This window comes from Perissodus microlepis, chromosome 5, assembly GCF_051167445.1.
Source record: "Perissodus microlepis isolate ML-2025 ecotype Zambia chromosome 5, ASM5116744v1, whole genome shotgun sequence".
NCBI classification, from domain to species: domain Eukaryota; kingdom Metazoa; phylum Chordata; class Actinopteri; order Cichliformes; family Cichlidae; genus Perissodus; species Perissodus microlepis.
In genome coordinates, this window is record NC_140465.1 from 29,609,856 (window position 1) to 29,754,034 (window position 144,179).

The 144,179-nt window shown below is 39.2% G+C and overlaps 5 protein-coding genes across 12 annotated transcripts in view; 3 read left to right on the forward strand and 2 right to left on the reverse strand.

Annotated features, from left to right (window-relative positions):
* The first annotated feature begins 1,371 nt into the window (after positions 1-1,371).
* On the forward strand, positions 1,372-43,862 carry phc2b (polyhomeotic homolog 2b (Drosophila)). 2 transcript variants are annotated; one of them, XM_084929263.1, is made up of 15 exons: positions 1,372-1,512; positions 16,403-16,766; positions 19,281-19,424; positions 19,567-19,644; positions 20,000-20,161; positions 21,492-21,614; positions 21,880-22,174; positions 30,208-30,512; positions 31,571-31,772; positions 36,901-37,112; positions 38,386-38,515; positions 39,427-39,529; positions 39,644-39,758; positions 40,566-40,896; positions 41,010-43,862. In XM_084929263.1, exons 2-15 carry the CDS (start codon positions 16,461-16,463, stop codon positions 41,162-41,164), a joined length of 2,661 nt encoding a protein of 886 aa, XP_084785389.1. In that variant the 5' UTR covers positions 1,372-1,512; positions 16,403-16,460; the 3' UTR covers positions 41,165-43,862. The 2 variants fall into 2 exon arrangements, with proteins under 2 accessions (XP_084785389.1, XP_084785388.1); XM_084929262.1 differs by lacking the exon at positions 1,372-1,512 and adding an exon at positions 11,011-11,368.
* Positions 43,863-44,500: 638 nt separating this feature from the next.
* On the forward strand, positions 44,501-55,153 carry LOC146387567 (T-complex protein 11-like protein 1). Its single transcript, XM_084929269.1, has 10 exons — positions 44,501-45,239; positions 45,895-45,985; positions 46,111-46,240; positions 46,347-46,467; positions 47,610-47,830; positions 48,570-48,706; positions 50,709-50,890; positions 51,225-51,406; positions 53,063-53,235; positions 54,274-55,153. Exons 2-10 carry the CDS (start codon positions 45,907-45,909, stop codon positions 54,504-54,506), a joined length of 1,458 nt encoding a protein of 485 aa, XP_084785395.1. The 5' UTR covers positions 44,501-45,239; positions 45,895-45,906; the 3' UTR covers positions 54,507-55,153.
* On the reverse strand, positions 54,822-110,015 carry anks1ab (ankyrin repeat and sterile alpha motif domain containing 1Ab). Of its 7 annotated transcripts, none has more exons than XR_014800297.1 (15): positions 109,443-109,997; positions 89,682-89,754; positions 82,569-82,684; positions 78,168-78,266; positions 76,122-76,268; positions 71,707-71,814; positions 71,021-71,191; positions 69,046-69,183; positions 68,755-68,826; positions 67,918-68,001; positions 67,665-67,802; positions 66,534-66,710; positions 63,161-63,259; positions 61,759-62,305; positions 59,337-60,199 (listed from the first exon to the last, which is right to left on the reverse strand). XR_014800297.1 is itself a non-coding variant. In XM_084929265.1 (14 exons), the coding sequence occupies exons 1-14, from the start codon at positions 109,734-109,736 to the stop codon at positions 58,316-58,318; spliced, it is 1,755 nt and encodes a 584-aa protein (XP_084785391.1). In that variant the 5' UTR covers positions 109,737-109,999; the 3' UTR covers positions 54,822-58,315. The 7 variants fall into 7 exon arrangements, 5 of the variants coding, with proteins under 5 accessions (XP_084785391.1, XP_084785390.1, XP_084785392.1 ...); XR_014800296.1 differs by having other exon boundaries at positions 61,640-62,305; XM_084929265.1 differs by lacking the exons at positions 59,337-60,199; positions 61,759-62,305 and adding an exon at positions 54,822-58,354 and having other exon boundaries at positions 109,443-109,999.
* Positions 110,016-130,451: 20,436 nt separating this feature from the next.
* snrpc (small nuclear ribonucleoprotein polypeptide C) lies at positions 130,452-141,280 on the reverse strand. The gene is made up of 6 exons (XM_084929270.1): positions 141,203-141,280; positions 136,885-136,927; positions 136,575-136,683; positions 135,170-135,229; positions 131,623-131,727; positions 130,452-130,957 (listed from the first exon to the last, which is right to left on the reverse strand). Exons 1-6 carry the CDS (start codon positions 141,208-141,210, stop codon positions 130,833-130,835), a joined length of 450 nt encoding a protein of 149 aa, XP_084785396.1. The 5' UTR covers positions 141,211-141,280; the 3' UTR covers positions 130,452-130,832.
* Positions 141,281-142,505: 1,225 nt separating this feature from the next.
* The window catches only part of ilrun (inflammation and lipid regulator with UBA-like and NBR1-like domains), an 11,253-nt gene continuing 9,579 nt past the window's right edge, over positions 142,506-144,179 (forward strand). The window contains exon 1 of the mRNA XM_084929272.1: positions 142,506-142,797. Within this exon, the coding sequence (XP_084785398.1) occupies positions 142,640-142,797 (158 nt within the window). The 5' untranslated portion in view covers positions 142,506-142,639. The remainder of the gene's footprint in view (positions 142,798-144,179) is intronic.

Genomic DNA, 144,179 nt, shown 5'->3' on the forward strand with positions numbered 1-144,179 from the left:
ATGTGTCACTCCATACCCTGCCACCCACTGGTCATTTAATGTTACTATAAATGTTTGATGTGTTTCATTGTAATTTTTTATTGTTTTGTTTAATTGTTTTGTTTTAATTGTTATTCAACCCTGTCATGCATGAATTATGATAACCTCAATCAGGATTTTTTTTCCTCAAGTATTTTTATTCATCTTTTCATTCCTAAAGATGAATAGAAATACTTAAGAAAAAAATCCTGATTGAGGTTGTCATAATTTATACATGAAAGGGTTAATTCTAAGGATTTTTTAATGCTGCATTTTTAAATACAGTCAATGAATTTCTTATCTCTACAGCCCAAAGACATCATGAAATGCTGTTTCCTCCCTTGAGATACTCTGCCAGGCCTTTATTTAAGTAACATTCAGTTACTGCTTGTTTGTGGGTCTCTGTGCATTCAGCTTTGTCTTCAGTAAAGCATCCTCTGATGGGTTGGGATCAAATGACTAATTGACAAACGGACAAATATCCCATTTCTTTGCCTTGAGAAACCCTTGGGTCACTTTTTACAGTATGCTTTGGGTCATTGTTTGCACATGTAAAGCACTGTTGGGTCACTTTTGCAGTCTTGGTTGTATAAATCTGAGCAGAGAGAATAACCTTGTACACTTCAGAATTCACCTGCTGCCTCTATCAGCAGTAACATCATCAATAAATGCCCATGCCATAAGATTTACATTATGAACTGTTTATCTCCTTCACTGTATTCTCTGAATTTAATTTGGTATTAATTAGTTACTTTTATTTAGTTTTCCCCTTTGCATTAAAGTCTAACTTGTCTTACAAATGAAGAAACATTCTAATAATGACGACTGAAAATTGTGAAAAAGCCAGCACTTCAGGTTAGATTCATCTTACAAGCAAACATGATCAAAATAATACTTATTTTACGGCAGAATGGTGAGCGTGCAAGAAAAAGAGTCCACATGCTTGTATGTGAAAGAATTTAATAGCTGCTAAGCTTACAAGGCAAAGAAGTGGCCCGGAACAAAACCCTGAATCAAATGGCTCCAGGGGTGCTGTTTTGAGGTCGCTGATGTTGACCTTCGTTTTGAAGAGGGCCAAACAAAGTGTGACATATCTTTAAAGCTTCTCTGTGGCCCCGTAGCTGCACTGCAAACAGAGCACAGTGCAAAGATTAAAGCTCTTTGTTACCATGGAGATCAGGACTGAGGCCGACACTTGACAGGTGAATGGAAAGAGAGGAGGGGTTAATTGACAATAGGGGGTGGGGTCAAATCTCACCCTTTACGCTCATTGGTCCGCTTTGCATCACGTTGCCTGTATGGAATGCAAACGAAAGAGTCGCTTCGGTCTACCCTCCCTAGGCCAGGTCTCCTTTGCCGCTGTTTCTTCTGCTGTTGCTGGAGTGCTCCGAGTCTGTTGGGCGCAGCGAGCCACCGTCCAGTGTAGAATATCAGGAGAAACACTGAGCGAGAGCAGTCAGAAGGAGAAGCGACGAAACAAGGTTTTCGGCAACGGTAAGGTCACGTATATTTGGCTTCTTGGCGCAGGATGTCACGGTTCGTACAAGGGTCACATACCTGTTTATATGTGTTTATATGTGCTTCGGAACGCGTGAGGTTAGTCGATAGCACAAGCAGACGTCTACACGGGCCCCAGAACAGCAGCAAGCATTTTTCTAGCTGACTTGCTAACGTCGACGTTAGTTTAAGTGCTAAGTTTACTGTTCAAATCCTCATATAGGAACAAAATTGTGTTATTATTATGAATAACAACAATTCAGATGTAGCTAACGTTAGCTAGTTTTGTAATGGAATTCATTGCCAGCAGGAAAGGAGTAAAAATGCTTATGAATGAGACAGCGCATGAGCGAAACGTTTAAATGCAATGTTTTGGCCAATAATAACGCCTCCCTTTTTGTTTTTAATTGACAACAGTGTCTGTAGGGTGTAGCTTTGCTAATTTTGAAATGCTAGGCAAAGTTGGCCAAGTGGATACCAACAAGGAGCTGTGGCCCCTAAGGTCATGACATTTGGCATAAAGGAGGTAGTTATGTTGACAAGTGAAGGTCAACACAGCCGATGGCCCGGGCCCTTTAAAAAGCTGCATGGAACAGTCTGTCCATTTAAGGAAAATTAGCAGTGCTTTAGGAGCAGAAATCTGTGAGGCAGAAAAACAGACTGCAATTACACTTAAAATTGGCTGAAACAAATGGAGTGTAAAATGACTAAGTATATGGCACAATAGTAGCAATGTAATATAATGATGCATCGTAGACTTATTTCAGCACTGGAACTGTATTCACCCTAAGCATATATGCATAAAAGTACTTATGCACAGACTAACTGGTGTGTTTAGTCATAAAACCTCACATATAAAGGAGACCTGCACAGTAGCCACAGATAGAAAAAAGAGGAATGTAGCCATTTTTATGTCACCCACTGTTAATTAGTGCTAAGTAATAAGGTAATAAAATGTAACTTCACTCACCCAAACTAAAGCACAACCTCTTGGATGGTCTCTACTACACTACAAGCCATGATAATGAGGTCCACTTTAATGACTCTAAAGTAGTGGAGCTTGGTCTTTGACTTTCATGGGCTCCAGATGTGTGTGTTTGAACACCTGTCGGTTATTTTGGCCTTCCTCCTGAGTTGTAAGAAATCCACCTCTCTTAAAGTTAAACTGAGGCTAAAACCATCCACGCTGTGAATGTGGTTTTAGTGCTATAAATTTGGACATTTTAACATGGAAGTTTCTGGGAATTTTGGAGCCAGCCTCAAGTGGCATCTAGAGGAACTAGAGTTTTGTTTTTCCTTTTTCTTGTTGGCTTCATTTTTCGGCTTGACAGTAGTCACACGAAGTGATGGAGAGCCTGTTACTATTGTGGATAAAAGACCCTCTCCATCATGATCCGGACACCAGCTGCAGCCATTAATGGTTGTTTCACGGAGTTACCTAGATTACCTTTACAGTTTCTTCCAGATAGCTCTTGAACAAATGTTGGATTTCTTTTAAAGCCACAGTTAAAATTTAAATTAAAATCAGATTAAGCAGAACAACTACAGGTCCAGGCTTGGTTTGGTTTCTATGTTTTATTAAAATCTTATTAATTTTCAAAGTTCAGCTTATTCATTTACAGAGGGTGTTGTGCTTTACTTGCCTTGTTATGGCCTTGGTTTGAAGGTTATTTTGTACCTGATTTGCATCTGTTTCCTGGAGCCAGTGAGTTGAGACGGCCACTTCAAAAGGTGCTACAAGATGGTGCCGAATATCACTGTAAAAAAACTGTGAGGGGTCAAAATCTATAAGCAGTATATAATTATGATGAGAATAATACTAAACTGTTAAACCTATATCCATGCCTATATTTAACTTGCAGTGAATCTTTTTTAGATTAGGGATGTTTACTGATTCGTAGCTGGGGGGCAAGCATTTACATCACTTCAGCTCATACAAACAACTGACTAGTTGTGTGCAGCAGAAAAATAACACAGCAGGCTTAGGGAAGAAACTTGTAGATTTTCTTCAGTGACACTGGGGTTAACTGAAGAAGAATTATGCATTATCCACTTAAAAGCATGTCAAGCTGTTGTAATAGAGTAGAGGCTCCTTTAAAAACCTGAGATTAGTTAGCCAGCTGTGAAAAATCAAGCAGAGATAATTAGTTACCCTTCAATTCCTATAGACAGCACCTGATCTGATGCTGTCATTCAAATTAATTATGGGCTTTTATCAGGTATTTATGAAAAGGTTTATTTGTTTATTTCACAAGAGAGAGAGAAGCCACACTTTGTTCCTATGTTTTGTTTAGAGATGAGCTCATTTACATATTGCATACTGCTTTACATTTACTTGTGACTTGCAACTGCCTCTACCCTTCAGTACACAGCCAGCATATATTGCATGTCATAGCTTTCAAAAGATCCACCTGAGGCAAAATGCCACAACAGATGGCTGACGGACTTCCTGATTGATTGTAGATACTTGCAAGCTGTAGTACAGGTACAAATAAAGCAGTGATATGTAGTTGTGTTAATCTGCACCAGTAGGCACGGCTACAGTGGTAAGTCTTTCTGTGGGGTCACAGTTTGTTCATTTTTATTATTATTATTTTTAAACTGCTTATTTATTTCAGGGTCACATAGTGGCTATAGCTGACACTATATGAAAATGGACTTCTTCATTAAAGTAGATGACAATTCAGGTGAAATAATGCTATGACACACTGATGACCTTAAACTGCATCCCAGGGCCCATACATAGGTGTAAATTATTAGGTTGGCCTTTGGCTACATCCACATTAGTCCAGATAAATTTGAAAACGGCGTTTTCGTCTGAAAACGCTCTGCGTCCACACTATCGTTTTCAGTCGTTTTCACATTGTTGTTCATCCACATTTTAACGGCCGAAACGTTTCAGTACTGCGCATGCGTGAAAAGCAAGACGATTTGACTTGCCTCATTTCTGTCTTCTGTTTATTTACTTTCTGGCTCTTTGAAAGGTTGCAGCAAAATGTCGAGGAAAAGCACCGAGTTTTTTAAATGGACTAACAATGAGGTGGAGTTGTTGCTGCGAGTAACATTAAACTACAAAGTTGCAAAAGCAAGTGAGATTTAAAGAATTTGAAGAAAAGCTCTGTGGAGCATGTACATTTGATATTAATCTTTAATAGGACTGTCAAAATTGAGCGCAAACAAAACAACTGCTGTATTATGCCCTCCTCTATCTTAGTTTAATTGGTCACGTGACTGCACCACGTGACTAAAATGTGTCAACGTTTTCGAAAAGGCTCCAGGTTCGCTGTCCACACTGCGACGCGTCAACGGCGTTTTCAAATGTATCCGCTTTGGAGAGCGTTTTCAAAACGCTGCGTTTTCCTTGACCAAAAATGCCGTCTCAGTGTGGATGGAAGGCCAAAACAAAGAGAAAAAGATGCATTTTCAAACGAACATGTATTAGTGTGGACATGGCCCGTGTGTCTACTTCAGTGTCTTTTAACAATATAAACATTGACTAAAGCTTTCTGCCAGAATGTCAACATGTGTTATGTTTTTCATAATTTTAAACCTGTTGAGTAACACGTCTGTTATTTTGGGCACAAGATTTTGCTTCTGAAAGGTAGTAAATTAACACAGTTAAGCTCTCTCGGCTACTTCAAAATGACGAAGTGGCTTCTCTGTTATCCTTTGGATAAGCTCTAATTTTTGTTGTCTCTCTGGTTCCCTGTTGGCATTGATATATATTTAAAGGACTTTAAAGGATTTAAAGGAAGCACTACATTTCTGTTTGCCTCTGCTCATACCTGACCCAGTTTTCTCTTTCTTTTTTTTCTGCTGGCATGAAAGACTCCTGAGAGTGATGCCCGAGAGACTGCTTTGATAGAATAGTTGGGATTGAAAAGCGTTGATAATCTCCAAGCTTCACCAGAACTATTTAATGGCGATATTTATAGATCAGAGAAAGAATCTTTCATTTCTCTGTCGGCACCACTTCAGCCTCTCAGTCTATGTGTGCTTTTCTGCCTGCTTTTGCTGTGTTTATTTTGAGAGGCATTAATAGTCTGAGACATTTTTAGCATCTACTGGAGCATTTTTCACCTTACAGTCTTAGCCCTTACTAAATGAGCCAGGGTCCTCTCTGGAGAGTAAAGTCAAAGTGTTTTGTATCTTCGCAGCATGAGCCTACATATGCTGGAACTGCACACACTCTCAGCACACTTAACCTGGAAAGCAGCCAGAGTCTCTTTGTGCTGGTCTACTCAGCTGTGGAAGGCAAGGTACACATCTGAATCGGAATCAGATGGCTCAATTACACTTCCATGGTCGGCCTTTCCTTGGGATCAGAGGGTATCGCTATCTTACACACTTTAGCGAGGGCAGTGGCCTGCTTGCTGTGTTTGGACAAGCCCATCAGCTATCATCAGGCTCAGGGGATTCTCCCAGCATCACCAGAGTTCTCCAAGGAAATGCTTTTTCAGAACAAATGATCTTGACACTGACTTGAGGTTCATTCCACTGAAAGAACAATGAAATCTGAGACCCTCTGTAATTCAGGTCCTGCATGGTCAAATAGCATTGAAGAGAAAGCTCTTCAGGACCTAATGTTGAGGACCTCCCACACACGGTAATATGACCCTCAAAGGTTTACCCACAATGCACTCTTTGAAATCTTCTCCAATTGATCATAAGAAAACAAATACGAGATACAATGAATCACTATTTTTATCTGTTACACTGCATTGTAGACATTAAATTGGTGCAGTTCTACTATGATATTGATACTATGGTATATCACATGATATTAAACTTTATTTTTTTCTACAAAGAGCTTTAATTCTGAACAAAAATTTAATTAGATTTGGGCTTTAGACTGTGACGTAATTTTATTTTTATTTATTTTTTAATCCGTAATTCTGATTGCTCAAATACTGGGGAAATTTCAACTCACTCCATTTATGTTGAGCTTTTTTTTGCAATTACTGACTGTCAAAGTTTGGCTTTGCTTAATTTAATACACTAAAATTGGGTGGGAGGTACTGATTGGAAGGGAATGACCCAGTAAAGGTTTAAATAAATAGGCCCAACCTTCTAAAATGATATTTTAGTTACTTAGAGGTAGAGCAGGGCGATATGACCAAAAATATTTATCACGATATACATTTGAAAATTTGCGATAACGATATAACTAACAATATAATTGACACTAGACAAAATACTTTACAACTCCACAACGTTATTAGTGCAAAAAACAAAAGCAAAAAATCAATGTATTTTCACTTAAATAAGCAGCTGTTTTTATGTGCATTAAAGTTATATAAAAATTTAACAGTGCAAATGCAAATTCCTTGCTGACAGTTTAACCAAAAGGCATTTCCAGTGGAAACTGGCTGACATATCCTCAGCATAACCATGTATAATATCCATAAAACTTTAAAAAGAGGTTATAGACACATAATACAGTAATATTATGTTGAAGCACAGTATGTATCACTCCGTGAGGCTCCTGACTACGATAGCCGTAATGTTCCGACAATCCATCAAGCGGTGCGGCTTCGTAGCTTAGCAAAGTCGTACTAAAACATTTGACAGATTTTTGAGCGCCATGTACCACATAAAATCGTTTCGAAGTCAGTAAACACAATGACAGCCCGCTAGCATGCTCTACCAAAAATAGTGCTTTGTTGTGTATCTGACGGACGAAAGCTAAACCAGTTCCACACCACTGAAGTTGCAGCATTTTTATAAACCAATTCTGGTTCATCTGTTTCATTCAACGATCCGCTTTCACCCTTCTCATTCCCTGTCGCCGCCATACGCGTATGTAAACAAAGGCACTCCGCATGTGCGTTTTACCCATATTCTATCGCGATATTTCATTTTCTTATCATTGCCCAACATTATACCGGTATTACCGTGAAAGGTATGATATGGCCCAGCCCTACTTAGAGGTAAGGTCTTTGTGCAGAGGTTCTAATGTAAGAGGCAATCTTGTACTTAACAAATGAAGCCATTAGGTGTGAGTAATAAAGACAGTGGGTCCCCATCCTAAGTTGGTCTTTTTGAACTTCGTTAGTTACTTTGACTTTAGTCAGAGCTGTTCAGCTAACTAGAGAGGATTAGTTTTGTCAATTTATGAAGTCTAAAGAAAAGCTTTTGAGACGTAACCAGTGTGTCAAAGGTAGCTCTGTTTAGCTTTTTACAAGGAAAAAAAAATGATAACATTGAAAATAATTATTGGCATTGATAAAAATGAACTGATAAAATCCTATCAATACCTTTTGAATAGTTAAACTAACACCAGTTATCAGTTTATCATTATATTGAATTTATTCCTATGTTTTAAGTTTGTCCGTCTTTATTTCTTTTCATTACCACAATAAATTTTGAGTGCCTTAAATTTTTTGCCACATTTGAAATTTTGCAAAAAAATTTCCTTAGAACAAAATGGAATGCCCTACTTCAAATGGTTCATTAAATGTTTGTGAGATAGATGTCAACAAAATAGCCCCGGCAAACTCATGTTCATTTTGTCAGTCTGACTCATACTCATTTAATTTAATAATATCTTGCCTGTTTTGCCATCTGGCATCTTTAAATATCTTCATTATCCTCATCCTCAAATAATTTAGTTTACCAACTTTAGGGAAGTTAAATAAAAGCAATTATTTCAATCTTATTTAACCTAGACGTTTACCATCATAGCTCTTGTTAGGGTCTATTAGGCCCCTGGCTGAACCACCTTTTATACCTCCTTGCATCGTAATCACTTTGTTTTTGATAGCAGTTTTGGAGACTGAGCTTTAGGATGTTGAGTTTTATCATCAAAGAGCTGATATCTCACTGAGCCACACTATTGGTCTTTCCTTCCTGTTTTTAACCCCCCAACCCCCCTGCCACAGCTCTGTTAGCCAAGTGTGATATTTCAGGCTTGCACTTCTGGATGCACTGCCAGCTAATCTATATGCTAATGAGAAGATGATAATCAATGAGGTTCACGCATGGTTGGCCCCAATCAATACTATGTTGCACCAGCAAACGACTCAAATAGCCACATTTCATACCGCCAGACAGTTGGGTGGCGTGTTAATGTTGTGGGGTAGAGCATAAGTATGCCATTATCCTTTGGTTTTTATCTTCCCAATTCCATGTAAATGAATTCTGTTGTCATTAAAGAGGAGTTTAAATTCAACTCTGAAGCTATCTCATTTCATTTTTATGAGGGGTTTTGCTGGTTTTCCTCTTTTGTTATTTTGTTTCTAAGCTTGATGTCCATACAGAAATCTTTGGCACCAATTATTCAAAGCCTTCAGTAATAAATCACTCTAGTCTAGTGTGTACACTGTTATTTTTTTTTTTAAAAACTGTCAAGACATGCTGCAGATGAATAGTGTCACAAAAAAGTTGCAAAGGTTGAGAATAACAGTTGAATAGTTCGAGAGCTCATGTCAGCAGAGATAAAGCAGTACCATGTCATGACTTAAGATGATACTAGTCTCAGTTTCACAACTAATAATGAAACAATTTTGTGGATCAAAAATCTGTTTTGTTTTCTTAAAAAAACAAAACAAAAAAAACCCCTCTTGCCCCTGTGGGATCTGGGAGCTTGAGGGTCCTGCGCAGTGTCTTAGGCTACGTCCACACTAGCCCAGATAAATTTGAAAACTGCATTTTCGTCCACACTATCGTTTTCAGTCATTTTCACAGAGTTCTGCGTCCACATTGAAACAGCTGAAAATGCTTACGTTCCAGTACTGCGCATGTGTGAAACATAAGACGATTCGACCTGCCTCATTTCTGTCTGCTGTTTATTTACTTTCCGGCTCTTTCAAACATTGCAGCGAAATGTCGAGGAAAAGCACCAAGTTTTTTAAATGGACTAACAATGAGGTGGAGTTGTTGCTGCGAGTAACATAAAAGTATAAAGTTGCAAAAGCGAGTGAGAATTAAAGAATTTGAAGAAAAGCTATCTGGAGCATGTACATTTGATATTAATCTTTAATAGGGCTGTCAAAATTGAGTGCAAGCAAAACAACTGCTGTATAATACTGCTGTCCGCTATCTTAGTTTAATTGGTCACATGACTGCACCACATGACTAAAACGTGTCAACGTTTTCGAAAAGGCTCCAGGTTCGCTGTCCACACTGCGACGCAAAAACAGCGTTTTCAAATGTATCCGCTTTGGAGAGCATTTTCAAAACGCGTTTTTCTTGACCGAAAACGCCGTCTCAGTGTGGATGGAGGGCCAAAACGGAGAGAAAAAGATGCGTTTTCAAACAAAAACGTGTTAGTCTGGACATGGCCTTAGCTGTTCCTAGGACTGCGCTCTTCTGGACAGAGATCTCAGATGTTGTTCCTGGGATCTGCTGGAGCCACTCACCTAGCTTAGGAGTCACTACACTTAGTGCTCTGATTACCACTGGGACCACTGTTTCCTTCACCCTCCACATCTTCTCAAGCTCTTCTCTGAGCCCTTGGTACTAATTCCAGCTTCTTGTGTTTCTTCTTCCTGATGTTGCTGTCATTTAGTATTGCTACATATATCACTACGGCCGTCTTCTTCTGCTTCTCTACCACCACCATGTCCGGTTGGTTAGCCACCACCATTTTGTCCGTCTGTATCTGGAAGCCACACAGGATCTTAGCTCGGCCATTCTCCACCACCCTTTGTGGCGTCTCCCAGCCTTGTTCCTGCTTGTTCCTGTGCTGCCATGATTAGTGCCTCTGTGTTGTCTTTCAGTCCAACTTTGTCCAGCCACTGGTAGGACGTCTGGATGTCAGCCACTTCCACTATCTGCCGGTGGTACATACCGTGCAGGGGTCTATCCTTCCATGATTATTCCTCCTCTTTCTCGGGTTTCTGCTGCCTGAGGTATTCACTGAGCACGTGGTCCGTTGGGGCCATCTTCATTCGCGGATGTTTGTTGTCTCATCCTGGACTGTGATGATATCCAGTGTTGGTGATGATATCTCCCCCCCACTGTCGTCCTGGTTCCCCCTTCGTAGCATGTGTGTTGTTCCTCGTCAATCTCTAGACATGAGAGCAGTCCTTCTTCACAATGTTTGAACACTAAGCTGCTAGTTTCGCCATCAGTGTGGATGTTGGGTATCGAAGATTCCATAGGTCCCTCATCCTATTCATGTAACCCCTTCGTTGTTCAGCCTGTGACTCACTGTTCCTGTCCTTAGCTGAATGCTAAGGAAAATGGGCCTATTGCAACTGCAGGTTATTTGTGGAAATTGTGCTGCAGACTTGAAGTGAAAACTGAAATACTGAGAAAGGAATGAAGCCTTCGGTTTTCCACTGTTTGGGTCTAGACTAAGCAAAAGAGAAGAAAAAGCATTTCAGGGTTATTTTTATGAAATGCCTCATTATCTTGGATTTTCAGCTATTTGGAAATAATTTGGGTGATATGGGGGGTTAGGGTCTAAGCATCCTAAAAAAAAAATTCAGTATTCAGGAAGCATCAGAGGGGGAGGGGAGAGTAAAATCATTACCATCATCTTCATTAAAGAGGATCCTGTTGTCCAATCAGGATGCGGCTCTGCATGGGGATTCCATAAGCGCCCGTTGGCTGTCGCTAGGATACCACATAATTAGGAGGCAGGCTGTGGCCTGGTTGGTGGACTTGGGTGTTGATGCTGGGACGACGAGCTTGCTGTGTGTTGGGGGTAGACAAGAGGGGCAGGGGGTTTGGAGGCTGCACAGAAACACCCTTGCACGCGCTCATTTATTCACTCAGTCAGCCAGGCAGCCAGCCACTCACTTAGGCAGACAAAGAGGAAAGAGGAGCAACATCCTGCAGGAGGACAGCACGCTCCCCGGGGGATGGGGCATCATACCCCTGCATCGCGTTGGGGGTGTCGGAGGAGGTAGGAACACCAGGGTTAGGGGGCTTTGTCTCAGAAGCAGAGTACCCCTCTTCACACACAGATACACGCACACACGCGCGTGCACACACACACACACAGAAATTTATATATAAAAATACACACAGGCACAGATTTCTCTGTGGATCTTTTAGCTATTAAAGTTATTATCACACATCAATCGATTAGTGGAGCTGACAAATGCATTCTCATAGTATTTTTAATGTGGGTCATCAGAGTTGTATGGGCACTGATGGAGGTTTCTGCACTTCCTTACTGTGATGTAAGCTCTGTAGAGACAGCCAGTCTGTCTGACAGTCTCTTAACAGCTCTCATCGTCCTGCTGGATATGCGAAACGGATAACACGCAAAGCTGACTGTCAGTTCTTGTGGTCTTGTAATGCTAGCATGAGGGGATCAATATGCTCCAACAGCACTTAAATTACATTGTTATGGCATTGACTGGCTCTTTGCACTGCGTTTCATGCTGCTGGTGCTGCTTTGATGTTGTCTTAAAAAAGCTGAATAGCACTTTTCATGGGTGCAAGGGGTCCTCCATGAAACCCAATTCAAAGCCAGATTTGTGGATGTAACAATGTAAAAGTGGTACTTGGATGGGGCTGAGCAAGGGGTGATCTACATGGCACTGTTTACTGATTGATGGGTGACTCCTCTTAGAGGGACATGGGTTGCAGGGATCATTACCAGAGGGGATTCCCTCCCCTCTCCCCACATGGGGAGGCAATATGAAGCACACTGTGGGATGTAGGCTAATGATGGCATACAGACAAGCAGGCTTTGGCAGCAGTGGTGCTTTGTTTACAACCTGGACCCAGCACTGCCTGACTGCATTTCAGTTTTTCAGCCACAAATATGAAAACATCAAGTTTTCAATCAGTGACTGGCACAGCTGAATGGAAAATAAGGGTCTTTTTAATTTAGGAGGTCTTGGAATATGTATTTTATATTTTTCCATTTTTCATCCAGTTTAAATTAGGATCTAGTTCTTTGCTTTAATGGTGTTAGATATATCAGGTTAATATGTGAAAGCATTTTTAATTGATCCGTGTACTGCCCTAATTTGACTGTTTGCTGCCTTTCTTGTTATGCAACCTAAGGTTTCAATTAAAGCATTTAAGCTGTTTAAACAGATGTTAAAAAAATGTCTTTTAACTCACTCACTGGTTTGCTCAAATATTTTGTAACCTTTTGTGGGCTGTTCTGCGTTTGCCATTTTAAGGAATAGCATGTGGTTTAGTGAGATGGCAGATTGTTTCCAAGTCTCCTTTGTAGCCTAAATGGGCTGTAGAGCTTTGCTTTGGCTCCTAATCTGCTCAAAAGAATGAGTATGTGGAGGAAATGGCTTAAGAATTGCAGCATGGCGGCAGCATTGCTCCTTATTTAATTACTTCCATTACACACTCGTCCCACTCCTGCCCATTTAAAATCCTGAACCTGTTCACTCAACCTTCACCTCTCACTTGCTCCTTTTTCCTTGTAGCTGCGGTGACTTAATGTGAACCTGTATAACCTGAAGGCTAGAAAATTCCTCCCTCCCTTTTTTCCCCTTTTCTAACTCATACAGTGATTGTTATTCTTTCTGATCCCCCCATCAAACATGCTCATTAATCTCATTCTTGACACTAGTCAGAATCTTAATGAGTTCAGATTCTTTTCTTGCTCTGAGAGCTTTTTTTTAACTTCTTCTTTTTCTTTTCTTTTTTTAAATTAACTTCTGGACTTTGTTTAAACAAAAGAATCTTTGACTTTTTCCAAAGATTGCTTATTTTCCACCAAGGAAGGATGCTTGATCTCCTTCCATCATCTTCACTTTTTATCAGCTGCCATGCTGAAATCTTCTCCACCTTGTCTACCCGGAGAGCTCTGAACCTTTTTCGTTCTGTGCTAATGGATAGCAAAGCACCAAGGGACCAAACCTAAAAAGGCTTTTATGGAAGGACCCTAAATCATTCCTCCTTATTCTTGTGACTGACTTAATGGAATGGATTTATTTTTTTATTTTATTTTTTTAAATCTCATTCACTCAACACTCTTGGACTGAGTGTTGACTTAATTTAGGCTTGTAGTATCTGCTTATCCCTTATATTTATGCTAAATTCAGTGGAGTTCACTGGATTCCTGAAATACAATTTTATGCGTATTTTTACATGAAAACAGAGGTATCATTTATTTTCCAGCTCGTGTTTGTATCCTGCATATTCATTTCGTGCAGTCGGACAGCATATCCGTCTTTGAGAACAGACAGCAGAGGTGTGACTTAAGCAAGATGACAAGAGATATCCTTATGTTTGTTTTGTAACTTGTACTGACTTTATATTAGGGCTGCACGATTTTGCATAAAATGAGAATCACGATTTTTTTTTTTGCTTAGAATTGAGATCACGGTTCTCTCACTATTTTCTTTTCCAGTATAAATATTTATTGCGCTTATTAACTGCACATTAACTTCGTAACAGTTGAGACTGAACATAAAAACAATAAATAAACATAAAAACAACAAATGTCTCACATTTTGTCGTTGCCGCAAAATGTTGTACTGCTTGAAATTCCGTCTCCACCGTTGCTCAACAATGCGTGTATAGAGCAGGTAGTGCAACAATAGAAAAATAGTTGCGGGACGGCACTGTGTAGCGTTTGTCTAGGGTGTTGATCATTTTCCTAAATCCCTCGTTTTGCACAGTGTTGATGGGAGCCATATCTTTGGTCAGGTGATAAGTGATAGCCTCCGTAATTTCTTTGTGCCTGCGGGAGTTCGACGGGTATAGGGAAGCGCTGTATAAGGTTCCCGTTATTGATGTTTGGGTGGTTGACTGGGACGGATTTTCTCCAGTCACTTTCTCATCATCCCTGACGTGCTCTCCGTTGTTTTTTCCCTGCCAATTTTAGCAGCCAGCTTCTGTATCAGGTGGTATAAGGCTCCGCCCTTGTCATTTGTTGAGCAGGAAGAGTGAGCGCTTGTTTTCATGCAGATTACGTCCCGGATCAAAATGCGGTACAATCATCGTCGTCTTTTTTTTTTTTTTCTTTTTTTTTTTTTTTTTTAAATCGTTGTCATTTGGAAATGAGATCGCACATAAGTATGAATTGAGATCGCGATTTTCTAACGATTAATCGTGCAGCCCTACTTTATATAACTTTAGCTTGGCTCAGTTTATTTAATACATAAATACAAAGTAAACAATGAGATGAAAACTCCCGTCTTTGAACAGTACAAGTAAAGGGAGTATAAACTGTTTGAAACTTAATAAAGAGAATGGCACAAGGGGCTCTTACATAACCCAGCAGCAACAAAATGAAAGCGGCTCCCCATAAAGATGGTATGTCTTGTTTTGTTCTTAGTATCAGAACATATATGTGTATTTTGTGTAGTTTGTCAAACTGGGGGCTGGACAGTCATGGCAACAGGGATGTGGGTGTCAAATTAAGTCGGGGTTAAAAAAAAAAAAAAGAAAGTTAATGATTGGCTGCAGAGTTCGACATGATCTCTTTCATGGTTTCTGCAGTGAGAGATTATTCAGGTAGTTGCTGTAGTAAAAGATTGAAGTGACCTTCAGGTTACACTGGGCTGGTTCGCACCTGGGTGCGATGGATAAACTGAGCACTGAAATGCTCACTGAGCTGGGGGAAAAAAAGTGAAACTGGTAATTCACTGGTCGATCTGCATTCCTAACCTCACCTATGGACACGAGCTCTGAGTCTTGTCTGAAAAAATAAAATCACATATACCAAAATGGCAGAAGAGTTTGTTTCAAAGCATAATAATTTGGTAGGGGCTCGAAGTAAAACGACTACGCTTTCATGTAAGGTGATTCAGGCATCTGACTAGTGTGTTTTCTGGACTCCTCCTGGGTGAGGTGTTTTGAGCCATGGGAATGGCTCAGTGTATCACAAGAGCTGGAGGTAGCAGGGGAGAGGGAGGTCTAAAGGTATTGGTTTAGACCCTGATCAGGAGCAGAAGATGGATAGGTGTGATAAAGATTAGTTTCAACTGTAAAACTAAGTAAAACAATGATTTTATAGTTATGTAGTAAATGTTTTTTGAAGTCAAGTACTAATTTGAGCAAGCTGAGATTTTGAGATTATTTTTCTTTACATTAATATAAAATCCACAAAACTTGGACCTGGTGAAATCTTCATAACCAGAGTTCAGAGTTTTTATTCAGAAGAGATTTTTCTTAATTTGAGTTCCTTTTTTGGGCCCTTTGATAATTTATGAGTCTAATTTGCCTTTTGTTTTGGTGGCAGGGTGATGCACTAATTAGTACTTACTTATTTTTCATACTTTAAAGGGATTATGGCACATGTGTCAAACTGAAGACGTAGGGGTTCAATCCAATCCAGCCTGCCAATCAGTTTAGTCTTTGGAAAACTTCTTAGTCATTTGTAAGTTTTTATGTGAATCTCCTTTTTCATCCTAGAACCCCGTGGAGTTCATTTAGTTTAAAATTTTCAAAGATCTTTAAGTTTGACTTTTTTTCTTTGAAATTCCCCACATGTACTGAGTTTTCAGGTTCATGCTTTTAAGAATTTTAAGATTGATTATTTTACCTTGAGATATTTGTGCTTGACTAAATGATATGACATAGTTAGGGATCTTTGGACAAGTTGTTGTTAAGTATATCTGGTATATGTAATAAGCTGTAAACTGTATATGGCCTTGGATGTGACCAACCGTGGTAAAATTCATTTTGTTGCCCTTGACTTATAGTGCAACATAAGACTAAAACAGTTTGGGTATAACTTTGATGCGGTAGATGTGTCACTGGTCTTACATTTACCTGGTGTTGAGTGGTTTATTGACAGCCATGTTCAGGTGCATCTTGTTTCGACTACTTTGTCTCCATTCAGTTGTATGTAAACGTAGAAACCTAAAGCATTTTTGCAATCCATGAGCCAAAACTCTGGGTTAATAATTATTGAGTTGGTTGTCTAAAAAAATTACTAATTCCAACTTCTGTATCAGTGGCAGAAACAAGCTTCCATACATTCATCAGGTTTTTTGCTTCTTTCTTGAAGGCACAGGAGAGCCATTCAGAAGAGCCGGGGGTCAAAGGTGAAAAGAGCAGAGGGCACCATGGAGAGTGAGCCAGGGGCCCCTGCTTCCACTGCCAGCAGTACCGGGACCACCGCAGCCACCACCACGTCCACCACCAATTCCTCCAGCACCACTGCTGTCAGCAGTAATAGTACCTCTAACACTACTACGACTACTACTAGTTCTACCACTTCCACTAGCATTAGTAATAGTAGTAGCAGCAGCAGCAGTAGTAGTAGTAGTAGTACTAACACTAGCAGTACTTCCAGCAGTAGTACTACAGCTGGAAGACCGGCAGTGCCTCAGATATCGGTTTACAGTGGAATACCTGACCGTACAGTACAGGTGAGTCTTTTGGTTCTGTAATAAATCTGCTGAGCGCTTAAGTTGAGGTGTTCTGTGTAACATCCTGACACTCTTTGCTCTACTGCCCTCTGTTGGTGTTTAAAAGTGACATACAAGCTTCTAAAATTGTTTTTGATGTTGCATCGTTTTTTACAAAGGGAATTGATGAAAAAGGGAATTTGTCTTCCCAGTAAAGGATCTCAAATGTGTGGTAATGTTGGAGCATGTCTCCAATTTGAAGGAAAGAATGTTTTCTGTGCTTTAGTGCTTTGACCCCTTGCCCTCGGGGTAAGCCTCTACACAGGCTTAGCCTCCCTCAGAATTAGGTCCACTCAACTTTGAGTGCTGATGGTTTGACAGCAGGGTTTTTGTTAGATTGAGTCCTTCTTTTCACCCCCTCAGCATGCTGACAATCACAAGGCAATCACTATTGTCACTGAGCAGCACTGTGAGCATAAAAGACCGCTGGAAATCAGTTCATGCATGTATTTCATCTTTGCTACTTGTGCCCGTCAGCGACACGTTGTGGGTCCGGATGCTTCTGTGACACTGTTGACTGCAGGTCAAAATCCTTGGAAACATGGCAGAGGGCACTTGGAGAGGTGGTTTCCCAGTGGTAGGGGTTTAACTTTCTTAGAGTTGTGTCTGGCATAGTGTGAAACCTTTCTGTCCCACATTTAGGGGAAAAGAATTGTTTGTGTGTTTGCAGTAATTGGAGGTTTTGAAACCCTGACTTCTGTCTCCCGATTAGTCTGTTAAATAGGCGGTGATGCAATCAGTTCAGATTCAACACATTTTGATTGTACCACATTTAGGATTCGATAAAGATATTGCACACTAATGACTATTGCTTAATGAAGAAAAATCAGCAGTTTGGTCTGTAAAGCATTTTGAAATACTATCAGGACAAGATTTATAAGCTCAAGCGATAAAATAATTATAAATCTAAAACCTTGTAAAGTTTGTAAAATGTTAAATTCATAATAACTTAGTTTTATTTAGAGCAGAAGTAAATGTCTAAAATAAAGCATAAGGGTATTATTATTGTTAGGGATGCCGCTATTATATCATCTGAACATATTTTTATATCATAGATATTTACGTTACGGTAAACGTTTAACTTGGCAACAAATTTGTTTTCTAAAAAAAGTTATTAAGCCTCATGAAATTCCAACACATAAATCAGAAAATGCACCATGCAATCAAACTGACATTTCTTGATGTTGTTTACTGTTATCACACAATTTTCTTTTCATTTTTCCCACCAGATAATCTGCATGAGCAAAGATCCTAGTAAATAAAACTGCATTTAATATGGGGATGTATTAGCAACTGTTACTAGTATCAGAGTTTTTGGGTTGCCTGCTTTTTTTTGTATGCCTTTGGCATGGTTCTAGCACCGCTGTATGTTTGTAAAAGAGCAAATCATTTCAAAAAACCACAGGTAAGGCTGTACAAAGAACAGAACTATTTTTAGTATAGGTGTGATGTTGGTGGCTTTAAGCGGTTGTATAATAGAAGAATGTGGAAAGTGTGGAGGTAGGTGATACAGCCTCAGATTATATCACAATATTTCAAAGAAATTTGCAACAAGCGTTTTATTTGTGAATGAAGTGGTGCCAGCAATAGCAGCATTATGGTGCAACAAGTCACACAGGTATTGTTTTCCAAGGAAATTTTAAGTAAGTCTAAAATAAGTGTTTAATACTTTCACAATAACTAAAGTAACCCTGTAACTCTTCAGAAACCTGCACAACATTGTCACACAATAAAACTGAAGCTGAAAAATATTTTCCACCTCTGATGTAATTTGGGTCTGCTCTCTTTCTTTTCTTTTTTTCTTTTTAAATCTGTTGCTCCAAGGCCTGCTTTACCACTGGTTGAATTGGCCAAACAATATGCAACTGCATCAGTAATTTCTATCCACTGTTTGCTCTTCTTGTCATATGAACTCCAACGAGTGCTCCAGTAATGCTTGGTTGAGACATTTCTTTACTTTTGTGTCGTAGATCACCAGCTGCACCAGTTTCCTCTTTGCATGGTTATACTTACGGTGTGTTTTTGGTGAAACAGGTTTGCCTTTTCCATGTTCAGCAGGGACGGTTTTCTTGCATATTTTGGAAAGCATTGTTATGTTGGAGGATGATGAAGTAGCTCCCTTTTAACAAATCATCACTGTAGGCGGACACATGGCTGTGGCTGTCAGATATATCTGGGCTTGTCTACTTGTTGTGCCATTAGATAATGTAAACACATGGCATTGCTATAGAAAAAAAATTATAAAACCCATTTTCTTTTCTTTTTATTTATCATGTAAAAATTTGTACTGAGATTACCCACATGGTAGAGGCACAGAGGCTTTGGTTTGCTTTGTTGACATATCATGAAGAATTGATGTTGTTTCGAGGTGACCGAATCTGTGATTCTTTGGATTTTATGAAAGTTTAGTTCAGATGTAAAAATCAAATGTTTTTTTTTAAACTGGTCATTTTTTGCACCTGTTTTTATTTGCAGGTATTCCAGCAGGCATTGCATAGACAGCCCAACACAGCAGCACAGTACTTGCAGCAGATGTATGCAGCTCAGCAGCAGCATCTGATGCTGCAAACTGCAGCCCTCCAGCAGCAGCACAGCCTCAGCCTGGCTGCTGTACAGCAGGTCAGCAAGCAGGCATCACAAATAATTCATTCTCTCAGTTTAGAGATGATGATTGCAGTTATTGTTGACCTGCTGCAAGACATGTTTCAGAAATTGTGCATCACTCACCCTGTCCTTCTGCCTTCCTCTACCTTTGTGATAGGCCAGTATCGCGGCTGGCCGGCAAAGCTCTTCACAAAATGGCACTTCATCTCAGCAAACAGGATCTACTCAGGCTACGGTAAGTGCAGTTTGGAGTGTTGCCTTCCTAAAAGCCTCTTTAAGTTATCTTTGTCCAGTTGGATTATCATCGAGCCAAGTTGATTTTTAGCAGCAGGATGCTAGCAGCTTGGTTGCTCCTTCTGTTTTACCTTTAAAAAGATTCAAGTTTCTTTTTGATTTTGTACGTATTTAGCTGTAAGAAATATTAGCAGAGTGAACACAGTTCAAACAATTTTTTAAAAAGTTTTTTAACTATTGAATTTGATGCTGTCAAATTTAATAGTTGGGGATATGATGCTTTTGTCTCAGAACTCCCCACATCTATTCAGGACTTGTATGTATAACCTAATAATCCTGATTATCTCTCCCCATAGATCAACCTGACCACGTCTCCAGCGGCAGCTCAGCTGATCAGCCGAGCTCAGAATATTAGCTCAACCCCCACCACTATTTCCCAGCAGGCTGTTCTGCTGGGCAGCCCATCGAGCCCCACTCTTACACCCACCCAAGCACAGATGTACCTGCGTGCACAGATGGTAAGACTACAGAGAAAAGAAATGGCCACAGGCACATTTACATGATCCTCCACTTTATGCATAAACACTAGCACACTCGTATTGCTTGATTTAAATAGGCACAACTCTGTTCTTTGGAGGCCCTGTGTATGTGTTTATGCCATTCAGATTTCTTTATTGTCATACAGTCAATACATCACAGATGCATTACTGAACAAAATTGCATGCACAGAGAGAAACTTGCAATAAAAACAGGGCTGAGTTAAAAAAGAATAAATGAAGGTGTTATTGCACATGTATAGAACATTACATACATAAATACATAAATAAATAAAATATACAAAATACATATTGTGTTTGTAAGTAATTCCACTGTAAATGGCGTGTTTTGTTGTCATCTTGCAGTAGAGTAGGTGGTCAGGATAATGCGTTTGCCTACAGAGAGCTCTTTGCAAACATGGAAGTCGATGTCTTTAACGTGAATGCTCAGAAAACATTTTTTGGGTTTTTTTTGTGTGTGTGTGTGTGTGTGCGTGTGTGTGTGTGTGTGTGTGTGTGTTCTCTCTTTCTCTTGTTGAAGGAATAGAAAGTGGTTATTTTGGGTATAGCTGGTTTTGAGTGCTTGTCAGTTGGAGTTTCCAGATTGTACAACTGATGGCAAACTGAAACTGGCAATGAGGTGGTAGAACAACATGCTTATTACGAGCAAAAACACAACGTTATCAGATGTCTGTGATGATTGCGGCAGGAAGAAAACTGCATGTCAGTTTAGTTATGGACTTTATTTCGAGTACAGTTTCCTGGTGCTGCATTTACTCATATCAGTGTCCCAAAATATTTTCTTTAGTTTCCTGTTTTGTCTTATCATACACCAGAGATTAAAAACTAACTAAATATACACATGCAGCACCCCATGATTAAATGATTAAATGATCTTCTGTCTTGTTACGTTTTTGTAAATACTTTTGTAAATAGTGTGTTTTAACATTTATTGGGAGCCTGTGGCCCTTATTCAGTGTCATGTCCAAGGTACTGAGTCATATTTTCTAAAGCAGAATGGATGCTTCTGGCACAGCTTCACCTACTTCATAAGTGCATGTTTTGGCCTGTGGCTTTCATCAGGTCAAAATGGTTATGGCCATTATTCAACACCATGCCCTGGGTACTGAGCTAGTTTTCACAGGTAGTTAGATACTGATTTGGTGATATAAGTCTTTGTCATCATTAAAATTGCAGTTTCACTAGTTGGTGGGGGAATATGATCAGTAATGATACAGGATAGTAATTTTAGTTTACAGTTTGCTTGTCCTATGTTAGTTCCCCCTTTTTTAATGTGTGTCATACTTTCCAGGCCCAGGTACAGGTGGCGAGGAGCCTGGGTCGTGCTGTTCCTCTGTCCCCACAGCTCATCTTTACCCCAGCTGCCACTGTGACGGCTGTGCAGTCAGACAGCTCTACGCAGGCCTCCTCACAGGTAATATTGCTGGAACGTATATTATCACTAATAATACAAGAGCGGTCTTTTATCTCGCCTTAACATCTTTTCCAGCTCCCTCTCGTAAATATAACTTTATACATTTTACACATACGTAGCAAAGCAGTAATCCATAAAAATAAATATTAAACTTTAGAGCTTTAAATGAATTTCCAGCATTTTACAAACAAAATTCTTATGAACATAGTCAAAAAATCCACAGCTTGAGCCATTTGTGAATCTTGTCTCTCTTTTTGTATTTAAGAATCAGGTACAGAATCTGGCCATCCGTGGCCAGCAGGGGGCGACAACATCCTCCTCTCAGACTCAGATGCCACAGGCTCTCAGTCTGAAGCAGGCCCCTGTGCCTATCCAGCCTGCGTCACTGATCAAAAACCCAAGTCAAGGTACCCAGGCCTCAGCAGGGGGGAAGACCAGCTCCTTAGACAGTCCCTCTGAAGGAGGGAAGAAGGGGGACAGTGCAGCAGTCACAGAAGTCCGAGCTATAAACATGAGCCGCAGTGTCACCGCTGTGAATGCTCAGCCTCTGCTTGCTCCAGGTAAGAGAAGTTTGCATATCCACAACATTAAATCCCATCCATTAAAGAAATGTCTCTTACACAAGTGAGAGAAAAAAATAATAATGATGGATATTAGTGACGCAAATAACAAACCCAAAACAAATGGTTGGTTAACAGGTTGTTTTGTTTGATCTTTAAAAGTACAGGAAGTAATACTTTTCTTGTTCTACTTACTGCTGTCACTCTTTTTAATCAAGAAAATTGTCTGCAGCTCAACCAATATATATTGATACATGCAGCCTTAATGTGTTTTAAACCTAATGCTTTGTGCGCTTGCCAAATTGCAACACAAAGTCTTAAAAAACAGCAATAAACTCTGTGTAAGATATCAAGATGTGCTTACTAGGTCTTGTTGAATATGAGTGTTGGTATTAAATGGCAGCATTGTGGTTCAATTGATGGCACCATTTCCTCACAGCAAGAGTGTCCTGGGTTGAAACCTTGACAGGGCCCTACTGTGTGGAGTTTTGTCTGGGACCACTTAATACAAGTTAAAATTTGTGGCTCCACAATGTAGTGGTTAAAACACATTTAACATGTGGAAGTTCAAGGCCAGGAGAAGGAGGGTTATGTCAGGGAGGGCATCTGGCATTAAACTCTCATCTAAAGGCAGTGGTGACACTGCCATACACTCTAGACAATCTAACCAACATGTGCAAGCAACACTGTAGCATAACAGATTACATTTTAATGTCCCTAATCATGTATTGTAGCAACTTAAAAGCAGTCTTATAAACCAATGTTTGTCAGGTCACTGCTTTGATTCTGACTAAATTATATCAGCAGCTCGACTGGATTGCCATGAAATTATGCAGAGCAGAAATTGGTGGTCACAAGAGCATGAATCCTAGTGTCTCCACTGAGTTTCCTCTTCTGTGTTTCTTCAATCAAATTGTCTTATAGCCAGTAAAATCTTTAATCTTAGTGTATTTTAAATGCTGTTTCTGAGCACATCTTAGATAAAACTTCTTGTGCTGCTCATGCTATGTGTTCTGAATGCACCAATGTTTTCCTCTGAAAACATGTGGTCCACAGAGCATGTAAGCTCTAAAACTGCAGTGAAGTTATGGTTTCATTTTTGTGGACAGAAAAAGGAAACTGACAAACTGTTTGCCGGCGGCTGCATGCTTCTGTTATGTATCAGATGTACATTTCAAACCTCAAGAGAGATTTTGGCTTTGTGACAGCTGTCTTATATATATATATACACAGAGCTGTGCACTAGTGTTTATAGTGAGATTAGATGAAAAGACATTTCACACATGGACGTTTGAAAGCTTTTTCTTGGCTGTTGCCGTGACTTGTCGGGGCCTGCTTCACAAATCCATTCACTCACTAAATGGGTGAAACCAGCTCTATTAGAGACAGCGTGTTGGTTTTGTGTCTGGAACAGTCTAGCTGCTTTGTGAATTAGAAGCTGTGAAAGGCACACTGCCATGCAAGAGTGTTTTTAAACCACTTATTGTGTAATTGAAAGTCAGCAGCTGTTTTTTTTTTTTTTTTTTTTTTAATGTTTTTTTCCCCTTTTTAGCGTGAATGGTTGTGAATGTTCTAGCAGCGCAAGCTGATTACGTCAAATTAAGTCCCATTTGTTTGCATGATAAGTAACCTTTAGATGCATTTTAAAGAGGGTCCTCATAGGAAATTACATCTTACAAAATAATTTGTCTGTCTGTGCATGTGCCATATTTATGTCTGTATGACTGCATGGCTGTAACACTCTTTACATTTATGGTTGGTGTTGTGTGTGTGTCTGTGTGTGTGTGTGTGTGTGTGTGCACGCACTTGGGCTTGTGTGTTTGTGAAGAGAGGGGGAGGTGGGGATTATCTGTGCACGTCGGTGCACAACTGTGTCTTGCTTTGTTTCAGTAATAGATTCGCATAAAATGAAAGGGAGGATGGAAGCTGAAAATCTGGCAGCATGCTGTCTGGGAAAAAAAATTACCATGGGTTGCCATAGCAGCAGCCCACGAGGGACAGGTGTGCACATGAGATGCTGGGGAGTTATTACTCTGTGGATCAGGAAGAGAAGAGGCAGCGTGGCTGGCTGATGGGATTCGGATTAGGATAAAAGCTTGGATTCAACTTGACTGTGGCTGGGTCAAGATGCACTTTGCTTTAGAGGGTAAAATTGGTAATAGAAGGGAGCAGCCATTATTTTTAGCTGCAGGAAACCAGAGATTTTGCTCCATGTTGTTGGTGGGTAATTTCACCCCCTGAGGATGGTTTTGGTTCATGAAAGATTGTAGAGGTAATTGCTACTTAGCATTTTATGTAATTGATCAGCAATTTTAGTGATTTTAGTCTTAATAAAATTATGACACTTAACTGTTGCATTTCAAAAGTAGCTCATTGCTATTATGCGCCAGGAAAATTTAGATATGAACTCAGCTAGTGGTTTTGCACAGTCCACATTCATGATATCAATTATTAATAGTTTCAGTTGGCAAATGAACCACATATAACGTTGCAATGTTACTAACTTTGTTGCTAGTTACTACACTGACATTGACTGATATTAGACATTTAGCCTAAATTCACCTAACAAAATGGGTGGGGAATTTATGCAGGAGGCTTGCAGACTTTAGAAGTGTTTAGAAGTGTAATATGGTAATTATGGTTTTTTCACAAGTAAAAGGAATAATTACATCAATAACCTTGCTTTAATTAGTTTTTTATGTTTAAAAAAAGAATACAGTACATACAGTACTGCATATTTGCAGTGATTTGTGTTTTAAACAGGATACTCCCGGCCAAACAAGGGGTGAAAAATATCCATCATAATTTCACAGATTGATAAATGGATTCATAAGTAGTAGAGCAGGGTAATATGACCAAAAATATTTATCACGATATACATTTGAAAATTTGTGATAACGATATAACTGATGATATAATTGACACTAGACAAAATACTTTACAACTCCACAACTTTGTTAGTGCAAAAAAACCAAACCATCAATGTATTTTCACTTAAACAAGCAGCTGTTTTTTATGTGCGTTAAAGTTATATAAAAATTTAACAATGCAAATGCAAATTCCTTGCTGACAGTTTAACCAAAAGGCATTTCCAGTGGAAATTGGCCGACATATCCTCAGCATAACCATGTATAATATCCACATAACTTAAAAAGAGGTTATACACACACAATACGGTAATATTATGTTGAAGCACCGTACATATCACTCCGCGAGGCTCCTGCCTACGATAGCCGTAATGCTCCGACAATCCATCAAGCGGTGCAGCTTCGTAGCTTAGCAAAGTCGTACTAAAACATTTGACAGATTTTCGAGCGCCGTGTACGACATAAAATCATTTCTAGGTCAGTAAACACAACCAGAATTCATACATAAGGCACACGGGATTATAAGGGGCACTGTCGATTTTCAGAAAAATCAAAGGATTTATTTTAAGTGTGCCGTATTTTCCAAAAAACATGGTAATAACGACGGCCCGCTGGCATGCGCTACCAAATATAGAGCTTTGTTGTGTATCTGACGGACGAAAGCTAAACCAGTTCCACACCACTGAAGTTGCAGCATTTTTACAAACCAATTCTGGTTCATCCGCTTCATTCAACAATCCGCTTTCGCCCATGTCATTCTCTGTCACCGCAATGTGCATATGTAAACAAAGGCACTGCGCATGCGCGTTTGACCCATATTCTAATGCGATATTTCATTTTCTTATCGTTGCCCAACATTATACCGGTATTACCGTGAACGGTATGATATGGCCCAGCCCTAATAAGTAGGGTCAGTAATTCATATGAGGGATGCCTTACAGCCTCCCAAAGTGAAAAAGAAAGGGATAATAGATGCAGTTAAATGGTTGGTGTGCACAGCATGTGTTAGTATATATTACCCAAACATAAACTTTAGGTTGCACAATCTTACCACCTTGCCCTGGGGCTCTATGGTCTTCATTCTGGCCTTTCACCCATTTTGCTCTTGTGGAGGTAGTCCACCTGTCAGCTGTGTCTCACAGTCAGACAAACTCCAGGTTTTGAGTCCTCTTCCTGCTCTGGAGGGCCACTCCAACCAGAACCTGCAGCAGGCCGGAAAAGAGTTTCATGTGTGACAAAAACTAAAAGATGCAGTTGGAGTAGATCCACTCACAAAAGTGGCAGCTCATTTGTGCCAATTATAGTCACAAAGTATATATTGCATTACTCTATAATTCATTTAAAAAAACGGACGTGCACCTCCCATCAAAAGACTCCTAAACGTGTACCCTTGTTATCGCCAAAAATTGAATCTTAAGAAAAAACAAACACCTGACGTGTCTCATTTCTACCAAATCTGTGTTAAATCTAACTCAGCACAGAACAAATTGATTAATTGTGGTTACGCTGAGAGTTTGTCAGATTCACATTCATGGGAATTGAGGAGGAAGCAAATGTTAGGCCGTCTGGCTTGATGCAGCAAGTGTATGTCTGTCATCACCTTCTCTCAGCAGCAAAGAGCCGGCACCACACTATAAAACCACAGCAGGGAAACCCCGTCAGCAATAAAAAAACTGGAAAGATGAAAACTTTTTTCGTTTTCTTATTTTAAGGGGTACTTATGTATAAAACCTTTACTGCACTGTAAGTTTTGAAGCCAGTTGAGAACCGGATTCATGGAGCTAATTTTCCTTGATAAACAATCTTCAATCCTTATTTGGAATTGTATTAAAATTAGGAAAGGTGACTCAAGGTCTACTGTTGCTGTGGTGTTGTTGGTCAATATTTTTCAAGATGGTAAGCCAAACCAGGAGTCAGTGAAAATGTGGAAACTCTGGGGTTTTCCAGGGCCTGGTGCTGCAAAAGCTGGAAGGAATGTATACTGTCCTCAATTTCAGGACATTGCACGGCAATACACAGAATAAGAGGTCTACAAACATTCACAACCTTGGGGGTGGAGGGAGTGGGCTTCCGCATACTGTAGACTATGATTTGTATGTATATATTGGTGTGGGGTGCCTGAGTAATTCCAGTCCTTAATCTTAAGACCTTGAGGGGGAATAACATTTAAGTGAATTTCCAAATCTTCCTCTTCTTTCGAGACCTCTTTCTGTTACTCATTAGAGGCTTGAGAAAGATGTCAGGATTCATGAGAAGGGGCTGATTGTATCCGGTGTGTACTGATTCAGAAATCCCCCTCCTCCTCCCTTACAGAAGGCTGAGAGTCTCTTGATACTGCAAGTTTGACACAGTTTAACCCTCGCAAGGGAGCTTTCTGTTGCTGTTTTGTTCTTTGATCACATTACAATAGAATAATCATTAATAAAATAGGTAAATGTGCACACCATTTGTTAACTATTGAATATGGCAACCAACAAGTTAAAGATAGACATACATGTAGCAGGCTCTGCTACTGTAATTGGTCCTTTCCTGACTGTTTTATATCTTAAGATGGTCAGTTTGTAATGACAGAATTATACTCAGTCTCCAATACCCAATGATCAGTTAAACTCAACAACAACAAGCACTAACTTTGAGTAGCCGCCTTCTTGCTACATTCAAGACTAAGAACAGCAGACTGTGGCTCCCTCATAACTTTGGATGAACATTGTAAAATGGCAGATGCAGCAACAAACTTGCTTTTCTTGACAACTTGTGGTGTTTGGAGGTAGTAGGTTGACTTCACAGCCAGAGCTGTCTTAAAATTATTACACTATTTTGTAACATCAGTGGATGTTACACCACAGTGGGTCATACAAACTCATGTTTCTGCCGTGGGAAGATGTCCGATGTTAAAATCAATTCAAAACAATCTCATTTTCTGGTCCATTTACTTGGTATTTACACATAGTATGATTTTATGTAGCCCGTCTATCATCATCGTCATTCTACCACTTTGTAGAAAATCCAGTTTGAAGAAATATTTGAGTTCAGAACAAATGTTCATGTTATCCAGGAGATTAAGAATCACCACAGTCAGGTTTATTTTTATTTTAGTGCAACCATAAGGCTGCACTAAAACAGGGTTTGTGTCTTTAAAAAAATGGATTTCTATGGAATTTGATGCTCGCAATCATCATGTAGAGCAGGGGTGTCAGACTCATTTTAGCTCATGTGCTGAATACAGCCCAATTTGACCTCACACAGGCCTGACCAGCAAAACCACAGCATAACCCATCAAAAAAAAAAAACCTAAACTCTCAAACCATTCCCATTCAGCTTTGTCTCAATTGTTTCACATTTGGTGTGTTGCAATTTTTAAAAAGCTACTTTTTTAACTTAAAGAAATGCGTCAGTGTGGCTCCTTGGCTTAACCATCTTTGGGGTGGTTTTGGCCGGCAGTGTGTAATGTCTTTGTCAGCAGGAAGGCTGTAAAAACTGGACATGATTCAGAGCTCTGGCTTGAATGGCAATTAATGATTAGGACTAACACTCTCATGATCTATTCTTGTGCTCTGCTTATCTGTAGTTTTCACACTTTATGAACCCTTACAAGAGGCCTGATCAGATATTTTCAGGAGACTTGTTGTAGAGTTGTTGTAGACTGTTCACTTTGCTTTTCTACACTTATTTATTTTGGCTGTCTCAGACAAGAAGACAGTTGAGTTTAAAGTTGCTAAAATGGGAATGAGTGGACTTTTGTTTGCCATGTCCATGACCAACACAAAACTTTAAGTTTTTATTCTCTTCTACCACGCAGACTCTTTACATTAAAAATATGCTTTAAATGAAAGGCTTTGGGGCTGTGATGCTTGAGTTGACAAAAAAAGCATGTCTCCACTCATTTCTTTTTCCCACCCATGGGCATAGTTGTTGAGTTGATGGATATAATTTTCCACGGTCTGTTTTTAAAGTTTTTTTTTTTTTTAAAAAACCCTTTAATGCTTAGCATCTAGCTGGCTTTATCCACCCATCCACATCTTATATTTATCCTTCTCTTAACATAATAAATATTAACTGAAGGTTTTCATCGACGCCACAGCTAACCAAATTTTCTGTCAGTGGGTTCCACTGTGTCTCACCATGTGAAAATGAAAACTCTTCTCAGCGGTCCTCGTACCATTAAAGGGACTAATGACATGCAAACTCTGCTGGATAGAAATGTCTATATTTTCCACGGCAGGGTACAGAGTGTGGTTACTGCCTCACAGGGAAACTTTGAAACCAGATGGAGCCTGTCCCACACGAAACAATGCGAAAAGAACAGGGGGGCGGAGGGAGGGGCTGAGGGGGCTCTACGACAAACACTGATGCACTTGGCAGTTTTCCACTCTGGGATTTACTGTGATGTTTATTAACATAACCAGATGCACCTCTAGGTTCACATGGCTTATATAGCAGGACCTGCTGTTTAGTAGTTTTCAGGGATAACTCTTCATTTTTGGGGGATTTGTAGTAATCAGATTTTTTTTTCTTTGTTGATAAAATTCTTAGAAATCAAGGAGGTGTGTGAGATACTGGAACCCACTGACTCATCCTTAACTCTATACAGGGTGTCATAGATAGTTGGCTCTGCATGTTTCTTCCTGAGGCATTTCTAATATTAGACTAGCCTCAGGCTACTTCCAAAGAACACTCTCCCACTCGCACATGCTCCCACAATACAAGATTTATGTGCTGTGTCTTGGGCTTGGGGCAAGTTATGAGCTCAGGATGTCCTTTTACCCACAGCAGCACTGACAGGTGGTGACAAGCCATTTTAAAACTATTTGTGAGTAATGGTCTGGCCAACACTGCAACAGTGGGCCTCTCTATGCACCTTTCAACAAGCTCTTAATATTATATCCTGTCAACAAGGGACTTACAGGTGAAGGTGCTGCAAAACAAGCTCTTTTGTGCAGACGTCTACATTTTTCAATGTTTATGAGCCTGAGGCGCAGTTCTCCGGATATCAAGAGTTTGGACAGTTGTCAGCATGCATGAAATAAAGAATGCTCATTGTATGACAATGACTTGCTTTGTAAGGATATTTATGAACAGTTCTTTTTCTTACCAAATAGTTTTAACAAATAATCCTAGCTGAAATAAAATCACTTTCAGAAATAAGCGTTGGTGTTCTCGTTCCAGCATACACCCAGATTCAGCCGCATTCTCTGGTTCAGCAACACAAGCAGCAGCAGCAGTTTGTGGTTCAGCAGAGCCAAGGTTCCCAAAGGACGACGGGCCAGCTGCTGCAGACGGCCTCCGTTCAGCCGTCACAGCATCCTGTCCCCGTGCTGCCCAAACCTGCTCCTCACCAGCCTTCTACACTGAGCCAGCAGGCTACCATCTTCCACTCCACTATCAGCCCACATGCCCTTCACTCCTCCCTCAACCATGCCAAAGCTCAGCCTGTCCAGCTCACTGCCATCAACCTACAAATCCAGCCAACGGTACGTACACAAACGCAGATTAATGCCACACACAAAAGAGCTTGAAGACAGGATTTTTCTAGGTTGTGAAAATGCTGCAAGTTTGACACAAATGGGCAGCCCACCCATAAATAAACAGTTATAACAGGTCAAAAACTCCACCGATCATTTTTCAAGGAGGCTTCTTATGCTTTACCTTATTGTCTCTTGTTTATTTGCAATGACAGTGGTGGGCACTCATATTAAACGTAGTCATTACTTTAAATAATGACTGTGCGTAATCCCTGTGAGTCACAAACTCAGACTTAAAACTGCTCTAAATGCTCAGTTTTAGACATTTTTTCCCATTCTTGGATCTTTATAATGGCAAGGTGAGCAAATATGTCTAATATGGTGATCTTACTTAATTACCTGCTGTTCAAACTATGTCTGACTGCTAGCTCATCTGAAAAAGTTGACTTTAACCTGAGAGGATGTGGTAGCTGAACCTAGGGGCTACACCAAATCTCAGCAAAATGTAAATGAGGATTATTTTGAAGAGTGAAAATATGTCCTTGAAATGAATGTAACCCATCTGCTTTAATTAAAATCACAATTAGATGTGCAAAGCTATTTGCGTTCAAATTTTTGAGACTTTATTTTCTAATATGAAAAATGTCAATTTAAGAAGTCAATTCTCCAAAGTGAACTCTTCACCTGTGTCCTACCTGTAGATATAAAACCACAGGAAAATATCTCTCTCAGAGTAATGCTATCCTTTTCAAAATTGCGTAATGAATGTGTTTAAAGTATTTTGAGTTCTGGTACACGTTCTGCAATTTGGTATTTTGACAGTGGCAACCAGCTAAACAAAAACTACTTTTACAGCAGTTCCACAGTCTTAATTTCTTCTCTAAGAGACACAAAGGGAAAAAAACCCAAAAAACACAGGAATCTACACAGTATTATATTTCCCTCTCATGTGATGTTTTCCAAAGCTGATGGATTTCAATTTTTCAGTCCCTGATGTTTGTTGTTTTATCTCAGATGTCTTCTTCTCACACTTTTTTCTTTTTGTTTGTTTCTACTGCACTTCCCAGGCCTCCCGACTACTTCAGGACAGTAAAGATAAGCCGACCTCACTGGTAGTCAGAGAGACATGTCAGACCCCATCCACACAGCAACAGCAACAACCACAACAGCAGCAACAGCAACAGCAACCTGCAGCTTCTCCATCCCAACCCTCCAAGCCTGTAGAGCAGTCCAAGGTTGACTCAGCCACACCAGCTGTTCAGCAGCAAGGTAGAGACTCAGTGGGATTTTCTAAGCTGAAAGTCTTATTAAGAACATAATTTATGTACTTGCCTCTGGGACGACATTACTAGTAGGAGTTAAACAACTGTTAGCTACAAATTTGCGCCTTGACAATTCAGCCATCTCACATCTGATGTCTTTAATCTGTTCACTTGCATAATGAAGGAAGATACATTTTTGTTCTTACATCAAAACATGTGTTATCAGCTCATTCACACTGCTCTTCTTATTGTTTTCCATATCTGTGGTCATGACTTCACCCTAACCACTCATCTTATGAATCAGAGGGGGTTTCTGCCAAAGGTGTTATGATAATGAATCCAATTTTTCACTCTTTTCCAGCATACATCAATCACATAGACATTTGTTGATTTCATTATGGGTAAACTGATACATCAAAATGATAATAGAAACTTTAAAACGTTTATATTATATCCTTAATTCTGCTAAGTTCCACTGAGATTAAAAATCTTTTTCGAGAGGTACACCGTCAAGAAGGAAACGGATATTCTAATAATTGTAAGCACAAAAGAGCACACAGTGGTAACTGTTAAACGCTACAGATAATTTAACACACAATTCAGATTATAAGCAATTTTACAATCAAATAAAATCAAGATCAAAACTGGTAGAACAATGTGCTCGATTGTAACCTCTTCTGATAATGTCCGCTCCTTCTGTAAGCTCCTGCCTTGTTTTGGCACATACTGTCTGCTGTCGAGTTGTGTAATACTCACCTGGCCAACAGGGAGCAGTTGACATCGAAATGTGTTTACATTTGTATAGTGTGCTAAAGTTTTTACACCACAAATATACCAGATCCCACTAACTATGGCCTTAGTCCTAAAGTATCAGCTAACCTAAAGTATAGCAGTTTAACAAAATGACAAATACAAGCTGGCTTTCTGTCTCTGTGTTAACCTCATAGTAGCCTACCAACTTTTGCCATATGACTGCTAAGATGGGCTCCAGCCCCACCGTGACCCTGAGATGGTTAAAATGTTTCCCTGACACTTGGGGTTTGCTTTAGTCTTAACCTTTAAAATTGTTATTTTAATTGCATGTTTTTCTAGTTATCATTTTGATTTTATTGGGGTTGCATCCATTCACTGGCACATCTTTTCACTTTGGGCAGGAACTCCGGGATTTACATCTCATTTAGTTTCTTTCACTTATGGGAAGTTTACCGGTCCTTTTTTCTACCTGTCTTTTTCTTTGTGGTAGTTTTCAAGTCTTGCACCTTCTCTTTGATGACGGGCAATTTGACACTATCGTCATGCGTTTCCTACACACTAATCTTTATTGTCTAGTTCATAGTCATTTAGTAAAACACATACTTTCGAAAAGTGTACGTCTCTGACAAAGGAGACTGAAGTATTGCCTTAGAATGTGTGGGGTGGAGATGCACAGTTTCACATAAGCTCCTTGTCCATTAGTACCAACCTTAGGTGATGATACCAGGTACTGTTTTTGTACTTACTCTGCTGGAGTTCCAAACGATTCGAGGGGATGTCAGCACACTGCACGCAACCTATTGGTTTGTCAGTGGTGTCACGCAATCAGTTATGAGGGCGTCACCTTCACGAAAATCAAAACCACCACTTTGTTGTGGCGTTCGTGTCACATACTAATTAAGTCACAGGACGCTTGGCTGCGTTGCTATAATAACCCCAAGCACATTAGGTGGTACTCGATTGTAATAGAAAATGAGTTGAGTTGTGCCCCACATCGAGCTGATCTGAGTAGGTACTAATCGAAAAGGGGCGATAAAGGATATTTAGGCACCCATTTGGGGAATGCTTTGAGACCATGTTTTGCTTCTATGGAGTAATTCATTAAATTAAGTGCGGACCAAACTGTCTAAATGGTGTGGAGATGATTCCAATATGTGTTCTGTGTGGGGGTAGAGTGTATATTGGGGGACTTGGATGGCCCGTGTAACTCTAAAATCCTTTTTGCGGCCCTGCTGAAAAGCATGCCTTTTGTGGCAGGGTTATTTGAGGATTGCTTGCATTTTCAGTGAGAGACTGGTTGAAGTCTGTGCCAAAAAGAAGATATTTCCTGTAGTAGGTTGAAGCTGGAGGCTCTGTGCTGGTTTGTGTTGATGTGCAGCAGCAGCAGCAGCAGGCGGAGTGAGAAGGATCAGAGCTACTAACGTGGGAGGAAACGGGGAGGCGGGGAGATATTTACGTGAAGCGGCGCTGCAGCTTAAAGTCGCGCACAACAGCGGCGGGCTGGCGTGTCGGAGCAAAAACAAACAGCAAACCGCACGTGCTTTCTGACTGAGCAGAGCGGAAGTTGCGCGGTAAGAAAACGCTTTCTCATTCAATCCAGCCGGATTTTAGGGTGACAAAGCGCAGAGGAGCGGTGTTTACTTTCGCTTTGGAGGGGGTTTTCACAAAAAGCCGAAGCGTCTTTGTGGCGGTGCAAGCGACAGATGTGGGGTGGTCGCGTTGATGTTGACTGGTACGCTGTTACAGGAGGTCAGTGCGGGATCGTTTAGGTCTGCCGGCAGATGAGCAGGTGGATATGACTGCGCTAATTTGCCTGAAAGTGACCGTAATTTGACATTTGAGATTGCGAAATGTAATCGCATTAGTCCTTGTTATATGAAGACAGACATTTACGATGTTGCAAACAATACTACTAATACTACTAACAACTACTACTACTAATTACTAATACTAATGATGATGATGATGATGATGATGATGATAATAATAATAATAATAATAATAATAATAATAATAATAATAATAATAATAGGCTTCGTGTTCTCAAAAGTTTAGCCTTTAAATTTATGGCTGCAACTAATTACCTTATTCATAAATTTATTTATCTATAAAACATAACAAACAAAACAAAGTTTATGTTTGCTTGCTGCAAACCTCCGAGGTGTCAACTCCATTGTTATCACACACTCAGTGGCCACTTTATTAGGTACAGCTTGCTACCTTTTTGTCTTTAGAGCTGCTCTAATTCTTTGTGCCATAGATTCAACATAATGCTTGACACATTCCTTAGAGTTTGATCAGTTAACGATGTCAGCATCACAGGTTTTGCAGATTTATCAGCTGCACCTCAATCAGATCATCCAAAAGGTGCTCTGTTGGACTGAGATCTGGTGACTGTGGAAGCTATTCGAGTACACTGAACTCATTGTCACGTTTAAGAAACCAGTTTGACTTGATTGGAGCTTTGTGTTATCCTGCTGGAAACGGCCCCCAGAAGATGGGTATGCTGTTGTAATAAAGGGATTTGGATTTAGTCAGCAGCAATACTTTGGTAGGGTGTGATTATTAAAGGATGCTCATTTGGTACTAAGGGGCTGAAATATTAATTTTAATTCATTTATATAGCACCAAATCACAACAACGGTCCCTAGCAGTGGGGAGGCTGAACAAGCCAGGATGGATCCATGCTTTCATGTTGTTTTTGCAAAATTCTGGCTCTACTATTTGAATGTTACAGCAGAAATCCAGACTCCTCAGACCAGGAAACCTTTTTCCACTCTTCTGTTGTCCAGTTTTGGTAAACACATTAAGTTTGTTGCTTCAGTTTCCTGTTCCTAGTTGACAGAAGTGGCACCTGGTGTAGTCTTTTGCTGCTGTAGTCCATCTGTTTCAAGTAGAGCTTGACCACTGTTGGACTTTGGATACCGATGCCAATGTTTGATGATTTAAAAATCCCATATTCCGATATGTTTTTTTATTTTCTATCTTTCAGACACACAGACAGCTTTTCCTAACATTTATTATTTATAGTTATTTCTTTTTTTCATTCATGCCCTGCTTTGATCAGCTGATTGTTTGTAATGTTTTGAACTTGTTGCCAACAGGGGAGGTTGCAGAGTGCCCTCTGGTGGTTAACATGGTTGGGGCTCTTCTCCTGTGTCTTATTTACTTTTCATTTATTGGCTGTTATAAACGCCAATAGTGGTAACAAAAGGCTTACGGCGGCTGATATTCCAACAAAATCGGTCAGGCTTGAGTTCTTAACTGATAAGAGTGGCACTTGGCAGGGTCTTCTGCTGCTGTCACTCATCTGCTTCAAGGCATACTTTGTTTGTAATGACTGGTTATTTTGGTAAATCTCCTCTGACCGCTGACATCAACAAGGGATTTCTGCCCAGAGAACTGCTGCTCACTATATGCGTTCTCCTTTTTGGAGACCCTTCGTATAGCCTAAAGCTGGTCGTGGGCGAAACTCCCAGTAGATCAGACATGTTTAAAGTCACTTTAATTACCTTTGTTCTCCATTCTGATGCATCAATGTTATTGGAAGATTGCATTAAACAGTTAAACTGATGTTCATTAATGGAATTCGCCAAAGTGGATGGCGAGTGTAATAAATTGTAATTATTCAAATTTAAGAAACTGAGATGGGTTACTGTTGAACATTTTCACTTAAATGTGATGCAGATTTGATGACATGATTACTTTTATTAAATATGCTTGATAAAATTTCCCCAAAATTAAAATGGGAATGAAATGCTTGGTTTTACAGCTGAAGTTTTGTTTGTTTCATGTGTTTTTAAACATGAAATTATAGCAAATCCCATAATATGTCCAGCATAGTGTCTGCAAATGTGTTGTTTGTAATGATCTCAGCATTGTCTGCAGCACATGCACACGTAGCATCACAATAAAATGATTCATTTTAAGTACATTGTTAAGAAAATTATTAAACAAATACTCTATGGTTTCCTTTTCAGTATTACTCTAACACACTGTATTTATATTTATGTGCATAAATATGCATACAATCCAATATATTTATATTTCCAATGTAGTATATTGGATAATTACATTAAATTTTATATAATTATGATTATATGAAAATCTGACATTTCTATTGAAAAACAAACAAAAGGAAAATGACTCCAGCTCTACTTGTCTTGCTTAACCAACAATGTACAACCAAAAAATATTCAGCTTATCGTAGAAGCATTAACCATTCAAATCTGAAAATGTAATCTGTCTTTTCTGCTTTTCTAAATGACTGAAACTACTTCTTTTTAAGCTTTAATTTCATTCAAACTGAAACATTTCTCAATGGATACATGTTCCTTTGTATTAAATAGACCCATTTTGTTTTTGTTTTTTCTCTCCATCAGGTGGGGGTACAGCGAAGAGGCCGAGTGCAGCAGTGGGGACCCCACCTCCAGCCATGACCTCAGGAAATGAGAGCGAGGCGCCCACCGTGACGGGCAGCACGCCACAAAACGGAGAGAACAAACCACCTCAGGCCATCGTCAAGCCCCAGGTCCTCACACATGTCATCGAAGGCTTTGTCATCCAGGAAGGAGCTGAGCCGTTTCCCGTGTGTGTAAGTGCTCAATCGCGGCAATACTGGCAAACAAACATGATAAACAACCCAAAGCCAGCGCCGTCTCCAGTGTACACGCCTGCAGGGAACTGTCAGCAGGCAAACACATACCCTCTGTTACTGCTAGCAGTGACATCGTACAGCTTCTGTTTGATTCACTCGTTAATTACAGGGAGATGAGACCCTGTGAATGGGAAAGAATACAGATGGAAGAAGGTAATGAGCAGCGCTCTGTAGTCAGTTCATTTAATCAAGGGCATTAAAATCCTTCCTTAATCTGTGTAGTCATCTCCCTTGAAATTGGTTCGTTATTATCTCATATTGTTTGTACAGTTTAACATGTGCTTATATATTAATGTTTGTCTCTTCTCAATTGTATTAGTCATTAGGGGAAAAAAAAGTGTAGTTTTAATTTCTAGGCTTTGGCCTCTCTGCCTCCTACTGGACATTTTGTGAAAATGCTCTATATACATGCACACATGGCTAAACAAGCAGATTACATTTCCAATTTTTAATCAACAGACATGAAAATAAATAAAATGCAGTATTTATGAAGATGCGTACACACGTGATGACGCACAGAGCTGAGGATTATTTTTCCTTTTATAGTAATACATTTTTTATTCATTTTATGACTCAAATGAATCTGATTACATTTTCCACCTCAGTGTTCTGTCAATTTAAAAAAAGAAGAAAGAAAAAAAGAAGAAGAATAAATTAAACACTGAGTATATATTTCTTATGATGCCAACACTGTCCTGTAAAAGAACTTGATTGTTAACAGTTAACTGTTACTTTATATACGCTGGTATTCAAGTTGCTTTATGTGCCGTATGCACAGGAGAATTAACTGTATGCAAGCTTCATGTGTGCGACATGCAATGCTTGAAAATCAGACTACATTGAAGTGAACACGTCAAGTCTACATTATCAGTTTAAATGGCCACTGTGTGTGGTGGTTTAACAATGATGGTGTTTATCTGTTATTTTTGTGATCGCTATATATTCAAACATTAACATCCGGAAGACTAAAACATTCAGTTGGTGACCACTGTTTCCTTTTAAGTCTAAAAGGTTTAACTTGTAGTGGCCAGCAGTCAGCTGACTTTTTTTTAAAAAATGTCATCTCATCAATACTACGGTAATGAGGCGCAGTGGGGCTGTGCAGTGAAACAGCTGCCCTGATTTCCAGGTTATTATTTGGAGTAGCAGCAGTCTTTGCGTTAATGTTGCTGCTTTAGTCCATTTATAAATATTTTATGCCCCACACCAGGTGGAGCGTCTGCCCATTCTCATCGATAGTCCAAAGAAGCTGGACCATCAGCTCTCATCTGACCCGGACAAAACTCCGGTCAGCAACGCAGCCAACACCGACTCCGAGCCCGAGGACATGAGCCAACCAGGTGAGACCAAACACATTACAGTGTAGATTGTGTATATTTCTTTGTGTAGCTTCACCAGGTTTTGGAGGTGTTAGTCTGTTGCTCCTGATTTTTCCTGCCAGGGTTTCACATAAGGTTAAAGGAATTCACTTTACAATGATCATCCTCTCACAGTATTGGAAGGTGTTACGAGCAGACACCGACCCAACAGACAGAAACTCTGACCCTGGTGTGTCCGTAGAGTTTATTTAACTACGTAAACTGCATTTTGCTCCTCTTCCCCAACAGTCAAACCCCACACTTCTAAATAATGTAGACCCTCTGGATGTGTTTTTAACTCAGTTGCTGGAAGTTCATTATTAATTAGATGTTCTGTCAGTTCCTGTTTCCTGATACATGCTTCTTTTTTACCTTTGTCTAACATGTTGTAACAAGTTGTCCATTTATAAGTTAGAAAAAGACCTATGTAGAAAAGTGTTGAAAATATCGGAAACGGTGTGGAGTAGATATTTGGCAACACTAGCTAATGTTGACATTTGTGGTTTTGCTGCAAATGCCTGGTTTTTTTTTGCCTTCACTTTAATGTGGGGAGGAAGTGCCATCAGTAGCTTTACAAGGGTTGACCAACTGATGTAAACAAAGCAGACCAGACTCACTGCACTCGCAGAGAAATCTCTTGAAAGAGGTTCAAAACAATGTAGGTTTGTATGTATTTGACATCTGCACCCTGAGCCTTAACCATCTCATGACTCTCCATCAGAAGTAGAAATGATGCTTTAACATTGGGCCCCGAATAGTTTAGATGAGCTACCTACAGTTTCAATTTTCTGCACGCTGAATACACCTAGTATTATGTCTGTCCTTTTTTTTTTGTTCAGAAGAAAGTAATACTTGACACGTGTGTTGTGTTTATGGTGCTTCCTCTCCGCCAGAAAAAGATGAGCCCAAGCTGACGTGTGAATACTGTGGCTGGGTTGATTTTGCTTACACATTCAAAGGCTCTAAAAGGTTCTGCTCGGTGGTTTGTGCAAAGAGGTGAGTAACCTTGGCTTCTTTTTCTTTCATGTGAGAAAATAGAATTTTTTCCATTATGTTCACAAAAAAGGAATTTAAAAATATACATATATATATATTTATTTGTATGAACAGATACAACGTAGGCTGTACGAAGCGGATTGGACTTTTCCGTCCAGAGAGGAACAAACCAGCAAATCGCTGGCGTCGACGGTCTCAGGGCCGCCCCAGTATTGAGGCAAAAAAGCAGGTAAAAACATGCTTCTTAACTGTCATAAAACTTCCTCATCAACACTTTACCTCTCATCAGATACTGCTTCTGCTGCACATTTTAAACCCTGCACTTTTCATGCCTCTTGCTTTTTAATGAAGTTGAACATAATTTGTGTGAGCCCGATTATCTCCCTCTGTCTTTAAAGGGTCATTAAGTACTCGATGATCTTCATCAGCCTTTATTGGTGACCGGCAGAAATGGGAGAGCATTAGTAGAGATTTTCTGCCTTCTGCACAAGTTATATAGATGTAGATAACAACTGGATTTACAGTTTTCTCCCCACACGTCAAAGCCTTCTTTTGGGACGTAACACATTATCCTTTAACTGATCTTAAAGAGAAGCAGTTTAGGTAATTACAGCAGAAATTCAGTGGAAAATATAAAGCAAGCATTTTACACCACAATAGTAAAATGTGGTTTAAAATTTTCTTTTTGAATCAAGAGCTTTTTAATATTTTATGGCCAGCTTATGTAATGTTATAAGGATTCAGCTTTAAACCTCCAGTGGGGGGTGCTTTTGTGTCATGTTTACACCAATATGCTTAGGGCTTTGCAATTCAAAGACAAAGTGATCTTTGAGGCAATGGTATTGATCCATTAATCCCCATCATATCCCTGCAGGTGTATTATCGGCATTTAAACCTATTGTACCCTACAAATCTTACTTATTACCCCGTTAATCTTTGCGTTGACTTTTATATTGACCTGGGAGTGTTTTACTTATGCGCTATCCTTTTCTTAAATGTAACAATTGATGTCACTCCTGTTTGTATTGCTTTGCAGAAGCTGGCCTTGTCACCACAGCAAACTCAGGGCGGTTCTGTATCCTCACCACATCCCTCCCAGCCCAGTCAGGAGGAATCCAGCCCGTGTTCAGACATGTCGAGCTACGAGGAGCCACCGTCTCCCCTGTCAGCAGCCAGCTCTGGACCTTTGGCTCCTGCCCCGGCTCCAGCCCAGGTCCCCGTCCCTGTCCGCCGTCAGCCGAGCAGGGCCTCGGACCAGGAGGCCTGCGTTGGGAGAGATGGAGCACCGCTCTGTCAGCGCTTCGTACCCAACGACCCCACCAAATGGAATGTGGAGGAGGTTTATGAGTTCATTCGTTCACTACCAGGTGAGTAGGCTTTGCTAAGGCACAATCATAATGCTTTATACTCTAATGTGTTCCGTGTATGAAACCTGTTTACCTGTTATTAACTGTAGCTCGTGCCTCTGCTGTTTTCACAGGTTGCCAGGAGATAGCAGACGAGTTTCGCTCTCAGGAAATCGATGGACAGGCCTTGCTCCTGTTAAAGGAGGACCACCTGATGAGCACTATGAACATTAAGCTGGGACCTGCACTCAAGATCTTTGCACGCATCAACATGCTCAAAGACTCTTAGCAGGAAACCGTGTGTGTATGGGTGTGTCTGTTTGTGTGTATTTGTATATTATAGCACTGATGGCACAGAGTACTGACTGCACTGTGAGCAGGCCTGCTCCATTACTGGACTGGTTCCTGTCATCCAGAATCTCACTCAAGCTTGACTCGACCTCCCAAACCAGATCATACTCACCGGCATCAGCTCAGTCGCCTTGTGACCATTTATGCTTCTGCTTGGTAACGTTAGAGTGACATGTCAGACACTTCAGTCTGTGTTTACATGCAGTCACAGGAGAAGCTTTTCAGTTGCTAAACCTTAAAGGAGCCTGTACAAAAGCTGTGCCAAAATCTTTTATTTTTCCAGATGAAAAGAAATTATACTTTAAAAGTATACATGGTTGAAACAGCAGACGCATAAGTTTCCACCTGGCAGTGCACCTGGTGAGTTCTTTCTGGGTTAAAAACAAAAAAACTAAATGAGTTGATGTGGGTATAACTGTTGGTAGAAAAGACATCAGATGTCAAAACTGGAGACAAGTTAATGGCAAGCAGCAGCCTCTGGAGCTGAAAAAGCCAACGCACAAGTGCCAAAAACTGCAGTTCTTCTACAGTCGCTGGCTCTAAAAGCCATTAATCCCCCTTACCCAGTTTATGCTTCCCGTTGTCGCCCTCGCTAACAGTGGTGCTGGCCAACAGTGACATCACAATTGCTGGCAAGCACGACGCATCGGTGTCATGTAGGCTGCCATTTCAGTGACACAGTCGTACAGAAGCTCGGAGATTCTAGAGGGATTTTTAAAGCAAGGCAGATGCAGCAACAGCTTAAAAACATGACTTTGCTGTAGCTTTGCATCCTTTTTCTTCTTCTCCTATACCAATGCTCCTGTGAAGGATTCTTCTTAATAGGAGATGAATCTGATGTGCGTCAAGCACCAGTATAAATGGGTACAGGGCTATAATGACGTCACGGTTGGTGTAACAAGCAATTTGATTAACATAAGCTAGACTTAAGACCCCATTGTTAAAATGCTCAACTTTACTGTATCAATAAACATGTCTGCAGCCCTGTACAAAAATGGTTTGGTCTTTCTGGATAGATTACACCTTCAAACAGCCTAATTGTATCTTATAGCTCTTGGCGAAGCTTCCATTCAGCTAAATAGAGTCGCTATATTTAACTTCTCAACTGTGTTTGGTGCCTTTGGGAGCTTTTTTAATGCCGTTATCTGACATTTTATATGGTATTAAAGCACTGCTGAACTTCATATCTGTGCAGGTATCTGTACTATAGATGCAGCTTACAAACCAAGCTTGCCAGCATTAACTGATAGCACTGTTTGCTATTGAACAAATACATTCAGCACAGCTCCAACACAACATGGACATATAGCTCAAAGTTTAAAGTGCCAGTCCATAAGTTGATAAGTGATGTTGCACTACATCCATCAATTACATAATCTGCTTCTCTGCCATAAACAGACGACGGGGGAAAACACCTCTATAATGTCAGCTTTTCAAGCTGGGGAATGATAATCTTCTATTACATGTGTAATCTGTTAAGCTGTGATCACAGTGCAGGAGAATTAAGATAACAAGAGTGTCCTTTTAGTACCAGATGTAACAGCAATTATCAAATGTCATTAAGCAGATTCCAGATGAAGATACTGATCCTGTGATAATTACAGAAAAATGAAGTGTCATGTTTGCCCCGGAGAAGGTTTTTTTTTTTTTAAAGTCTCTAAAAGCTTAACTGAGGGAAAATGTGGCTAAGAGAAGAGACAGTGCCAAGGTGCATTACCTGTTCAGTTATGATTGGGCCAGGTCACACTGCAGCACAGTCAGTGCTGAATGGAGGCATTGGGACAAAACATGAGAGAAGTCTCGATTTATTATATTATTAGACAAGTTTTTGTACAGTTTGGTTAGCGTGTGAATGAGAGCGAGGTGGCTGTACGTGCGGCTGGGAACAGAAGATTGCATTCATTAATTTGCCCATTTTTATTCACTTGATGCTCCTTTGCCTTTTCTCACAATAGACTCTCACAGCTCTCGAATACAAAGCTTGAATGCGAAGAAACCATTTAAGCAGCCTCTTTTGTGACATCGATTTTTCCCTTCCATCCGCCAGTTTTCTCCTCTGAACTTACACTGCTTACAAATGATTTTTTTTTTTTCCAGCTGCTCTTTTTTCTGTTGTTGTTAAAGATTTACTAAACTATGATATTGATTTCTTGTATGAGATTTGTAAAAGTACACTAAATTATCAAAGAAAAAAATGTGGGTACGCTGCTCTCTTTTCGTAGCAGCTCTGTTTTTGGCACTTATTTTCTCTTTTGCTTTAATGTTGAGGAAACGCTTCACCTAAAAGTGAGAAATCTGGGGTGGCATTTGTGAAGCGGTGCCAAAAAAAAGTTTATATGTGCATCACAGCTCAAGTGAGGAAGAAGAGTGTGAATCTGTTAAGTTATCGTTTTGCTTTTTTAACAAAAGTATAAAAGGTGTTTGATATTTTGAAATATGCAAATGTATAAAGTACCATTGGCTTGGGAATTTTGGGTTTGTTTGTTTGTTTTCTATGGGGAAAAAATGTTCATATTTACTTGTTTTGTGGGCGAGTTTGGAAAGTTGACTTTTTTTTGATACTGCTTTGTTAAATGCTTGTATTTATCAAAACTGTTTGTTACACATTTTGCAGTCATAAATAATTTGCTATACAATTCTGTGTCGGGACATTTGTGTGTGTCTGTGGATTTTATTATTTATTTATTTTATTAATGGGACACTTCTAGTTGTTAATTTATATACAAAGCATTTAATTTCACAAATTCCATTTGAATGAATGTGCTTGTGTTTTTTGGAGTATGTTATCAGAATTTTATGACCACTGTTTCTTTCTCTTGAAGTTCCAGACTCGTGAGGACCGAAACTTAAAATGCTGAAATATCATCAGTTTTATTTAATTAAAGATGGAAAATGATTTTGAAAATGGGCAAATTTGGCAATATATTTAGAGATTTATTCAATTAAGCACCAAAGATCTAAATATAACTGGGCACCAAAGCATTTTTTTTAAAGGCACATATTTCTTCTTTTGATACATGTTCAGTCTCCCTGTCTACATTAAGTATTTAAAGAAATATGCTAATCTATAGACTGATCACAAATGAAATCCAAAAACGATTAACAAACAGAACACCATCTGAAATTATGGCGTTATTATTATTATTGGGATATGATATAGAAAACATGAGCTTGAGAAGACACGCGAAAGCAAATTTGCTTTTTAGCTCCATTTATGTCCATTCCATTTGGCCTACTTGATGAGGGAGGTGAGGAAATTGAATATCATATAAAATAAATATAAAATCCAGTATGTAACAAACCTTGAACCTGAACACACACATAATATAAAAAAAAATTATGGATCGTCTGGTTTATAAAGCATAAAGTAAACAGAACATACACAAAAAAATAGTAATTGTAGAACAGGCCTTTTAAAAGTACTGGTGCAGTATTTGAGTGGTTCGGTATAACGCACTAGTTGACGGTTCACGTTCCTAAGCTCTTTCTCGAAATTGGAACAAAGATGTTTCCAGGTGTTGAGCTCTCATAAGGTTTCGTACAATAGCTGACGGGCGGTTTCCTTTTTGTTTCCACCGAACTATAATGAAGAAACAGGTAGCTCGAGTTTTCTTTCAAACGCAGAGACGAGCAGCGTACAGTACAGAAAACTGCAGCACAGACACGCCCACTGTTTAGATTTGAGAACGGACCAAACCAAAAGAAGTAGCGGCTTTTTTAATGTCTTGTCTTTTTCAAGGTAGAAAATAATTTAGTTCAATGGTTTATTATGTTTATAGCTGCATTTTCTATGTGAACACAGCCACGCATACAGGATAGATGTTGCTGTGAAACAGGAAGGGCGTCTAACATTGTTTAACCATCCCCCCCTTATTGGTGAAAATGGTTTAGTCCAAGTTTGAAACGATGTTTTGAACTGGAGGTTTTTAAACTGCGGAAAGAAACACTGTAACGTTTCTAACATACTACTCACCTCTAAAACCTATACTATATTCTTTAAATAACAGCAACAGGTAAGTTCGCCTTTAGAAAGGTGTCATATTTTCATTTCTGTGTAGTCTTATTTTTTACTTTATTACTTTACTTTAATAAATACGTTTTTACTCATTTTATTTTATGTAATTTTTTGTTAATACTTTAATGTACACATGTAATAGTACATTTTCTGTGTGTGGAGTGTAGGTGTACCCAATTTTACCCTTGTACCCAACTTCATTAGTTTTCTTTTTTTTCCCCTAATAAATAATGTTTAACCTAAATATTTATGTTTATATCAATAAACATATTTATATCAATAGTTGCTATAGTGTGTGTGTGTGTACATATGTATGTGTGTATATATAAATATAGAAAAATGTGTGTTTATATAGATAGAGTTGAATATAGATACAGGACTATTGTACATTTATAGAAAAAGGTGAAAACCCCTTATAATTTCCTAGAAGTAGTCACACTTTATGTTCTTTTTGATCACTAGTCCCCAAACCAGGGGGCAAATCTTTGAAACTGTAGCTGTGCTGTTTCTCATTAAAATATTACTAAAACTGTTGCTTGATTGTTAATCAATTGACGAACAGCCTCAACCATGACCATTTTGAGTGGAGGCGTAGTTAAAACCTGACAAAAGTGACTATTTGTACCACGTTAACGAGTGATTTAAATGTCTAGACTGCTTCTGAAATGCCAAATCAGAGAGAGGGGGCTACTGATGATTCCCCTGCTGACCTTCCCTGTCTGGAAAAACTTGACTCTCCAACAGGTACGTGGCAGTTATTACAGCAGTTATTGTTTTCAGGCACATTCAGGGGCCATTAGTAATTGAAATATTACCACCGTGGCAGTTTTAATTATCTGTGGGTGTGTGTGTCCTGTCTGTGGTGTCAGGGAGCCCACCCACTGCCTCATTATCCAGTCTAATGGAGCTGGAAAATTGTGTTTCCAACCTGAGTCTTGCACATGAGATAGTGGTGAACAGAGACTTCTGCTTCAAACCCCGAAATCCTTCTACAGACAGGCAAGAAAACACTTAACCACATCTACAGTGACCTTGGTTATTCTTAGTTCCTATATTAATGAGTGTTTTTACCCTTGAGCTGTTCTTTTAAACTGCTTGTCTGCAGCCTGGAGGGTAGAGTGACAGAAATCGTTCACCGGGCCTTTTGGGACAGTCTTCAGGAGCAGCTGAACAGCGATCCTCCAAACTACAGCCACGCTGTCCTTCTGCTGCAGGAAGTCAAAACTGTGAGTATCTGGCATTGTAAGGGTCAAAAGGAAAGCACAAACATGATCACCAACCTTACAAAAGGAGAAATTAGCGCTATCTGATCAATAAAGCATTACTTTAATTCACAATGTATTTGTTATGATGCTGTCAAAAATATTCAGGTTTAAAAGAAATGTGAAGACAAAAAAAATCTTACATTTTAGATCTTTTAGGGGTTTATTTTGTAACAATTCAGTCATTTTTAAAGTGACATAAAACAGAAAAATCAGAGAAATACACGTCACAATGATATTACAACAGATTGGGTTTGGCAACTGTGTGGCAGTCCTTTGAGTTTATTTGAGTTTGTACATCACTTTGATGTGTAGAAATCCTGTTGTGGGCAGATGTCCCAGTCCTTTTCACACAAGAAAGAAGCTGAACAGCTGCTTGTTTCAGAGTTTCAAAATTGATGAAATCTTTGTGCCTTACATTGAATGAAAATGTTGGTGGTTGAAAATATACAGTACAAGGGAAGTGATTATCCAGCTCATTTCTTTGATCATACTGAAAAAACAACATTGCATATTTTGAGATGAAACATTAGGTCACTGCAAAGTGTATTTGTAGCTTCTGAGAACCCCAACATATATACCCAGATGTTTATCTTTAATATAGTCACACTACTGCACCTCCACCATTGACAAGGTTTGCACAGCTTTATTTAAGGTTCAGGTTTGGCTGCTTTGAGAGTGTACGTTTACTTAGAGAAGCTCTGTCTTTGCACAATCTTCTATTTCCTGTAAATTTAAATAAGAAATGGAATAAGATCCCTTGAGCACATATGTAGATTTTCATATCTTCTCTTTTGATTCCAAAAAAAAAGGAGAAGAAATTAAAAAAACAGAAAGAAACTGGCCATGTCATCTTTAATCAAACCCATATTCTACTCTACTTTCATCTTAGATGTGTGCTTGTATTTTATAGCTTGTTTAAGATTGTGTTTATCTGCCCAGGGATTGTAAACTTGGTAGTAGCTAAATCTTTATTAAATAGACTTTAAAAAAAACAGTTCCAAGTGACTGTTTGCAGTGTATTATATTAAAAGAACTGGATAAACTGAATATTTCCAAACAAAACATAACATGTTAGTGAAAACAGACATTTTTCTTCACATTAGATGCTTCAGTCCCTGCTCTTGCCTGCTCACGTCAGACTGAGGTCTCAGCTTGACGAGGTGCTGGATATGGATCTGATCAGGCAGGAGGTCGACCACGGGGCTCTGGACCTCCACCGACTGGCAGAATTTGTTATCAACACCATGGCATCTTTATGTGCTCCGGTGCGTGACCCAGAAGTCAGAGCACTGCGGGATCTCAAGGAACCTGTGGAGCTCCTGAGGTAAGAAGCAGGTTAACAACACCTGCACCGAATAAACTTGTGTCTGACATGGAATCAGTGGCAGGCTGTGGCCGTGTATTAAATCCAGCATGCAGCAAGCTGTATTCCTGTAATGACATCACTTGCAGACCACATTATTACCATGAAATGTAACGTAAAACCGAATTAATATACATTCACTGATCAGTTTTCTGCTTAGTAATGCAGTACCAATATAAGATAAATCCAAACTTTTTTTCAGTTGGTGTGAGTTTGGATGCTCCGTTCTGCAGGAATACCTCTCATAATGTCCAATTAGAACTAAAAATAATCCTCAGTATGTGCAAATATTTAAAAGTGCTTGTAAATTCTTGTTTTAAAAATAGTATAAATCCCACCAGAATTAACAAAATCTATTTAAACAATATAAAGATGCAAATCTATTAATTTATATCCAAAGCATCTATATATTGTGCTGAAGAGATATTAACTAAAATTGAACTTTGGCCAAGCTGTACTATCATGTAATACCACTTTGCGCCACATGATGATGCTGTGAGTTGTGTAACCTTTATTTAACTGGGCAAGTCCTTTGCTCTAGTGATGACCTGCTATTACTTGAGGAAATGCATGTAGAGCTAAAGTATCCAATTTTTAAAACATCTCCAAACGCGTATTAAAATTCTGCCCCCTAGTGGTTGAGGTTACCTTATTTCCAAGAATGTCAAAAAAGGTTTTACTCAAACATTATTCCTCCCAGGGAGATCTTCCATGTCTTGGGTCTCATGAAGACCGACATGGTTAACTTCACCATTCAAAGCCTGAGGCCTCATCTCATGCAGCAGGCCATACAGTACGAGCGGGCAAAATTCCAGCAGATCCTGGACAAGCAGCCAGGTGAGAAGGGATTTCATTTCCAGCACTCTTCAATCTTCAACTTCACTGGTGCAACGAGTGATAGATGAAGGTGACTTTGTGAGTGCTACATTTATGGTCGCTAGATATTTCAGTTTTCAATTAAACCTCTTTTGACCCTCGTCTCTCTAAAGTACCATCCTGCCATTTTTCTGCTTCTCATATATTGGGGTAAGGAGTGGGACAGCCAATCCCTGAACTGAGTTTTTGGCTCATGTACTGTGCTTCTGTAGCGCTGGCTAATCAGAGTAACTGGCAGCGTGACAGTCACTGGTGCTGAAAAAGCCATGTTAACATCCATCCATTTATTTTGCTAATCGCTCATCCAACTTAGGGTCATGGGGGGAGTTGCAGCCTATCCCAGCTGTCATATGGTCAGAGTCGGCCTTTACAAAAGGCTGACAAAGAGAACCACACAGTCTCACATCCACACTTAGTTGTTTTGTTTTGGGTTGTTTTTTAATGTAATTGTTTCATCTAATAAACTCCAGAGTAGACAGCATGCTTATGGAGTCACTAGACAAATAATCAGTAACAGCCGTTTAGGATATTGACCCCAAGTGGTCAAAGTGGGAATTAGAATCGTGTAACTCCCCGTGGTTTGATTTTCAGGATTAAAAAAATTAACCTGCAGTGGGAGATTTTGGCCAAACAATTTTTTTCTCACTACTCTGGTGAGTAGTTTAAAGACTGAAAAGTCTAAATAGTAAGCAAGATCATGAGTTAAGCAAAAGAGTTTTATCACCTGGGAGAGACACCTGGTGCAATCCCATGTGAAGCCTTTGTTGGGATGGCTGGAGCGTATTCCAAGTGTCATCGAGTGACATGTCGAGGAAAAGGAGAAGACAAGACGGGTCCTTTTTAAGAGCAGCAAAAGAAAAAAAAAAGAGCGATGGTAGCCAAGGAGTACAAAACCCAGAGAATCAGTTATGGACATTAGTTTATTTATAAGTTAGCAGTCCAGCCTTATATTATGTGCATAGGTACAACACTCTTATCGAATGTTCTAGAGCAGGGGTGTCCAACTCCAGGCCTCAAGGGCCGGTGTCTTGCAGGTTTTAGATATCACCCTGGGTCAGCACGCCTGAATCAAATTATTAGTTCATTACCAGCCCTCTGGAGAACTTCAAGACATGTCAAGGAGGTAATTTAGCCATTTAAATCAGCTGTGTTGGAACAAGGACACATCTAAAACCTGCAGGACACTGGTCCCTGAGGCCTGGAGTTGGACACCCCTGTTCTAGAGTCATCACACCAATCAGGTTTTCACCAGCCGTCTCTAACCAGAAACCACCTTTTACTGGGTCCAGCTCCTCCACCACATCCGACACCAGTTCCACAGACTTAACTCCAAGGCTATAGTCCCAGGTCAATTGCAAATGTAACATAAAAGGTCAATATATGCTGATAGATTACTCTTCATAAAAAGACAAAGTGGGATGGATTGATTTTAACAGAGCACCACAGTCTTAGACTAAGGTAGGTGTGGGGAAAACCACAGAGGTAAATTTAACAAATTATTGTGCTTTAAAGGTGCATATTTAAATATGTAAATAATAAGTGCAAACACATACAAGGTAAACGCAGATTTAGCAAAATAACCCAAGTATGAATTCACAGCTAATCCCTACATGAGTTTCTAGTTTCTACTGAATAGAGCATGTTTATTTTTTTAAATGATGGTCTCATTAGTTTAAAAATTGATGATAAAGCAGGGGATGCTTTAAGTTGCATGGAGTTATTGCTCAGTTTCTCAGTCGATCTCCGCCTCAATTGTCGCAAAGTCTAAAATGGGGATGGTGAAAACGCTCAGCTCGAGGCTTGACAAACCACAGTGACATAACCATGGCTACATCCATCTTTAATGAACAGTCTATGGCTCTGTCTCGCTCAGTAGCCATGATTCACTTAGTCGGTCTCATCTGTGTAGTTTCAGTTTTTTAGTATATTTTTAATCATTTTATAATTTGTCACTTCTCTTCAGATTCTTTGGACAATACCACTGCTTGGCTTCAGGCAGCAGCATCTGAGGTGGTGTCGCTGTGTGAGGCGCAGTCTGATTCTCCCGGTCCTGACAGCCGCGGTCCTTTCAGCCCCACCGCTGTCCTCAACCGGGCCTACATACGTCTTCTCCACTGGGACCCACAGGACCAGAAATATCCTGAGGTCAGCTGCCGTCTGAAAAATTACATCACGCCCATGCTTTTCATCGGACCCGGTGATATTTTATTGATTATGAGGGAATGTTCAGTTTGCCTACCCATTCCTCCTCACTGGTTAAAAGCATGTGAACTGATTTTAGACGCTGCATTAATATAATTGATGAATCATGACAGTTTGCATTTAATATACTCTATGACCCCTGAAAATTCATCAATTACCTGTGGCTTCGCAATCTTATTTAGGGTTATAACCATTAGACTCTTTATTGAGGTATTGATTTCATATTTATGCTGAAAACATTGCCCCCTTGTGACCCCAATCTGCCTTCCACGCACAGACCATCCTGATGGATCGGGCCCGCCTGGATGCTCTTGGTCAGCGGCTCCAGATGTTGGTCCTGGAGGCGTCGGTGCTGCTCTTGACTAACGCTCAGTGCGGCCGCGTCGTTTTCTCCCTGCAGGGGTTTGTAGGTAAACTCAGGCAGTCCATCACTGCCCTGCTGGAGGGCAGTCACACAAGGTAAGAGGAGGATGTGGTGATGCATGTACTGGCTGTCACAGGGAACAGGTATTGTATGAGAAAGAAACCAATGGAGGTGACATGAGGCAACTAGCTTGTCAGAACAGATCCAGCTAACCTCATTCTTTCTGTTCAAGAGAGGGCGTGTCATGATTAGCGGATAAATGTGGAACAGCAGCTTGTAATGTTCGAGGTCTGCTTGCACTCTGGTCCGAGCTGCAATAAAAGGCAGCACAGGCTGTTTCTGCCTTAATCGCCTTTGTTACAATGTGGCAGTATTTAAAGACCTCGGCTGTTTTTTAACCCTCCGTAATATGTTCATGCGATCATTATTTAAATGCCAGAAGAGAAATCCTGAGCAAAATTAGAAGCCATTGCCATGGTTGAACATTTCTGCTTTGGTATGTTGTAACAATGAATATCTCAAACTTGGCCTGGATTCATAGTTGACAAACTTCAAAAACTGAACCAATCAACATGCGAGATGAGGCTAACTTGTTAGAGCTGTTTAGGGGTACGAAGTTTATCTAACATTAGTGAGGAATTATCAGCTATAATCAAGCCTGAATGTTCAGATCATCTATGAACTCTATGAACTGGATCTGTTTTATGCATATACTGTTACCATGGTGGATGCTAATATTAAACATGACCAGAGTTTCAAAATAGAGCAGTCCTAGACCGCATATCTCCGCCATCGCTGAAGACGACCTCAAATCAATTTCATAGATTTGAAAAAATGTTTGAATTATTTTGTGATGTTTTCTTGAAAAAATGCAAACAATATTTGATATTTGGCAAGTTCTCCAATTTTGCCAGAAATTGGTTTGTTTTGTTGTATTTTTAAAACTCTGGCTCTAAGTTTTGTCAACAAGAGCAGGTATCCTTAATATGGTCATAGCGCAGCCTGTGAGCACAGAAGCCCCACCTACCTGCTGTTCAAACCGTCTGTTTGACAGCGACAGCCAGTCAGAAGAAAGTTGGCTTAAAAGGGAGCGTGGTCTTAGAGTTAGAGGAGCTAACACTGTTTGTTTGAGACAGTAGAAGTAGTAGAAGTGGAGTAAGGAATATTTTGAACTTCCCCAACTTTAAAATGATGGAGCCTAAATGAGGATAATAGTTCCACTTTAAAATTTCTAACACTGTAGAAGCTGTTCTGAAAAATTGAGTTCCAGACAATCTGGCATTTGCTCTTCAAAATCTATTTCCATGTCAAACATCTGTGGCTCAATTACTCCTACGTTAGTTTTATCATTGCATAGCAGAAAGTAGTCTTTCAGTGTTAACTGTCAGAGCAAAGCAGATATGCCTCAGCAGCAGGCAAGCAGCAGAAGAGGTGAGAGGAGACAGAAGATGACATTAATTTGCATTTTCATAAATACGCATCTACTAAAAAGAGGCAAGGGTGTAGAATTATATCGAAGCCATTTTAAGGAGTGCGCTCATGGAAACAAATGTGTAATTGTGAAAAACAAAGATGAGTTTGTAGGAGTTTAATCAATGGGCAGGAGAGGAACTTTAATCAAAATCCTGCTCTTGGAGAACTCCTTTATTACTTCCATCACTGTCTAAAAATAGTTGCGTAGGCCTGTGAGACAATATATGTCTGATGAAGAATGCTGATGGTTGGTCTGATGCCGGTTTCTGGTGCTACAGGGAAGCTGACCTGAAGGGGGCCTTGTTGGGGATTGGGGAGATAGTATTGCAGCAGATGTCTGAAGCGCTGGCTACTCAGGGAAGTGCAGCACTGCCGCAGGAGAGCCAGGATCTGCTGAAGGGACAAATATCTGAGCTGTGGAAACACAACAACCCAGTCTGCGTGCTTATAGGTAAGACAGGATGGGGGAAATGAAATATATCCACATATTGGACTTACATCAGTGTGTATTACTATATAATTTCAGCTGTTTACGTTTTGTAAGGTGTGAGTGGAAAAAAATGGCCATTTAAGACTATTGGAAAAACATTTTTAAAAGAAGTATATTTTACGTAGCAAAAACTCATGTTTGGAGAATCACAATTTTCAATGGACAGATGAAACTAATCAGTTAATTTGATCTTTTTTATTTGTGTAAAATGTCACAAGAAAGACCATGGTGATATCAGGATGTTGAAGCAGATCATGTTCCTTGAAAAAGAAATCCTCAAAGTATTTATTATAAAAACTACAGAGTATTTGCATATGTTTTTTCCTTCTTTTTAAAAAGCAATATTATCTTGTATTTTATATATTATAAGATTATAATATTTATAATACAGATGAGCATCTACTCTGTATTTCTTTATATATTGCTTCCAAAAAGCCAGACTTGAGGTCTTGAGCAATGGTTCTCCACGCTTTCTGAAGGTCTTTTGAACGTGTGCTTTGACTATTGGCTGCTTTTTCCACTCATTTTCAGTCCACTCCTTGTACCTGACCATTTTCACAGGAATATTTTTTGTTTGTTAAACCACTTGAACCTGACTTATGAGTCATTCAAATAAGCACTTAAGGGACAAACCAGTGTTTGTCACACTGTTATTAGCAGCCTGTTCCCATGTCTTCAGTTGAATCTATAAACAACAATATGATTCCAAAGAGCTATTAGCTGAAAACTTGGCATATGTTGGCATGATGTCCAGTGTGTCCTCAAAGACATTGAGAAGGCATCAGGTTTTTGGTTAAGTTCTTACTTCATTAAAATTTAGGATAACTTGGCCAAACAGAGTGGTTAAAAAAAAAGCGGTCCTGGAAAAATATTTTCATTAAGATAGATAAGTACATGTTCCTGCACTTTAATGCTGCTGAGTTTAGATAATCTCTGTTTAAACTTGGATGTGTGCTGCTGCAGAGCTGACTTCTCTCCCTCCTTCTCTCCATCAAACAGGAGAAAGGGTACAGGGTTTCCTCCAGGACACGCTGCGGGGCGGCCCTGGTAAAAGGAGTCCAGAGCTGCCTGCTCCCCTCGGGCTGCTGAGTGCTGAGCTAGTTGAGCTGGGGACGGCCTTTGGGCGAATCGTCCACTTCAACCAAACAGTCTTTGGTCCCTTCTATGCACCCATCCTCAGGAAACTGCTGTTCCAGCCAGTAGGGGCCGAGCCTGGGGAGGACTCGCGCTAAACTGAGGCTGACCCTTTCAGTTTGTAGCTACATTCTTAGGCGATTTAAAGAAACAAAGGCACAGAACCAAACTCCTGTGTTGCCTTATACATATTTACTGCCTTAAAAAAAAACACGTGAAAGAAATTTTAGTAATTCTGACCCAGGTGAAAGCTATAATTATTATATTTAGCCATTTTAAGATGCTGAATGTGAATGATTTTAGAAATCAGAGCACCAAAGAACATATGATGAGTCTGTAAATAATACTTAAGCTTTAATATGTAGCTCTTCATGTTGAAAAATGTTTATGAGTAACTTACCAAAGACAGCATGCACCTTTTCAATATTTTTATTATTATTATTTTTTTTCTTCTTGAATCAAAAATATACTTGTGTTTCTTTCAGTCGTTGACATTGGAGGGGGTATGTGCTACTAAACAAATACCAAAGTGATATATTGTTTCCACCAGCCATTCAAAGACATGAAAACACATGAGCTTGAAAGAAATTATTGTTCACCTTGTTACATTTTAAGCAATATTTCAGAAAAAAACTGTTACAGGATGCACATACAATGGGATAAGTTAAATCCTAAAGGGGTCTTATTTTAAAATTTGTATTTTTTTTTCTTTTTAAAAAATACTAATACGGTTTTTAGTATTTTTCTCCCATTACATGTTATTGTAGTGAAGCTTACAAGAGTCCTGTTTTAAATGTATGTACACGCTAACTTTTCAAATGTTTGGAGTGACTGTGCTATAGCTGACTGCAAACAAGCAAAGGAAGTATTCAGAAACCAATTTGTGCCCTTTTATTTGCTTCTGGCACTATTTTTGTAACCCATTAACAAACTGTATAAAAAAGATGGACATAGCCTTGGGGTCTATAAAGTAAAGCCAGTGCATAAAAGCTTAAACCTAGATTCTTTATAATGGCCAGCAGGGGCCAATTCTGGAAGCAGCCAAAAAAGTCAGACAGTGTACAAGTGAGGAAAAACTGCAGTTCCTTTAGTGACCACTTGTGTCTCCATTGACTCTCATGTTTAATCCACAAGCTTGGTACAAAAACAGATTTGGTCACAACTATACAGTTTTTTTCCCGGCTCATACAATAAATAATAATTATAAATGCAGAAGCAGACAGTTAGTGATTTCATTGGTCGCTACCTTAGTGATGCACCCAATTGTGATGATACAATACCTGGTAACTTGTATTTGTTTTTTAAGAAAAGACTTATTATACTTTCAAACATACTTTTCATAAATAAAATGTTATCTGTCTAATTTATTCAAATTAGTCTTATTTTAGCTCTGCGAGTGACCACTGCATACTGTCGTCCTTTACAGTGACACTTCTCAAAGTGCCTCGAGGCTACTACTGCTGTGATTTGGCGCTATATAAATGAAATTCAATTGAACTTCTCCTTTACCTGCTGTCACTGTGAGCACACCTTTTTATGCATGCGTGGGCCAATAACAGAAACATGAGATGAAATAATACCACATGGAGTTGACAACATGTTACTGTATGTTACTATAGTAATGCAATAAAAGCTTTTTAACAAGTGTTACACTGAGCACAACAAGAGTGAGGACCAGCGAGAGTGAGCAAACAAGAGAGAGAAGCTGATAGAGAAAGCATCCGAGTCTGATCTTTTCAGCAAATAAGTTGACTTATAAGTCATAAATAAACTCCTATTTCTTTGCTTTTAGCTTCCTTCATGTTAGCTTCCTTGCTTTTGACTCATGAAACACAGAAATGAAATTAATTCAGTAAAATATAGATTTAAATTGAACAGAATGACCCATTGGTAGCAGATCCAAATATCAGATCCATCCACCCTTATCTACATCCACCTTTTATATTCAGTCAATCAATTTCAGTAAAGATAAAGTTTATATTAACTTTTGCCAGTGTTGCTTTGTTGTTTTCTAATACTTCATGCTACAGTCACACTAGGTAAAGCAGTGGTAGGAGACCATGGCACGACCAAAATTACTGCATCACGTTGGAATCTTACTGCCTTTAAAATGGTTACTTTAAAGACAGGGAGCACCTCTGCAGTCAGGTATCTTCAAAATGACTTTGGTGCTTCAAGAAAGCGCTAAAGCAGCACAGCCAGTCTGCTATCAGTTTGTGGTTGAATGGAGTCAAGTTGGCAGTTACATTGCATTTGTGAAAATACAGCAATTAAATATGATAAATGAGTGAAAATCTCAAATGCTTCAGGAATTCTCATTAAACAGAAACCGACATTAACTTATATTCACTGGGGCCCAGCAAGCTCCTCAAAGATTTGAAATTCCTCCTCAAATAATCACATAGTTGCTGCAGGACAGCAGGAAGGTTGTACTCATCGGAGTAGACTAACTCAGGTTGTTTGCCAGTCTGTCTGCGTTTATAAATTAAATGGCAATTATTTGACTTTCTGGGGATTATCGGTGACCAATGCAGTCGTCTTGCAGTCCAGTGTGCTTGTCCAGAGGTTTAGGGTGATGCTCGCTCAACCTCTGGTTGACCACTTGGTCGCCACAACTATAGTCAATCAGTCTCCAGTTGCAAAAACTGAATAAACGAATGGATTCAAACACAAAGCAATGGGCAATTTTTTTCCTGCTTTTACTGTAGTGTGACTGAGCTGTTAGGTTTGAGAGCTATGCAGAATGACCCAACATGCATTTTAAAGAGTCAGCTTTTCATTTTCTATTTAAATTAAATTTATACCCATAGCTGGAATGTAGCTAAAATAAAACATTTCTAAAACAATGCCAGTTTTGAAGAATTGTATTCATACGGTTAGCAAAAACATGCAAAAAAAGGACAGGTAATTCTCATTTAACTTTGACTTTGCTATACGTCCCAACAGAACTGATAAACATATACCTGACAGAAAAATGTTTCTTCATGTTGTGCAAATGCTACGTTTACTGTGTTGAATACTGATGTGTGTGTGTGTGTTTTCACCAGGCACCTGGATGCTTGGCTCTGACTTGAATGCAGTTGGAGACATGAGAGAAACAGAGACTGGGGGCTAATCGTTTGTTTAGAATAAAAAGTTGCACCACCCACTAATCTCTTTGGCAGGAGAAAGAGTGAAAGTATAATTGTACGTTAATTACCATGTTTGTTGTATTTGTCACTTTAAATTTTAAACAGCTGGGGTAATGTTTCTGCTTTTAACTACTCAGCCATATAAAAGAAATCAATGCTGACAACAGACGTGAGAGGGATTCTTTAGTCTTTGTATTATTTAATGTCATTAATATAATATTGCTTTCAAATTTGAAACAGTATCACATTTTCATTGACAAACCATACTCTGTCCAGAAACATGGGCAAAGCATTGTATGCTGGTACAGTTTTTTTTCTTTTCCTCTACATTTTGTTACCCTTTAATAATAATTCCCACATTTTCAATAGACCTGAATCAATAGAAATGCTCATTAATGGTCTATATCATTAATGGTCTACAGTGCTCTAAACATTACAGTACCTACATAACAAGATCAGAAAGTCACACGGAGGCCAGGAAATAGACTTGACCTTTCTGAGTGACCTTTCTCAAGACAGGAGTGATACACAGGTCCTGTTTAGCCAGTGATGTGGGACTACCGGTTTACCTTTTAGTCTGTGTTGGGATTCATCTCAGGGGCAGTGGAGGAGCAGGGGATATACGGAGTGAGATCTAAATGTCAGAGTAAGCGCTGGTTTGGCCCTGCACATTGCATAAGGCTTACCTCTCAGTTTCTCTCTAGCTCTTTCAGACTGCTCTGCCCGCTATAACTCAACACACACAAACACACTCGCATCGGCTGCTCCCCTTCAACTCACAGCTTGGTATCCGGAAACTTGAACGCTGGGGCGAGCTACACAAGGAAAACACCAATGTTAAAAAGAGCGGTTACATGCATAGCGATATCATGCCACCAAAACTTGCTTTAAATAGCTTGCTGCTCATTTAAGTGTAATGCTTTCATATTGTGCATCCATAATAGAGCAGGTTGTTTCGGTGACACACAGAATGGGAGAACATACGTGACAAAATGTTGGACGACGATGGCAAAACGAAATGAGGGTGAAGCGCTGAGTTGGCGTGTGACGGGGAGAGGGAACGTAAAAAGCGAATGGCAGGTGAGTGAGAGGAGACGAGACACTGCTACGGTACATACAGAGAGACTGCTCAGGCCAAGTGCATCAAAGGGTACGAAAACACAAACACACTGCCAACATGCAATCGTCAGTGGAAGCTAACAGTTAACAGTCAGAAACAGAGTGGCAATGACACAGCCACGGTACCGCACGCAGGCCGGTTACACCGTAATAAAAAAAATAAAATCAGTCAGCCTCCACGAGCTCAATCCTTCACTTGTCCCGCAGCACACAAAAAACAAGGACAGTGGCCAGTGATGTAAGAGTCCAAACTCCCATGAGGACAGACAGAAACAAGGCATACAGCACGCACAGCAGGTAGTGCACACAGGGGAAAACCCACAGATATGTGTCGACTTCACGACGACCTTTTTTTTTCAGTCACAGTGCAGGAGGAAAATCTTTTAAGAAAGAAAAAAAAAATGGTACCACGCTCTCAGCATTACAAATCCACTCGCATTAACACGACACCAGAGCAACATTTAGATTTGGCTCTTTTAATGTAGTGGAATAAAATCTTTTCACCACCTCAAAGTAACACACTTTGCATGTACTGTACCTAATTCTAAATTGGAGTGAAACAGCATGGATACCTACTCAAGTAATCATGATAATAAGATGCTATGACGGGAAATGTGCATCAGATTGTGCTAGAGGCTCATTAATACACCCAATATTTTTTTTTTAACTTTGTTTACGTTTTGTTTATGTTTTTTTTTTTTTTTGCCTCTGGTAGTAATGTTGGGATTCTTTACAATCCCTTCGTAATCATTCCCCCCAACCCACATTTCAGTTATGCCCCATCTATCAAAAAGTATCACAAAAATCCACTAATGTCAAATTTGCACCATAAGAAAAAAAGAAAACAAGGTCTTAAAAGGGATAGTGCCATGTTTTTAAACACAGTGTTTCTTTTCATTTTTTTTTCTTTGTTTAAACTGACAATAAGAAGAAGCTGTGATTTTCAGGCTCTCAGTGCTACCACGACTGCTGAGAGGCACTGGGCAGTACAAGGCCAGAGCAAAGACTCATCCTGACAAAAACTGTACCATCTCTGCATCAACATCATCCCAGCTAGTCACAGTCAGTTTAAATACAGCAGGAAATAAGAAGTGTTGCCTTTTTTTCTTTTCTTTTTTTGCCTTTAAAGTCTTTTAGAAGCAGGGTGGAGGCGTGCAGTTGTTGGGTGGTGGTGTTCGGGCAGGTCAGGGGATTTTAGTTGATTATAGATAACCGTAATGAAGTAAGGCTGTTGTCCTTGATATTGTCCTTCTGGGTGTGTATGTGTGTATTTGTGTGAGTTTACGAGGTCTCAGTTTTTGGTCCGTTTTGAGTCCAGACATCAGTGATTAGATTCGTGACCGATTCCTTGTGGTCTTTCTATGAGTATTGTACAAATGCGTAGAAAAAACCCCAACAACAACAAAAAGAAAACACAAGTTGTTTGCTGCATGTTGCTGTTTTGTCTTTCATTGATTAATTGTCCATCTTGCATCCCATGCTATCAAAGCAGCCTCCTCATAGTGCTTCACAGTGGTAGATGCCTGGTAAGACAGGACAGGCTACAGATGGAGAAAGAAAAAAAATTATAACTGTCGAGAGGCAAAACAACCAAACAATTGTGTTAATGAAAAAGATATGTTAATAATAATTAAAAAAACCAAAACCTAAATATAAGCTACAGACTTGAAATCTATCTGTGTAATACCAAAAAGACACAATAAAGAAAAAGTTAACATTTTGGAGAATATGCTTGCTGGGAATTATGCAAGGGGACACAACTGTACATTTAATATGGAACTGACTGGATTTACAGGTAGCAGAGCACCTGCTTAATTAAGCTCAGCTGCCACAAGAACAGATACTGAACTGAAAATTTAACTTTCTTTTCAGTAGTTTTTGCTTTATTGGGGTTATTTTGTTTGGTTAAGTTTTATTTTTATTGTATGAATTTATTTAAGCCATTCTTTTTTTGGTTGTGTTTTTTGTTTTGGTTGCTATAACACAAACATTTACCAACTTTTGGGATAAACTAAGTAGAAATGCTTTAATCTGTTTGGCATACAATCTTATAACTAGCTAACCTGCCTTTAGAAAATGAAACACAATCAGCACCACTAAAGCTCCCTAACGATGTGGCTTGTTTAACCCAGCGGTTCTTAAACTGTGGATGGCATACCCTGATGGGACTTTCAGAGCCATTGCAGGTCAGGTGTGAGTGACTAGAGAAGGAATGGGGAGGGAAAGTAAATTGAACAACTGTATAGGGAAAATAAACAAGTTTATCTCCTGATGCTGCTGTAGTGACTTTTATTTTGTCAACATTTAACTTGGTTAAAGACTGGTGAGGGCTTATTGAAATTTGGGATGCGGACTGAGGTTGTTATAGTTAACTTAAACTGAATGGAAAAACAAAAGCTAGGTTTTCATGCAAGCAACACATTTCAACAGCAACTTTTACTTTGAAAGTGAATGGTCACTCTGTGCACAATTAGCAAGTGTTTGCAGATGGGTTGGCATCAGTGGCAATCTCCTGGAAACCAAAACAATCGCAAAGAAAGTTGCACGATGGGCTATAGCAAACAATTTCACAGTGACCCCAATAACCTCAGCAACCATTACACTTTTTTTCCCTAGTAACTGGAGGTTGCCAGGGTGGGAGAGGAGGGGTCGCCTGTGTCTAGGCTGGTGTGAAAACTAAAACGTGCAGTATACTTATAATCTAACCTATCTAATAATATTAGACCGTTTCTTTAGCTATTTGTTAAATAGCTGAAATTTGTTAATATTCAGTGGGAGAATGCTTTGGTGAATGTGCTTATTGAGACTGGTATATGTAGTCTGTGTGATTTCTGTTTCAGCTTCATATTAACTATACACCTGTGAGACTGTTGTCAATATCCTCACGTAATTCTCTGCTAGACATATTTCCCAAAACGTCTAACAGAAAACCATTTTTAAAATAATATAAACTCAACACTTCTGGAAATACTTCAACTTGCCTTTAGCCAGTGTGAAGTCTAGACAGAGCAAGAGAAAAAATGAGCATGCCTGTTTTGCCTGTGGAGAATCAATTAAAAAAAAAAATGGCTTGAAAGAGGAAGAATAATAAAGATGCAACCTCTGGGAGCTATCGGGGATTTGGAGGCAGATGCAAGTTGTCAGGAAGAGGAGGATGAGGAGGAAGAGGCAGTTTGGTTGAGAGAGCGGGGCCACTGTAAAATGAGATCAGTCCAGGATCATCCGTTCCAGAGCTCCGCCATTGGCTGTAGCAGCAACAGGCGACGGAGGCTGCCAGGGGGTGTTGGGGAGGCATGGGGGAGCCGCAGGAGTGTTTGTCATGGCAGGTAGGAGGTTGGTTTGGGTCGCTGGGCAGGGCAAAGGAGGGTGCAGGAGTAGGCAGCCCTGAGGGATGCTATACCATCACAGTGAGAAGGCACGGGGCTCACATGTATATATGTGTGAGTGTGAGAGATAAATAGAGAACCGGATGCAGGGGCAGAGGAAAATACAGGGGGGTGCAGAGGGGCGGCTGTGGGAGTCCGGCCTCAGAATATGGTGGTCTCGTACTTGGTGCTGACAGGGCGCCTGTTGGCGTCCCGCTGGTCCAAGAGCCAGGTGGTGCTGCCCAGGGACTGCATGTCTGGGTCCATCTCCAGGGGGTCGATCTGCCGGGGGAGGGAGGGAGGAGGGACGAGAGGAGGGCGTGAGACGTGTGGCAGTGGAGGCCATTGCGCCACACTGACAAGTCCTCAGCTCACACACGTGCATGTGGATTAGAGGTACAGTCCAGTGATCATGTTATAATCACAGACACTCAGGGCTCAATCCACAACATGGATGATGTCTGACAGAAAAGACCCTCAGCCTGTATAAGCAGCGGCAGTAAAACCAACAATACGACCCTCTGGGAGTTAAAACATACGCTGATTAGTAGTTCAAAAGCACCATGCTCTACACCATTGGCTACTGTCATAGCACAAACGGCAAAGACACATAATTCTACATGCATTACGCTGAGTAATTTACTTAGAAATACATTTGACTTTTAATTAGCTTGAAAAAAATCTCAATGTAGACGTTTGGCAATCTGAAATTTCCTGCTTATGAAAGACACCTTCAGTTGAAAATATCTTAAAAAGACACAAGAATTGAGAAACAGTTTAAAACCATCGAGCAGAAACAACTTCAGCCATCATGTTATTGACGCAATGGGCTAAACCCACACTGGCATAATTTAGCCAACAGTCTTCATATAAAGACAGTAAATCACATCAATGAGTCGCTCGTCCCCGAATGGGTTTAACCACAGAGCTAATTGCATTTTAACACTAAAATGTAAGATGAAGATGAGAGATGGGAAAATAAAAGGATGAGGTTCATGGTTGAAATACTAATAACCACACAACGTGGAGGCGAGGTGCACCGAAGCACTCAGATGCAAGAAAAATAAAGAGGAGAGGGAATTGTGTGTAAGAAGATGCATGATTAAGGATTGAATAGAGGAAAGGAAAGAGAAGGACCTGGACTCCAGGGCTAACAGAGTGCAACGGGAGGAAGGAAGGACGGTGGGTAGTACACGTGTGACAGTGACAGCAGCGGCATTCGAGCAGAGGGGCACCCTGGGAAGCAGGAGGACCAAGAAGACAAGAATAAAGACATGTTAAAAAAAGAAGAGCGCAGAGGGACAGAGAATTTATATGCACTAAACAGACAGTGTAGAAATCCAGAAGCAGCAGAACGAGCAGTTCATTATCTGTCCTTAAAGCTCAAGAGGGCAAATTTCTCAGCATCTTTGAATTTTCTTGTCATTGACTGTTTACTTAACCCTGTCCATGACTAGTGACGGTCCAATTATAGCTTAGCAGCTCCAGCTAGGCATGGCAGTATTTATTTATACTTGTGTCATTTTTGGCCCTCCATATGGCAGGTCTGTGAAGCGTTGGATTTCTCCACTTGCTCAAGTGGCGTGCATGTGGCTATAGTAAAGATGGAGCAAAGTGTGAGGAATTCATCTACGAGTGTTTATACTGTTTAAAGAAATCAGCAGCATGCCCAGAAGACTAGTTTAGTACCTACAAACCTACAATAACTGTGCATGCATCTGATTTGAGAAATTAACTGTCCAGGGTAACAGTATTTCTATAAATTGTTCAAATTCACATATCAATATTTGTCAGTGATCCCAGTGAAGCAATTATATACTGGAAACAGCTATGAAGGTTGCATCAGTGTTGTTTCTATATTCCAATTTAAAAAGCAAACAAACACACCAAAGATTACAAACTTATTCCCAAAGCCAAGAAACTCAAGCACATACATCATTATTAAGAAATCCACTTTGCACTGTTCCTTTACTGAGTGCATCCTGGGGTCTGTCAAAGGTTAACATTACTGGTTAGGCCCTTTTCTTTATTGAATATGGGCACATTTACACTCCAGCTAAAGTTACTCAAGTAAGCAACATTTGATCATCACGCTCATTAACAGTGGAAGCTTTGTAAAGCATTTTTCGAAATATTTTATCCACAGCACAGATAAAATACTAGGGTTAGCTAGCTTTAGACACGACAAAAAATATTCGTGCATAGATGATGAGCTGGCGAAGTTTGTGAAATTGAGCCAGAGATGTGCAGCTTTTGAATCTGTCTTAGCACACTGGTTTAACAGTTGTTTTCACTTATGTTTACCATTTTCTGCTTTATTTCAAAGCTCTGACACTAAATGGGCAAACACTCAAATATTTTGGTTTCCTAATATGTCATGTCATTGAGTACTATTTAACCCAATAACAGTAATGTATACACAGTGTTGGGGAGTAACGGAATACATGTACCGCCGTTACGTATTTAAAATACAAAATATGAGTAACTGTATTCCGTTACAGGTATTGTTTAAAAAGGTGGTATTTAGAATACAGTTACTTTGTTGACATAAATGGATTACACGGCGGTACTTTCCTGTTTCATACTGTGGCGGGTCAGGACTGTTTGGGTTTTGTTTGACAGCTACGTTCTGTAGTTCCAGGTGGCAGCGTTGCGGTTGCCATGGTTACAGGGTGACGCTCTCGCTCTGCGTGTTTCCTGGGCGAGAGAGCGCCTTGTTGTTGTTGTTGTTGTGCTAAGCTAATAGGCAGAATACAGAATGTAGCATCATGGGCAGTGTAGTCCGTGCTGCAGGGAGAATGCACTGCCATACTCGTTATGTGTCTGTGAGCGTGAGGTGGGAGAAAAAGGAGAGTCGAAAAGTATGAGTTGTCATCGAGCAAAAACGGGAGCTGGAAGCATGTAAATATAATAATAACCACTGCAGCCAAGAAGAGTGCCTGACGAGCCCAGTTGTAAGTAAGCTCGTTCGTGTTTTCCTCCGAAACAATAAGTTCCGTTGGAGCAGCCTTTCAACGCCTCTCTGTCTCATGCAAGCAGAGTTGACCCAGACAACAAAGTAAAGCTATTTTTCGGCTACGAGCCCGACACGGAACCCGTATTAGCCAGAGGTCCCTTTACTACGGTTCGGAGCCGCGGACCTTCAGTAATAGTAATAAATCACACAGCAATAGTACATTCACGTAGTTGTAAAATGCATGATAATATGTTAAGTAATCCAAAGTATTCAGAATACGTTACTCTCATTGAGTAACGTAACGGAATATGTTACAGAATACATTTTAGGGCATGTATTCTGTAATCTGTAATGGAATACATTTTAAAAGTAACCTTCCCAACACTGTGTATACATGTCATCTAATGACATGTGTTTTAGTCACTGCATTATTTCTGATAACTATGTATTTTAATGATAATAGTAGGGTGGGGCTTTTCCTGGCGTAAGAAATACACCGACCAATCGCAACTGGATTTCTTTAAGGGAAACAGCCATTAACAAATCTGGCCAATGGGCATACACTGGACTTTTTTTTCATTTTGAGATTCATACTTAAGATTCCTTTACAATATTTTTGTTTTAAAACAAGAGGGGAAAAAAACCTGACAGTAACAGTTGATAAATATTTTTTGTTTTAGGAAATATTGTCTTTATGCAAACTACAGAGGACAGGGCTTAGCAAACAGTCAATCTCTTCTTAGGTAAAATACATGAGAAACCTTCATGATTGTCACAGTTTTTGTTTCAATTCACTTGGTAGCAGCGAAGTGTATTAAAACAAATCGCAGCTGACAGAAATCAGCCCCCCCCCCTTCTCATCTAAAACTTAAACAACCAGCAGGCTCATTATGCAGCTCTGTGATCACTCCATATATTATCCTTGCAGGCAGGTAGTAAAACAATGTGATTTGTGTCTCTGAATAAGCAAGTGGTCCAGCAGTGTGTGTGTGTGCGTGCTCCTAGTGGCGGCTGTGCAGCGCTCTCAGGTGACAGTGATCACTGAGTGCTTATTATATGCAGCCTGAAAGGTCAATACATCAATGCTCAGGGTATACCTGAACATTTATGCAGCACACTCAATCAGAAGTGAGGAAGCAGCGGGTGGTTCTGACCAACGAGGCTGTGCACAGGCTTAGAAAAATCCCAGAGGAAATCACCCACCTCCTCCCACCCCCCTGTTAGCAACAAATAAAAGGAATCATTCATCACGCTTCACATATGCACAAAGAGAAAGTCTCCTCTGATTGGAGTGACTCACAGAGCAAAGTAATGACTCATCACTTTCTACCACACGCACAGCAAATCCTCCTTTGTAGGTGGCCCATTAGGGGTTCAGCAGTGGAGAAAAAGTGGGTCACAGGGTCTGTCTACCTATTTTGAAGTATGACTGCACAATATGTTCCTTCACACCCGCTTTCCTTTTAACGTGTAGAGTAACCTCACCACTCAAATGCACTCAGAGATGCACACATTCGCCACGATTTTCTTAAGGTTTTATAGGCTGGTACTCACTGCTGATCTTCGCATGCTGCTCCAGGACTGAGATACAGGACGGCTGGTTTTGGTGTCTATGACCTCAGAGCCCAGAGATGAAGGAGGCATGTAGTGTCTCGCCCTGGACTGAATCGCCATCTGATAAGCCACCTCAAATGCCTGTCCCAGCGTTAGGATGATCTCGTAGGTCTGTGTCTGTGTGAGTGGAAAATAAAGATTCATTGTACTGAAATATGTGACGAAAAGCAAAGCAGGCATAAACAACTTTTTAACAGCTGACTTTAAATGACCGCACACAACAAAGACAAAATCTTTATGCACTTTGCTTGTGTGCTCAGTAAACATTTAATTTCCATAAAAAACACAACTAAGCACCTTGTATTAGTTACGCTACAAAGCTTGGACTAAAAAAGTCTTCTGAACGTGTTACAGTATTTGTTTTGAGTTAACCACTATTCAGTTTGGTTTGCAAACACTTGTTTTCAGCAAATTCACAGCACACAAAAGCGCTGCTCTTCACATTTTTAGGATAATTACTTTGTATAATTATCCACAGGCTCTTGTTTAAATATGATGCATTTACAGAGAAAAGCTAAAGCAGTTTTTAATCTGACATTCTGTGCATGGAGGAACTGTGTGAAGTATAAATAATCGAGGCTCAGCAGTGGTTTTTTTGGTCCTGTAAAGATCTTTTTCAATGCAGTTCATTAAAAAAACAAACAAACCCACAAACAAAAAATGTTTCCCTGCAGTTAAAGTGCCCCCACAGTGGTCGAGCTGCCAAAAATGAAACCTCACTGCTGACCTTTTAACAGACCTTTCGACTTAAATGACAACATAATTTGTGCTTGTGCATGGAAATGCCATGCATAGCAGGAGTGGGTCTTTAATCAAGCTATTTGATGAGCCAATCAAGAAAATAATCCATAGGATGCTCAAGACAGGTTTAACTGCAGGATATCTGACGTCCTACAAGGGGACATTTTGGTTTTCTTTCTTTATTTACCAAAAATTTGCAAAATGTTCCACAATGATATGAAAATATGGGGCTGTCTATAGTGGATTATTTTAATATATTAGCATAATTACAGTGTGTTATGCTTATAGTTCTAATTCTATTAAATCAATCACAGGGCTGATGTTACTCACCACTTCCACAGTGCTGAAGACATGACAGAAGTGGTGGCCGCTCTTCAGATCCTTGGTAATGTATGCAAATGTGCAGAGGTCATCTGGGTCTTGCGCGGCACATGAGATGTTCCTGATCTCATGTTCTGCTACTATAGTCTAATGAAGACAGGAATGAAGTGAGCGCTAAACGGGAATCAACCACTAATGGACAGTGAGAAAGTCGACAGCAGTGTTTGCATTGGACAGGTCAATAATCAATAATTCCCATTACCTTTGTGGCTGCATCGATGAACTTAACACCTCTATAGGTAATGGACAGTATGACAACTGGACCCTTTTTGGAGTCCTTGGATTTCTGGAATAGATACAAAAAGAATAAGTGAGAAGAAAGAAAAAAATCACTGCCTGTTTTGGAGAGTTTATTAATTGTTATGACGTATAAAAACACTTTTCAGTTATTCTTGAAAAAGATGGAAAAATTAAGGTTTTGTAGTACTAAACCCAGATAATAAAGCCGTAAATCTTTGTCCATTCTCCTACAATTTAGGCTTTGTCCTGTTTTATACTTCTTTTTTCTCTCTTCTTTCCCCTCATGTTTTCACCAGTCGCAGCAGATGACTGCCTCCCAACCCCGAACCTCGGCTCTTTTGGGCCAATATGGCTGATCATCTCCTTTATAATAACCTGAACACAGATCATGAACCAACAGTACTGCTGCTCACATGAAAACAAGCAACCAAGCTAAAGGTTTAGTTTCAGCTGTTTGCTGGCAGATACATCTAGTTGTTACTTTATTGTATTTTAGTGGACTTAAAAATGTATTTATTATTGGATTGATGGCATGAACTAGCGTGGTGTTTGCCCACAATGTAAATTAAAGTAGCAAAAAAAACAAAACAACCGGCAAGAACCTGTAAGAAAAAAAAAGGCTTTTTAAACCTTATTTTGGGGAAATACCACCAATTTTTTCAAATTTAAAAAAAAAAGTATGTTTAACTGGTTAATCTATACATAAAGTTATAGCTCTCTCCCCAACCACGCGTCAGCGTTGGGTGTTACCATGATGGCTTTTACATTTGCTCTTAGAAGGACATTGATAAATACTTACCCTAATTTTAGCACAGGCATCTTGTGTGGACTCAATCCCTCGTAGATCCCTGATTATCAATGATCCTAGATACTAGAGGAAAGAGTCAAAACACAATTTAAAAAATGATTTTAAAAGTTGGTGCTGGCAAACGAAGTCAACTACAGACACAGACGGGCCATCGCAAGCACAGGATGTATTTGAATTAAAATGTCCTACACTATTTCTTGTTTAATAGTGTTTAATAGTCCATCTATAACATATTTACAGCATATTCTGGCATCTATGCTGAAGACAGTAAAAGTGACTTACTGTTGCCTCGTACCCGCAGGAGTCCAGAATAAGTTTCTCAGGCTGGTGATGCCAGGCGGAGACCGTGGCATAGGTAGCAGACTGGCTCGGCGGCCGGAGGTTTAAACGAGACTCTTTATGCCGGTCGCTGTGTCTGTCCTGCACAGATGCAAATGAACAGGCTGCTAAATGCAATAAAGAGAACAGACTGATCCAAGAACAAAATATTCTCTGCCTTGTGTTCAATTTTTGTAGATATTAAAGGGGATAAAATGCTATTTTTTCCAATGTTTTGCAGGATCTTTGTAACCACACTCATTTCAAATACTAATTTGTGCATCCATCAAGTTGGCAAGGTAAAGGGTTTCTGACCGCTGAACATTAGTGTGAAGGCAGATGTCTGGTCAGCAGTTTAATGCAAGTCTTTTATGCTAGGAAACTAATAAATATTATGCATGCTGGGCCTTAAGGTCAGTGTAGGCTGTGCTCAGTGCTTTCATGAATCACTGTCAGAGTAAAATATACTTATGATGATCATTACACACTAAGATTTTATGGAAATTGTAAGTATTGATTTTTATACAGCAGTGGTACCATATTCCCTTTCCTTATTTGTGGATGCTCCTGTGTGCTTCCAGATTGGCCTCAGTGAGTCAGAAAGCAGCTATGCCAGCTTGACTTTTTGTGTTGTAGTTTGACCTTTAACAAATGCTAAGATTTGATCACTGTGTTATTCTTGGTTTCTTTTCTTAAAGAAGACAATAGTCAACAAAGATAAAAAAAAAAAAAAATGCTCAATGGCACTTCATGTCTTTTTTGTTTTTTCTTCCTTAGACTACTTCATCACAATGAACATCGATTTATTTATTTTTTTTAATATTTTACACATATTTTCTATATTCTATTTATCAGTTTGGGGACTTAATGGAAGTTAAGATTAGCTTAATTAGGTAAAATTACACATATTTACATATATGACATAAACTCAAGTTTTTGTTCATTAAGAATCAGCAGTGCTTCAAATGTTTATTTGGACAGGGAGAAAATATCAGACAGATGATTAAATATGACATTGAGTTTTCCAACTATATTGATTCAAAATGTCAGCTCCAAAATGTGGGTTTCCAAAACTTTCCATCGACTGTATTTTCTACGTACATCTGAGCACATCCTTAAGACTAGAGCCACAAGGTGGGATGAGCTGATCAGGATATCTCCAGGACATCTCCTAGTTGAGGTTTATCAGGTATGTCTAATCAAGAGGAGAGCATCAGGCAGACCCAGGACATACTGGAGAGTTTATATATCTCCAGGACTAAGGACTAAGCAAGAGCTGTAGGAGGTGGCTGAGTGGAAGGATGTCTGAACATCTGTGCTTAGACCTGGCTACGCAGCAAAAATACAATGTAAAAACCCAACAACCTTGAATGCACCTCTGCTTTTTTCACTGGTTCTAGTTACATTTTGCTTTAATCAATCACTCTGCACATCCACCCTTCAATGCAAAACTTAGTTTTACATCCGGACCAGCACAACACATTTAACTTTCGGCAGCATTTATTTATTTGTTTCTTTTATTTATTTAAAAAAGAAAGAAGAGGTCAGAGTGATGTGATTATTTAAGATGAAATACCAATACCCCCAAAGTTATTTCTACTTGATAACAAGCAGGAAACAATATGAGCCTCAGTACCAAGAAAAACCCAAATGTTAGACACTGGATAAGACAAATGATGTCAAACCTATGGCTAGAAAGACTAAATATACTGTAAATATTATGTATGTTAGGTATGGAGGTCAAACAAGGGTTTGTAGAAAAGGCTTGCAATTAATCTGATTGACTTATTGTCAATGGTTTTCTGTCTGCGGAAACAGAGAACAGGCTGTTTTCTTTTCATCTTTGTCGTTTCTTTGTGCCTGATTGTGCTCCTGCATCTGCTGAAAGCAACAGACATTGTTGGAGAAAAGCATTTAGGTAAAAGAAGGTGGCACTCACTACAGAACGTGGCCTCTCGCTATAAGAACGCAGAGATACACTACAGTCTTGGTCGACTCCTCTTCGCCTCCGATCTGACTCGGTCAGGGGAAGGAGCATGTCCATGGAGCGACTGGTGTAGGGGTCCAGCTGACTCAGGGGAGATGTGGTCTGGGATAGGAGGTCATGGAACTGCCATACGCATCGACAGACACACACACACACACACACACACACACACACACACACACACACAGATTAATGATTTGAAAGCACTGTCTACACAGGCTGGTTTTCCTGATCTACATCCAAGCCTAATCCTCGACAAAAAGAGCCTCTTCCATGGAGATTCTCAATTCTTTTTAGCCCAGTTTAATCTGCCTGGGAAATCAGCCCTCAGTATTTAACTGTTGTGAACATAATGATATTGAAGAATCTCATTCCAAAATTAGATTTCCGCTGCAGAAAGAAAAAGGATCCATTTTCTCACAAAATGATGTCGGTATAGAAAAACAGCTGAACCGTGCCATGCTGCGGTACACTTCAGCTCTGTCTGGATTGTTGTACAGTAAGAAAAAAATAAACTAAAATATAACAGCACACAGGAACGTGGGTAAACATGCTGAGGGGAAAAAAAATCTCATAACAGACAAGAGTGTATTTTTGTGAATTCTAGAGAAAATGTGAGAAAATATGAAATGCATTACCATAATTGGGGACAGACGACGGGACTTAGATGGAGCCTCTTCATAGGGTCTTTCTGCTAGAGAGGCAATGATCCTCTTCCTGTGACCCAGAGGACCAACCTTAATAACCTAGAGAGGACAACATCAGGGCATAGCATGAGACTTTCCACTGTACTCTTAGATCCATATCTTACATACAGGAGTTTATCTAGACTAAACTAATATAGATACTTTATATTCAAAATAAACTGACACAGAGTTGGTGGCAAGCACCCCTCACTGGCAGGCATCCACAGGCAAACAGAAATGACTCTCGTCAATAATTCAACCTCAATCTGTTTTGCCGTAAGCTTGAAGTACCGCACTGTCTCCTTCTCGGGACGCTCTATAATTTACGACCCATTTTTGGACATAGTGCTTAAAAAACACACAAGACTTTACTGATTTATGTACGATAACATGTGACATATGAAAAGGATAAAGAATAACAGTGTCACTATGTAAATACACACTGTGTTTGCCATTCACAGTATAAAAACACTGCTCGTCTATCCACAGCATCTGTCTCGCTAAACTTTTTTTTTTACACAGGCCACTGCAGCTAGTGAGACTCAAATCATCACAAAAGGAACAATAAGCTAATTTTATATAGTCAAAACCCATCACCCCAAAACTGACAATTTGCATAATCGGCTATTAACATTCATGCTCATCCAGTAAAGGTGGATGTTGAGTGATTAATGTTACATTTGCAATTATGTCACGGGTACAAAATATTCCATAACAGGCTCATATGATTCTTTGTCTAAAGCTTCAATTATTTATTCAGTGGGAGTCGGAGGCAGAAGAGGCAACTGGTTTGTGTGCTGGATTTCTGGTGCTGTTTTCATCAAAACCATGTGCAGAATCCCAGTGAGGCCAGTGTGCACGAGGCCTGTGAAATGAGACGGAATTTAAATAGTAATAAAGAACACCTTGGGATTATACAGGGAACCAGCTCATAGATCATCTCAGTGCTCGATGCTGTTTGCTGTGAGACGCTGAGGAGGATGTCGGAGATGTGATGGGCAAAGTGAGTTCAGATGCTCAGAGGCAGTTCTGCTACTCTGCACACTGAAAGTAATGTGCCCTGCACTCACACCCCCATCCTTCTGCATCGCAGTCTGCTGGACACCATCCCTCACACACTGCATGGACAGTATGCTTGGCTGCTGCTCGACTGTTGCTGCTGCTGCTGTGACTGCAGCTGTTGCTGGTTTCTGCTAATTTACCGCCACAGTTTTTTGTGTTTTTCATAACTATGCACACAAACAAACGGAGTGAGAAGTGCAAAAAACACAAAACAAAAAGAAAAATGATGACTCAATATCAGCTTTGTTGCGGTGCTGTCTTTGCGTATGAGCCATATTGGATCATCTCATTGCTGGTATTTTTTATGAGTCACAACAAGAAAAATAAATAATATTTTCAACACAATCTGTTATAAATTAGAAAACACGGAAACATTATCACCACATTAAAAACTGACAGACAGATTTTGATTCCATATACATCAGTGATCCAGTCAGACCCTCTCTCAGAGTAAGAAATATTGATCACATTATTGCAGTGAACAAAGGAAATGCACATTACTGTTGATTGATTGACAACCATTTGGTCAAATGAGATGGCTGCATTCAGACAGCTGCACAACAGTCACTCTGCAAACAAAAAAATTGTATTGGTATATAGATGGAATTTATGTATTGCTTTATATAACGCACATTCCTGTCTCATCACATTCTGTCCGACAAACTTGCTTGTATCGACTCTCACAACCCTTGTGTCTCTGCAGCTCCGATGTCAGCAACATAACCCTATCACACGTTTGGATTATCCTATTTTCACATATGAAGTTTGGACAGTTTTAGGAAAATCAAGTTGGGATATTTTCCAGTTGTCATCTCTCACATGAAGCATACATAAGGAAACAGCCCACTTCAGACATGTTCTAGTTTGGACATGTATATATCCACTATGATATAGGCAAGAGATCACCACTCTCTCATGGTAAATTACCTTTTTATGAGTTTCTTGCTCTTCACATGAGCAAGATGATATCATAACACTGAATTTACACAAGCTTCTCCTTCTTATAAAGTGCAAACAGAAGATAATGCTGCAGACATTGCACAGCTTTCATATTAAAGCAATTGATCAACAATAAACTTCCACTTTGCAAGATCTCTAACATCAGTTATAAAAAGTGAAATTTGTACAATGTGAATAAACCAGGTATCAAGTGGCAAATGGAAAAACATCAAAAGGATGCCTATAAAGTTGTTTCAGCTCAATACTGCTTAAGCGCTTTGATTTGTGACTCCAGCAGACAAGGCGATGGCTATTTGCAAATCGTCATCACAGGCAGATTATTCCATTTGGATAATTTACATGTAGCCAATATTATCAATATTTCATAATAAATTATTTTTAAAAAAGAGTGCCGTCTTGAAAAATCTCTAACTAATGATCATGTGTTTTTCTGCTTCCATATTCTAGTAATAATGTTTCAAACCTGTCAGGAAAACACTGTTCTCCATGTACACACAATCTGAGAAATCAATCCTCCTACACATGTTGCACCCATGTTTCTAGGCAAAATTAATAAGACCGCCTCTCTAATCACTAATTATCATAAAATGTTACACTATTTCCATACGGATAAAACCAAATTACATTTCTCCATGTCATCAGTCACAACTTTGTCTCTTAATTTACACACATCTGTTAATTATCCACTAATTACTGTGTGGTGATTTTGTCTCTGCTATAGTTTTATGCAAATGCTTCCATCACGAAGCATTTCTGATATTTCAGCTCAGCATTTTAAAGTGCTGCTTAACTTCGTTGGTAGCCACATATTAAGATGGCCTTGTTATTAAAGCTATGAGAACTGGCCCACAGCATCACAGATTCAAAAACTGACAACTTCATCCATCCACAGAGTTAATCAGTGCTGGACTGTAAACCCCCAAAAGTTAATAGAGCTTAATACAAAAGCAACTAATTATCAACTAAGGCAAACTTAAATCAAATGTTTTCTGAATTATTTTCCAAGTACATGCTATATATCTGTACTTTAATTTTAATAACTGTACACTACTACTTTGGTAACTACTGTAAATGATGTAAATATATAAAAATGTTGTGTGTTTCTGTTCTATGTCCTGTGTCCTGTTCTGTTTGTATATGTGTTTTTTGCTGCTGTTCCAACCAAATTTCCCCCTGTGGGACAACTAAAGGATTATTAAATTCTATTCTGTATCCATTTTTGTATGTCACATTTAAATACAATCAATATTCGTTACTCTTGTCTTGTATAAAAGGTATGGTGAGTGATTATGTGATTATTTATTATTAAAAAATGTCTCAATTTATTTTAGTTTTCATTAATTTTGTCTTAGTTATGACGGGCAGTTATAATTTGAGAATATGATTGCAATATAATATATTATCATATAAACTTACCTTTTTCAGTTTCTTTAGATTGCTCTCTCTAATGTACCAAATGTCTAATGTCTTGCATGTACATTGATGCAACAACACAACAATCCAGAAACACTCACACAGACCTCTCAGTCTAAAAAAAAACTTTATGCTAGCTGTGTTAAAAACAATTGCCAGAATGACAAGAAATGAAAACAAACTACATTCCCTCTACCTTTTTGAAATTAGTTTTGTAGCTATACAATATAGTTTCTGTGTCCCTTTTGTTTAGAGTGCATGTTTTCCTGGTGCAGAGTGTTTTTTCTTGCATCTATGGTTTTACCTGACATTAGAAAACATGCTAGGTTAATCCTGCTTATGTCAGCCCACGACACTCTTATGAAAGATATAATCATAATCTGAAGAATTTAACTTCCTGGTTAAAGAATAGCTTTATATAATACATTAACCTTTATGATTGCATGCTCTTGATAAACATCAGCAAGACAGCTTAAAAATATTAACTTTAAAGATTTTCTTCCTTAACAATGAGCAGAGCATGCTCACTCCTTGCGGTGCCACAGTGTTAGTCACTAGCTCACCTACCCACCTCAGCCATGACAGCTTTGTTATTCAAACATGAAGGTAAATAAAACACGACCCAAGCAACTGAACTGTAAACATAATGGTACAAATATAGAAGTACTAAGGAGAGTAGAGCATACAATATTAATGGGTGAGCACTGACTATTGTAGACACAGTTAAATACTTAATACTTAATTATATTTTTAGGTAGCATTTATTTTATCGAAAAAAAAAAATGTTTTCGGACTCAGAAAGGGAAAAACGTCATAAAACATTGCAAAATGTTAGTAGAAAAAAATAAGTAAAAATAATTTTTTTGCTACTTTATGCATTTAATTACTCGTAGTGCATGCATTTATAATCTGAGTAATCAGTGGCCTCTTACATTGATGATCTCCAGTTCCCACAGGTTCTTAACACACTCCAGTGTGCGGTAGCCGCTGGCAAGAAAGTTGGGCAGATATTCATGCAGACCAAGGCCATCCAACCAAGTGGCAAGAGATGTGCTGCCATCACACCCCAGTGCTTTTACCTACGGAGACAGATGCATCTAAGTAAGCAAGAACTGTGACTTTATGGAAGGACAATTTGGGTTTTCTACCCAACTAAAGCTGACTGCTGCAGCGGCCATGCTAGGCAAGTAGCTTAAAAAACAGCAATGTCAGTTCAGCTCTTGACTGAAACATCAACGATTGCCGGATGGAGTGCTGTGAAATCATCATTTATAGTCCCCGGGAAGGTTACTCCTGACTTTGCTGATCCCTACATATTCCATCTAAACTTTTCTCATCTTCAGAACAAAAATGTAATTTGTACAACACTGCAAAGCTTATGATCTTAGGTGACAGTATATCAGCTGCTTCCACTTCTTTAGGTACACTTGTTCAAGTGGTGGTCTAAAGGAACTAGTACATGCCCATGCTATAGCACTGTTTGACCTGTTCATGCTGGTGGCCATGAAATGAAAATGATATGATGCTTTGCTGTAGGCACGTAAATAGGTAAGTTTAGCCAATTGCTATGTGGTTGCTAGGCAACATACAATAGGTCATGTATAATTCTGTTTTTGTGGATATAAATGAGATGCTACTATGATGACAAAAAAGATACAATACTTTTAGATGGTGTTATAATTGTTAAATACTAAAAACAAGTCATTTCAGCCTGTTGCTTAGTAATTGCTAGGGAATCTGATGACATCAGAAACCTGATATACATAATAACCTTCAGGAGCCTATGATGTACCTGCGTGCCAAGTTTGGTTGCTCAACTCCTGACTGTGTAGGAGTAGTTAGCAGCCAAAAAAAACAAACACACAGACAGAGATTTGTACAGTAAATCAGTGGCACGCAGACATAGTCAAGATCTGCTCAAACCAAGTTCAAACCAAGAACATGGAAAAGAGTTGCTTTTAATAAAGCAGTTTGGATAATATTGTTCCATTCTTAAAATAACTTCATCAGCTTCCTTCATAGTCCACCTCAAAGTAAATATGCAAGAAATGGACCTTGGAGAAATGGAGGTGTAGCCATATGCAGAATGTAGAAGGCAAGATCAGAATGATTCACTATCGTACTCACGACGGTAAGAACAAAACTGGCCAGTGCAACTGTTACATGAATTTAACAGTAATTTTGCATGCACAGTTGGTTTTTGTTCAGTTTAACAACATTTCTACAAACATCTTAGTGAAAGAGGCCAAATGAGTTCATTAAACTGTAATGACTTCCATATTAACCAGAGTTCAATCTCACAGAAAACATCTGTGAACTAAAACAGGACTCGCATCACGAAGGTGCTGGACCAATTTTAATGTTTTTAACAGAGTCACCGGTTAATTTGTGGATTAATGTTAAAATGATACTAGCGTAGTATAAAACATAATTCACTCAAGCATACCTTATATTTAATTTTTTTTATTGTAAATGAGAAGAAAAATTGTCTTTTAAAAATGGATAGTTGTCTAAAAAAAAGTAATAACTATACTTTTATGACTCGTTTTTTCATTTGCAGTGATATCAAACAGATATCAGAGTATAACAAACACAAATAAAGCCACTCATCCATCCATCCAATTCATTCAACTATCCTCTTAATCAGTTGTCCAGTTGAGGGTCACTGAACTGGAGCCTATCCCAGCTATCATAGAGTGAAAAGTGTGTATTCCTGAATGAAAGATAATAGGTTTTAAATGAACCCACTCTGTCATTTTGTTTGCTTAGACAGCTTTGTTGCTTCAGGCTTAACCCACTCTATGGACAGCATGAATACTCCTTCAACAATATAACACATATCAGGGTGCCATTTATCTATTTTAGCTTATTTTCTATTGTTAGTGAAGTACTTGTCCTTATTGGGGTTTTTTTGTTATTTGAGATCCTGTCAGTTGCTGGTCTCCTTAGTGCTGAAGATAACCTACGATATTAAGCACCTTGGGCAAGTTGCGTGCCGCGTGGAGGATTTTCTTTCGATGTCCTGGATCAGTGATCCCGATGTCTCTGAGATCCTGGTCCTCCATCACGTTACTTCCCTGCATGTGCACAAACACAGGAGAGACACACAAATAAACACATTCACACACAGGCACACCCAAAGGCGTAGTCATCAGACATACGTGCATGCAAACAATCACATACACACAAGCACATAGACAGAACGCAGAATGGAAATGGATATACAGAACAATAGTATGCAAGAAAAATCATTTATAATACCGTGTACATATTTGCACAGAAATAAACAATCCACTCAAAAGTGTCATAACTTGCTCCACAGCCTTACTGCAAGGGTAAAACTGTGACTGAAAAAATACACACTTGCTCTTAACACACACCGCATGCGCAAACACGCAGAATATGCACATCTCTGACACAAGCAGTAACAGCAGAGTGGGAGGACAATGAAGTCAAATAAATTGTGCGTGCCAAGAGTAATCAATCTGATCTGGTGAGACTCAGCAGGAACAAAGCCTTCAGAATTGCTGCTGCGTCTCCAGGATCCCTGTGCTGCTGTGCTTCATCCAGGGACACCAAACAGTCCAAGAGGAAGTATTCCACAACAATTTGAGACTATTTGTTAATTTAGGGTGTGGAAACAATGAACAATAGATTTTTTTTCTCACATCCTGAAAGCTTCAAAAAGAAAATTCTTCCCTTATTCAAATCACAGCCCCACTTGCTTCATCGTCTTATACTGGTTTATAGGTAGGAATGTAAATACAAGGAGAACCATGAAAATGAAGAGCTAAGCGTTTTTCCCCGAGGACTGCTGCAGATTGATTCTCTCTGGCCAAGAATGTTAAAATGTTCTGTAGTCTTTACTCAATCTGCTCTCTCTGGATTGGTTTCAGAGCACAATGCAGCAGTATTCACAGGCCTCTATCAGGGTGCAGTTGGGAGATTACTCACTGATCGCAAGAATAAAAGGTCAAAATGAAGCGGGCCTGATGTAAGGGAGGTCCAAAAATAGATCCTCCACTTTTATTAACACGGTTGGAAGTTTGATGATGCCTCGGGAGACTTTGCAAACTTGTTATTTCATGCCGCATTTGAAACATGTGACAGGAATGTATGGTTCAGTTCTTACATAGCTTATAAGCTATGGTAGTGTGATTTGATCTGATATGCCTTGCAGATGTAGCCATGGTAGAAGTCCTTCATCTCACTAAATGCACTCAGTTAAGGCAACAGTGAATTAGAACTGCTCCATTCCCCTTCTCCACAGAGGAATAGTTTGGAAGCATAAAGATTTTCCATTTTTAAAGCGGACGTAACAGGGAAATGATAAAGAATAAAGAGTTTACGGATCAGAATGTTTATGTTCAGCTCCATATTATGATATTCGAAAATGGGGGGAATGTAGGGTCTGATGCAATATTAATGCAGAAGAGATGCAATACAAGTGGATGATGATGGACAGACTTCTAAGATGTTCTCTTCCACTAGATTGTTTATCTAAAAAAAAAAAAAAAGATTTGTGTATTTTTTCACTCAAATGAAATGTGTGGCCATGAAGGCCAAGAGAATGAAAGCTACGGTTGCCCCACTTTTGGTAGTGCAAAAATGATTATCATCGTGTAAAAATTATGAGAATGGGCACACAGCTGTTCATAATTTATGATCCCTCAAAAGCTGCATCTCAGAGCAATCATCACATGCAGAGAGCCTTGCCGACTCATGTGAGCGGCTGCTCTCGTGCGCTGACGGGCGGACACGAGGAAATTTTCCAAGCAGGACTATACAGTGTATCTTAAGCTGTGACAGCAGTGGGTTGTGGGCACAGTAAGGCTTGCGTGCTGAGACTCCTGTCACTGCAGAATTAAACTGGGAAGAGCTTTCAATCCCCTCTGGGCTCACAAACGATATAGTGTTTATAGTAAAATCTGCTCTGGGTTTACCCTGTTTTTATGACAGCTGATTTCCAGAAATGGTTAAATATTACTACATGTTCCTCTGGGCTCCATTGCATTGTTCCCAAATACAGTGTTAATACCTAAATGAAATCAAACATGACGGGGAATTGAAAGGGAGCCACAGTACTGCCCTCTACTGATGACTTTACTCAAATTTGCAATGAATCCCACAAATGAGTTCTGATATTTAAGTTCAGTTAGATTGATGACATCTGAAGCAAGCCTAGCACAATCTAAAAGGTCAATATTAAACATTCGCAGTGCCTGCCTGCCTGCCTACTCTGACCTTTCTTCTTGTTTGCAACCTCCACATCCTTGTAAATATCCATGGCTAATTTGCCTTGTGAAGCTAATGATTTATTTCCTTGATGCATCAAGTCTAGCAGACACATTAACTGTGGCATGAACATGAACATCAGAAAGGCTAATGAACCAAGTCCACATCACACTGTATCCTGGAAATCTTGATCTACATGGATTCATTCAATCCCAATCAGACGGCAAAGCTCGCTTTTTGTTCTCTAAGTCTACTATATCTACTAAATGATAAATGTTACATTTTGGGCAAAATAACAAAATACAGGCAGAGATATTGCTTAGTCAATTGAGGATGACAGTTAGTCTACCTGGCTGTTGCATCTGGCTTTTGTTGGCTTATGTTGCCTATGTAACAAATCAATAAGAAGAACAGATTTCTTCATCAACTAAATGAAGTACCTGCTCCCACATGGTCATTTACAAGAGGACTAAAAACATATAATGATTAGATTTAATCAGTCAAGGTTATAAATCATCCTTTTTTAGTGCCAAAGGACTCATCCCCTCAAATCTTATGCATTGAAGTCTGAATTTAATACAGATGACCTGAGTTTTGTACAGTACAGTACAACTGGCTGAATCCATAATGTGTTTTTTGCTGGACATTTTCTGACTGAAAAAAGTCAACTTGCCCTTTTGTTCCTAGTGTTAATTACATAACAGCATTTCCAAATCTCTCAGTGTGTAAATTACTTCCAACTTAATTAACTCCAGTGTATTATTCTGGAGATAACTGATTTATTAGTGTAGCTGTAATCACCTACCAAATACTATATTCCTTTATTTTTACAAACAAACATGCTCTTATAGTTGTGTTATTGCCTCATAAACAAATATAAAGCTGAGTCCGTCTGAATGGTCACATTCTTATAAATTTCCACTATACTGCAATCTCAAAAAGAAATCCAGAAAAGACAGTAGCACTTATAAACTATACTGATTTGTCAATACAACCACTCTTTTTTTCTGACCTCACTGGTCTCACTTGACTAAACTCCACTGTGACATCAGACGCACTGTATCATATAACCCATGGTGCTAATGCAGCTCTGTGGCCTGAGAAATGTTACCCCCAGGCCTACTTATTTACAGCATATAGCCATGTTTTCAGAGAAACATGACTATCAGATGGAAAGTGGTGTTTTTGGCTATCCCTGTCAAATGCAATATCAGGTTTCCTCACAATGTTCTTTACGGGAAACATGATAAAGCTTTCAGACAGATTGTGGACATCACTTTAGTATGAATATATTAATATTAGATTCTTACTGTTGCATTAAAAAAATGCTAAATTGTATAAAATTCTTCAATAACTTTTTATGTTTTAGGAAAACTTATCTCTGGCATCATTTTTTAACCACCACAGTGGAAAAACTGTGATTTTGATCATTTTTTACAGTATAAATAAAAAATTAGAAAATAGAAAAATAGACGCATGCAAACATGTGTAATGCAATTGCAGCATATCATTGTAAAAAAATACAGCACAACAGCATGCTGCTGCAGTGTAATCATCTCTTGTACAGTAAATGCAAGATAGGCCCACCATATGGATAGTACAGAGAATAATCTGTGGAGGATTTAATAAGATTTAGCAATCAACCATGCAAAGGGTATCTAGGATAAAACATGCTGTGCTTATATTAAGAATTGTTTGTCCTGGTTAAGTGACTATATCTAAACAGAGGTCAAGTACAGTGGCTGTAAATCAAGGGAATCGATGTGGAGACAGACATTTGAATTTTACAGTAAATGAGATGACTGGGAATGCTGGGAAAAAGTTAATGAATGTTGGCTGTCTGTGTGTTCCCACTGGTGACAGCTCATACTCTTTATAGGGATTCAGGAAGAGGCCATAAATTTTAGCTGGGTCATGCGTTGCACAGAGGTGAGGATGAGTTATGGAGAGGAGATGGGAAAGTGTTATAAAGGAAGAGAGAGAGTGGAAGGGTGAGTGAGAGACAGAAATAAGGGGGCGTGGAGTTACCAAGAGACAAGCAGAGTGGTGACATAAAAAGACTAATGCAGCTTGTTTGACAGTGGAGAGACAGGGTGATGTAAAGTGGAACCGACCCTTGAGATGACATGCTGCAGGTGACTCACCATGAATCGTAGGTCATCAAAGCCATTGAGCAGGAGCTTGCTCTCGTACTGCGGCAGCCCCACGTGCTCCAGCCACTCTCCCACCGGCTGGTCCAGGGCTTTACCACAGGCCCCATCTGCCGAGAGAGGGAAGCGCTTCAGCAGGGAGAAGCCGTTCAGCCGGTAGCAGCGGCACTCAGAGGACGACACATGGCATTGCCACATCATCCTCGGCCAGCAGAAGCAGAGCCGAGTGCAGCAGCACCAGGCAGGGTAGGGGGGAGACAGGGTCCAGGCCGGGGGTGAGGGGCTCCCACAGTACAGGCGGGGGCCCGGCTAAACTCAAACACAGGAGGAGGAAAGGAAGTGCTGCAGGCACCGCTCAAGCCCTGCAGGGGACTGACTAGGCTAATATACACCCACTGGTGTTAGTGTGACTGACTAGATATGTCAGGCAAGGGTGGAGGTAGTGCGGGGAAGGGAGCCCATCTGAAGCTCTGTATTGTTAAGTTATGTTGGACTGAGCCACTACAGCATCTTCCAACAAACCGAGCTCACTAAGCATTCCTTTAGTGAGCAGATGAGCAAGTGTAAAAACAAGTGCCTAGTTCGTCCAAAATCATTACAACACACCACTACAAGTCAAGAGACTAGATCATTTTCAGACTGAGTGGAAATGGAAATTATGTTTCACTAAATAAGACATTTTCATATACCTGACATTATTTACTCTGTTAAAAATATCCCCATCACTTATTCTAAAATCAGAAACTACTCCATCAGGATGTAACACAGAAATACTCAGCTCCCCCAAAATGAATCTGTCAGGGTTTTCACCACATACTTGTAAAGCTCTGGCTGAGTCCCATGGCTTCATTGGTCAACCTCTTTGAGAGCTAGGACAAGGCTCATACAATGAAGGTAGCAGCATTCTAAAGTACTGTTGAGGTACGCGTGTTATTTTTGATCAAGGAATAGACATTTGCTTAAATCATATTTCGTCCTTACTCCACAGCCACACGGAGTACGGTCAGGTAGACATATTGTAAATCCTACATCAAAGAAACGTTGGCTTAGGCTTTCCACAGTGTGCTGATTCCAAACTCCTCAATTCATAATAAAATCCAAGTTTAGATTCCTTGATAAAGCTCCAGGTAAGCTGTCTGCCAAAGGAAAAAGGCTCAGTGTCCTTGGTGGTACCAGTGCTCCCTGTGCTGCCCACATTCACACTTTTCAGCAAGCTGCTGGATGTGCGGCTAAGCCAAAGAACGTGCTTCTCATCTCTGAAAGCAGTAAATCCAGGTTCAGATCCAACAGATGGCAGGTGAGCCTCTTGACTCTGAAGCGAGGATCACTGCAGGACCACAGTGCCGGTTAAGGTAGCTCCTTCCTGAGGCAGGCGCCCCCCACTCCCTCCCCAGCCCACCTGGTTCTTCCCCTTGCTGGGTGCAGCTAGCAGCCTCTGTGCTCAGGGCAGAGGTTTGCTGCATCCCCTGCCTGTCGGAGACACGCAGGCAGCGCAGATGCAGTCACAGCAGCTGCTCCTGGCTCACACACGCTACCCCTCACTGCTCACAGGGCATAGCGTCCTCACGCTGGCTACTTCTACACAGGAGACCAACGATCTGCCTTAAGCTCAGCCACTGCCGCCACGTCCTTCTCACATCCACGACAGCCAACAGACTCACTGTTCATCCCCCCCCCCCCTTCTCATCCAAGCAAATCCCTCAAGCTCTTCTTTGTAACTCCCCCCCCCCCTCTTGTCTCTCTCGCTTCTGTCAGCTTTCTTTCTCTCAATCTCATAGCCCCATACCCATACTGTGTGATCGCACTGCAGGGCTGCCGTATGCTGCCTGATGAAGTGGGGTGCTGCTCCACGTAACCACCTCTCTCCCACTATATCACTTCCCCTCCCTCTGCCTCTCTCTCCCTCTCTGGCTTGCACTCTCCCTCACTCTGTCTCGCTCCTTGCCTCTCGTTCTCAAACACACAGACAGATGCAAACGCACGCACACTTTCTCTCTCGACTCATCGTCTGTCTGTCTACCCCTTCCCATTTTATCTTGCTCCTCTTTCTCTCTCAATAAAATGCACACATACTCACTCTTTTCTGGCAGTGCCTCTCTAACCTTAACGTACCTCTCCCCCTCTCTCCCCCTCCACTGCACTGATTAGAATTGCACAGAAGCACTCTGATCTTGCCAGTGGAGAAAGGATACCACCATCAGAGGCGAGGAACAAGCTCCAAAAGCCCCAAATCACAGTCTTTTCCAGCTAAGAATGACTAGAATTTAAAGGGATGATGGAACCTCGATCCAGTTCTGCAGGAGCCACGCCAGTTTTTTTGGCTAACATGGGATACTGAAACAAAGACTCTGCTCAAATCCCTGCTTATTACCAGAAGGCTTTAATTCATTTACATCTTACTTTGATGATAGGACAAGGGGGGGCAGCATTGATTCAAGTCAGCAGAGTTTTTAATACACTTGGAGAAGAGAAGAGAAGAGAAGAGAAGAGAAGAGAAGAGAAGAGAAGAGAAGAGAAGAGAAGACAAAAGGACATGTCGAGACCTGCCTCTTCTCCATCTCATCCAGCATGACAGAAAAGAGGCAAATTCCATTATGTACTTCCAGATGCTCATGTCATGTCAACCATTTTTAGAGCACAACAGAGGCTTCTTACAGGAAAAAGCCTGCATAAGAAAGTAAGATGACATAAAATTTTTAGAATTGGGGTTAAAAATAAATAAATCAGGTCATGTGTGGCATTAACATGTCTTTAGTAATCTGATCACAACTGGACAACTGCAGAAGTTCACACTTAGCATTTGAATGCCAAGTTATCGCTTTTAATCATTTGCAACATCCCAAGACATTTGAATTGGAGGTAAAGACAATACAATATAACCCCAATGATTGAGCCCCCTGTGAGCTAACTCTTCATGATGGTGGGAAGTAAGGAACCTCGTTTAACTGGAAAAGACACACTGTAGAACCAGTATCAGGAAGGGGCAGGCACGTGCCTTGACTGGTTTGGGGGTTGAGGGGAAAGAGAATAAGGGGAAAAAGAGAGAGAATGACAAAAACGTGAAAGGGAAAAGTCAAAAACTAATGATAAGACCAAATACCAGATTCCTGTTGCAGTCTAATTTTTCAAACCAGCATCTCACTGCTCTACACAACAGCAGATTACTGTAAGCTATCACTAAGTAGATGGCAGCACCTTCCTGAGCCAGGTACTACCAGAGGTTTCTTCTTGTTAGAAGGGAGCTTTTCCTTCACTGTCACCAAAGAACTTTCTCAGAGGGGCTTTTTCTTTCTTTGTATTATTGTAGGCTTTACAATATAAAGTGCCTTGACACAACTGCTGTTGTAATTTGGTGCTATGTAAATAAAATTGAGCTGAACTGAATTGAATTGCATTAAAGTGCCTTTCACAAATTACAAAATCATCCAACAGTCTTTTGCAGAAGTAATAATAAATAATAGCCGCAGGTGTTCAAACTGCTAAAGCCAATGGCAGATGCACAGCTGTATTTTAGTGACTAGCAAAGCTGACAAGTGCAACTCTGCAGTCAAGTGGCTGAAAAATGAAGCCAATTCTAAAGTACCTGAAGTAGATAGCTTATAGTTATTGAACTGTAACTTTCTTTGTGGTGTTGGTGACTTTTTGACATTTAAACAGTTCTGTGCCTCAGTTTTATTGCATGAAAATCTATTATTTTATGTACTATTAGAACTAATTTGTGAATATGTGTGGTATGTGCTTTGCACCTCCACGGTTTATGGAAGCATTTGCTAACCAAGTTTAGCACTTCATTTTTTCATCTAAATATGTCCATCTTTCATTATTCTGTCTTTTTTCCACAACATGTCAGGACCCACTAACCCAACACCTGAGCTTTGAAATGCAGTCTACACAAACCAATCCCTGATGTCCCAAATGTTACGTTCATCTTTTATATACAAAAAAGGTGGATCAAACCACCTTCAATGGAGGTCTGAGCTATGTGATCTCGGTACATCTTGAGTATATTCACACCTGTAATTAGAACTGTCCACTTGTGATCTTAACCAAAAATGCATGTTAATGACAGGTGAACAAGGCTTGAAAGACTCTCTCACTCGCCTATGCAGGGTGTCCAGTGGTGTTATCCCAGTACAGCTCCAGGCAAAGCATTATTATGCAGGCTTTCAAGCAGCCTGCAATCACCTCACACATTCCCCAATGGGTAGCCAGCCAGTCAGTAAGGTAGAGAGGGCGAGGAGAAGCAATGACAACACAGGGAGGCAAAGTGAAGGGCTATTGATTGAACCTTCTCTTTAATTGGCCACGTATACCTTTGTTTCTTCGCCCTTAACAATTAGGTGAAAGGCCAAGTCAGGTCTCAATGACCTGTCAGTCATCCACAAGGACCGATGCTCATCATTCGTTATCAGGAAAAGAGGCTGCTATTAAATTTTCTGTGACTGAGGACAAGAATGATGGATAGGGGGAAGGAGAAAGGAAGGGAGAAGGAGAGAATGTGCCAGAGAGATAAGACGGAAAAAGACTAATAGAGGAGGAGGCGATGAAACATATGGGTGAGATAAGATGGTAATAGGAAGTAAGAAGGATTGAAGTAGACTAATTATGATTCACTACAAGATCCCACAACTCCTCCTTCTCATACTTTACACTTTTCTTCTAAGCCTCATACCAATCTCAGCTTTTACGATGCAACAAAACTGCTCAAAATACCATCCACCCCACCCAATTTTTTTCATTCTTTTGGGACAGGAACACCTCCCACGATAGTAAAACCTAATTACTGACTGACAGAGGAGCCAATTCTCCTTTGGGGGGTGGGGGGAAATGGGTCACTGTCTTATCCCCTGTTAAACAGCCCAAGCTGTCAAATCTGTCCAAGTGGGTTTCTGTGCTGTGTGAGCACTACGAGGTCTAGACTTGGCTCCACGGAACACCCCGAATGGCCTATTTACCGAAGAAGAGGTAGAGGTTGTGTGTAGATAAAGCCATGCCTTTTTATCAGAGCAGGAGAAAAGCAGTAGCTCCTTGTCAACACACCCAAGCACTGGAGAAAATGAGCCGCAAAGCTGAATTAATTCAGAGAAACTGAAGGCGGACTCTTTTCCTTTGAACGTCAGAGTGTGCCTGTACACAAACCGAGCCGATGCCTCCTGTGTGCTGTTAGCTGTGCGGTCTCTCTCTCCAGTCCCTCTCTTATTCTAAGCACATTTACTCAGTGAACTCTTTCATACAATCAAGGCACTTGTGATGGGCACACAACACAAACATCATTATCTTTGAGGATTTATATGGTACAAAACTGCATTAACATTTTGCTAGCCGAGAAAATCTGATTCTTTTCAGAAATTGCTTCAAGAAGATGAATGACCATCCTTCACTTGTGTTATGAAGTGGATAAGGTTTTCCTCATCCTGTCACAACAAAAGCTAAAAGTGGAATAAAGATTTACAATTTAGGTTTCCATCTTTGTGTAATCCCTCCTACATCTCTCCCCTCCTATCTCTGTGTACCTCCTTCCCCATGTGATTACTCTGAAGGGTAGCCGATCCTTCCCTTACACAGTGAAAAAAGGAAATATGACCTTTTTATTAAGAGACACACAAAAAAAGCATCCTGGCAACCATCAGAACTAGTTGTGCACAATCTCCGATTTAAATCGTAGCAGCAAGTGTATGACTCAGCTGAATCTGGGACACTTTCAGCATGTCATTCTTCAAACAAGGACTATTAATAGCACACACCTATAAGTGTAGAGAAAACAAACACCATATTTGCTCTTACGTAATGTGGAATAACTCCAGGTCTTAATTGCTTAGATAGCATTTAATCCAACACTGCTCACTGAGCTGGAATTTAAGTCAAAATTAAAATGATAAATTAACAAGCTTTCCTTAAAAAAGATATATTTGAGCTTAAAGATAATGAATGAACAGAAATTATCCTTAAAAGAATTGAATTGTGATGAAATAAGTACATTTAATGATTTCTAAGAACAGTTTATTTTTATTGTTTTTGATATACTTTTGTCCTCTTCTTTTGAAAATGTACATTTCTAAATTGTGAGTTTCTTAAAAGCACTTTGATCTGCATTTTGTTACTTTAGGGGAAATCATAAACATTGAGAATTTTCACCTTATTATTGCCACTCAAAAAGCTGTATAATGTTTATTTACTTTTACAATATAGGTTTTACTTCTCAAGACTAAAAGAAATCGATTGTCTTCCTGACATGACGACTGAAAATAAAATTTAACGCTAAATCCAAAACAGAAAATTTACAATCTTCACTATTTTATATTAAAAGTGGTCAAAACAATCACATAAATACACCAAATGGACATTTGTAAGAGGAATACAGGAAGATGTTATGGAAGAAATGACAGCATTGAATCAGAAATATGATGAAAGAAACTCTCTCGTTGCTTTGGTCAGCAGACACTGCAGCCCATAAAGCATACTGCACATTACTAATGAAAATGTTATCCCAATAAATCTGATGAGACACGTAAAACGCAGTCCTGTGCAGAAAAACACCCTTACACAGTCCTGTACGACAAAGCCTCCTTTCCTACAGAGTATGTAATGGGGGTAGGTTTACACTGTATCAACTCAGTTGTGTTATCTAAACAAACTGAGATGATGCCAGCTGGCTTCTCCCTCTGTACTGCCTGAAGGACACTTGATGAAGCGTACTATCAAATCAAGCCCTATTGAGATCTACAGTACCACGAGAAAAAAAATTACAACACTGAGGGGAATTTAGAATTTGATTTCCCATGAAGTGGAAACCTTGTGAGTAATAAATAACAACAATGATGTGCCAAACAAAAGTCAGCATGAATCACTGTAACTTGTGAGAACAATAAAAGCGCCCTTCGTCCTTTCTGAAGGCATGTTTAAATGCCATGAAGGAGCTCTTGCTGGTGTAAAATGACTGGTTGCAGATAATATTATATATAAATCGTGCTCAATTAACTCATCAGTGGTAAATGAGTAACATTCCTTAATACCTCAAGACAGTGTTGTTATTTTGCATTTACACCACAAAGTCAAATCTGTGGAGAAGAAAAGACTCCAAATTCAAGTTGGTTACTGATGGATTACCTGAACTTGGTATGGGCTGCTTGTTTTTGGATGTTTCAATTCCTGCTCCAATTAAGTTCATGATCTTCTCAATCTGTTGAAGAGAATAAACGTGAAACACTGGTGAAAAATTACCTTACCCGAGACTGACATATTAACTCATGACTTTAAAACAGAAGGCAACACATCATAATGGATCGACTTTAATGCATTAATGTAAAACACGCATCCAACCTTCCTTTATCCTACCTGAGCCAAACCAATTATAACACAGGAAGGAGTGAGACTGCCTGAAGAGTTAGGTCTGTGCACTGCTACTGCTGGGAGTGTTGGAGAGAAGGCAGGCTACTTTGCATTGATGGATTACGAGCAACAGTCCAACGTGGACAGCAATTCAATGACTAATGCTTCACTCAGCAAAAACACAGACGGTTGATTAAGGTGAAGCAAGAATATCTAGAAAGTTCTGTAACCAGGTCCAAAATGCATAAACTAAGCCCCAAGAGAATGAGAGCTGCTGTTGACTGTTTCAGGGAGTAACTGATTGCCCCCCCAGACCTGTGTTATTTAGGCTTCGGAGAATAAAGCAATAGCTTACTGCAAGATTAAGTGTGCACAATGCTGCATGCAGGAGATTACAGAACAACTCAAAAAAGAGTTGTTCTGGGGCTTAGAGCTGAGCGTGTTTATTTAAGAGGACTCTGATTTTCCAGAGCCAAAATATATTTTAAGGTTGTTTGTTTGTTTTTGTTTATTTTGCTGAGTAAGAGAACATTTGTGCAGATTCTAGTGAAATGCTTTTGGAGACTGATAAAGGTATCACAGCTGATATTTGAAAGGCAAGGAAGACAAGCTGTGAACATTATTTTTTTCATCCTAATAGAAATGAATATGCACAGATATATAGGAAGTACATTTCAGCAGTTGAAGAATACTCCAGTATTTTATTATTGCACTTCATAGACTTGATTTAAAGTTTGTCAAAAATTGAAGCACTGAAAAAGGCAAGATAGAATTACTTTCTACATTTTTCATTGCATAAAAATTATAATAAACAAACAAGCTTTACACTCTACACTCCAAAGTTTGAAACACAGCATTTGCTATATACTCGAGACAGAGAATCCCAGCTGTGCACAAAAACAGTCAAGATATGACGCAATCAAGAATAGCAGGACTTTCCAAGTGTTTTTTTTTTTTATCTTCACTGGCATAAAGGTAGTTTAGAGGTGCAACTTGGCCTGCCAGCTAGTGAAATTTGCAGCCTTAGCGATGCTGGAGATTTTTCCAGCTTTAGCCAGAGGTGATAACCCTGTGTGGATTATCTGCGATTTCTTGTTTTTATCAGTAGTTTAATTATCGAGTGACTATTGCATTGTTACTAAACACAATAATTCAAAAATGGAACAGTTTGACATCTTCAAGTTGAAATTCATAGAAAATAAACTAATAAAATTAAATCTGTTTTTGCATGTTAATCTAGAAGTTTTACAATTTTAGGAAATGTGAAAAAGAAAAAAATATCTAAAGTTTGGACTTTAGCCCGGTGAAATAAGCTGAAATGGCTCTGAAATATCCTCTTCATGAGACTGACATTTAAATGAAGCTTATGCGTAAGTTCAGTAAGGAAGATCTGTCGTCACCCATCTGTCTGCTTCCCAGGTGTTGACGGATAATCTAAGCTTTACATCAATTCCACTTTCCCACGCTGTCAAGTTGATTATGACATCACATGTCTAGTCCAATCAGTTTTCTGCTGGCCTCCTTCAGGCCGATCAGCCTTTACTCGGCTACTTTGAATCTCACTGCGCATCTGTTATTCTTCCTTGCAGTCGCCTTCATGCAACCCACCTCCTCCCTATCACCGCCTCTCATCACTCAGGCTCCATTCAAGCCTCCATCTTCATCTCCACCACCAGCGTCTAGACTCTGTGGGGGGTCCTGCCCTTATCCCTATCACAGCTGGGATTATAGAATAGAATAGAATAGAATTCAACTTTATTGTCATTGCACATGCACAGGTACAGGGCAACGAAATGCAGTTTGCATCCATCCAGAAGTGCTTTAGTGATATAGATATATTACAATATATATTAGCAATAATATAGATATGTAAGTATATTACAGAAATGGGTCTATTATGGTATGTTATAATGTACACGGTATGAAGTATGTTGTGAATATTCTATAACTATAGGTATGTACAGGCTGTAGTGAGTACAAGCTATGTACAGGCTATGAACAGGATATAAATATGAAAAACTATACAGAATATGAAATAAATAACTTTACAGAAATCTGAGATATACAGCTATACAGAAATGGGAACTATGCAAGTTGTAAACAGTTGTAGGGTTAAAAATTATCGTATGTACAGAATGATTATTTACAGAGCTATACAGTAGTGCAGTTAAGATAAATTAGATATGTGGATAATTTCTACAGTATCTATATAAAGTGCTAGTGGTTGTGAGTGGTGGTTCAGTCCATGTTATTATTGTGTGTTTGAGGGTACAGTTGTCCATTGTGGGTGTGTGTATGTTCAGTCCATGTGTTAACGTGGGTCAGATGTCAGGAGGCAGAGTTCTGCTGTGCTAGGCCATCGGGGTCTGAACGCCAAATACCTCAAATTGAATTTTGTACATCAATAAATCATGTTCAGTTCATTCGAATGATCGCTTCTTATTGAACCGAAGCTTACTGTTGTTCCAAATACACTTATGTTCACTATCAATTTTATTCAATCAGTCATGGTTTTGGTACTACCTAAACTACCCTAAACACCAAGCTAAGCGCTCAGTCGACAACACCTTGACAACCTCTGGTGCTATAGAAAAATGTGTAGGCGAGTTACAAAGTTACAAAGGAAGTTTTGCACCAAACACCTCATTGTGATTGGTCACTAGCAGATTGTTGCCGTTACCCACAGTTTACACCAACTTACCCACACCAACTTGCCGGCAGACACTTGCATACTACTGGCTGAGTGGAAGTAAAACTTGAAAACGTTTAAGATAAGATAAAACTTTATTAATCCCTCGGGTGGGTTCCTCTGGGAAATTTGGTTCCAAATAAGCACAGCACCGACAGAAGTTACAGAGTTACAGAATATTATATATATATATATATATACACACACACATATATAAATACAAAGACATATATAGATAAAAATATACAAAGGGGATAAATAGAATAAATAGGAATAAAATAAAAATAAAAATACAAGTGGATTGCACATTTCAAGTATGGAGTCTATTGCACCGTTGACTATTAACAAAAAGTATTGCACAAAGGTAATTGCACAGTGAGGTGAAGAGGCACTACAGCTTAGTTGTTCCCCCCTCCTTTGTCCTCCTGTTTCCCCTCCCTCTCCCCTCCAGAGAGGAGTTAAACAGTCTGATGGCGTGTGGGACAAAGGAGTTTTTAAGTCTGTTGGTTCTTGTCTTGGGGAGAAGCAACCTGTCACTGAACAGGCTCTTCTGGTTGTTTATGGCCGTGTGCAGAGGATGCCCAGCATTGTCCATAATGTCCAGCAGTTTCTTTAGTGTCCTTTTCTCTGCCACTGTCACCAGAGTGTCCAGCTTCATGCCGACCACAGAGCCAGCCTTCCTGATCAGTTTTTCCAGCCTGGATGAGTCCTTCTTTGCTGTGCTGCTCCCCCAGCACACCACAGCATAGAAAAGTACTCCAGCAACCACCGACTGGTAAAACAACCTCAGGAGCTTCCTGCAGATGTTAAAAGACCTCAGCCTCCTGAGGAAGTACAGTCGGCTTTGGGCTTTTTTATACAGGTGCTCTGTGTTGCATGACCAGTCCAGTTTGTTGTCCACCCACAGCCCGAGGTACTTGTACTTGTTGACCACCTCCACCTTTGATCTGTTTGCTGACAGGTCGGTTCATTACAAACTATAGACAACCTTGCAAATCTGCTAGCAATCAAAGCAAATCTGTGAGGCTAATTTTGCACAATCACTCACCAAATGGCCGGGGAAAAAACATTTTTCCTAGTGACCAGTGATTTGCCATTGGGTCGCCAACTGGTTTCTAGACCTGTGTATTTGGAGCCTTCACCTGCTAAAGAAATTTGGTTAAAGCTTAAAAAATAAAAATAGAAGTCCAAAGATGAAATAGATGTGAATTTTATTTGTCTATTTCTGCATTTTGTTAACTACTTCTCCAACCTAGGGCTGTGGGCGGGATGTGTTCTATCTTAGCTGTCAGAGGCAGTGTTGCAAACTTAGCGACTTTGTCGCTATATTTAGCGAGTTTTCAGACCCCCTTAGCCACTTTTTTTTCTAAAAAGCGACTAGCGACAAATCTGGCGACTTCTTCTGGTGTTATTTATGACGACTTTTTGACGTGAAAACGGGTATCGCCCTTACTCTCAATAAGCAGCCGGTGCTGCCATGGGCACCTCGCCCATGCCAAAGCGTTCACAGGCGGAGGACAGTCCTCACCCAGCTACTATCAGGGCAGGAGGAGACGTTCAAACCTATGCGTCCAAACTGCAAATGAATCGTGCATGAATGAAGCCGCTGCTCCCGCACTAACGCAGTCAGTTCTTTTACTGTTATGTTGTTTTGTGGACCACAAGGTTTTAAAATACTTATAAACACACACACAAAGTAACTCCACCAGAGTGCCTATTTCGGGTCACTTTTGCCGGTCCAAGCCCGGATAAAGGAGCAGGGTTGGAATTGTGACATTAAAAAAACAATAATTGCTAAAAGATATAAATTATAAATGGATTTAATACGTTTTTTACTGACTTTATCTCTCTTCCACGATGTTATTTCTCTCTCCAACAGCGTAAGTTACAATTACATTAGCATGACCAATTATGCAAATTAGGCGATGACGTCATTTAGCGACTTCTAGCGACTTTTAGGACAGCCAATAGGGATTTTCCTTACTGTGGAGTTGGCAACACTGGTCAGAGGACAAAAGAAAAAGTACATCCTGGAAAGACTGCCAGTACATTACAGGGCCATCAAATGAACATCCTTATATTTTATTTATTACAACCCTATTCCCCGTTCTTATGAATAATAATCACTGTAATCTAGGGCTGCCACAAACGATTATTTTGATAGTCGACTAGTCACCGATTATTTTTGCGATTAGTCGACTAATCAGATCATGCATCTATTGTAGTAAAACGGACAGCTTATTGCACCAGCATGCATCTGCTCTTATATAACTATCACTAGCTTACAGCTTGAAGTGTTTAAGGTATGTGCTAACTAAAAATAAAGACAAGATGGTAGTTTATTAAATTTTAATGAAATGTGCAGATTGTATCGGTGGAGTTCAATAAACTCAGCCGATTTACTCAGGAACAAATAAAATACTGAAAAAAGCCAAACAATAACATTTTTAAGTTATCTAAGTTACTTATATGTCATTTTTAACCTGAGTAGCGAAAGGCCGCGGTGGGTTTGAAAACGATTTGCCCAGAGTCCGGTGTTCTCACGGGCTCTAGTGAGGCTTGAACCCCAGCTCGCTATCGAGCTGGTGGGTAACAGACGTCTCCGAAAACGTCGGAGCGCTTTTGAAAATATGTGGTGTCTTGATAAACTGAACAGATATTTGAAGTTTACACAGCTACATTCTCGCCTGAAAACACGTTAAACGTTTATTTTATGACCCAGAAAGAATAATAAGAGTAGTATTAAAACTAACTAGCTGCCGCCATTGTTGGAAACTGAGCTGGGCTGCGCTATGAATTCTGGGACACAGCTTCTTCTTCTTCGGGGTTTAACGGCAGCTGGCATCCTTGTACATGCTGTGCTGCCATCTTCTGTTTCAGTCCGTTATTACACTCTTAAATACTACTACTTATTCCTGCGTCTTTTGGGATCTTACAAAGCTTCAAACGACGCGTCGACTATTAAATCAGTCGTCGACGATTTTGATAGACGACGTAATCGTGACTAGTCGACTAATCGTGGCAGCCCTACAATCACTGGCCAGGTGAATAGTCATGCATCATGAAGTCATGCACGAACAACAAGGCAAATGATCTGTACCAGTCACTCTGTTATAAAAGAATCTACTACAAAAATAACATTCAATATTCTTCAGCTATTACAGACAAGTGTAAATCCAACTACAAGTTCTGACAACTTCAAGCAAGCCAATTAACAGGCTGGGGTCACCTTAAAATGTATGAACACAGTATTGCGAATCAGGCTAGAGACTATATTTAGAAACACTGGAGTAGTCTATTCATAATCAGCATGAAGATTTTTGCAAGCCTGAAAAACTGATTCTGCTTCCACTAGTGACACCAGAGACACAGCCAGGCTTATTTGATGTAATATTTAGTGTTTGAAAAAGCCCTATGCACTTCGCTAGTGGCATCAACACTGTGGATTGCCTTGATTCATTTGGAAGTCAGGCACGTGGGACACACAGCATATGCCTCCAGCAATACAGACCTCACATTACTTTATGAATTAACCCAGTTACATTCTATATCACATAGACACACTCATCAGGAGTGCATTACATCTAAGCTTAAGTGCACCTTTATTAAGACCCGTCACCAAAAAATGCTGCTTCTGAGGAAATTAATTACGTAATAACTAAAGTGCTGAAATGTCTACATGTGCATATGGTCTCATCCGGTGCATACAATTCCCCAAACAATAGTTGCAAAAAACCTTTAGGGTATTTTATGTGATTTCAAGTTGCCGTCATATACGTTAAAACACACAGAACTGTGCAAACATTGCACCCACCAGAAGTAAAGGTTGCTTTCAAAAACAAAGGCATGAATAGTTTGTCAATTAAGTTCATATAAAGTCCATCTGTTGCTTTTAAAACTGCATTAATTCTCCAAGGTACACTTTTACATAGTTTTATAGAGCGAGTAGGATGTCCCCAATATCTTGGAGGGCTTGTCATAGTTCGTCCTATCTCTTCTTCCCAGACTTAGAAACAGTTACCATGTGAACTGTACCAAATGTACTTATCCACTAACAAGTAAGTCTACTTTATCCCTAAGCCAAAGTTAAAAATGGTGGTTACGAAAGACTGATGTTACAGAGGAATCTTTATACCACAAGAAAAATTAAAGCAATAGTTCTACATTTGGGAAAATGTGCTTGTTGGCTTTTTTGCCGTGAGTTAGAAGAGAGGATCAATAAAACGCTCAAATCTGCACACAAAATATGAAGTTATACCTACAATTTGGTTTCTTCAGGTTAGAATAAAGGTGGGACACAGGGAACAAATAAGCCTCACTCTGTCTAAAGTCCACAAAATCTGCCCACCAGCACCTCAAAATCTCAGTAATTGTTATATCTCGACTCCATACAGAAAATGAACACTCCCAGGAACAGCTCCCAAGAAGTCAGCAAAGAAATCAGGAAATCACCAACAGCCAAAACACATAGTCTCTATTTCCAAACTTTGGTTTTTGCATGAATAAAATATCTGATTTTATTATATAATATATTAACTGGTGATAAAATAGGCATAACAGTTGCTTGATGGAATATTTTGTTGGTTTTAGACAAAACTAATATAGCCATTTAAACCTGTTTCTAGGTTTAATGCCAAGATAACCAGCAGTAGGCTGTTCTATCACTCAGTGTAACACCAATCTAACTCATATTAAGAAAATTAAGACATTTATTTCAGTGTCAGACATTTCCCCTAATCACTACTGTTTACTACCGCCTGTACACCTCACAGACTTTCTGCATCAACACAAAGCAAAACCTACTTTAATTCAGTTTATTTATACAGTGTCAAATCACAAAAAAAAAAAAAAATTATTAAAAAAACTAATCTCAAGATGCTTTATATAGTATAAGGTAAAGGCACTATAACATGAGACACAGAAACCCAACAATACCCTAGAAGTAAGCACTTTGCATTACTGAAAAGAAAAAAAAACAAAACAAAGCTCTATTTTAACAGGAAGAAACCTCCGGCAGAACCAGGGTAAGGGAGGGCAGCCATCTGCCATGACCGGCTGGGGTGAAGGAAGAAACACAACAAACAAATCACAGAACAAAGCGCAAACTACAAGAGAGAGAAGACACAAAGCTAATTACATGCAGCAACGGTGTACAAATACATGGGGAGTGAAAGAGAGGAGAGGTGCTCGGTGCATTATGGGAGATCTGCCTGCAGCTTAAGCCTACAGCAGCATAACTAAGGAATGGGTCAATTACTAGCTTTATCAAAAAGTTATATATTTGAATTCTAATGTGTATAATAGACACAGTGTCTGACACCTGAACCCAGCCTGATAAAGATAAAGGCTTTGACCCACAATGGAAACTCCAGGAACCTCAAGTAATGCTGGAGTTTGGAAGCAGTGCTCTGTTGGCCTAATACAGCAGTATAACTAGCGTGCATCAACCTAACCAAATAGGTATAAAATAATAATTTATAAAGTCACAGTTTGTTCTCTGAATCCAGTTAAGCACTGCTTTTTCCTTAAGTATCTGAAAGGTGAAGTTAACCCAGCCTTTTCTCAATGGTATTAAGTTTAACTCACAGTGTATTTTCTAGAAAATGTCTGGGAGTCAGAGGGGATATGATCAAGTAGATGTATTCACACTGAAATGCTACTGATAATGCTGTTATGAAGCACTTGGAGGTTTGAGTGGGCTGTATCATAAAAATCGGTGCTCAGCTGAATGATAGTACTAAATCCTGAAGTGATTTAGATGTTAATACAGTTTAAGCCACTCCTCAGTTCATGCACATACTGCAAAAAATTATCCACTCTGTGCCACCTTTTCATGCTCGAGTGCTTCAGTGAAAAAGATCTGACGGTAAAGGTGAAATCATTTTTGCTTCTTTCCAATGCAATCAACTGCCCTGCTGAATTCCTGTGATCACTCCTTCAGTCCTTGGCACTTACTCTGTAACACCTCCAGATATCATGACTTATTCCTCTCAATCTTGAAACAAGCTTTTTTCTGAAGAGGTTTTAAATCCTAATTAAATCCTAATTATTGACCAAAGGACAAGTTAAGATCAACATTTTTTGAATTACACTTGCCACAACAATGTTTTTCTCCACTTTGTCTCAGAGACCAAATTTTTGGAGGACTGGTCTTGATCTAATTTAGGAGATTAAGACTTGAACACAAATCCAAGGTGATTAAATAATTTAACTCCTTAACTCACCCCCACTCTGTGTGGGTGATATAAAGGCAGGTTTTGTTGGTTTAGAGACGTTTGTTTGACAATTCTCAACCAACTGTGGGTAAAAAAGTATATCAGGCAACTTGATTGCCCAATTTTTCTCCCCATTCAGGCCAATGATTGCTTTCTGCCAATAACAGTACTAAGAAATGCTTTGCAATTTTTATTTTCCTGTTGTCTGTAGCCTATTTTCATTTTAAAGGAAGCACTTGAGGATACTGAGATAAAGAGGCTGTTCTTAGCTGCACGGAAAACTAAGGAGGAAGGCACGGCAGCATGAGGATTTTTCTTGCATGCATCTAAAATTAGATGTGTGCATACTGCAAAATGTATTTAGAAGCATAGGTGTGAATAAAATGTAATATACTCCACTCAAGCTGGTTGGTTTTTCTCAACAAAAAGGTTTACAACACAGCAGCAGTGGGGATGATGTTGTAGTTTATGGTGGAACTGGAGCCTTGCCTCTCAGACACAGCAAACAGCAAAGAGGCATTGCTGTCGTTACAAGAACAATGCCCCTTACTGTAATCAGAATCAAGACCTCTGCTGGTAAAAGGCCAAAAGTATCCTTTACAAGAAAAGCAACTTTTTACCTGCTCCCATCTGCAAGTTTATTTAAGACACTTACAAAGCTGTTTAATTAGAAACCAGGTGATATGATGTTTATTTATATAAGAGGACAGTAAAACTGCTGTAAATATGGAAGGAGCAGCGCTTTAACTACAGAGGATGATGCTCAACTCAAGTGAGCTAATTAGGAAGACATAACATCAAGTCATTTTTGATCTCTTGGTGCTGCTTTACTCGTGAGTGAGACGTTTTGCACGCAGGAAAAGAAACACAAAAATCACGTTAGAAATCAGGTTTGCCTATTTGGCGAAGGTGTGGTCCCTGGCTCGGTTGCAGGGGAGGGGTGGTGCAGTGAGCTCAACGGGGCGGTGCTGGGAAGGCAGATGAGAACACAGCTGGTGGCGTTTGGTCTGATGACAGTTTTTCCCCTTTTTTAGTGAGACGGGACACGAGAGGAGAGAAGCTTGAAACAGCTGAGACCGGAGCTGACCAGACTGTGAACTGTCACAAAAAGCAAAGTCAGAAATAAACGTGACATCTCGCTATATCAAACTGTGTGTGTGTGAAGTGCATTTTACAAGTGGTGCCGAAACCCAAGGACCACACCTCTGCCACAGCCTACATTTTATCATCAGCAGAAAGTCAGTTATCAGAACTGTAACAATAACTCAGTTGTGTTGCTTTACAGCCTGGGATGTATTGTGTATCCTTTATATCACTGTCAAATCAATACAAATAACACATTGCTGACTTAAATCAATGGCACTTTAACATGCTGGTGACTGAGCCTGTTATCTTTAAGACAGGCCTGTCATTTGCCAGGGTTTGGACAATTTTATCCTGGGGTAGTCAGCCTGAGTGAGTGTTACTCTACAGTCTTTAGATACTAACTTTCATCATGGGTGCTTTAGTGCACACAAGATAAGAAATAAATACACGTATGATGACATTCCAAGAGATTCTAGACCCTCAAGTACTGCTGGAAACCAGGAGATAGAATATTTTAATGTTTATACAATAAAAATGGAAACATCAGCTAGAGGCAAAAATTACAGACAAATTGGTCGCACATCAGCAATGATTTTTTTTTTAAAGTCCTATTAGGGTGTGACTTCTATAGGGTTTAGTTGCTGTTGGACCTGCTTGTCTGGGGACACTGTGTCAAACATAAATAAAAACAGAATGCAATTAATTAATTTCAAAACATTTAAAATCTATATTTAATTGAAATTATTACAAACGCAACATGTCAAATGCACAAAGTGACAATTAATATTCTATTCGGTTGTCCTGTCCCTTCCACCAAAGAGCCAATCAACAGGCAAACTTGGAAGTACAAGTCAGCAAACAGCTAAGGCAGCTCCAGTAGTGTGCTGGCAGACATACTGCATCTTTATCACAGTATAGATGTGTGTATTTACTATGTTTTATGTCCCATAAAACCCCATGAAAAGGGCTTAGATTTAAAAGCATGATTAAAAAAGCCAGTCTAGAGCAGGTTATATTTAAGAAAAGAGAACAAAAAGCTGCAAAATCATCACCTTCTGACCAATCAGTTCTCTAGAAAATAGCGTCAACAGTCCTGCAACATCCCTCTGACCTCTCATAGATACCAAGAATGAGTCTCACATTTCTTTTGAACATCTAAAATCTTTGTCTATCTTTGCTAAACATCAGTAATAAATAAAAATTCAACTTTAATCCTTAATTAATTCCTTAAAATCCTTTTTTCCTGTTCATTCAATCAATCAATCAAATCAGTTTTATATTTCTATAAGCCTCAATATATAACCCTTAAACAGGAACCCTATTTTTACTTGTTGACCCTAAATTTGCCTAAATTAATTAGTCTAAATTAAACTAAGCCTGCAACTGATTTCTATTTTTACACATACTCTTTACTTGGTCTGAGACCATCAAACACCACCAGCGCTGCAGAAGAAAGAATAAAAACTCAAACTGAGCATCAATTTAACTGAATAACAATTATAATCTATCATATTTTCCCTGTGCAAGTGGTATGTCTTACTGACAGAGCAGTCTGTTAACTTACAGTCATATTTTTTGGTTTTGTCTGGCTCAAAAAGGCAAAAATCATTAATATAGTAGCACATTTTCACTTGCCAAAATAGTAAAGCACACACACACACACACACACACACACACACACATTAATAACTACTGTACAGCACTATTTCAATTATACACACAAACACCACTAATTTGTCTGCAGAAGATGTAATACTTGCTGGCTCTACATATTTAACATATTCATATTTTTCTAACATTATAGATTTATCTTTCTTTGTAGCATGCATCAGTCTGTTGTAAGCAGACTTATTCATGACTGTGATTGATCAGATGGGGCCATTGCTGAAGAGGTATAAGCTATATTAAAGACCCGATGACAAGCTACGCTTGGCAAGTGTCACACACTTGATCAGCACCATCCTTTCTTAATTTCCCTTTTTCTGTGCAGCAAGAACACAAAAAAGTATAAAAATGCTACAATATACAAATATTTGCAGTTCAGCTAGTTTTGTAACAACAGTAGGCATTTAAATTCCACAAACTACATACTAGCTAACATGTTAGAGATAATGTGAAATGATCCTAAACAATGCGCTTTAGAGAGCATTATTGTTCACTGAGCCAGAGTCTGAATGCGCATAAATGATGGCTGCAAATCCAGAACAGAAAAGACAAAGAAATAGATGGCTGAATATAGAAATACTAAAAAGACTACATGGAAAGGCTGCCTGCTTCACTGTCCCTTGTCTGGAAACAGGATTAGCGCCTCAGTATCACTGTCAATAAAGACAGATGGCCCAGCAGCTCCACAGTATACAAGACCAGCAACACATAATTCTATCCACCGGATTTTAGTTGACAGCTCTGAAACCACACAGCATAAATAAAGCCTGCGAGAATAGTAACAGTAAAGTCAAGAACGCCTTTATGGTTCAGCTTATTCATCTTTTCAAGTATCATTCAAGAATCCATATGATGTAAATATAGTTATATTGAACAGGTTTGAAACTATTTTTTCACAAGATTCTAAAATTCTTTTGAGGAAGAAATATTTTAAGATTTATTGTGAAAGCTGCTAGCTTAGGTTGAGCTCACATTTCAATACATTTAAGAGCCACTTAAATGTAACTTTCATAATAAAGTTTTATTCAATCCTGCTTGTCAAAAAAAACCCTCCAATTAAATATCTGTGCCAAGTCACAAAATCAACCAAATTTGAAAAAAGGGTGCTCACTTTTATGCAAATGCAGATTTCTCCAGTGAAATACCAGAAAACATACAAAACATCAAGGGTGCTAATATGTTTTTTTCTGTTACCCTAAATCATAGATGTTAAATTGGTGCAGTTTTATAATTAAAACTATGCTACATGGACCTGCTAATGGAGCTGAACTCATGCCATGAAGATCATGGGTCACAGTTTTTGTGGTGATCTTAATGCTAGAGGAGGCCTGGAAAGAGTGGGATCAGGTAATAGGAGAGGATGCTGATTAGGCTCGACAGTTTGGGACATCTTAAAATGTACAAACTGAAATTTCTATTTTCAAAATTTTAAACTCCCATTTTTGAAAGGAATTATAGTTTCAGCTCTTGCACATGTGCAAAAACAGCATTGAAAAGCAGTTTGGAAGCAGTCTCCTGCTTCTGATACACCTGTTGTGAAATTTTACAGACAACACGGCATCAGAAGCAGGACTGTGCCTCACCCCACCAAGCCCCCTGAAAACACCATTACTCTCATATTAATGTACCACATTTGTCAAACCAGATCTTGGAATGTGTTCACTCTGCTGTAGCTCGCTATATAAATTATGAACCAGCTTGCACATACTGTAAAAAACTTGGCACCAGCTGTAATCTACAACATTAAGATATTTTTGTGCCCTTTTCATTTTTTTTTACGACATGCATAAAGCATGTGAATATTTAACAGAACGAAATTAACAAGATAAAAATATATCAGAGGGCCACATCAGCTTGTGTGATTTATAACCACAGAATAATTTGAAACCCCAGAAATACCACTGGGAAACTTTGAGTACATGCAGAAATGAACCCAATTAAGCATCTGCAATATGTGGCTGCGTTAACCTTTGGCTTTTGAGCGTTCAACACATGTACTGACGATGCCAATCACCTTAACGACATTAAGATGACTGAAGTGAAAATTACTATATAATTGAAGTTATTTGTAGCATTATGTCAAAAAGGGAAAAGGAGAAATTCACAACTAAATCCACATGTAAAAGTAGTGAAAGGTGAAAGTAGTCAGTTTACTGGGAGAAATATTTACATTTGCTAAATGCCTGCTACTGAATATAACCATCAAACCAATTTAAAAATGTTGTTTAATTTTACAGGAACAGTAATGGTAAAACTGGATAGTAGTTTATCTTTGAGTAGTTATTAATAAATGTTATTAAGGCCTGCAAGATGTAGTCTAAGATGCATTTTTGAAGCTTAACGTAGATGCTCAAATCACATCACTGACAGATAATCTTTTTTATTTATTTTTTATTAACAGGCTAGTGCTTTTTTCCCTATCCTCAAAGAAAGAAGATGAAACTTGCTTGTTCCTGTATAATTAAAATATACATTCAAACGAAAATAGTGCAGGATGCTGACATAAAATCATGTACTGGAATATTTAGATTTGGTGGGATGTTCATAAAACATATAGTTGTGCTTGAAAAAAAAGTGTAAATCAGGTTTTAAAATAAATATCACCACTTACAAGCCATTTAAATTATTCTCAATTAATAATAATTACCATAACCCTTACCATAAAATATTAACACTTGCTACAATTTTATTTGATTTATGAGACATTTTGACAAGTTTTTTAATGTTAGCAAACTTCAGCTGCACCTGTTTTAAGCTAGCTAGCTACTAGTTTAGCTAATTTGGGCTGTAAGATTTAACCTAGATATGTATGCATAAGTAATTTTGTTTTACACAAACAATTAAAACCAAATTTGAACTTGAATTTTGTTTTACAAGACACCACAAATCAGAAGTAGTTTACCCTCAAACTTTGCTGTCATCAGTGGTGTTGAAGTTAATGCCGGTGTTCTGGGAATCCATCCTACCTTACAAACTATCCTACCCCTTGTTTCTGCGCATGCGCTGCATATGCGCACAACACAAAACCCAAATTTACTTCATTTTATTAAGCTATTGTGAATATTTGTTATGGTTAGGGTTAGGGTTTGTCAGAAGTCAAATTAGCCTACAGGTAGCCTACAATTTGCCAAGGTAGGACGGTTTCTCAGAACACCCGGCTGTTATATTCCTCAGCTTTCCTGAGTGACAGTGAAGCAGGCAGCATTTCCTGGTCTTAAATCTTATTTGTAGTGGGAAAGAACTAAAATGGAGAAGTGGCTAACAGAGTCAAATTCACAAAGGAAAAATATTTTAGAGAATCAAAAGGAAATACTTCATTACAAGGTCATGAAACCTGTTCTAAACATTGAAAAAAAAAAAACCCTCACCTGTGGTTATTGTGTCTGACAGAAAGGAAATAGAACAACTTTACAACCAAGGCATATCGACTAATACAGTTTACATATTTAAACTGAATTTGGGACAATTACAAAAATATGAAGGATGCAGGAAATGTAATTGTTCATCTGTTTTATGAATTTTCAATAAAACAAAATTATATGGAGCCAAAACAATCTTACTTTAGGCATAAATTCTGATGAAGGGTGCAGGTCCTAGGCACATGTCAGCAATATCATTTAGTAATTGAGCAACAGCTGACAGGGCAAGCACAGGACATTATGATTCATGTCATAAATGTGAAACAACAGATGCAGCAGCACCACTCACCCTGCAGATGTCTGCCATTTCAGGGCTCTGAGGTTTTCTGCTGAGTATTTTCCTTAATTAAAGCTTAGTTTAATCACACTACAGACAATTCCACAAGGATTTGTATGCGTCAAAGCATTACACAGTAGTATCACTCTCTACACCAACAACTTTAAGTGCTGAACTAATGGCTAATCTGAAGATTTTTGATCCACAGTATCAGAAAGGAAAGCTTTCTCATCACAAAAACTAATGCCTGTCTTGGTTTAAATAAAAAATTCATAGAATAACAAGTCTTTTTACAATAAAGGAGAACAAAAAGTGCTTTATAATTATATAATATACCAGATATAATAATGTTTTAAATGTATCAGGTTTCTTTTTTTAATGAGATCATCTGAATGCCAGTATGTGTATACAGTTTGGCTTTCTTTGTGTGCATGTACTGCCACGAAAGTGTTTTTATTTATATGACCTGAATCCCAGACCCCCTCTAGGCCTGGTACGTTGCATTAATGTTTTCATGTTTAATGTGGTGGTTGATTGCATTATGACATACATTGGCTCAACAATTGGATCAGCAGACTTTCAGAAAGATCCATAAGGCAATTTCATGCTTAGGGTCACTGGTTTTATACATTTACTATAAAAGATCTTTGCCTAGCAACTGCAAATTTGGTAAACACAAGAATCATATCACGCATCAACAGGAATAACAAGACAAATTCAGCTCACAGGCCATTTGAGTAGAAAGAGCAAGCACAGAGGGAGAGTGATATGACAGAAACCGTTTGTAGGCCTAAAGAATAAGGCAGCAAGGATTAAATTTGCAAAAGAACATGCACAGTAAGGCTTTTTAAAACTTGTGTTATTTTTGGATGGTTTTAAATTCAACCTACAAGGATCTAATGCTAGAAAGCTGGTATGGAGAAAGCCAGGGGGGGAGCCAGTCAGGCCACCTTGCTTTGGCACATTATGACAAAGCAAGGTGGTGGATGCATGCAGGTTTGAGGCAGTGTTCAGGTGAACTTGTATCTATTCACTGAAGGAATCATGAACTCATGAAAATAAGCTTCTTCTTCTTTCTTTTTTTTTTTTTTTTATCAAGATGATGACTCAAAAGAGACTCTTCAAGAGTCCTTAGAGCACCTAAGGGAGAGAAAAAAAGCCAGCTTGTTGACATGCTTGTCTGCATGAACTGAAAGCTTTGCTGACTGAAACATAATGGAAAAACTTCACCATAGCTATTAACAGAATGCTGTCAAGATGATCTACAAGTAAAAACACAGAAAGCGAAGACTAAAATATTATGACTGCTAACAGAGAGCATCCAAGTACTTTTTTGTCCTTATTTGAACTTAAGCATAACAAACATTTTGTGCTTAATGTAATGCCTTTGATAGCTGTTTTTTATTTGCTAATGCAATAAAAATGTGGTGTAAGTCTCCCTAAGTGTTGGTGCTATTGTATATATACACATAGTGTATATAAACACATGTATACACAAACTGATTTAACTTTAGCCCTGAGCCTCACCCACACCCATATCCCCAACCCAAACAAATCCCTTGACATGTGGAAGAGAAACAGACACTCCAGGACAGCTGCAAAACAGGATGCCCTTGAGAACAGGACACCCCACCCAACATAGCCTGGGTAAACAGGCCTGTCAGAGAACAGGGGTGGAGTGGAGAACAGGCACAGGGCACGCAGGGCTGACAAAGAGAGAGATCCAAGTTCAAGATGTCTCGGACCCCTAAACTGCTTCATTGCAGCCCTTGTTGTAACATATGGTACAAACCATACATTTTTAATGTGAACATATTTTTTTAAAATGCTTTCATTAAAACATGAGGCAAGATTAGTTTAAGATAAATCTTTTAAAATTGAATCAAGTCCAAACAGGCTAGAAACTGAGTCAAGAAAAGGACAAACAAGTCAGCTGTCTTACTGATGGTCACAGTGAGACAGATTTAGGCAACATTTACTGTAACATCTCACTCTGAGCATTCTTTAAGAAAAGCTTAAAGTGCTGTAAATTAATTACAAATATAGAAGAAAAAATGAAAAGAAAACTGATTTCCCCAACAGGCATATGGCACTTTTGAACTTTCCAGTGCAGTCAATATACATACACTTAAAATAACAGTAAAGGCTTTTAAACTTTTAGGAAGCAGTCGTGATTTCTGGAGCCTGTGGGGCCATCATTGACATCAAGGGAAGGCATTTTGTGTTTAATTGTCATTTAAAAGTCATACATACAAACATAAGTCTTCTTTGAATTTGCAATCTTAAATAATTAGATATATAAAATTATGAAATCAATGAAATCTAAAATAAACTAAAAAGTGCTGTCCTTCTGGTGCACGTTACAAATTCTAAAATCTTAAAAATGAATTTTACTTTGTTTTGTGTTAGATTTACTTAAAACTGATAAAATATGGAAAACAAGAATCACAGGCATTGGTTTACAATCACAGAGAACAGAATGTGAGGGAAACTGCCTTTTGGATAACTGTAACTGTAACAATAAATCTTCAGATGCTGGACTTTGGAATAGTCCCAACCTAACCAAAAATAATGGATGGCAGACTGAATATAAAAGATGGATGTAGTGAGCACAATGTGACCCAATGTTAAGTGAAGTCCTGTTGTGAAACATTAGCTGGTCTATGGGCTTTAAACTGGATGTAACAAGCAAGATGTAACAGTTACAGGATACTATATCCTGCTTTACCTTCTTTTTGGACCCACAAGTTACAACTTGAGCATGATGATGTATTCAATAACACTTGAAGCTAGCAAATGAGATTGTAACATTTAATAAAATTGAGTAAAAGAGCAGAAGCAGTGTTTCCTCAAAGACATGTGTATAATGTGACCTTGTTTTGCAACCATTCTTCCCAGCTGGACATTAAGGAATGCACATTTGCATTACAGTGACTTTTTAGATCCATCTTTTATATAAAGTCTTAGTGGATGTAATGAAAGAGTATCCACAAAATAAAGGGTTTCGTATTGCTCATTTGGCTGCCCAATTGTAGTTTCTCTTCTGTTTTGCATAAAAAGATTGATTTTTAAGAAACTAATCGGTCAAGTTGTAATTATCAGTGGAGCCAATAGCTTTTGCTTAAGCACTGATAGCAAAAAATTCATGCAAGCAGGAAGAACTGAGTGCCCCAAATAAATTGCAGACAACTAAAGCCTTTTCTTAAGAGGCATTTCAGTTCGACTCAAACCATTTGCTAGCCAAGATATCAGCTGGGTTTGATGACATATGGCACTATGCCAAAACTTAATCTGATAATCTGATTAAAATCCTTCACGTTATTATTGTGATGGGGAATAATCACCAGGCATGAAGCGTCAGATATGTTCTACTTTGCTGTGGACATTTAAAAAAATTGTACTGCTCTGCCTCTAAGCTGTATAATTTAATAATATATTATCAGTCGTCAGCCATTGTCTTCGTTGTCTCCAACCATTTAAGTTCTGCTAAGAAATGATTATTCATTCCGTGGTTTTTGCAGTGCTTTAGGGTGTACTGCATTGATGCTCCAAAGTGCTCAGAAATCACAAGTTAAGGCTTTTGGGGATAATGGGGGGGTGGAGGACCATTCACATTGGGCTGAAAGTAGATGGCGCAAGACGTAGAAAAGGAGCCAGAAGAGAGCCGGATACAGTGGAAGCGTGGGTCGGCCCTTGAGACATGTACTGAGTGGATATGGAATGACAGCACAAGCCCAATTAGTCTTGGATGCCAGGGCTGCTACAGGGAGGTCGGTGCAAGTGATCAAGCCATTCATGCATTCAAGCACTCGCCCGCAGGCATTCTCCGCCAACAGCCTGGGTAAAGTTACTCTATCACTGCTTCTGCTGGACTCCTGATCGCTCTCATTGCGCTGCCTCCGCTCTCCCCCTCTCCCTTCCTTCCTTCCTTCCTTCCTTCCTTCCTCTAGCATGAAATGCACTGCCTCGCCCGTTCTCATTTGTCTTTTTTCACACTAATCCTGAGTTACTTCTCTTATTGGTTTTCTGTTTTCCCCCTCACACATTCACACTTGCTAACACACTCTCTCTTAAAGACATTAACACGCTCCACTCGAAAGCCTGTCCATGCCTGAACAGTGACAGTACCACTCCCTCTGTCCTCTACACCCTCCCACTTTTTCCCCATCCCTAGAACTTGAGTATTACCTCATCCCACTCAGAGGCAAAGGAAGGCATGCGCTCCATGGATGGCTGCCCAGAGCTGCAGTTAGACACAGACCCACTTCGGCCAACCAGACCTCCATCCTCCTCTCCAAGTGGCGATGCCAACAAATCAGAGTCTGACTTGGACAAACTTCGAATCAGCCCCGCATCTGCAGGTCTGACTTTGGCTGCTCCCGCTGATGCAGACTCAGCCGAAACCTCACTCAGCTCCTTTATGTCAGCCTCTGGATTATGGATCACGTTGGTGGGGTTTACATCCGGTGTGCACTCTGCCATTGCTTTTGGAGCTGCCAAGTGCAGCTCAGTGCCTTCACTGTTTTTCTGCCGTACTCTAACTTGTTCAGTCAATCCAGAGAATGATCCAAAGTCTTTGTGGAGTTTTTAAGCTTGTAGTTGTGGAAAGCCAACAGATGTACTGGAAGATGCAGATTAATAAAATATAGATGTTGAAGGATCAGTTAATCTTTCTGCGCAGCAGCTCATTCAAAGTCATTCAAAGTTCTCCTGTTTTGAGGTAAAGACGGCACAAATGAGAGACTTGTTGTGCACGGAAACAATAATCAAGGTCCACCCACTAGTTGTATCCTGTAGCCCTCCCCTTACTAACTGGCTGCTCACTTTGATACTCCTACACTTGCTTTTATCCACACACGCAGCCTTTAAAAAAAAAAAAAAAAAAAAATTTCAGTTTTTATCATCAGTTCAAGTCATTTATTTAGTTATGCAAAGCCTAAAAGTGAATACTCCCAAAGAAATCTGCGAGGGTAACTCAGGTTTAGATAGAGCAAGAAGCACATGTGTTTATACTATAAATATAAAACATACAGGAAAATGTGTCTACCTTAACATATAATCTACTCCCAAATATTTAAGAAACTTAGACTCACCAGAACCAAAGAAGCCAGAATCAAAGTTTTAACTACTGCATCTTACCTGCTGGCTTTTTCTGGTCCTACCAGTTCTTTCCCCTTCCCCGTGATTGTGTCCGTCCTGCTCTGCTCCAAAATCTCAAGGAGGACTGCTTCTATCCTGTAGTGAGGATCAGACGACGGGAAGATCCTGAAGCCTGGCCTTATTCAGACTGACAGCTGGGGTAATCAGGTTACTGACTCACTGGGTGGCTGCTCCATTAGAAAAGGAGGGAGAGTCGGGATTCCTGCGTTGTCGTTCATGTGTGTCTACCAGTGTGGGTGCATGGAAGAGATTGAGGTTATTGAGTTACTTAGCTTTGTTACTGTAGAGCAGAAAGAGTCTAAAAAGTATTTCAAACCTTTACTGAACCTGTATGGAATACCAATGAGATTTCTAGCGTTGTACCTTTGTGCAGTATACCTATTTATACACAGCGTATTCCTATCTAAAACTCTTTTCTTGGCCTAACTCTGTTCTGATGTTGTGACCTAAAATCTTGGCAAAAAAAGTAAGGATGCTCCTCCAGGAGCTTCTCCCATTTTCTTACCTCTGCAAATTCTCCCTGACCTGAAGCTTTATCGCTAACACGCTTACATATTCATATATTATAATCACAAATCCATTTGAGGCCCAAATATTCACAGTTCAGTGAAACTGATTTTGGTGCCATTTTCATTGTTACTATCATTTATGATTATATTTTTAATCTAATCTTCTTTGCAAGAGCACTCACTAAGTTGTAGGCAGCAGCTCAATCAGGATTATGTGCAATACACATCCAGTGTGCACACAGGTATTCACATTAAACACGTATGCAAATGGAATGAAACATCAACTAAGCATAAAACAGGGGTAATAAGGCTAATAAGGGATGTGACTGCTTCTTCTAGTCATTTGGTGAGACCAACTCACTAAGATTGAACTGATTTTTGCTACTGATTCCAAGCAGCATCTTTAAAAGTCCCTTTCATTTTTGTAATTCATCCTTAAGACCAAAAACATATTTTTTGTATACTTTTTTGAAGGATATAACTCTGTAGGCTCTGCAAAACCAAATGTTCTTGTTCATGAGTTTACAAGAGGACAAAACAGTTCATCCACTTCAAGCATACAATGTGCAACAGCAAGAGTTTTGAGTTTTGTGATGAATCCATCAAGCTTGTGTAAACACCGCGAGGATGCCTGCAGACGAATAACGTCAACATAATCCAGCACAGACATAAAAGCCCTGGGAACAACTCTTTTTTTGGCCTCAGAGGAAAGCAGGACTAGGAATCTAAAATAAATACCAAATTTCATTTGATATTTTTCTAACTGGTAAATGTGAGTCTTTGAAGAGAGAGAGGTAGAGGCATAGTGAGATAGTAACACAATTTTAGAACCATGTAAAGTAATGATTTAAAAAAAAACCTGAGTGGATTTCATTTTACATGTGAGGAGAGTTTAAGATGACACCAGACAGTGTTTCTGCTAGAAAATATCACTCTTCAGACAGGGTAGAGATGAGTGTCAGGGATGATTTGTGACAGAAAGAGAACAGCAAGAGTGAAAGGGAATATTTAAAAGATGGTAGTGAGACCGACCACGCTGTATGGTTTGTTGATGGCGGCACTGACAAAAAAAAGACAGGAGAAGATTAGACATGCGTAGATCAGAGAGGGAGCTCAGGTTGAGCCCTTTGGACTTGGTGACTTAAAGAGGCAGGGTTGAGATGGTTCGAACCAGTAGTTGATGCTCTGGACAACAGGTGGTGAATATGAAGCTCAGAAATAAAAGATGGAGAAGGCTCATGGATCTAGTGCAGAATCAAAAGTGAGCCTTTATTTTGGCTGGTGAAAAGTTCATAAACAAAGTCTATCAGAAAACTAAACAAACTCCCAAACTGGCTGGAAACAGAGAGGAGGTTAACAGATGCTGCGACAAAAGACAAAGGAAGAGCTTGAGTACACACAAGAAAAAAACTGGGTGGACAAAGCTTTTCAGTCTGTGGCTCCAAGCCTCGGGAACGGTTTACCGCTCCAGCTCCGTTTAGCTGACTCTGTGGAGTCTTTGAAAAACTTATTTAAATTCATTTATTTATTTGTATTCTGTTTTAAAGGCTCTCCGTTGATATTAGTTGTGTTTTAATTGTCTCACTTTGTGACCTTTGTGTCTGTGAAGAGCACTATTTAAATAAACTTACCTATTTACAAAGTCGTTATGGGGAAGTGGACACAGGAGGGTCAAGAGTCACAGTAATCAAATACAATTACACAGGAGGGGAAGTGAATTAAACTCAAGAAACTAGAAATGAGAAACTATAAAAATAAAACAGGAAGTGAGGACCATAACTAAATGGAGAATGCAGAAACAATAAAAATCTTAACATAAAGCAGTTGACATTGGGAATAAGATAGGAAACAGAGAAAGTAAATGGAACTAAACACTGAAGACTGAAAATGCTAAAATATGCAGAAAATATTTAACAATAAATTCACTAGCTGGGCCCACGTCCTCATTTTAGGTTTAACGGCATTTTAGTAGGTAAAAGTGAATGCTTTGACATGAATTGAGCTGCAGTTTGGGGAAGGCATCGAAGGGGACTGGCGATGGCTCCCGGGCCTGGCAGATCCCCATGTACTAAATAGAAGTGAAGAAGTTAAAGAATGGAGAACAAGGAGACAGGGAGGGTGGGGCACGAACCTATATAGATGACAACCGGATGGAGTGTGTTTGGAGGCTTGGTCCTGCTCCTGAAATTCCGATACATAATCTCCAAAAGAACCTGAAAGCCCCAAACTCAAAGAGGTGGGTCAAACACCCAGGACCATAACACATGCAGAGGGTTGATGCGACAGAGGAGGATGGCTGGGATAGGGTTAGAGGGAGTGAGGGTGAGGGAGGCAGATGATCCACTGTGGCAACCCCTAAAGAGAGCAGGCAAAAGAAGAAGGCTCTTTCATCAAACAGAGCCAAGAGGTGAAAAAATGTATCAAAATGTAGCTAAAATTGAGGGCTTATAGTCACCTGAACTGTTACTTCATGAGAAATTCTTTCGAAATGTGGCGATTTTTAATATGATCACCCCTCACCGTGTCAGAAAGTTTTTAGCTTTACATAATTTATCGATTATATGTATGAGTTTTTGTTAAGTACAAAGGTTTTAAACATTGAAATAGGAAATCTGGATGATATGGCAGGAATGTAGACAAGATCTCACACCCCCTGTGCTATTTATGACTTCTCAAAGGGCGCTGACGCTGACAAAAGATTCTCTTGTGAGACATCCTTAGTATTCACAGGCAGCCATAGCAGTGCACAGCTCGCCTCTGTGCCCTGTGCCCTCAATCAGCCAAGTTCCTTGCATGCTCACCTCTTCCCCATGGGCAGTGCTGGTATGAGCATGACAGAAAAGATAACATCCTTCGTTCTCCAAGGAGGGTTCATACAGCCACACGCTGCTTAGGCTCGCAATAACAAAACCCTTTCCTAATGACGCACGTTGGATTGAACGTCTAATGATGAAACAGTTTAAGTTATACACGTATTCAGTGCCATTTTAAACAATAAAAGCTCTGGAAAAAAAACCGTTAGGAGATAATGATGTCTTCACGCCATATTAGAGAGACAAAAATAAAACATGCATCCCCTCCTTCAGCTGGCTGGATGCTGAGCCTTAGGGTAAAGACAGTGGTGACTCATGAACACTCTTCTAACAAAGACATGCACACTGTGCAAGTCACAGAGAGGCAGTGTATACAGTAAACGCACATGCTGAAGTGCAGTGTTTTCAAGTGCACGGGGTTTGTGTCTGTGGATGTGGATTTTGTGCCACTAAATTGTTTGCACACCGTGACACATGAATGCCTCTTTAGGATTCCTCTGATTCTTCTTGTTTTATCTGCACCTGCTGTATGTGTCTCCAGGTCTACAACTGACATTTTTAATAACATTTCAAAACTTCTAATACCATTTTCTCATCACTCCCGTATGTAAATCATTATCCTTCTCTGCAATTTGGTGCCCTGCAGTTCCCACCTAATCAGTCGGCATTACAGGCACAGAGAATGAGGCCACTGGGTAAAGCTCTAATAAAGTTAATCAACCGAGGACGCTATTACCTTCAGATAAGTTCCAAAACAAGTGCTGCAAATCAGCGTCTGATGAAAATCGTAAAAAGTGAAATACAGCTCCCTGCATGCCTGTGAATGCATAGATCCAAATGGCATTTTTTCACTTGTTTGCCTTGGAGAGATTTAGAGTACATTAACCCGAGAGTCATGGACCCAAATGCTTTGATGCTAACCTCTGAGGTCCTCTGCTCCCAGAGGCAGCAGGGATGCCATTCATCCATGCTATCATTTTCACATACCCCAAAAGTGGGAATTATTACTATTTATCATTGGTGTAGCAGAGCAGTCCAAGGATTGATATCATACTCAATCCAGTTGTGCTTAGCAGACTAGAAAAAAGGTCATTTAGAGGGCAACAACGCAGCAGATACACATTCTGAAATAACCCCGAAACACGTTCGGGACCTCAGCCGCAAAAGTCATGCGTTTGCCATCATTTTGGAGCTACTGAGAACAAGTGTTTCTCTCTGAATCAACACTCGGCAACACTACAAATGTTCCTTCATTGTACACTTCAAAGTCAAGGGATGAAATGAATCACTTCAAATAGAGGCAACAGCAAAACTACCTGCTGTTAGCTCAGAGTAGCTAAAGATGAGGCTCCTGTGAAAGCTTTCCAGCAGACACGAACAGCACTGACCTCTCAGCAGGGAAATGGGAGGGCAAGTGTGCACGGCTGAGTGAAGACGTAGTGCTGGATATCCGTCAGCGTTAGAGGAGGAGGGCATGAGAAAGAGAGACTAGAGGGTAGAGATACGATCTTTTCTCAGAGTTTAGTGGGGTTTTGTCAGTAATCTCACTTTGCTGTTTTGTGAATTTTATCAGACTCTCTTTTACCAGTAAGATCTGAAATATTTGAAGGATATGGGAAATTAGGTTTCCTAAACTGAAGGAGGCAACAGTTGGCTACCTGCTAGTGTGTTTCTAATTAAACAGCTTGGAAATGGTGATAGCCAAAGAGTTTGGTGGTTAACAGTTTTCACCTATTTTGTAAAGTGTGGTAAAAGAGTGGTGTAGAGTTGACTCATGTCAACAATCCTTTTAAACTTGGCTTACGTCCTTCAAGGTCTTCAGAGTCAGCTTAACGATTTATTCATCGAAAACTGACAAAAAGCCTTATAACTTAGAACCTATGATTTTTACAAGTGTGCTATTGTCAACGAATAATACGTACCTTATAAAGGGACCTCTGACCTCTCCTTCAAGGTCAATAGACCAATCATAAGTAAGATGTTTCTTACATCCATTGTTTGTATTGACAACATACAGCCATATAGGGAATGATATATGGGGGTTCTAAGTATCCCGTCAGAGTTTGTATCCAAATATCATGTCACATTTGACCTCTGACCTCGTTTTTACATTTTACATCTGCCTTTCTTTCATGTTGGCCCCAAAATATGTTATTTTTACTGCACTACAAACCTCTTAAATTATGCTTAAAAAGAATAAAGAACACAAAATGAATATACAAAAAACAATACGATTCCCTTAAAAGTAAATACTGCCCAGAGAGTGAGCTGCCCCAGTGGAGGTTTGCAGTCTTGGAGTGCTTCTTGTTTAGACTATTTTTGACGTAGGTTTCCCGTTTTTGGAGATATTGCCCTTCTGTTGAATGTGTGTTTTGGTTTTCACATGGAACAGGATCCTTTTATGTCTGAGATGTAAATTTCATCATTGGACAGCAAGTGCTAGGATCTGTGTGTAGATGTCTGCGTGCCTGCTGTTTTTTGTGACACATTGTGATACTACACTCTACTGATTGCACATGTGCCCTTCAGTCAGATTTTAAAGAAGCATTACAGGAATGATGACTCGTCTGTGCGCTGCAGTCCGTATCTGCAACTGAGCATAATCCCAAAGTCCAGTTTGTTTGACAAGTATGGCTGCTGCATGCCACGTCCAGGCGTGGTTAAGTGTACGGCACCCTGAGTTGCTTAAATAAGTTTTTCCACGCATAGTATGTGTACAGCCAGACCACACCCAAGAAGTGAACTCCAGTGATTCCTGAACTACAGCTGCCTCTTCTAAGATGGAACTAGATGGCAGTTACCTTGTGGTCTTCAAAACACCATAAAAAATGCAATTGAAAAACTCAGCAGGCATGTCTCTTTCCAGAAATCATGACATGTTTTCAAAGACCTTATTGTTAGCATTTTTATGCTTTATTATTATTTTATGCTTTATTATTTTGTTTTTGCTGTCTACAGGGGCTTTAATCTGCAGAATGAGTGAAGTTGTTGGCAGGTGTAGTAAAAGAGAAAATACTTGAATACATGAAACAGCTCACAGCAGGTTCATGATTTCTGGAAAGAGACTTTTCACTTATTTATTATTTTCACTTATTTATTAATTTTTTTTTGCACTTTGGGCACCACAAAGCAAGTACCATTTAGGGTGCATTATATTAAAGAGAGATCAAATATTTCTTAAGAACGTATATCCAAATTTAGGCAATTCTAATGTATAAATTAAACTTAATAGGCACAGAATCGTGTGCAGACATCCATGGCTCTGAGGTGATGGTCATGACTTTGATGATCCCCATTTTTCACCCTTGTTTAACGAGACTCTCTTGTGTGACGAAAGGGTTCATTACAGTCTTTGAAGGGATTTTCACTGACCTTGGTGGTCCTGTGGTACTTTTTCTAATGCCATTATCAGATAAAAAGTGAAATATATCTAATATTTTAGATTTTAGATTTATTTTAGGTTTCTTCCTGTTAAGAGGATGTTTATCCTTCCCACTGTTGCCAGGTGCTTGCTCAAAAAAGGCCTTTTGATTGTTGAGGTTTTTGCTGTGTTACTGTAGGGTTTTTACACTCAAAAAACTTAAGGGATTTGTTTGATTACTTAGATATATAAAATGCTTGATTAATATAAATCTATTATGTTTATGGTTATTAATTGATTCCTTCTTGTTGGTTATATTTGAATTAAAGAAATTCAGATCAACTAGATTTATATGTGTTCACTCACTGACAACGTACTCTGTCATTGCTAACTATTACGCATGCTCCACACCCAGGAAAACATTCAAATCAAACATCATGCAGCTCTGTTGTATGTTAATTGTCCCTTGGGTATAAATAAAGTCTTCTGATTTTGAATCTGATTCTGAAGTGGGAAGAAACATTGGAAATGATAAGCAACACATCCTCAGAACTACCATTTGCAGAACTACTTTTTTCCATCCTTAATACCAAGGGTAAATAATGCATAAGTAATGTATAATTATAGACCTGAATATATTCATTTCTGTAGGAGGGATGAGTAAATCTTTTATAAGAGTTAACAATGATACTTCAACCCTATGCTGTGTTGTTTTGTTTTCCAGTATACTCCATGCATGTTTTTACTCTTACTGATCTTACTGGTCTCGCTGTAGATATTTTACAATTATTAATTACGTTTAATGGTAGTTAATATCTTGCTCAGTGTCAAATTTCTTTCCATTCATGAAAATATTCCTATTTTCCCTCCTCTGACTGATTACAATCATGAAACATCTGATGTGTCAAGGTTGAAGTGAGAGTTTTTTGTGTGTGTTTTACAGTTGAAATGTAAGTAGAATTTATTTGATTATTCTTGACTTTACCAGAAGTACATCACAAAATAAACGAGCCCTTCATCTGCTCGTGGGCACCTGCTCTTTAATCCATGGTAAGTTTTTTACACATTTCTAATTAGATGCATATTTATGTACTTGGGGTTCGGGTAAGTTTCATAATACTATCCTTGGACTCCACTAGAGGATATTGTACGCAATGCATGGTGGCATTGATATGCAGTAACTTATACATGAATACTATGCTGAAATCACGTACTTGATTTGCCATTTTAAATATATGGCTTCGGTAAACTAATCAAAAATATGGGGGTGTTAGTCTGGTTAGGTTAAGATTAACAACCAAACTGGATGAAATGGTTATTTACAGCATTCTGTATGTCAGTATATACAGTATGCTGTGTTTGTGTGTTCATAAGGAAATAGTCTTGTTGCAGTGCAATTTTTAAATGAATTATATTACTTAAGATATTAAAACTGTATTCTATATCACAGGACAAATAAGGATAATTCATTTGAGGGATTCTTGAGAATTCATATTTAGATAAGCTTTGTCTTGCTTTCAGATGTTTGTTGAAATGTCTGTATTTCTTCTTTTAATAGTAGATTTATGTTTTTATCAGACAGATTGATAGGCAGCAGATGCCTTTGAACAAGTTGTTGTGATGGTGAGAAACAGTGAGAGCTGTATCCTTAGCAGACATTTAAGGATTGATTCCAAGAAATGTACCAGCGAAATCTGCTTATATGATCAATGCCATTACAGGTTTTATATGCCATCATTGTCAAAAGGATATAAAATACTTTTTCGGTGTGGTGTGATAAAGGATTGCTCATTCTTTGCTTTCACACTGCGAGGAGTCGTGTGAAACAGTAAATGCTGCCGGCCACAAAAGGACAAAGATAAAATTAACAGATAAACATAACAGGCCGGAAAGATCAGAATCAAAACACAACCTGAATTCTAACTGTATCTCTGTCATTTGCATGCAAGAACAGAAACAGTAGTATGTTGGCGTGTGTGTCGGGTGGGTGGGTGTTTACCTGCAGTGTTGTCATGCACGAATGCACGCATAAGCGTTTTATGGTCGCACGTGTACGTATGTATGCATGCAGGGTAAATGTTTGTGTTGGAGAGCCAGAGGCATGCAGAGCTTCCTGTGTTAGGTTAATGCTCCCTGTGCTGCTCTCAGTGAAAACAATGGGCACAGCTCCATGTTTCTGAATTTCCCATCAGGGGGACGATGATGACAATCACCACTGACAGATTCACACATTCCCTGTTTTTACTGCGGCTGGCTCAGAATATCACGGTTAAAGAGAAGAAAAAGGAACAGCACAGATTTTCCAATTGTATTTAAGTGCTAACAATTTTCTGCTTCTTACTGGAGGTACATGGTGAGGCATTGAATGGGGAACACATTTATATTCAGAGGAAAGATGGGACAAAGGGAGAAGACACAATCTCATTCTCACCCTACACAGGTAGAGTAAGGATGAGAGGGCAGAGTAATTAATCCACAGATAATGCTGACGGTTCACAGCCAGGTCACTTTCAGTGTAACATCACCATAATAGCTGCCCTTGACAAGCTCCATATTCACTGAGCACCGGAAATGTATGTCTAAATGATAGTAATGATATTGGCAGTCATGAATCAATGAGACATGCTCAATATATTCAGCAAGAGAGAGTCGAGAAATTTATTCTCAGCGATGTGATAGTGTCAGACAATGCACTTCCATTATGAACCGGCTCACACAGCACTTTAAGATAGATTAAGAACACAAGTTGAGAATAAAGACATTAATCACTGTTGATAGCTGAAGAAAAAAATCCATTTATAAAAGAAAGGTTTGCACATGTTTAAGGTACAAAATACTACAGGAGCTGCTTTCTATCGTCAGCTCTTTGTTGGACAAACTCTGGTCCAAAACCCTGGCTAAATCTGCCTTCATCTTTAGATATGCAACACTAACTCCAGTGCTTTTAGCCTTTTCAAACTTTCTCAACAACAAAGAGAGCAAGAATCCTCTCCTTCTACAAAAATAGACTCTGCCCTTGACTCTATATTGAGCACATTTTTAGAAACAACTTTACTTGTTGCTGGAGTAAAAGGCGGCACAGCACTCTAGCATTCATCCTCGCTGTGATGATGACATCTTCAGATTTAAAAGGTGACATTACAGGAAATGTTTTGTTTGAACCTTGATTTACCTGCTTGTTCTTATTTTTAGAAGGAGAAATGTCTCTGTTGTTTTATGTGTATAAAACACATTTTTTTAGTCAGTAATAGCTGCAAATGTGCAAATTAGTATCTCCTCAGAGAAGCATGCCTTGGCAATTCGGAAGACACTAATGACAGTAAAAACTCTGAATTCTCACAAACTGTGCCTAGAAAATGGTTTCAGTTTTGTTTTAAGGGACTGAATATGTTAATTTAGCAGAAAGCTGATTATCGGATCAACAAATCTTTGGCAAATGAGAGACGAGAGAGAAAAGAAAGCACAGAGTGGACAAGCAGTCTAAAGTACACTTTGATAAAGACGGGCCTTAGCTAATTTCTAACAAGAGCCAAGTGCTTGTATTAAACACCATCACATGCATGAGTGAGATAGTAACAGATGATGGCTTTTTCAATTTCCACATCGGTGCATATTGACTGGCAGAAGAGAACAAGAGAAATTTCTATAGGAGAGATAAGCTATTTGATTGCAAAGACAGCACCCAGCAGAAACAATTTGCAAAACTTGAGGCAGTTTCACATGTGCCTCTGAGGCAAAGATTTTTCAGACTTCTTTCTTTTCTGCTGTTAATCTTCCACAGCCATTATGGATAAAACTGCAGATTTTGCACCTTCGCTTTGTTCGTTTCATCTTCTGTGTGCATGAGCAAGTGAAAAGGACTGTACTGGAGGGCATTAAGTTGTTCATGATCCTGATGATAAGAACACAGAATGAACATGAGCAGGAAAGCCTTAATGCCTGCACCATGTGGGGCTGCTGTCAGTCAATGAGTATTATCATTCTATTTTTAAAAGAGAAGACAGAAGAGAGAAAAAATGTTTAACGTTTTCAGCATTTGGTGACAAACATTTAAAATGCCTTATTTTTTAGGCTTTTGAGGTTATTATGTATATAAATGAATATACTACATCCTGCATTTGGAAAAAGTTCCTTTATATAATTTACATAGTTTATCCAGAATAGCCAAAAACAGTCACTGGAGACTTTATTAGGTACACGAATTCAACTGTGCATTAACACACATCTAATCGGCCAGTCGCATGGCAGAAAATCAGTTCATTTGGGCATGTAGATATGATCAAGACAAAATGCTGATGTTCAGACTGAATGTCAGAATGGTGAAGAAATGTGATTTAAGACATTCTGAATGTGGCACGGTTGCTGTTGCCAGATGGGCTGCTCTGAGTAATTCAATAGCTGCAAATTTACTGGGATTTTCCCACACAACCGTCTCTATAGTTTACAGAGAACGATTTTATAAACCAAAAAACCCCGGTACGGCCAGATGAACAGAATCAACTACCTCACAAGTGTTGCTTTATCATGTTCATCCCTTCATAACCACACTGTACCCATCTTCTGATGACTGCTTCATGTCATTATGTTCAAATGATCTCAAACTGGTTTCTTGAACATGACAGTAAATTCACTGTACTCAGATGGCCTCCAACAAGATCTGTCCAATTTGGGAGCTGGTGGAACAGGAAAACACAGATTATGCTATCATTATACTATCATGTCAGTATGAACTAAAATCGAGTATTTTCAGTGTTATGACAAATTGAAGCAGTTCTGAAGGCAAACTGGTGCCCAACTGAGATTCAGCAATCTTCTACTGTCCAATTTTGGTGACCCCGTGTGAATTGTAGCCCCCTTACAGGAGTGGCACCTGGTGTGGTCTTCTGCTGCTGTAGCCCATCTGTTTCAAGGAAGAATGTGTTGTGCATTCAAAGATGCTCTTCTAAATACCTCAGTTGTAACAATTAGTTATTTGAATAACTGTTGCCTTCCAGTCACCTCAAAGAAATCTGGCCAATTTAATATGACTTGTGGTTTCAACAAACATTTTCTATCAGAGAACAACCATGTTTTCTCTTTCTCTGTACACCTAGCTATTGTTGTGCAGATTAAGTTTCTAAAAACCTCAGACTAGCCAGCTGTCACCAACAACTGTGTGCATTTACAAAGTTGCTTAAATCACCTTTCCTCCTATTCTGATGCTCAGTTTGAACTTCAGCAGGTTGTCTTGAATATAGTCCCCATAGTTACTGGTTTAACATCTTCTTCTTTTAATGTGTTTTATTTTTGTCCCATGTTATACTGCATTTTAAACTTATAATGTTGTGCTTTTCTTGGCAAAGGTTAAAGTTTAAAGAATGTAATTTAAAAAGCATGTATATCAAATGTTGGGAAAAGTGCAATAAAGGTAAGACAAACTAGAAATGTTCTGAGTACGCTGGAGCAACATCATATGAACAGAGGGGCAGGATGTGCTTTAAAAAGCCAGAAAATGAGGTTTCCTAAGAAAAGCACAAAAATAATCTTGTGATGCCACATCAACAATTGACTTGGGACACTCTTAAAAGGCAGAAATTTGCAACTGCTTTTAAATGCATGTATGGACGGGAACCATATGTTTGAGGTGATGAGGACCTTGATAAAAAATTCAAGTCCTTTAGTTGGAGGTGAGGTTATATGAAAAATTTATCAGGTGACTTTATTCCAAATTTAGACTTTTGGAATTGGGAAAACAAAAACACTCCAGAAGAGAAGATCGACCTCTATGTTCCTGGATGTTTCTTTTTCTGTAGCTTTTAAATTCAGCTTGACTGTTAGAGAGGGGCATGCCTTAGGTATGACGTGTCTATCCATGTAAACAATCATAAGAATAGGAATAACTTGATACTTGATTTTAAAGGTTAAACATTAATTCATTCATTTGAATTCATTAGGATCTGTTATTATACAGGAATACTTCATATATTTAAACGGTTGGCATGGTTATGTTGCCGTTTTAGGAAGAAAACTCAGAAAAGCTTTTAAAAAATTAGGCTTTTAAGTTGTTGGAAATTGTTTTTATGTATTTTGAGCAGCTGACATGCATTTGGAGATGCTTGCATAGTCAAATGTAAACGTAGTCAACACCACTTTCTAAGCATCACTGGGTCCATCCATCTCAGATAATATTTTTAGAGCATTTCCTGCTTGACCGTCTCGAATTTGCATGAAACTTTTATGGTACAAAGTTTGAACATACAGTTTAACATGGTTGTAAATTTCAAATCCTTACAAAAGAGAAAGAATGAATGAATTTCTGACTTAAATATTGATTCATGGAGCTGAGCATTTATATTCACTGGTCATTTTATTAGGTACACCTTGCCTGTACCAGCTCAGACATCTTTTTGCATTTAGAATTCTTCATGGTATACATTCAACAAGGTGGTGGACACATTCCTCAGAGGTTTTGCTCCCTATTAACATGATGCGATCTTCTATTGCAAAATTGTGGTGAGCCTGCGCAAATTTTAGCCTCTGTTTCCTGTTCGTAGCTGACAGCACTGGCATCCAGTTTGCTCTTTTGCTACAGTAGCGCATCTGCTTTGAGGATCAATATGGTGTATGTTCAAAGACGCTCTTCTGCATACCTTGATTGTATTGCAAATGCTTATTTGACAATCGATCCCTTCCTATCTGCTTAAAGCTTTCTGGTTATTCTCCTTTGACTTCTGCCATGAACAAGGCATTTTCAACCCAAGAACTTCTGCTCACTGGATATTATCTCTTTTTGGACCATTCTCTGTAAACACTCAAGATGGTTGTGTGAGAAAATCCAAGTAAATCATCAGTTTCTGAAATACTCAGACCAAGCCATCTGTCACCAACAAGCATGCCACGTTCAAAGTCACTTACCGTAAATCACTTTTCCTCACTCAGTGAACTTCAAGCAGGTTGTCTTGACCATTTCTACATGCCTAAATGCAGTAAGTTGTTGCCATGCGACTGGCTGATTAGATATTTTTATTAACGAGCAGTTAAACTATAAATAACATAGTGGCAGGTGAGAGTAGCGTTTTATTCAGGCCTTTTTGTACTAACTTAAAGTGCAGTAATGTCTGACAGTTCCAACCATATCAGTAGTTGAGGGTAAATTATTTGGCTGTCCTTTTGACTTTATGAAACTCATCTGTAAAGTGCAAAATACCTGTATGCAAATGCTAACAGATGAATATTTAACACACAGTTATTTATAAAACATGGCAATGCACAACGCAGTGGAGCAGGTGAAGGAGAATCACTGTCAGTGTCCACAGAGCGTACAGCTGGCCGGTGGCACCTGTGGGGTGGGCTTAAGACAGTTTATACTGAAGCAGGGCAGCTAACAGTGTTATGTGTGATCAAAATGTTCGCCCAGTGGCAGCGAATGACTAGTTCTTCAGCTAAATATAGACATTTATCTGATGGCGTGTCGTCATTTTGCTCAAGGACACTTTAACAGGCTGTTCATGATTGAATCTCCTCAGTGCAGTATAGTAATAGTAAATACTCTTCATCTCCCATCCCAGTATGCTCCACTGTGCTGACAGTAGGTCTAAATCAATCCTGGAGGGAGAAGAAATAATAATTCCAACTTCCTTCCTGGTCACTGGCACGGTCCACTCATCAAATTAGCTTTAATTGAATCTGATTCAGTGTCATTCATTTACTAACCAACTAGGGGTTGCATTTCATCATCTCTCAGGAAGAGTATTGTTTAGAGTAATCAAGAAGGAAATCTTAGAAGAAGTGTAGGTTGTGGAACAAAACACAGGTTAAAATGTGAGGCGAGTGAGAGATGAGATGCAAGCCTTGCTTTGTTTTCCCAGATACTGTTGTGTAGTACATCTGTATCAGCCAGCAGGCCCACGGGAGCCCCTGCTGGCCAACACAACCACTGTTTGAAACAAGCAGATTCAAGAGGCTCTCCCTAAGGCCAAGGAAAATGGATATTGATCTGGAGCCATGACTAAATGGATTAAATTACAGAGTAGTGTTGGTAGCAGGGCAGCAGAGAGAATGAGGCAAGTGGGAGGAGGAGGAGGAAGAGAGGAGGTAGAAGAGTTGGAGGAAGAGACAAAAGGGAGGAGGAAAGGGAGAGACAGGGGGTATTGAAGAACTCTACCCAAACCTTTGCCTTGCAGACTGCTTTCTTTCTCCCTGATTCTTTTAATCAATAGTCCACCCAGTAGCTCTGTGCAATCATCCCCTGCATGCCGTACTGAAGCATCACCCTGGTCTTCATGCAGTTATGAGCCAAATGGTTTTAGAGGAATTGCTGGTCAGGGGATTATTATTTTCTATTCAGCCAAGGCTGCTGGATGGAAAGAGTGCCAAGTGCATGCTGGGAGTGAAAGGAGATGCACCATCATGAATACAGAAGCCAAACTATCTTGCAAAGAGCGTAAATCTGGGCGGAGGTGGCTGTCTGTCTGCCGCAGTCTAACCTGTTTGGTATGAACGGTTAATCAATCAGCAGTTCTGCTTAAGCCCCTCTGTGCTGAGGCCTCGCCAATGGGTCTGGGGGTCTGCAGAGAATAGCTTTCCGAGTGCCTCTCTGTGAGCTCTGAGTGTTGATATTCGTGACATTAATGCGTTGACTTGTGACAGGAATATCAAAAAGGTGAATGTGAGCTGCACTGTAAAAAACGGAAAAAGATGAGAAGAGTTAGCAAACATCAAAAGAATATAAAGTTAAACATTTAACCAAGATAAATTAAACATCCTTACATTAATAAGTTTGTTGCAATGAACCCACAGAGAACTATAACCCAACACTGTGAAGCTTTGCAGAGCTCTGCAGCACCTTTCAGCTCATTGTTTTGGTTTAAACTGGACTGGTTCTCATATAGTGCTTTTCTACTCTACTTCAGCACTGAAAGGTCTTTATACAACAGGCTTCATTCACACACATTCTTACAAGCACTTCGTTTTTCTTTCAATCTAACGTTCACACTTCGATGAACCCATGAGAGAGCAACTTGGGGTTCAGTAGCTTGAATCTAGATTTAAACTGTGTGTTTAAAGTGTGTTCCACAAAAACACCCAACAGCTTTAAATGGTAGTGTTAGCTCCTAACTGGTGACATTTGTTGAATTTAGTGGCTAAAGCACCATTTATTTCTCTAATGAGATAAAAAAAAAAAAAGAAAAAAAAGTAATTGAATTTATTTCACACTGTTGCATATCAGCTGAGTAAATAAATTCAGGAGGTCTGTTTTGTTTTCCCTGTTTGTAATGCAGTTTCACGTTTTGCTGATGTGCAACTCTGATATTGGTGAATTTGTTAAAACCAAAGTAAAAATTTCACTTTCAGATTTATTTCTTAATGAACAGTGTTGTTTGTTATATATGAACTAAAAATGCAAAATCTGATACCTTGGGAGATTCACTCCCTGACATATGTTCTTAAGGCGAAAAGGGTCCAACCTGGTGCTGGCAAGTTGTACCGAACAAAGTGGTCAGTGAGTGTATATGATAGTGTTTTATAGTGCAAAATAGAGCTCCAGTGATGGAAACATCAAGGGAATACTTTCTCCCAAAGCTCCCTTTGCCTGCATTGTTGAAAATATCTCTGCATAAATGTTTTTTTCAGGGCCTAATTTCACTCAACCCGACAATGCGGTGGATGCTCACAAGCTGCTTTGCTTCTGTAGATTTCATTATAATACATATTTCTCATGATTTCCTCAACTCCTGAGCTCTAATCATAAACACTTTTCGCCACTCCACTTCCTCCCCTTCAGGGCAACGCTCCACTTCATGGCTGGATTGAATATTCATAAAGAGTCTGTGGATTTCAGATGACACAGGGGCATCCGCCTATGCTCGACATATGCATAAAATGTGCATTAACATGGTTTTATTTCTGTCTCACTGATGTGGAGAGTGAATGTTTATAGGACACTTAATGAAATCTATCCTTTAGAGTGGCCTAAAGAATGCATGTAATCTATCAGAGTCTCTTTGAAGATTACAATTTACACCATGCATAACTGACAGCTCCCAAAAGTTATCTGATGTGGTGCACAGCACTGTAACAGTTTGGATTGTCTTTGCAGTGCCTTCCCTCTGCTCTGCAAGTCTATAAATTGGCAAACGCAGCGTGAAGCATATGGCTATTGCCCCCCAACAAATTTGTTTCTTTTTTGTACGTGGCCTAGAAATTTCCTAAACCATAAAGCCACATAAATGTCCTCTGGGAGTGTGAGATACAAAGAAATTTGACAGTCCATGGAAGCACAAAAATCAGTCACTGCACATCATTCCAGTGTCTTGGCTCTAATTGGAAAGCATTACGACTCTCTAGCTCCATCTGTTGAGAAAATTTCATAACTATGGGCAGAGGTTTGTGTTAACGGATAGGGAGGTTAGAGCCCAGCTAGAGGACAGAAGTGAATTCTTGCAAGGCGTGGAAGATACAAATGTCAGCTGAGATAATAATTCACTAGCTGCTGCAGATTCTTATGTAAGAGCTGTAATTCTTCAAACATGCTTGACTGAGTAAACTAATGAGGGTGGGTGAACTTTCTCATTTGTCTTGTGAAACAATATTAGAAATATCCATCTGTTGTGTTTCTCTGCTTGCAATGCTGAGAGAGGCTAACACATTAACCAACACATTAATACCTGCAGGCTGAGACAACGTGCCCCTCGCATGTAGGATGAACCAAGTACGGGAGGGGCAAACCTTGAAACTTCTACAATTTCTGGTTTAAAATTCTCTAAATGTTTGCATCGAATAACAAACCGGGACACGAGCAGGTAGAGTTCAGAGTGTATTACAGTCGCAATAATTGCATTCTAGTTTTCCGCTTTTCCTCTTTTGAGAGCAGAAGCAAACACTTTTTTTCTTTTGAGCTATGCTGTGTCAAATCCATTTTTGAACACACACACAATCCACACCATGTAATTCTGTCAGCAGCTCAAAACAACATTCAGCTGCCAACTATGAGCTTTAATTTCAAAGACACAGTTTAATTTTAAAAGCAATATCTAGGCAGATATACCGGCTCTGTGTCACCTACTTGACTTCATATGCCAAACCCGTTAGCAAAGGGTTGACTGAAACATTCAGGAAATAAAAATCTGTCAACTCTTTTTCCAAATGTATAAAACAACATTGCCATATTCTAAATTAGTGTTTAATTACAGGGGTTTTGGGCATGTGAGCTATATTAGTGGTCTTTAATCTTTGTTTAATCCAAATGCTTCAGCTATCTATGCAAAGATGTTTTTGCATTTTTAGCTTTCTGTTACTTTTTAGAAATACCATCAACCCATCAGGGACTGCAGATGATAATTACTGTGTATGGCTACATCTGGGGCATTTAAATGATGGATCCAAGTGCTCACGTTAATTAATGTGCATTGTCCCTTTTCAAATAAACATTAAAAATACATTTGAGTTGCACTGCTGCCCAGCTGCTTTCGTATCACCCCAATAGAGCACTTTGCTCTCAGACTGCGGGCTTACCTCTGTTACCTCCTATGGTATTTAAAAGTAGAATGGGAGGCAGAGCCTTCAGCTTTTAGGCTCCTCTTCCTTGGAACCAGCTTCCAGCTTGGATTCAAGAGACAGACCTTCTCTACTTTTAAGATTAGGCTCAAAACTTTGCTTTTCGATAAAGCATATAGTTAAATCTGGATCAGGGGACCTGGAATCCTCTCTTAGTTACACTGCATTAGACTTAGGCAGCTGGGGAATTTCTGTGATGCACTTTTCTTTCTTCTCTCGCTCCTTTTAACTCACCGTATGTTTATACACCTCTCTGTATTTAATTGTGAGTTACTAATAATCTCTAACTCTCCCCGTGGCTGCCCCTCCCTGAGCCTGGCTTTGTTTCTTCCTGTTGAAACAGAGTTTATCCTTCCCACTGTCGCCAACGTGCTTGTTCATAGGGGGTGGTCTGATTGTTGGGGTTTCTCTGTGTTATTGTAGGGTCTTTCCTCACATTATTAAGCATCTTGAGGTGACTGTTGTGAATAAAACTCTTTAGTAAAAAGAAAAACATATTGAACTGAATTGATCTACTTTTTAGCTCCTAAATGCTCCACATTCTTCACCATCTTTGTTGTGTTATGGTGTACAGATACTGTGAATTGCCTTGATTCCTGTCGCATAAAGTTTTAAATATTTTCTGCACAAAGTATGCTGTACAAATTAAAATTATAAGCACAGAGTCTGAAATATTGAAGCTGAAATATTAAGGCAATATTTCTGAGCAGTAATTGGGCAATTGGCTCAAGAGCAGTTTCAAAGCAAGGTGAGGCCTGTGCCCTTGTTTTATGATGAATTAAGAAGATAAAAGATGTGGATCTCGATTCCAAGTGTTCAACTTGCTTTTGGTAGCTATTCAACTCTGACCGCGATGTCCAAAAAGATGTCAATGTAAGTGAAGCTGAAAAACCTAATATAATCCAACATAAACCTATCAGAGGAAAATTAGCGGTCAAATCCACAGACTGTTGTAGTCTTAAGACTTAAAGAACTGACCACCAAAAAGCTTGAAAGACCACAAGGATGATTGCAAGTTTTATTCCTTGGTTAATAAAAACAACTTCACAACATCTAATCTAGTGACGTCTTGCAAGTCAAGAAAACTCTTGAGGAGGAAAGTGTATCATGTCCAAAATCTTTGCAATTTTCAGAATGACTGGAAAAGGAACATCTCATTATCGGAAGCATGCTGCATCCGTGAAACAGATGAGCATCTAGCTACCAGTGTTTTATGTTGTGACTGCTGATTGACACAGCAGGATGAATTCTGCAGTGTACAGAGATATACTCACTACCCTGATTCAAACAAACCAGTGTTTCACTCACATGTATGACACAAAGCGCACTGCAAAAGTAACCCAAAGAAATTGGATATTGTTCTATGTCCAAATCCATCGCTTGCTTTCAACCCAGTAGAGCACGGCTTTCATTCACTGACAACAAAACTGAAAGCAGAGAAAACATCACAAGCAAGAAGCAACTGCATGTGATGCTCTACCAGGCCTGGCAAGTAACAGCATTTAGTGATGTCCATGAGCTGTAGATTTCAACTAGTCACTGACTGCAAATGATTTTCATAGAATTAAAAGCATGGCCCATATTAAAAATGATTTTTGTCCAATCAAATTGAGCATCTGAAAATCACACATCAGTTAAAATCACATCAGTTAATACTACAGAAATGGTTAGATCGTGACTGACTTACAATCAACAGTGGTGTTGTACAGAGGCAACATTACGAGTTTTATTAAAATTTTTGATTGATAAAGTAAATGCTTTAATACTGGCTTGGCTTAGAGTCTGAACATAAAGGTTTAAATAATTACAAGGAAACAGGTTTTTAAATCAACATTTTAATCCTCCAACCATTGTAACAAAGTACAAAAACATTTAAAATCTAAAACAAAGCAAAACCTTAGTGATGAACATTGTCAAATCAAACCTGCTTCTCTTATGTGTTCGTTGAATATCAGTGAAAAAAAAAAAAGTTCTTCCAATCATACACTTCGAAATGACAAGATTTGTATGGATATTGTCATAAATACCAGGAAATGAAGTATTTATACAGAAATGACATAATTTAAATGTATGTTCAAGGTTGAAGACAGGCTGAGCAGGCTTTAAAAAAAAATAAAAAAATAAAAAGAGTTTAAGCCAAGTGTCCTCCGTACACAGGGGCTCTTCATGGAAACAAACAAAGCACAAAGTCCACTCAGCCTTATCTGTCTGGTCTCATCATGCCCGGCCTCACCGGCGGCATCATCATCGGTCGAGGATGACGCATCATGTTTGGTGGTCCTGGCATCATCTGCATGGGTCCTCCCATTGGTGGCCTCATGCCTCCTAGATGTAATGGTGATGGCATACGCAGCTTTAGGTATTATTCATTACACCAGTTTACCCAAACGCCCACATCAGCGCGCTGACAGACTTTTTCAAATAACCTCCTTGTCTTTTGTCTCATCGGGCCACCAAGGCACAGAAATGTGTGATTGCTTAAGATATTTTAATTTTGCCAAAGCTGATTCAAAAGATATTGATTTTACAGTGATATAAAAGCAAAAGAAAGGCTGCCAATCAGGAAAGAGAATTCACACACAACACAATAATAAATAAATATTCAAATAACCCTGTGTGGTCAACAGCTTCATCTGCATGTGTGGTCATTGCTTATGAACACAACCTTGTTTAACAACAGTAAGTCTAAAACTTTTCAAATGACTTTACAACTATGACTATGTTCAAATGTTTCTGTATCATGTTGAATAAATATCAATTAAAAATGGAACTAGGGCCAGGCCACACCTTCAGGTAATACCAAATTTTAATCACAAGATGGTGCAACAAGTTTAATGACACCTTTACTTAACCAGGCGAGGCATTTATAGCACATCCTTATTTACAATGCTGTAGTATTGGCAGTAAGATTTAAAAGAAACAGAAGTTAAAACAACAGCAACTGTTGGGGTTTAAAAAAGAAAAAAAAATTAAGGAAAAATGTTTCTTACCAGGCCCACCGGGCATCATGCCATGTGGTGGAGGCCCCATCATAGGCATCATTGGAGGACCTCCCATTGGGGGTGTTGGTAGCATGCCTGGACGAGGAGGACCAGCTGCATTTGAGACAGAAAAATGCCAGTGCACAATTAATGTTAAGACTCTGTACAAGTGCACAGAAATTTACATGTCAAAATCCCATAGAGTGAACCACAGTATATGCAAAAAGCCTCATTTACAGTGATATTTGACCAACAAGAGAAAACAAATATCCAACAACAGACAAAGCTTATGCTCACTACAGCTCTAAGGGATTGTTTTATTGGTTGCAGTTTTATCATCATTATCTTTGACCTTGTTTTTTTTTCTCCTTCTCTTTGATCAATAAATCTGCAAACTTGTGATTGTCAGTTTTGTTGTTCCCCTTAATTCATTTTCACGCATGAGCTCAATGTTGGGAAATTTTAAAGAGTTTCCCTGTAGCACCACAGCAGGTGACCGTTCACTTAGATGCATTCTCACTCCTGGAAATCATAAAATAATTGAAGCGAGGTGCTTCCTGGTGGGGGGAAAAATAGATTAGTCAACTTTTCTAAAAGACAACACTCAGCATACAGCCAAAATAGAGTACCAGCTAATGGATGAGGTTAAACATGTTAAAAATACTGGATGTGTATTTAAGCAGCATTTAATAACTAATAATTACATTATTCAGTATTAAATTCAGGGTTTTTAAATCTCACTGATAAGTGCGGTACTTTACACTGCATAACACCTAACAGTTTGACTATGCTAATGTTAGTGCTAGCACCAGTAGCCATCTTTCCTTGCAGGCTAATCTGCACATAACTGTGCAGAATATGGTTACACACTGCCGTGTTGGAAGTAAACCAAACATGCAACTGTTTATTTCTAGGTTAAAGTACTGCAGAACCACACCAGTATGTTCAACCATCATTTCTTTTACCTCCCACTTTGCTTGTTTTCAACCTACACTAACAGAGAAAGAGCTGCTGCTGTCTGTTAGGACTGCAGTGGTGGATGATGGTGGACGGCCTCTTAACATCTTGCAACCACAAGATTAATAAACATTAATAAACTATTTATTTATTCATTTATGTGATTAGAGTTGCCACAGTCAGTTAGAGTGGGGGTGACTCAACATATGTTTACCATGAACTTTGTCGTGCAGGTTTGTGGTCACAGTTTTACCACAATTTGGAATTTAAAAAACAAAAAACAATATTTTATTTACCAAAAAAATATATATATCAGCAAATCAGTGACTCACATCGTAGCTCAACTTCATCTTAATTTATTTTCATACAACACTGAGAAATTGCTCGTAGTTGCCCTTCCTTGCACATAAACACACAACAAGAGACAATCTGCTTCAGATGCATTCTCACTGCTGGCAATAATACAATAATATAAGCAAAAGGTGCTTCCTGGATAGCACTTGCAGGAGGGACATCATGTTATGCCTCCTGCAAGCGCTACCCAAGAAGCACCTTAAAGTGAATTTACTCAACTTTACAGGCACTAGTTACATATGAACTAGGGCTGCTCGATTATGGCAAAAATGATAATCACGATTATTTTCACTGAAATTGAGATCTCGATTATTTGACGATATTTATTTAACCCTTTAAGACCTACTATAGAACCAAGTCCGCCAGAGCATATATTATTTTTTTACATGTTGTAGTGCCATTGGGAGCATTTCAAGTTGCTATACATCAATACAACTGTTATAGCCCATATTTTAATAATATGTATGCATTAAGTCCATAGTAACTACATTAATTGCAAAAAAGTGCAATAAACCACAAAAAAATTGAAAATCGCTTTTGTTTTGTTTGTTTTTTTACATATATTTCTACTTTGAGAAATTTAAGAGGTTTATACCTCAAAACTTTAAATACAAAAAAGTTGCAAAAAATAGTTTACAACAACAGGAAATTTATTTTGAGTGTCTTCATAGTTTTATTTTGGAGATACAGCAATTTTTATATACTGCAGGAAAAACAAAAAAAAACAACCCTATGATGCAAATTTGCAAAGAAAACAGCGTGTGCATCAAAATAAACCTATTCCAGCAGTGCAATATGAGTTCTAAGCGTCCCAGAAACTATTCAGAAAAGTCAAACATGACTTATAAAAACACCAGTATAGGTTTTTAAGGCCTACAAGTAAAAAACTACATTTTCCGCGAAGATGACACTTCCGGTTTCTGGCAGGAAATGGCGGACATGTGATAGTTCGCGCTGACATCTGTTTCAATGTGGGAAGTGTTACTAACAGCTGATCGGATCGGCAAAGCGTGTTTCTGGAATATTATGTTTTTGTTCCTGCAAGTGCTTTTTATGCAATTTTTGCAAAGCTTTATGTGGAAGGAAACCGTGACCTAGGACAAGCTGATGGCATAAGATGTAAGTACAACTCCTCTGGTTTCATATGCAAAAAAAAATTATTGCGCTAGCTTACGCGGTTCCACAGGGATTTAAAAATAGTTACGCAAAACGGAGCATGCCTGCTCTGACCGGCTTTAAAGGGTTAACAATAACAATGTATTGAATAATGACTTTAAAAAAATAATATAAAATAGTGTGCAAATACTGATAACAGTGCAAATGTTTGCAATATAAGAAATAAATGAAAAATGTAAACATCTATGTTTAGTGAACTTTGCAGTGTTGTTCTGTGGTGTAGCTACGACACCGTAGCAAAGTTTACACACTATGTCTACTTGATCCACGTCTGACTCCGCGAACCCATAATGTTTCCACACCACTGAAGTTTTTTTAACCTCTCTTTTCAACCAACGGCAGTCACTCTCCTCTCCAAATAACTTCTGCTTAGCTTTCCGAGCTTCCCTCGGGTCCTCTTAATTGTTGTGACGCGTGTTCGAAACGCAGAGAGGTGCGCTCGATTTGCCACACGGAGCAGCGCGAGAGTAAAGCACGAGGGAGGGTCTGATAATTGGCTCAGTCATTTTTAATGATCGTTGAAAGCCCAGATCGTAATCGTGATTAAAATTCGATTAATTGAGCAGCCCTAATATGAACTCAATCTGACATTACTTAAGGAATGTGTGCTTTTGTCTGATCTCACAGGGTCAGATGCATCTCTAGCATACACGCTAGATGCATGTAATAAGTTTAGATACTGAATACAAAGGCTCTTATTTAAAAGCTTTAAAACGCTGATAATTGGCACATAGTCTGGACTTAATACACGTTTAAGCAATCCCAACCTGAGTCATAAATCCAGCTTTCAGGAAATATATATACACTGTATATATAAAAATACTGCATTTTTTTTCATGTCATGAGATGCTTTACTCATGCAAATTAATTGTTAGTTATCCTGTGGATATGACTGCTAAAGCTCCACATGTATGGCTTCTTGTTAGTCTAGTGAAATGCACTTCATTCAACCTCCAATTAAAAAGAAAATGTTAACAGAATTTCCCATATGGTTCTGAATTTATAAAAAGCCAGTGTCCGTGTTATGGTTGGTTAATTAAATTAGTACCAAGTGTAAAGATGGACTCACCTGGGGGAGGGCCACCTGGGAACGGTGTGGGAGGAATCTTTCCCTGTTGAAATGCGGCCGCTGTTGGCAGAAAAGACGAAATTAAAAACACACAAAAAAATACATTTTTCATGAAGATTATGAATCCTGTACAGATCCCAATCTAACGTCAGTACAATGCTCTACATATGGAGTCCAACAAATGGGATCTTTTTAAATGGGAGAGGAAGTAACATAAAAGTGACTTCAAAAAACAAAATCATGTTTAAAAGCCACAAAGAAGAACTTAGTCTGTAAAACAACAGATTCCTTCACAGTGGACAAAAACACTCATGAGCATTGCATTTTATATATGGATTAGTGGTATGTAATCTCAGAGGCCCAAGTAAGCTGGTGTATAGAGCCCACTGGTTAAGCAGAGAACTTGGATATCCTACATGAGTGCAAAAGCATGCCCGTGTGGGATATGTAACAGGCTTTTACTGTCTGCCTCTAAACCAGCTTACTAAATATGGAAAAGAAAGAGCATGCGGTGCCCACATTAAGCATATAGACGGTTTGCTGTACAGTGGTCCCTCGCTATAACGCGGTTCATCTTTCGCGGATTTTTTTTGTGCAATTTTGCATGCTTTTTTTTTTTTTAAATTACAGTGCATTGTGTTCTGCATCCTGATCGGCTGTAGACAATCGTCAAACAATCTCCGCCATGCCGTGTCACCTGTCCAGTACAGAATGTGTTCAGCTTGTCAAATTTAAATAAATCTTCGATCGCTAGCAGTGTGACTCTGAAGTGCTGTACTGTATGTGTGTAAGTTTTCTCCCCAACAAGCAAAACAATGTCGACAAAACGTTTTGCACCGTCAAAGGCACCTGCAGTAGCACCCAAAAGGCAGAGGAAGATGCTCACCATCGCACAAAAAGTTGGACTTCTGGACATGCTAAAGGAAGGTAGAGGTTACCGTATTTTTCAGATTATAATATAATACTGGACTTATTTTTCTACGAAGATTTGAACTTTGAGGGTGTTTAAACAAGAGAGAAAAGTGTGAAAATCTTCTTGCCTGTCTGAGAAAAGTGTGTGTAGTGAGGGGTTTTAGAGCCGTAAATACCGTTGGCTACTTCGCGGATTTCACCTATCGCAGGTTATTTTTAGAACGCAACTCCCGCGATAAACGACGGACCACTGTACTAGCAAATAAAAACATCACTGATGCTGCCACTAGAGGGCACTTTCACATTTAAGATAGGCTTGTTGGACAAGTGATCTGTATCCAGAAGAGCTCAGAGTCAGAACAGAGTTTCTCCCCTGATCAAAACATGTTTTGTCATCAGGAGAGTATGACTCAAGCTTCCTAATCTTACCTCAAACCAAAGCCTGTAGTCATTTTATTCTTGACACAAGACATTCAGACAATAATATTCTTACTTGTTTTATCAATCAGACTCTGTGCTTGCTCCTCCATCCATTTCTGGTAGTAATCTTTCACATTTTCTTTGTGCTTTCGGCCACTGCAGTGGGTTTTCCTCACTGACGGCTTAAACAGAAACAGAGTAAAACCATGAGCTATTTAACTGGAACAGAAAAGACACACACACACACACACACACACACACACACACACACACACACACACACACACACACACACACACACACACACACACACACACACACACACACACACACACACACACTAATGCCTTTCAACAATTTGATTTGATACAAACAAAACTTACCGAATCATGTGTAAGGTAGGTATCACAGTAGTCACAGTAAAACCTGAGGATTAAAAAAAACAACAACAACAACAAAAAACCAGAGGTTAACTTTAAAAATATTCTGCAGTAGATCAACAACAGACTACAACCACGAATCAACATATGAACATTACCTTATGCTTTTGAAGGTAAAGTTACAGAGGTTTTATTAGAGACGCAGCTAAGCATTTTGAAATTTTGCATAATTTGTAAAGGTTTAATTTAAGTAGTGAAGGTTTAAGTACTGAAGAGCAAAAATTTGGTTTTGTTGCCGGAGGTCATTTTGTGAAAATAATAAACAAAATAAAAACAAACAAATGCGCTTTGTGTTTACATCTTTTTGCTGAATCTGTTTACCTGCTCTCATTTGCCGTTTTAGCTGTTTGGCGTTTTTTTAAAAACGTTTTGTGAGCTTTAACCTGAAATTCTGGTGTTTCTGGCAAAATACATGTATATTTAAAATAGGGCTGGGCCATATCATACCGTTCACGGTAATACTGGTATAATGTCGGGCAACGATAAGAAAATGAAATATCGCGCTAGAATATGGGTAAAATGCACATGCGCAGTGCCTTTGTTTTCATACGCACATGGCAGAAAAAGCGTGCCGGTGACGGCAAATGAGAAGGGTGAAAGCAGATGGTTGAATGAAACGGATGAACCAGAATTGGTTTGTAAAAATGCTGCAACTTCAGTGGTGTGGAACTGGTTTAGCTTTTGTCCGTCAGATATACAACAAAGCACTATTTTTGGTAGAGCATGCTAGCGGGCCGTCGCTATTACAGTGTTTTTGGAAAATACGACACACTTAAAATAAATCCTTTGATTTTTCTGAAAATCGGCAGTGCCCCCTTATAATCCCGTGTGCCTTATATACGAATTCTGGTTGTGTTTACTGACCTCGAAACGATTTTATGTGGTACACGACGCTGAAAAATCTGTCAAATGTTTTAGTACGACTTTGCTAAGCTACAAACCCGCACCGCTTGATGGATTGTCGGAGCATTACGGCTATCGTAGGCAGGCGCCTTGCGGAGTGATACGTACTGTTCTTCAACATAATATTACCGTATTGTGTGTGTATAACCTCTTAAGTTTTGTGGATATTCTACATGGTTATGCTGAGGATATGTCGGCCAATTTCCACTGGAAATGCCTTTTGGTTAAACTGTCAGCAAGGAATTTACATTTGCACTGTTAAATTTTTATATAACTTTAATGCACATAAAAAAAAAAAAACAGCTGCTTGTTTAAGTGAAAATACATTGATGGTTTGTTTTTTTTTTTGCACTAATAAAGTTGTGGAGTTGTAAAGTATTTTGTCTAGTGTCAATTATATCGTCAGTTATATCGTTATCGCAAATTTTCAAATGTATATCGTGATAAATATTTTTGGTCATATCGCCATGCTCTAATTTAAAAATCGAATTACGATTTAATGAATAGATATTGCATCATTCAAACTATAATTGATTTGAATTAGAGAAATCGATTGTTTAAACCCACCCCTAATATCAATAACATAGAGCTGGTACTCTTATACACTCACTGGCCACTTTATGTCTGCTCAACAATGCAAACAAAGTAGATAAATTTAATAGGCTAATCACATGGAACCAACTCAGCGCATATTGTCATGTAGACTTGGTTAAGTTTTATATTATACATGACATGGTTGTTGGTGCCAGGCACGCTGGTTTGATTTTTTTGATTTCTCAGCACATCAAACCTTGAAGCAGATGGACTACAGCAAAAGAAGACCATACTGGGTGTCACTAAAGTCTTCTAGGAACGGGAAAATGAGGCAACAATTCACACCAAATCGTTGCCTTGGCAGACAAAAGACTGAAAATATGTTTTCTGGTCTGATGAGTCGATACTTCTGTTGTGATATTTGAACGGTCAGAGACTGGTGGAAGCAGCATGAAATGCTGGATCCATCCTGCCTTGTATCAATGGTTCACGGTTTGATGGTCAATAATTCAGGTAAGGAAATCCCATAAAGTGTATTCAGGGCTCGCAAAATCGCTAGCCCGACGTCCCGGGGCTAGCGATTTTTCCAGTCGGGCTACCAAAATCTAACTCAGCCCTGCCCGTCGGGCTATCATAGGAAGGAAAATATATGTCTATGCTTTTGCATTCTTTCGCCAATGTAGTTGAGTAATTATGTCATTGGCATCAATGAGCCACTGTCAATATGTGACATATTGAAATCGCGTTTGAATTTGCGCTTGTTTTTTGCTTTCACTTTCATTTTGCAATTGCGCGAACGGTGTGCAGAGAGCAGCAGCACTGATTGGTGAGTGACGATTAATTGCGCACCAATTCCTCTGACATCGTCTTATCACTCATTAGCTTACTATTCAAACGCGACAAGTGAAATCTCTCGCAGCAAACTTAAACATGTGAGAGGTTGAGTGCGCAAAGAATCGCTGACCGTTATGTAAGTACGTGTGTAAAAGCAGCAGGATTTACGCTGGTATTTTAGTTCTGCTCAGCCAAATAAGACAGGTCAGGGTGAAGAAGGGGCAGCCAAAGAAAAGCCTACCACAAAACGGAAAAGTTATGACAAATCAGACTATGAGGCAAAAAGAAAGCGCAGCTTTTTTGGTTTCATGGACAAAAGAATTTCTGTGGCTGGAGTATGACAAGCTAAATAACATGATGTTCTGCCAGGCGTGTTGTGAGTTTCATTTGATTTCTGAGTCGACAAGCGCCTTTGTTACTGGGACCAGTAATTTTAAGAAAGACCCCATCAGAATCCATGAGAAATGCAAGAAATGCATTATTGCCCAGTCTGCAGTATCTTTCCCAGAACAAACAGCAATTGCAAAAAAACATACTAAAAATAAATCAAGCACAACAAGAACTCCTGAAAAAGCTGTTTAGAACAGCGTGCTATATTGCAAAGAGTGAACTACCATTGGCAAAATTTAGCAGTCTTTGCAAACTTCAAAAAGCAAATGGCCTAGATCTTGGTTCCACTTGCCTCTTACCTGTGACTTCATTGGAAATTTCAGATTCAGGATCTGACACAGACTGATTCATGTTCTACACAGTTCTTACAAGAAATTCTTCATAGAAATTTCTGTTCAATTTGAACCAAGTATTTGAGTTGATGGTTGTAATTTTTATACAGTTGTTGTGATTTGCATTTTAACAATTTTTTTGATTAATTTTTGTTTCTGTTGCAATATTATACTTTAATGTATAATATTGTAACGGAAACAAAACATAAAAAAATTTATTTCTTTTTTATTCGGGCTACTTAAATTTATTTTGGGCTACCAAAAACTGAAGAATGCCTGCCCGAAGGGCTACCAGAGATTTTGAAATTTTGCGAGCCTTGGTATTGAGTTCATCTGTACATAACATTTTTCAGTGGGAAAAGCATGGATGAGAAATTAAACTATTCACCCACTGAAAATGCTGCATCCAAATAAAATGAATCAACTTTTAAACAACACAGTGTACCTGAGTAATGTCCAGCCCTTTAAAAACCACAGTTTTCCAACAGGGTAACACCATGTCACATGTCAGCTCAAATCACCACTAGACAAAATATTCCCTCTAATATATCCTTTTGTATATTAGAAGTGTGTTGTAAAGGAGAATGCATTTTTCTAAGTAACATATGCTCCATGCAGGTGTTAGAAAATGTCCAGCTAGATTTTGAGATGGCCTACATGAAAAGTCCCTCCCAGCTGGAAATATTTACCTTTCACAAAGCATAGCATGTATACTTCTGTGGTCATGCAAGAAATGTTTACATTATTCTTATTTTTCAGAAATAGATAAGATATTCTCGGGCCAGATGACTCACTAATTTAAGCTAAAAAAGACTTTAAAAAAGGCAAACACCACTGTAATTCTGCGCGAAAAAACAATGAAAAGTTTGAACTAAATACACATTTGTTTGTTGGACCATTAGGAACCGCGAGAAAACTCGAACAAAACAGTGAATTGCTCTGTAGTTTAGATATTTGTTAAGCGTATTACACAAGTTACGTTAGCCTCAATAGAAACCACTGAGAGACTGATCTATTCAATATCACAGACCCATGACTTCACTATCTGTCGATATTTGCTGGTAAACGTTTATGTTGGCTTTCGCTCCAGCAAATAGCCAGAGCCCAGACACAGCTTACAGCCTCGGTCTGAGCATACCCCGGTTATTAGTCTCCAGGGTTTTTCTTACCACCAATTCTTACTTAATTTAAATACAAACGCACACCAATGCTGTTAAACGAAATAGGTAAAAGACTTATCAGTAAAAACAAATTTTATGTGAACTTACTTCGGCATGTTTCACAGCAACCTCTACCAGAAAGCGCGACGCCGGTGCTCCCAATAAGCGTTCCGACAAGATATGGAGACCTACACAAATTTAGTTCCGCCTAAAATTGTGTTATGGAAAATTACATGGTTTTCTTTCTTCTGTTGGTATTTAGTTGTTATCACAGCCATTGCTTAAGTCAGAAATTAGCATGTATGTGGCATGTATTGGCTTTAACTTGTTAACCCACTTTCTAAAACCATATATTAGATTTAGTAGTTTGTTAACTACAAATGACATGAATTGAATTTTGTTTGTGTTGTTTGTGCTTTTTCTTTAGTTAATGATGAACTCACAAGTTAGTTGTGATTTAAATACAGTAGATGAAAAGTACAATGATAATAATAATAATAATAATAATATAATAATTTTTTGACATTTAGTGATTTCCATTACTATTAGGCAGTACATACTACCCCTGCATGTAAATGACGTAATTACATTCGTAATTACAACCAAAATCAGCGACTTTCAAACAAACAAACTAATTACATTTTTTAAACCCACCATATTATTTGTACCAACAATAAAACAATTATATTTTGCAATACAGTTAAAAAAAGAAGGTGGTGCAGATAAAGGGCACCATTTACATGTATGTAGTAGATTCAGTGTTGTTCAAAACAAAAACAAAAAACCCCCAACATAAATAAAATAAATGTGTTCATTTCTCCCAAGACACTGGACAGGAAATGTTGTCAAAAGCACTATATTCATATAACCCCTTATATTGATAATGAACAACACAAAACTTTGTATTCATTTATCATTTATAAAATTGAAAAATAGGGATTTTGAAGCATGACATTGATACATAAAATATGATTATGTGAATAGATAAAAGATTAGGTACATGAGGTATAATGTTAAACTGTGAAAATTTGATATATGTAAATGATATATACAGATCGTTATTGATTTATATATTTCTTTCCTGTATGTTGAATTTTGCTTTCAAGCATAATCACTTCATAGAAAGGTTAAGGAAAAGTACATCTTTAAAAAAGTGAGTTTTGATAATTCTGAAAAAGTTTTATATGTGTAATTAAATTCAAATTCAAATTTTATATAATTAATATATTCGGTGCTGTTTTCATGTACATCGGTAGTCATACTGTCCATATTTTACACTGAACAGATAGATGGGAAACAGATTTCATTGATAAACCAATGAAAAGGTGGCTACAAATAGCAACAGATGACGTCGACGCCCACCAAGTGATTGGCGGAGGGCGACGAGCGCGCTGTTGCAACGTCAAACATCGTCCCCCTAGTTGTGCCATGCGCATTAACGGTTGTTGTTGTTGAACTGGTTGTTATGGCTGAACAAGGCCTCGGACTCAATTGAGAGAGGACCCCCGTACCACCCCCGTCTCCGCCACGGGACACCTGGCACCCATGGAGGGCACGGACATGGACGTGGACGCGGAGCTCATGCAGAAGTTCAGCTGCATGGGCACCACGGACAAGGACGTCCTTATTTCGGAGTTTCAGAGGCTGCTGGGCTTTCAGCTCAACCCTGCCGGCTGCGCCTTCTTCCTGGACATGACCAACTGGTGAGTGCGGGGATTGGAGGGCCCGCTGTGGGGAGGACAGGAGTATGACGCTAACCTAGCTTTATAATTAGCTTGTTAGCCTACATAGATAAAAAAAAAAATTACAAAATAGAGCGCTATGGAGGTGATGTTGAACCCTGAAGGGAATCATATCACCATTCCCATTCTATGGGATGGCTGTTAACTCCAAGCTATCATCACTGGCAAACGGAAGTGAAACGGTAAAGTTTGCCGTGACCGCAGAGGAAACAGTAAGGTGAAGTCACCGAGGAACCAAATAGCTAGCAGGCTAATTTAAGCACAGGGAACTCTCGCTCCCGGATCGTCAGCCATGTTACATAACAGCGCACAGAGCCAGTTAAACCGTGCTCATCGGGAAGCCAAAACTCAAGGCAGCGTCGCTCACTTCACGTTATTCTGATGACGTAACCAGTCGTGATCTATCAGCGGCCGACAACAAGTGGTCTTGATCACAACGCCTTTGTGCTCCTGGCCAGCTATGCTCACGTTCTTTAGTTTGTCAGTGATTGATGCCCTTGATTGGATCAATTTTGAAAGATAAAACTTGTTTTCACATAGCTTCTGTATAGGGGAATGGAGCTTAGGAGGTCATAATGGAAAGAAGGCATCATTGCGCGGCAGTTGTTTGAATCTGTCCCCTGAATCCAAGATTTGGAAGTTCTAAGTAAACATGAATTTATGGCTAGTATATGAGCAATGGGTCAGAGGTAGCAACCCACTAAACCAGGCAGCATTATTTCTCTCTTACTGGCAAAGCTAAACTAAGAGAAGTGCCACTAAGATGACTATGTAGGACTGTGCAACTTTGTTTTTACTTCTTTTTGTTGTGTATTTTTCACACTTACATGCTTCAGATCAGCAAAAAATGTGAGTAGACAAAGATAATCTGAGTTAATACAAAATACAGTTTTTATATGACGATTTAATTAAGGGGGGAAAAGTTATCCAAACCTATCTGAGACAAACCTAATAACTAGTTTTGCCACCCTTGGCAGTAAGAACTACAATCAAGAGTCTGCAGTAACTGGCAATGAGTCTTTTACACAGCTGTGGAGGAATTATGGCCCACTCTTTAATTCAGCCACATTAGAGGCTTTTCGATCATGAGCAGCCTGTTTAAGGTTATGCCAAAGCATCTTAATCAGATTTAAATTCAGACTTTAACTAAGCCACTCCAAAACATTTGTTTTCTTTTTATCTTATTTATTTTGATCTTTCTGATATTTTGTTGTTGTCCTGCTGCATAACCTGAGTGTGCTTCTGCTTCAGGACAAAAAACCAATGGCTTCAGGTTTTTCTAGTATAGATTGGAATTCACGATTCCATCAATAATGGCAAGTCGTCCAGCTCCTAAAGCAACA

Bases quoted from the DNA above. Each gene is read 5' to 3' on its own strand.
- phc2b (XM_084929262.1), top strand. From the start codon at position 11,325: ATGGGGCATCATACCCCTGCATCGCGTTGGGGGTGTCGGAGGAG. The intron at 21,615-21,879 runs GTAATATTGCTG...TTTGTATTTAAG, and splicing joins CTACGCAGGCCTCCTCACAG to AATCAGGTACAGAATCTGGC. The intron at 39,530-39,643 runs GTGAGTAACCTT...TTGTATGAACAG, and splicing joins TCGGTGGTTTGTGCAAAGAG to ATACAACGTAGGCTGTACGA.
- LOC146387567 (XM_084929269.1), top strand. From the start codon at position 45,907: ATGCCAAATCAGAGAGAGGGGGCTACTGATGATTCCCCTGCTGACCTT. The intron at 46,468-47,609 runs GTGAGTATCTGG...TCTTCACATTAG, and splicing joins TGCTGCAGGAAGTCAAAACT to ATGCTTCAGTCCCTGCTCTT. The intron at 48,707-50,708 runs GTGAGAAGGGAT...ACTTCTCTTCAG, and splicing joins GATCCTGGACAAGCAGCCAG to ATTCTTTGGACAATACCACT.
- anks1ab (XM_084929264.1), bottom strand. From the start codon at position 109,736: ATGGCAGAGTGCACACCGGATGTAAACCCCACCAACGTGATCCATAAT. The intron at 71,815-76,121 runs GTAAGAGGCCAC...TGTCCTCTCTAG, and splicing joins GGGAACTGGAGATCATCAAT to GTTATTAAGGTTGGTCCTCT. The intron at 68,002-68,754 runs GTAAGTATTTAT...TATCTATTCCAG, and splicing joins ATGCCTGTGCTAAAATTAGG to AAATCCAAGGACTCCAAAAA.
- snrpc (XM_084929270.1), bottom strand. The intron at 135,230-136,574 runs GTAAGAATATTA...TTCTGCCAACAG, and splicing joins GAGTCTGATTGATAAAACAA to CGGCCGCATTTCAACAGGGA. The intron at 131,728-135,169 runs GTGAGTCCATCT...TCTCAAATGCAG, and splicing joins CCCAGGTGGCCCTCCCCCAG to CTGGTCCTCCTCGTCCAGGC.